Genomic DNA, 144,179 nt, shown 5'->3' with positions numbered 1-144,179 from the left:
ACCCTGTCTCAAAAAAAAAAAAAAAAAAAAACACAAAAAAAAAGAAAGAAAGAAAAGAAAACCAAGTGGGAGGCTCTGGAGGAGGGACACCCAGGGTTTTCTGATCTACATGCGTACCCCCACAAGCATGCATGTGTGTCCCCCCCCACCACCACTCAGCATAACACACACACACACACACACACACACACACACACACACACACACACACACACACACCACAGAACACAAAGTAAAAACCTGCCCAGCAGGTTTTATCTTGTCAATTCAAAGAGCTTGTGTGTTGGGTACCAGAGAGGGGAAATGTCTCCCAGCACTTTCTGCAGGGCCTGGGGACATAGTGTTTTCCATTCTTCTGGCCTGATATCAGGTGGCCATAGGGCCTCTCAGGGCTCAGGGGACAGACAAATAAGGAAGTTATTTCTAAGGTTCTTTCCAGCTGTATCACCAAAGAGCATTATGATTTATTTGTCAGGCTAAAAATACGATTCTCAGGAAAGGAGCACCGTGTATGCAACGTGATTACGTCCCCCGCTTTATGATATCTGCATTCAACGCCTAATTTTGCTCTAATAGCATGTTATCATCATTCGGTGGTCCAAGACACAAAGAAGGCAGAGGGTCTGCTGAGACTGTACAGCTCTCACAGGCTTCCGAATTGCCTTCCCTGCAGCACCTCCCGTTATTAGTTTTACTTTTAATCGGACTTGTCGAACATCTATGTTTTTTATTGTATCCTTATTCATGGAGATTTCTTCCTCATGCCCGTAAGGCATATTCCTACCTGATTACCGTATGAAGGAAAACTAAGCAAAAATACAAATGGACTGTAGCCACACTCCCATGGCTCTGCTAGTTTTTTTTTTTTTTTTTGGTTTTTCGAGACAGGGTTTCTCTGTGTAGCTTTGCGCCTTTCCTGGAGCTCACTTGGTAGCCCAGGCTGGCCTCGAACTCACAGAGATCCGCCTGGCTCTGCCTCCCGAGTGCTGGGATTAAAGGCGTGCGCCACCACCGCCCGGCTAGTTTTCATAAGTAGGAATGTCTCATGGATTCCTTCTTGCAATTTAAGTGTTCCTGGCTGCTTGGTGCAAATATTGTTTTACCGGGTCTGGAATTCCCCCATGTTTTACCTGCTGAATTCATCTAGTCAGTTTTGCAGACAATAAGACACCCGTGCAGCTAAAGCTCAATCACAGGATTTGCCCGTAGGTGTCCACTTGTCTCAGAAGGATCCAGGAGCTCTTTAACCTCCCTGCTGTCCTGACTGTGTGTGTCATTATGCTCTTTCCTCTACTTCAGGGGCTTGGCCCTCTGGGTCCCTCCTCATCCTGAGAAACATGGCAGGGCCCTTGGCTAGTTATGAGTGGTCCTAGTTTCTAGAAAAGGTAAAGAAGAGAGACAAAGGGTTGATACTCATGGCCATCCCCCTGCCTCATTCCTTCTCCCCTCTGCCTCTTCATTCTCTGTATTCTTGTAGTAAAGTTTTACTAAAAATGTGTTTACTGTGATGCCCATCTGTCACTATCTCCTGAGGAATCTGATGATACAGGAGAAAAAAGGATGTTCATATCTATGCACAGAGCATTTTACTAAGAAAACATTGAGTTCTGCAGAACTTGGTAGCACACACCTATAAGACTAGGACTCGGGAGACTGAGGCAGGATGGTTGAGGCCATCATGGGCTACTTGGTGAGCCTGAATTAATTATATTGTGAGACCTTGTCTCAAAACTCCCTTCTCTGGAAAAAACTGTTAGCATCCAAGGGCTGTGAACTTCCCTGGAGGTGAAAGTAGCAATATGGGTTCCTCTTAGAACCCTTTTCTTCCTGGCAGGCCCCTGGGTTCCTGGGGTCACTGTGGGGATCAAGTGTTTCCTGGTTCTTAGAGTCTTATTCAGAGACTGGTGACATGGTCACTGATTGTGACGTGACAAACACACTTTATTCAGAAGCAAACCAAAGGAAAGCCCAGGCAGGCTGCAGGAGAGCAGCCGGTGCTTAGGCTAGAGTACTTAAGGGCTGGTTACTGATCTGGGATGCCTTCCTTGGAGCCAGGAGGAAGAGGAGGAGGAGGAGGAGGAAGGAGGAGGAGGAGGGAGGAGGAGGGGGAAGGAGGATGAGGAGGAGGAAGGAGGATGAGTAGGGGGAAGGAGGATGAGGAGGAGAAGGAGGAAGAGGAAGAGGGAGGAGAAAGGAGGAGGAGGGGGAAGGAGGATGAGGAGGAGGAGGAAGAGGAAGAGGAAGGAGGAGGAGGAGAAAAGAGGAGGAGGAGGAGAAGGAGGAAGAGGAGGAGGAGGAGTTGGCTGCTCAGTGCTGTTGTGAAGGTGGTCATATCCTTGAGATCCCTTCAAGGGATGCCTCCTGTTCTCCAGCTTCTCCCATGTCCTCGCCTTTGTCAGCTGCGTGTTCTGCCTCCTCGGGGTTTGCGGTAGCTCTCTGCAGATGTCCTCGTCCACTACTGGCTGCACAGCTATCAGCCGTGGTCTCCATAGGAGCAAGGTCTGTGGTGTGAAGGACAGTTCCTGAAGAGAAGCACACCTTCCTCCGACCCTTCAACTCTGATGGATTAGAATCCTGACGCTGTGTAGAGGTGGGGATGTTACAAGCCAGAGACAGGTTTTCTGTTTTTTTTTTTTTTTTTTTTTTTAACCTTCTCCAGTCTCCTTGATAGCCATTTATGGCCCTCCTCTGTGTTGCATGGCATCTTTGCCACCATGTGTAAGTCCCTTGGAGTGCAGGAAGAGATCCCTTGTTTCCAACTAGTCAGAGGACCAAGAATGCTGTTGGCTTCTGGGGCTTCTAGAAGAGTTTCCTCTTACTTGACTGTAATGTGCCTTGCTGACATTTCCACCAATGTATTTGCAAAGCACTTTGACTTACGACTTTGTTCTGTTACTATAAACTCTTTCTCAGTACCTATCTGTCAGGGAAGATAACATGATCAAGGTGTTCCCCCCATCCCCACCGCCAAAGTGAGACTTACCTGTTGCACTTGAGATGTGCTGACTCTTGCAATTTCCCCTAATGCGGGAAATTCATCTGCATAATTTGTGGTAGTGGGGAACTACATTTACACTCTTCCCTGAAAATAAAAATCAAAAAATAATTAAAAGCTTCATCAAGCTGTTACCACATTGGGACAAGGAATTTGGGTAACCTAACTCTGCGTTTCCTGGCTGTGGTCTTTAGCTCCAGAATGAACTCTCTTTAAGGGTGAGAGTCGTGCCTTTTGCATTGACGCTGGAGGTAGGAAGGAAAGGGCTTGGAGGCCAGGACGGGTTCTTCCTGTCGGCTGCACATTGTGAAGCCGGGGGGAGCGATTGTTGTGGGACCCACAGTGTCCAGGGGACCAGGCTATCTCTCTGCGGTATCGCACACTGAGCAATAAGGGTGGAGGACGGAGGTAGTGGATGTTGGTCATCAGACAGTGTCCAAATGATCATGTAGAGAGTAGACACAGGGCAAGCAGAGACCCAGTACAACACTCCTTTTGGGTGTATGATGGCTGAGGGGCAGCGAAGTTGGCGGATGTGGCATGAGTGGCACCAGAGGCTGTGACTTGCAGAGTAAGCCTCTGGGCCTCGCTGCGGGCAGGAGGAGAGGAGAGGGAACTGTGGTGGCCACATCTGGTTCATCCTGGCTGCTGAGGCTGCTGAACCACGGAAGCTACAGACTACAGGTGGCACTAGGTGTGCACGTGGACAGCGGAGATATGCAAGCCTCCAGTTCTGCAAGAACACTGGGCCAGTGAGGCAGACATGGGCATCGAGGACTCCAGGAGAAGGCGCACCTAAGTCAACAGCTGGGATCGATCAGAGGGATGCAGGTTGAGACACCTCTGCAGTGTGGAGCATAGAGGACCCTGTCATACCCTGTGTGACATCATGAGGTCAATGAAAGCTGTGGCAAGAGCTAAGGCAAGGCTGAGGCTGAGAGATGGCCACTGGTATTCCAAACTCAGATACCAGAAATTGGCATTCAATACAAGTGACACTCCCAATGCTATGCTGAACTCATGCGTCAAAAACCAAGAACTGTAGCCTTGGGCCCAGTTGCCAAACGCTAATCTCTACCCATGGGGCTAAGAGATTCATTATCTGTCTGTCTGTCTGTCTATCTATCTATCTATCTATCTATCTATCTATCTATCTATCTATCTATCTATCTATCTTTTTATTTATTACCTTTCTCAATGATTGGAAAATCCAAAGGAAGATTTTGTTTTTGCATGTGTATATGTCTATGTTGTGTATGTGTGTATGCATGTTTGTGTGTGTAAGGATGCACATGTGTGTGTATGCATACACACACACACACACACACACACACACACACACACACACACACACATATATATATATATATATATATGCCAGAAGTTGGAATTAAGTCAATGGGTATTTTTCCTACATAGGGATCTTTCACTGACCCCTGAGCTTACTGATTCCACTAGTGTAGCTACCTTACCCTAGGGACCTCTGGTCTCTGCCTCTCAAGTGCTGGAATTACCGGAAGGTGACCATGCCAGCCTGGCTTTTTTTTTTTTTTTTTTTTTTTTAATCTGGATGATAGGATTTGAACTCTGGTCCTCACACTTGTATGGCACACATTTTACCCACTGAGCTATCTCCCCTGCCTTAAAGGAAGATTTTGTGATATGAAACTCATACAGAATTACTCCATGTCCCAAGGTAAGATGCTAATTTAAGTAGAGTGTGAATAATGCTTGTTGTAGACCCCCTATTCTCAGTTTATTACATATCCTAATCTGTCAAGAATTGATGGATATGTCTTTCTCCCCCGTTCAAGCCTCGTCACAAGGGTTAGGGGCTCCTCACCTTTGTCTGCGTTCTTGAGACCTCCTGTAACAGTGATTCATCAACACTGGTCAGGGGGCAGGGTTGTTAGCAACGGGGCAGCCATACTGTGCTGAGATCCGCCCCCATCTGTGTTTACTCTTTCTCTCTTTGATGCAGTGCAGGGAACCATGGAGTTGACCTGGTCTAGCTGCCTTGGGAGGCATGCGTCACAATCATAGGTTTCTTCTGGTTAGGGTCTTTGGTTCCTGGGGCACTGTGTGCACCTTTCAGTTCCTGAGAGGCTCAGGTCCTGCAAGCATAGAGACTACTGGTGTTTCTGTGTTCCCTAGACATCAGCCAAGCATACAGGAGCTCGACAGGACAGTTGGTCTTAGACATTATCCTTGTGGACCCTCTCTGACTTGCAAATGTCACTGTATCCTGGCAACAGCCATTGTACTGTTTCTGATAAGGGTATAAAAAGTCTGTTTGCTTGCAATAAACTATCACAGGTGTGGTCTTGCTGTGGCACCTCCATCCAGGCCTGGTTTTCATTCCCACCAACCATAATAAGGTAACTCTGTCTCGGTAAGTAAGTGCTGGCACTTAGAATACAGGGTCTCTTGTATCCTAGGTTGACCTTGAACTCACTGTGTAGCTAAAGATGGCCTTGAGTTCCTGATCCCCCTGCCTCTGCCTCCCTAGTGTGTGGATATAGGTGTGCGTTATTTACTCTTCGGTTGCTGTGATAAACACTGTCCAAAGCAACTTTGGGATGAAAGTGTTTATTTCAGCTTACTAGTCACACACAGTCCAGCATCCAGGGAAGACAAGGCAGAGACTCGGGGCAGGAATCTGGAAGCAGTAACTGAGACAGAGACCATGGCATAGAGCAGCGGTTCTCAACCTTCCTGACGCTGACACCCTTTAATACAGTTCCTCCTGTTGACCCCCAACCATAAGAGTATTTTGTTGCTAATTCATACTGTAATTGTGCTACTGTTATGAATGGTAATGTGCATGTTTTCCAATAGTTTTGGGTGACCCCTGTGAAAGGGTCGATCCACCCCCCCAGGGGGCCGTGACTCCCAGGTTGGGGATGTCTGCTGCAGAGGGATGCTGCTGAATAAATGGACTGGCTCCTTTGGCTCGCTGGGCTAGCTTTCCTGGACAGCTCAGGCCTGCGTGGCTAGGGAGAGCACCACCCACAGTGGGCTGGATCCTTCTGTGTCAGTTAGCAATAAAGAAAACGACTCATAGGAATGCATTCAGGCCAGCCTGATGGAGGCGGTTTCTCAGTTGCCCGTCCTGCTTTGCAGGTGTGCCAAACTGCCAACCAAGAGTAGTTATTGCAAGGTGAGCCATTGTGCCTGGTGTAAGAGTCAAACTCAGGACTTTGCCTGGGCTAGGATCAAACCCTGTATCAACTGAGCCGCATCTCCAGCCCCACGAAACAGCCCCTTCCCAAAGATCAGTGTGTGAACACGGTACTGAGGAAGACAGGGTGAGTGTACCAGCAGAAAGGGCTAATGAGACAGAAATTCAAAACTCTGGAAGTAAGCTGTTCATTCCTCTTGCCCTTCCTCCTCCTCCTTTCCCTCTTCCCTCCCTCCTACCCCGCTCCCACTCCCCCACCCCAGTCAGCAGAAAGAGCACAGGGCCTTCCAATCCCGGAGGTGGGAGTGAGGTCCTTCAGGATCGCTGCTGTCTATTGCAGGCCGCTCCTGACGGTCAAACTCAGCACACACAAAACATCATCATCACCTGAAACGCATAGCCTAATTAAAAACTGCAGATTGAAGATCGGCGGTGTGCCATTTACATCAGCACAGAGTAAATGACAAGCACCAGAGCCAGGGCGGCTCAGGCCATTGGAAACACTTCAGGCCACAGCTGCTGTACGCCGCGCCTGCATTTGGAGACGGTGTGGCTCGATATAATGAGGAACTGGCCTTGCTAACTGATTTCTGACTTGTAGCTCACCCCTTAGGAAGTGGAACAAATACATTGGCTGTAACAGTAGGTAAGAGCAGGAAGCCTCCCCAGAGCCCAGACGAAGCCAAGGAGTGGTATCCTGACTGTAGGCTGCTTTCCTGCAGTGCCCGGAGCAATCTTCAGGGGCTGAGTCCAGGAGGGGGAGCACGGGGCAATCTTCAGGGGCTCAGTCTGGGAGGGGGAGTCCTGGGCAATCTTCAGGGGCTGAGTCCAGGAAGGGGAGCATAGGGCAATCTTCAGGAGCTGAGTCCAGGAGGGGGAAGACGGGGCAATCTTCAGGAGCTGAGTCCAGGAGGGGGAGCACGGGACAATCTTTAGGGGCTCAGTCTGGGAGGGGGAGCCCTAGGCAATCTTCAGGGGCTCAGTCTGGGAGGGGGCACACGGGGAGGGGAGTAAGGGGGAAAGCCAAGTTTCTGGCACAGCAGGAAAGAGAGGTACACAGAAGGGTCCCTTAGCACAAGCAAGACTATCCCAGGTGACAGGAAGAGGGGAAAGTGACTCAGAAAGAGCACACCTTAATAAACACATTGTTTTTGCAAAGGAGAGATAGGCAGGAATGACTGTGTGTTTGGGGTTCCATTAATAATATTATGTACAGCAGGTGATGGTGTTGCCCATTCACAGCTAAGATTGACCAACAAATAACTGTTAGGATCCCAGAAAGAACTTGGCTACCACCATCACCTTAAAGAAAGCTGTTAGTTAAAAAAAAAAAAATCTTCCATAGAAAACACTTCACCATTAAATTGAACAAAACAAACAAAACAGCCGCTTTGCCCAGATACCTTGAGTTTGAATAGGCAGAAAAGCAACACCATTCTTATGGATACAGTCTTTGTGGCACAGAGCCCGCAATTAAAGAGACAAAGACAGTTCAGTGAATAGCACATTAGAAGTAATGATTAAAATTCCAAGTGTTATCCTCAGTAACCCTTGCCAAGTGTCGGAGAAGCCATGATTAGAAAGCATGAGGAACAAGAGGCACTCACCAAACAACACTGAAGCCAGGTGAGTTTCGGATCCAGTAGCTCTCTGCCCAGGGATACGGAGTGGAGTACTTTTCAAATGCCTGGGGGAAGAAATCCTAAGAAGACTTTGCCTCGTGACCATCAGCTGGGATTTCAGTGTATCTGGTCCCGTGTGAGATACTATTGTCACATGGCCTCACACCCTTGCAAGAGATGTCTGCACACATGCCTGATCAAACAGTGCTGTTCCAGATCTCCAGCAACGAGACCACCCAGTTTACTATGGGAAATATCGGGATGTCTTTGAAAGTTACAGCCTTTCTCTGCTCCTGAGTAGGCTTTAGCTTAGGACTTAGCGTGCACGAAGCTCCTGGTCACACGAGATTTACACTTAGTGTCCACCAGGTTCTTATCTCGTGAATTTAAAGAATTCAATGTGTGGACCATAGAGGGTGATTCTAGAAAGAACACTGTTGCAGACTCACAGCAGAAACCGTGGCAAAACTTGGGCAAAGTCAGATGAGCTGGCCAGTCTACCTGGTCCAATCACAAGGCGTCCAGGTGACCCCTTTTGCTTTTGATCAGATCCACATACCTGACTTCTAGGCAGGGGTGGTATACAACAAGCAGCCCGGAACTCTCTTTAGCATCCCTGCCCTCCAGCAGCGGCCTTCTCAGAATGGCTACGCTGGGGTCCTTGCCTCTTCTGTTCTTGTCAGTTTAGGGAGACAACTTCCGTGGGTGCTGGCCATGCCACTCCACCTTGGGATCTTCACGGAAACACTGCAGTCTCTGGTCCACACGAGGAGACTTCATAACTTCGCTGCATTTGGTCTTTTCTCTATGTTCCATCCACAGGGGTAGGGATCTTGAGTGAGGAACAGCCATTTGTAAGACTTAGGAAAGCTTGTCTCACATACTACATGATACCCAGACACAGTGAAATAATGATGACTGTTCATCAAAGCATCACATCTGTCACCTCTACTGTCTCTTGGGACCCGGAGCTAAGCTGCTTTCTTGGCGACTTTCAAGGTATCATGTGGTGTCCTTAACTATTGCCTTCACAACCTGTTAGATCTCCGACCTATTTCCTCCCCCTTATTGACCTCAGTGTCCCCTCTCCTGTGTCCCCTCACACTTACTAAACTAAAATTCCTATGGACCCAGGAAAGAGTACAAATAGTCACATCCAACTTGAGAAAGAAGCAAGGATAAAGCTCCCACACCTCTGATTTCACACATATTGCAAAACTACAGTAATGAGAACAAGCTGGAATTGGCATTAAAACAGGCTAGTGGGAGAGAATGGAGAGCTCGTAAATAAGCTCTCATAGTACACATGGTCAAAAGATCTGTGACAAGGCCACCAAGAAGACTCAATGGAAAAGGACGTTCTCCTTAGTAAATGGTTTTGGGGAAAGTGGGTTTCCTGTGTTCAAGAATAAAACTGGACCATCATACTACACAAAAGGCAACTGAAGTATATTGAACCTGAGCCTGGAGCTTCAAACCCCGAATGACCATGCAGCGGAAGTTCCCTGTTTGTTGGTGGTCTTGGCAATCGGTTTTTGGCTATCATGCTGAAACTTCACAAGACAAAACCCCAAATTAGCAATGGGAAGACCGGTGACCAGAAGGCATTTAGTATTTTTGAGACACTGGAAACATTTCTGTGTTTATAGAAACTTAAATTGCTTGTTTATAGCTGTGTTTCCCAAAGCAGACTTGGCAGAGTGCTAATTGCATTGGGTATTTCATAAGAAAACAGTTCTGGGATTGAGAACAGAGGCAAGGTCAAATGAAGCCTGAGAGCTCTGGTGCACTGAGCCTCTCCTGGGGATAGCTGAGGCAAGTGGTTCATTGTTCACTGCTCATGCATAGGCTGACTGCGGTTCAGAGACTGAATTGCAGTCAGCCTCTCCAGGTTGCAACCACTGAGGTCTTGTGGTCATTTGAATAAGAATGGCCTCTACAGGCTCAGATGTTTCAATACTCTGGCTGCAGTTGTTTAGGAAGTGTTAGGGGGTGTGGCCTTGTTGGAGGAGTGTTGTTTGTTTTTGCTCTTTGGGGAGCCCACCACCCAGCTCCCAAATAAATCACACAGGGAGGCTTATTCTTATTTATAAATGTCCTGCTTTAGCTTGGCTTGTTGCTAGCCAGCTTTTCTTAACTTTAAATTATCCCATCTCTCTTTGGCCTCTGGGCTTTTCTCTTTCTCTATTTCTGTATATTTATTCTTTCCTTCTTACCCTGTGTCTGGTTATATGGCTGGGCAACTATGTGGCTGGTAGCTGGGTGGCTGGGTGGCTGGCTCCTGAAGTCCTCCTCCTTCCTCTTTCTTTCCTTCTTCCTTTCCCCCCCAGATTTCCCCTTCTACTAATTCTGCCTGCCTGCCAGCCCCACCTGTCCTTTCTCCTGCCTTGCTATTGGCTGTTAAGTTCTTTATTAGACCATCAGGTGTTTTAGACAGGCACAGTAACACAGCTTCACAGAGTTAAACAAATGCAACATAAACAAAAAGTAACACACCTTAAAATAATCCCCAACAGAGGAGGTGCGTCATTGGAGATGGGCTTTGCGGTTTCAAAAGCCCATGCTGGCCTGGAGAGATGGCTCAGTGGTTAAGAGCACTGACTGCTCTTCCAGAGGACCCAGGTTCAATTCCCAGCACCCACATGGCAGCTCACAACTGTCTGTAACTCTAGTTCCAGGGAACCTAACACCTTCATGCAGGCAAAACAAACAAACAAACAAAAAACAAACAAAAAACAAACAAACCAAAAGTCCATGCCATTCCCACTTAGCTCTCCTTGCCTCCTACTTGTGGATAAGATGTGAGCTCTCAGCTTCCGCTCCAGCACCATGCCAGCCTGCCTGCTGACATGTTCCCTGCCATGATGGTCATGGATTCTGAAACTGGAAGACCCAATAACTCTTTCTTCTATAAGTTGCCTTGGTCATGGTGTCTTGTCACACAATAGAAAGGTAACGAAGACAGGTCTTTTCTATGGATTCATCATCTTCGAGCATCGTTTAACTCTGATGAATGACTTCTCCACACTCACTATTAATGGCTTCACTGTTTCCATGTCACAGGAACGATGTTAGCATTGTAGTTTGAACTAATAACTCTTGTTGGTCTTTCTACAAAGCTGGCTCAGGTATCCTCCTGGCTCCTGTGTTCCAGACCCTGTCTTCTATCACATCCCTCAGTCCTCTCTCATAAGATGATGCCACACAGGTCATCTGTAAGAGTGGCTGTGTTTGGGGCATGTGCTCTGCCTGCATGTGCCTTTGGCAGGTGCATCTCCCTTTTCATTTGGAATTCTGTTGACCTTGATGTTTATCTTCCACAACATGGTATCATGAGCCTTTGGCCAACTGTGAGTTTCATCCTCTGGATCTCATGCATGGAGTGTTCTTTTCACTCCAGAAGTTCATCTTCCCAGTTTTCCAGAAAGGACCATGCAGACTCCATAATAGGCTGCTCAGTCTTCTCTCAGAGATCAGGCCTCAATTTCAGTTTGCTGAGACTTGAGCAAGCAGTTTCTGGGAGGGCCATGAACAAAAGACATAGTCCTTGCAGTAGCTCCCTTTCTGCATGTACTCTGACTGCTCAAGGTTCAGCCAATTGTCTACTGTCTGGGACCCTCACCAACTTAAAGCTATGAGCATGAGTCAAGGACAGAGCCTGGGATTTGTCCAGGCCTGCCCCAAAATGGATAACTGTAACTCCCAACTAGCCCTAGACAATTAAAAGTTACTAACATGATTGCCACACACATAAACCAGTCCTGAGTCTGTTCCTAAGTAGTCTGTAGATTCCAGGCCCCTCTTGCTTTGAAAACCCTGACTCATCGCTACTCAGGTTTCTCCTGTTCTGTGCTGCATCAGACGGATGGAGAGTTCTGAGTTAACTCCTAGCAATACAAAGACTCTTCGCTTTTGCATTGGATTTGGTCTCTTGGTGGTCTTTGGGGGACTCTGGGTACAACACCAGGGTGTACTGGGGTGTGGGTCAGTGCTTTTATTTATTGCAATCAACTCTTGATTTTAAGAGAGAAGCATTAGTCAGCTGGTGTTCACACCTTTAATCCTGGCACTTGGGAGTCAGGGGCAGGCAAATCTCTGAGTTCAATGCCAGCCTGGTCTACAGAACAAGTTCCAGGAAAGCCAGGGCAACATAGTGAGACCCTGTCTCATAAAAGAAAAACAAATAAACAAAAAACCCACACAAACAAACAAAAACTAAAGGATTTTAGAGCAGCATTTATTCATGGCACCTGTGAAGGGCTGCCTTTGTCTTACTTATTTGATCCTTTAGTTAAAAGCCTGTTATGTGGTTCAGAAGTGAGGCTGACAGTTCCCAGCTACAGTTTCTGTTTTTCCTCCCTAACCTCCTTCCCTTGATGCTTTCCCTCATCCCTCTGTTTTGAAAGCTTTATGCTTGTTCTTTGTATCTTCAAAAGTCATTGTCAAGTTCTTCTGTAATCAATAGTCTTAACATGCTTTCACGGGCTCAATGATTTTACCTGAAGGTAGTGGTGTTTTGCTCTGAAAGTTGTGTATCTTGTCTCAAACACTCTATAATCCCAGAAACAATGCCACCAGCTAGATTAAACACACGAACCTGTGGGCAATATTTCAGATTCAAACCATAACATTCATGTTGGCTATTATTAGTAAATAAAAAGAGTCTCAGTTTTGTGGATTGCGTTATATTGGAGAATACAAATTTTTCTCAGAAATCTCTATGTCGTTAGCAATAAAATTCTCAAAGTTTTTTTTTTTTTAAATTAAGATGGGTTCTTTAATGTGAAACTAAAAATTGTCCTGTTCACTTTCTGTCAACTGGACACAAGCTAGAGTCACCTGGGAATAGGGGCCCTCAACTGAGAAACTGCCTCATTAGATTGGCCTGTGGGCACATCTGTGGGCCATTCTTGATTAATGACTGATGGAGGGGGGAGCCCAATGTAGGCAGTACCACCCCTGGGCAGGTGGTTCTGGGAAGTATAAAAAAGCCATGGAGAGCAAGCTAGTACTCAGCACTCCTCCACGGCCTCTGCTTCAGCTCCTGCTCCAGGTTCCTGCCTTGAGTCCCTGCCTTGACTTCCTTGGATGTTGGATTGTGAACTGAAATAAATCCTTTGTCCTCAAGTTGCTTTTGGTCATGGTTTTTATCACAGTAATAGAAAGCAAAACAAGACAGGAGTAATTCAAATGATATTTTAAAACCAGAAACAAACCTTCCCCAAACAGCAAGAATAGTCTTTATGGTTCTGTACTACTTAGCTCTGTAGAAACACACATGCAGTTGATGGAAAGGCAAAAATAATCCAGTGTTTGTTCCTTTAGGGCTGTGACACCAGCATCAGGTGACTCTCTGACATGCGTACAGCTGATCATGATACTTTGAAACCAAGGATGATCTCTAGCCTTGCTTTTTATTTTCTGAGCAGGGTCTTGCCACACAATCAGGCTACTCTTGAGTGCTGAGGTGCCCAGTTTACAGGTGCAAGGGACCAGTCATTTCCAGTTCCTTGAGTATGATTGCTTCTGTAAGGCCCTAGAAAGATTGATTGAAGGCTCAAACCTCCTTTCAGACCTGACTTTATATTGCATTTTTCCTAAGAGTTGGATGTAAACAAGAAAATAATTTCAACCTGCCAGCACACTGTGTATACACCATGTGGGCAATGGCTCATAAACAGGCTGCAAAATGAGCCATGTTTTCTTTTTATGCCCCATAGGTCTTAGAACCTCTAAATGTGATTTCTCTTGAATTTCAGCATCTATTGCATTATATTGTGAGAGGTATTTACTTCCTGTGAAGAAAAAGCATCGTTGTTGGAGGAGAGGTTTATTGTGACTTAGGTTTGTTTAGATCATTGATTACCAAGGATCCACAGCCATACTTCGGAGACCTCACTGACTACATTAATTACTCTTCTCATGACTGTCTCCTTAAGGTATCTGACAAGCAACTCAGGTTTCCTTTGGCTTCTGGTTGAGGACACGGTCCCCCTGGAGGTGGAAGGAAGTGGTGAGGCGGCCGCTCACAAGGCGTCCACTGCCGAGAATCAGAGAGAGCAGATGCTAGTGCCCGGCTCGCTTTCTCCCTTCTGTCTGCTGCAGGGCTCCGACCTGTGCAAGCGTCCCACCCACAGTCGGTCTCCTCCAGCCAGTGCAGGTCGCTTACAAATTCCATCACAGCTATGCCCAGAGATGTGTCTCCAAGACGGTCTAATCCTGTCAACTTGACAACATCAGCCACTTCACTCCTCTACTAACTGCATCAGTGTTTCTGACGATTCACCAGCTTCCAGGAGTCCCTGAGAACTATGCTGGCGCCAGCTCTCTGTGAGTGAGGTGTGTGGGAGGCGTTCCTGACTGGAGGCACTCAGGGCTGAGCCTGCCTCAGGGTACCTTAGGGGCGTTTCTTTCCAGTCTGCCAACACTAACACCACTCTTTTGTTTTGTTTTGCTTTTGCTCTTTCTTCTCTCTCTCTCTCTCTCTCTCTCTCTCTCTCTCTCTCTCTCTCTCTCTCTCTTCTTTTTATTTGGTTTTTTGAGACAGGGTTTCTCTGTGTAGCTTTGCGCCTTTCCTGGAACTCATTCTGTAGCCCAGGTTGGCCTCGAACTCACAGAGATCCGCCTGACTCTGCCTCCCATGTGCTGGAATTAAAGGTGTGCGCCACCACTGCCCAGCCCACTAATTCCTCTCTTCCTTGCAGTAAAATTGTGTGGCCATTGAACATGGGAAGAGATGCTCAGTCTCTCTAGTAGCCATGAAAGTTTTAAAATAACAAGATGCATTGGATTGGCACTGATGAAGGGGACTCAAACACTCATGGTGAGAGGACCCAAAACTGACAGTCTTTTGGAAGATTGATGTACCTCCATCTAAAACAGGCATCCACGTATCTCAATTTACCAGCCATGATATTCCAAAACTCTCCTGCAGAAATGACCAGGTAGAGAGATGCACAAAAGCACAGGAAAGGAGGTAAAGGAAACCCCCCACCAAAAACAAGCAAGCAAGCAAGCAAGCAAGAAAACCAGCCAACCCACTGATCCTTTACAGGAAAGGCTAGTAGAGACCCAAGCAGGGCAAATGGGTCTTTCATCTTTTTTTTTTTTTGAAATGTTAGTGCTTTTTTTTAAAAAAACATAAAAGCCTATTGATTTTGTAACTTAAAAGTGAAACAACTGGAAGGACAGTCAGAGGGGACATGCGGAGACCGCCAGAGTGACGTGCACACCGGGTAAGGACCGAGGAGCAGAGGCTCCTGCTTCGGTACTGTGGGGGGCAGAAGGCCCTTTCTACCCTACACCAGGACGTATGCACTTGGTTTCAGGGTAAGGTTTGATTGCAGGCCCACAAGGCCTAACAGGGCTTCACTGTAGCGTTTGGTTCTCAGTGTGGAGTTCCCACATACCCCCCACGCGTATGGAAAACAAGCATCATTGGAAAGCTTCATGAGCAACCCGTGTCCAGACAGCTGCTTATCACTATGGCCAGGGTCCATCTGTCACACACTTGGAAGGGGGCTATTGGCTGGGTGTGGGGCCATCTCTCTGTCATCTGTTCCTAAGTCAGGCTGATCGTCATGAGCCTTTGGGGGTGAAATTCTCACATATTGACAGATCTGGTGTGGTGGTTTGAATAGGTTTGGCCCCTATAAGCTCATAGATTGGAATGTTTGGTCCTCAGTGGGGTGGCACTACTTGAGAGGGATTAGGAGGCACAGCTTTGCCGGAGGACGTGTGTCACTGAGGGCAGGCTTTGGGGTTTCAAAAGCTCAAGACAGGCCCAATGTCTTTTCCTGCTACCCCTGGATCCAGATTTAGAACTCTTAACTTCTCCAGCACCATGATGTCTGCCTGCATGCTGCCATACTCCCTGCCATGATGGCAATGGACTGAACCTCTGAAAGGGTAAGCCAGCCCCAATTAAGTGTTCTCCTTTCTAAGAGCTGCTGTGGTCATGGTGTCTCTTCACAGCACTAGAGCGCTGACCAAGACACTGGGTAGAGGAAGCTGGGCTCGTGGAGGAAGGACAGAACCTCCGACATTCTCTCCTTCCAGTTTGCAGGTGACCAGGGAAGATTAGCTTCTGTCCTGACCATGCACTCCTCTCGATGATCCTTTCTCTCCATTGCTTTGGAAGTGAGTGTCTGTTAAAGAACAAAGTGACCTTACTGGGGAGTTACAGGCAGACCAGATGCTCAACTTCACAAGAAATCTGGCTTTCTCTTGCGCTGTAATAGCTGAAGCGTGGCATCCATTGTATTGCAGAAGGTGGGTGCCACACATTGAGTCTTTGTGCCGGACAAAGATTAAAAACCCTGAAAAGAGAGCCATGACCTGTATTCCTGATGTATGCTTCTGGACAGTGAGCAATTCTGTGTGAGCTTACTGCTTGCTTTCCTGGAGCTTAAACCCTTTAGCAATGCAGATTTATTAAATATCTAAGCACATTGCTAGCTCAAACCTTTGTTCTTTGTTCTCTGGTTTCTAAAGGTCAAGCAAAAAGATGTCTCAATGCCTTTGAACAATGTGTCCTTTACTTACTCAGTGTCCACAGAAAGGGTTCTTAGTGGCAGGTTGCTTTTCAGTAATCAAAAGTCTGAGTGTGGGGCTGGGGAGATGGATCAGTCAGTAAAATGCCTATCAAACAAGCGTAAGGACCTGAGTTCAATCCCCAGAACCCGAATAAAAAGCCAGGTGTGACAGCGCATTCTTGTCATCACAGCACTGGGGGAGCCGAGACAGACAGAGCCCTGGCTGGCGTACCTGGTGAGTTCCAGACCACGGGGGACCCTGTCGAAAAAGAACAGAGAGAGAGAAAAAGGTGGTGGAGCCTGAGGAGCCTGAGAAACAACATCTGAGGTCATCACTGGCTTCTACGTGTGTGTGTGTGTGTGTGTGTGTGTGTGTGTGTGTGTGTGTGTGTAAAAGCACATGCACATACTAAGTCTGAATGTAGGTTATATAGTGATTAGAACATTTCAGCTGCTCTCTGGGCCTGCCTGTAGTTTGCTGACTAACATGATTAAATAAACTTGCCTGTGCGTACTGCAGCCCCAGAAATGTTCAGGGAAGCAGGAGGAAGATTTCAATCACAAAGTCCCAGGTGAGAGGGTGAGATGGGAGTTCCATTTTCATGAAAGAAAAAATGAGCAGGAAGGTCTCACTGGTGCCAAGCTATGGGTAGTGCATCAAAAGCTTAGGGAGTGAGAAATGGTGGCTGATTTTAAAAGTAATGATGAAGGCATAATAAAATGGACTGCATGGATATTATTTTGTTCTCAGTTTCCAGTCTCCAGTAGAGGAAAGGCTTGGTGCCTCACTCAGGTAAGCTGTGAGTTCAGTGAAGACAGTCTTGAGCAGAGGAAAGGTGTAGCAGAAGTTTCGACAGTCCCACCCGGCCCTGTGGTCCCACAGCCACTTATAAAATAATCACTCAGAGGCTTATATTAATTACCAACTGGATGGCCAGTGGCAGGTTTCTTGCTAGCTAGATTTTTCATCTTAAATTAACCCGTTTCTATTTATCTATGTATCGTCACATGTTCTGTGGCTTTGCCTGCGTCCCATTGGATGTTGCTTTTTGGACAGCAATTTGGCGTCTCCCCTCACTCTCCTTTCTCCTCTTATTATCTCTCTGGGATTTTTCCACCTGTCTCCATCCTGCTCTGCCATAGGCCAATGCAGCTTTATTCACTAACCAATGGGGACAGCATATATTCACAGCCTATGGAAAGACATCCCACAGCAGGAAGGTTTGAAGCTTCACTCACATAAGCCATGAATTCAATGAAGAGTTGAGTGACTTAGAGGTTGTAGCTTTGCCTGTTGCTTCTGAGTTTTTAAAGACTTGTTTTTATTTTGTAATTACAGGTGTGTATGTCTGTCTGTGCAGAGGCCATATGTATGCGAATGCAGGCACCTTCAAAGGCCAGAAGAGGGCATAAGATCACCTGGAGCTGAAGTTACAGGCCACTGTAAGCTTCTGACATGGGTGCTGGGGATCAAGCTTGAGTCCTCTGCATGAACAGTACAAGCTCTTCACTGCTGTGTCATCTCTCCATCTCATGCTTTTTAATTTTTAATTTTTCTTTTTGGTACAGTCTCATTCTGTAGGTCAACGTGGCCTCAAACTCATGGTGACCCCTCTACTTCAATTTCCAGAATTCCGGAGAAGGTATGAACCACCACACCCGGCTCGGTTTTGTAATTTTGTCTATAAGCAGAAACAGGTAGACAGAGTAAACCATTGAGAAGCTTGTGTGTGTTCTTAGGGTGGTCCTTGGATGGGCGGGGCAGCCCTACCAGCTGAGGATGGGGACAGAGGGAGAGGGTCTTTCTGAGGTGGTGAGATGAGAGATCTAGGTTATTGGCACCCTCTAGAGGTGAGTGGAACCTTCCAAACTGGGCTTTGGATACTGCTGTACCACTGGCGTAAGGGCTCCAGGGGGCTGAGTATCAGAAAAGAGAGGAAGGAGCCTTTCTCATAGACAGCCACATCTGTCCATGTTTAATCCCCATGTGGAATGCTCAGAGAGTGACAGTCACTGTTATCAAGGCCACCAAGGATAGGGGCAAGCTATGTGACCCTCTACACTGTTAGTGCAGGGGCCACAGGACCCTGCGCAGGGGCTGGGACTCTTCCACAGAGCCATCTGGGACATTAGCCTTGGAAAGCATCTTAGGGCCACTTTAATAGAAAAATGTGTCTACATTTTTACATTTGGAAACATACATTGTAGACTTTAGTGTGTGTCTGTGCTCATAAGTTCGTGGTTTACACACAAAAGTACTGCAGTCCTTTGTGAGGAAAGAGTGCTAGACCACAGGGTGAACATCCCTCAAAACCCTGCAGCTGCATAGAAGCCGGAGCCTTGAGAGGACATATAGAGGTCCCAGCAGCAGATGCCACACAGTCAGCAGGTCAGTGGGACAGTCGGGCTAGACAGGGAGACTAGATACTGTTGATCCAGCAGAGGTCAGGAAGGCAGCTTTTACCACAGAGGTTTCCCAACAGCCATGTGGACCCCCCTCAGGGAGATCAAGGAAAAATGCAGAAGTCTGGTACCTCAAGGTATAGGACAAGAGCTAACAGCAGGTTGATGGGGCTCCTAGACTGGACCCAGAGTAGAAGATGGCAGACAGCCACAGATCACAGATGGGCAGACAATGGGATGCCACTCAGATTAAAAAAAAAAAAAACCTTAAACATTGTTATAAAATTTTCACATAAATAAAACATCATACCTTGAAATTAACTAGACCCAAAGACTGTGTAACTCAACAAACTTCTATACACTTATAATAGTCATTCTGGAAGCTGTGGAGCTTCTCATTGCATTTTATACTTTCATTGTGAAATATATTTTTATGTGCTTATCCGTCATGGAAAATGAAAAATTCATGACATAGTTAGGAATAAGAAAACAGTCAGCTTTATATACTTTCAGTTATACTACAGAGAAACAGTGATAAAAATAGCATCATACGGGCATAAAACCAGACACATTGATCAGTGGAATGAGACTGAGGATCTGGATATAAGTCCTTGCACCTAGAGCCAACTGATTTTTGATAGAGGTCAGAAATACACATTGGAGAAAACTTAGCATCTTTGACAGATGGTGCTGGTCAACCTGGACAGCTGCCCCAGGAAGAAGGAAGGTAGCACCTCCCACCCTGCACAGAACTACTCCAATGGGTCAGGGACCTCACCAGAGGACCTGATATCCTGGATCTGATAGGTGAAAAAGTAGGGAATATGCTTGATCTTACAAGTCCAGGCTCAGGAAAGTAGTTTCTGGGCAGGCTGTCGGCATTAAGACCAACAACTGACAAATGAGACCACATGTTACTTAAAAGCTTACACAAAGCAAAGGAGGCCATTATTTGTGTGAATGGAGCCTACAGGATGGGAAAAATCTTTATGAGTTATACATCTGTACAAAGGTCGGTAACTAGATATACAAATAACCTAAAAACTAAACATCGGGAAAACAACTTGTGTCGTCATTATTCGGGTCTTATTTAGGCAGCTATATTACTGAGATTTCATGGGTTCAACTCTTTGTCATATTTAGAAGGTATTTCTTACAGCAGCCACCCTGGTCCTCTGGCACTTACAGGCTTTCTGCCTTTCTTCTTCAGTGTTCCCGAGCCTCCGGTGTAGGAGTTACGTCACAGATATATGAATTGGAGTTTGGCATCCCTGGTCTGTTGTTCTCTGTATTTTGGTAAGTTGTGGATTTTTGTAATGGTCTCTGCCTGCTCCAGAAGGAAACACGCCAACACTGATGGAGGGAAATCTCACGGGGTCCCACCCCTAGATGAAGAACTACAGGCAATCCATGGCTGCCGAGAGAGGGACAAACAGTCTTCTCCAGGGATGAGTCTCCTTTAGGTTACCCAATCCCAAGTAGTCAGCCTTAGATAGATACATATTCAGAGGAGCAACACCAATGGACTCCGTAGGAGATATACATACATATGGAGTTGGAAGGGATGGGTAGAGATGATGTGCATACTTACATATGGAATTCTCAAAATGCTAAATTCAAAAAGAGAAACAATCTAATTAAAAACTAGGACAAAGAACTAAACAGAGGGTTCTCAAAAGATGATATGCAAATGACTTGTGAATCATTTTTAAAAATGTTCAACATCCTTAGCCACCAGGGAAATGCAAATCAAAACTACTCAGAAATTTTTTCTTACCCCAGTCAGAGTGGAGAAGATTTAAAAGAAAGATGACAATAAATGCTGGTGTGGATGTGGGGGGAGTAGAACACCTTTTCCTGATGGTGGGAGTGAAAGATGGTATGGCCACCATGGAAATCAGTGTAGAGGTTTCTCATAAAGCAAGAAATAGATCTATCACAAGATCCAGCTATATTGCTCTTAGGCATATACCCCAAAGATGATGCTATATCTTACTATATAGATACAGTCTACTATCCTACTTACCCGTTCATTATTTCTTTGTTTATCATAGGCTAGATGTCCATCAAGTGATGAATACTTAACAAAAATGTGTTACATTTTATACAATATAATATTATTCAGTTTTTAAGAAAAATGAAATAATACAATTTGAAGGGTCCATGACAATGTCTATCAGTCATTTTTTTTTTATTGCTAATTGATATGGGAGGTCCAGGCTTACTGTGGACAGTGCCAATCTCAGACAGGTTGTCCTGGGTTGTATAAGGAAGCAGACTGACCAAGCCATTAGGAGTAAGCCAGTTAGCAGCATTTCTCCAAGACCTCTGCTTCAGTTTCAGCCTCCGGGTTTGTGGCTTGAGTTCCTGACTCACCTTTCCTGAATGATGGACTGTACACTGAAAGCTGTAATCTGATATAAACCTTTTACTCCCACATTACTTTGGTTATGGTGCTTATCACTGCTGTGGAATAATCCTCTTGTACACTGTAAAGATTTGTCACTGGAATTGGTTTAATAAAACACTGACTGGCCAGTAGCCAAGCAGGAAGTATAGGTGGGGCAACCAGATTAGGAGAATTCTGGGAAGAGGAAGGCTGGAGTCAGGGGTCGCCAGCCAGACATAGAAGAAGCAAGATGAAAATGCTGTACTGAGAAAAGATACCAAGCCACATGGCTAAACATAGATAAGAATGGGCTAATTTAAGTGTAAGAGCTAGTTAGTAATAAGCCTGAGCTACTGGCCAAGTATTTGTAAGTAATATTAAGCCTCAGAGTCAATTATCTGGGAAGCAGCTGCTGGGTATGTGGGTGTTGCTGGTGGGACAGAAACTTCTACTTATATATCACAGCAAAAGGAAGCAAGTTGGGACATCAGACAATGCTTCTTCATGATGGGCAGATTTAGCCTCAGTAATAATTGAATCACAGTGTCCATTGCATTCCCTTCATGACGGTGAGGCTCAACTATGTTCACTTCTCTTTAAGGACAGACAATTGCTGGTTCTTGGAGCTCCAGTGGTCATGCTGGCAACTGTTGTGAGTAGGCTAGCTTTGGGGCACACGTCACTCCAAATGTCGCTAGTTTACAAGTACAAGGCAGAGGGTGCAAGATTTCAGTCTTGCCTGAAGGACTCAGCCCAGAAACTTGGCAGTGTCTGGCTTGTTCTCGATGTTGGCAAGTAGTCCAGCTTACATGTATATTTTTCAGTACCTTCCATGGGCTGTGGAGGAGATAACAAACAGAATGAAATCCAAAACTGATGTCCTGAAATCTAAAGGGAAGCATCCCAGAGTAGATAGCCAGCTTTGCTATTCTCCCAGCCTCTCAGTGGCCATTTCACTTCACTTCCCATGGTCTTGTGATTTCCTGGCTCTATGAGGCATACCTGTAGCATCATCATGGCCCCCAGGGGCCCCTCAGGCAGCGCCCTGTGCACACTGAGGCAGAAGCCTAGGCACTAAAGCCTCCTGATTTACTCAGAAGCATACTGAAACAGAAACATATAAAACAGAGTCACCCCTGGGAAAGCAGGAGTGTCCCCATGTCCTCCCATGTACCTTGTCCCTGTGTGTTGGTAGAAGTGGTCGCCTACAGCCCATGTCTAACTGGTAGTAATGATGTTCTAAAGGTGGGGTTTCTACATGTTATCTTTGCTATCTATAGATGTGTGTCCCACTCGTGTCTGTCCTTTTTTAAAAAACAAAAACAAAAACAAAAACTTGTTTTGCTAGACATATTTTTGTTAAGTCCTGTGTATGTGAATTTTTAAGGGATTTCATTTTCTGGGGAATTGCATGTGTGATTTTTTTCACAGTCCAGTACTGGGTTAATTCTGTTATTTTTCAAATAGAGCCAACATGGGGGAAATTGCTCACAGGCTTGTGTTCGGAAGAGTGGATTGAGGGGCGTTCGGTAAGGAATTCAGTCAATAGTCAGTGGTCACTGGTCAGTGAGGGAAAAGAAGTGCTTCCTATAAAGCAAAGATCCATCTTCCTGACATGGAGACTGGCCGACTCTTACTTCCCACTCTTCAGGAGCATTTATTCTGTGATCTACATTTTAATTAGCTTTTCTGTCACTTGATTTTCAAAAATGAGGGTAGGAAAGATGATAGCTGTCCAGGAAGTAGGCTTTTTGCAGTGAGAGGTGATTTTCATGGTTCAACTCCATTAAGCCTCTGGAGGTTTCACCTGAATACATTAAGGCCTTCTTGCATGAACCGTCTTTTTAAGACAATGATTTATTTCTAGGTGATTAATCTAAGACAAAGTGCCAGTAAGATGTCTTATCCCTCCTTACAATTTGCTCACCTTAGGAGAAGTAATTTTCAAAATAAACAATAGCTTTGTTAGGCCTGCTCCACGGGCCCAGCAATCTAACTTTTATATTACTCAAAGTAAGCATGACTGTCCTCATTTAGAAACGAGAAACCAAGGCTTAGTAACAGGCCTATAACCCAGCTTGCTGTGGCAGTGTGCCGAGCCTGTGTCAGGGACACTTGGTGTACAGTTTAGGCATTTCTATTTTGTGGACTGCAGCGACAGGCAGCAGTATGGGGCTAACACTAAGCTATGAACAGCTATAATTACATGATTGTCCATTGTGAAGGTTGTTTAAATGGATATCATTATTTTGTAAAACATTTGGCCAGATAAGTTCTAACAGGTCCCTAGACCTTAGCACAACTGACTCCATGATGGAAGTACCATTCAAGCCACACAACTGAGCATGTAGACAGCACGTCCTGCCAAAATGAAAACAGAGACCTAATTCATCAAAGACTATAGTCTGGGAAAGTCTCTAAATGTACTAACCTTGCTTTTTGGCTTCTGGCTAACTGTTCTTGTTAAGTGAAATATGTCAACCCAGATCACGGTTTTTGTTCTTAAAAGATCACCACGAGAAAGGCTAGGGCCACACTGGGATCCAGAACACCCTGCTGTAACCACAGACTGGCTAATAAAGACTTTCTATTGGCTTAACCTATGTCTGAGCAGACCTCTGGTGGATACTCTACAGGGAAGTTCGCAAAGACTCATCTCCTTAGTACTCAAATACTTGATCATGTCAACCAACAAACATTTGCCCAGGGCACCAAGACCGGAAGCCAAAGACAACTTCCCCAGTACCAGACGCTCTTCATGCTGCAGTCTACCTTCGTCCCCAAACCGTTGCTTCACACATTTTTTTTTTGGCTGGAGCCTTTTGGGTGGTTTGTTTGTTTGTTTCAAGACAGAGTCTAACTATGTAGCCCCAGCTGGCCTGGAACTCACTATATAGACCAGGCTGGCCTCAGATTCACAGAGATCTGCCTGCCTCTGCCTCTCAGATGCTGGGATTAAAGACATGAACCACTGCACCTGGCTCTTCACACTTTTAAAACCATTTTGTTAACTGCATCTAGATCACAGATCTCACATGAAACCTTATTTGAACATTATTTTTTAAATTTACTTTTTTATACATTTTGATCAGAGATATATTTTAGATAGACAGGTCATTTTCAAACACTTCACAGTTCTACAGAATATGGAATTTAAGATGTTTTAGTTTAGTAACATAGATTCTTTTTTTTTTAATGACAATGAGACATGTCTGCTCTGGGCAGCACCAATATACTTCAGAGAAGATGATGGGCATAGAAGAAACTCCATCTGAAGTTTACTTTCCTTGTGGTAAAAGGGCAAGACAGTGCCCTTGCCTTGACTGCTGACAGTGTGCTGTCCAACTGGGACAAGCAGGGCACAAAAGAAAGTACTGCTGAACTTTGTCAAGACAAAGTAGGACAGCCCTTCAGAAAACCCTGTTTCATAGATAAGTCTGTCAGATATGCTAAACCTGTAGGCCAAAGATGGATGCCCCAATGTTGCAGAGGAATCTTAGGTGACTGTCTAGGCAGCCAGATGTTTCTGTTATTTCTCAAATATTTGAAAGTTGCTTGTTTGCACTTCTTGCTTACTTAGGTAATATTATTTCTTTCTCGGGTCTCTGAGGGAGTTGAAGATTAGATAGTTATAGTTTTCCTTGTTAACAAATTCAGAAAAGAAACTCACTAAAGAGGTGTAAAGTGTGAAAGTTTGAAAGACATCAAAAGATAGTTTTCAGTTGGTAATACAAGTTAGGATATAAAGTGAATTAGGCACAACACTTTGGATTCACCAAAATAGAATAAATAGTGTAGCATTTTCTCTGAATCTGTCAAATGTTAATGGACTAGACATTGTTAATGTAATTCTTGGCTGTTTGTATTATATTTATTGCATATAGTTTTTCTTATATTAGTTATAACCTTTTATTATTTTAGACAAAAAATGTGGTGATATATTGTGTACCCTAATAAAATTTGCCTGAGAATCAGAAGACAAAACAAGCCACTAGATTAAACATAGAAGCCAGGCAGTGGTGGTGCACACCTTTAATCCTAGCATTCAGGAGGCAGAGATTTGTCTGGATCCCTGTGAGTTCAAAGCCATTCTGGATTGACTCAGTCTAAGAGAAAAACAGAACCAGGTGGTGGTGGTGGTGGTGGTGGTGGTGGTGGTGGTGGTGGTGGTGGTGGTGGCACACACCTTTAATCCCAGGAAGTGATAGCTGGGCAGAGAAAGGTATGTAAGGTGTGAGCAGACAGAAACTAGAGGCTTTTCAGCAGATGCATCCCTTTCAGCTAGAGTCTTTTTTGGCTGGAGCCTTTTGGGTGGGTGAGGACTCAGAGGATTTCAGTCAGAGGATTCGTGGAATTGGTGAGGTGAGACGTGGCAGTGGCTTGTTCCTTTGTCTCTCTGATCTTTCAGCATTTACCCCAATATCTAGTTCTGGGTTTTTATTAAAAGACCTTTAGAAATTCGAGCAACACAGATATTGGGGTAAATACTGAAAGATCAGAGAGACAAAGGAACAAGCCACTGGAGAAACTTCTCACCACTACTGAATCCTCAGGTTGAATGGAAGGCGAGATCCTGTCTCCAGGAATCCTGACTGAAAACCTCTGAGTCCTCAGCTGAAAGGGCTTAGTTCCTGTCTCCTCATGCCTTATATACCTTTCTCTGCCCAGCCATATTATTATTAGTGCTGGGATTAAAGTCGTGTGCTTCCCAAATGCTAGTAGCAAAGGCATAAGATCTCAAGTGCTGGGACTAAAGGTGTGTGACTCCCTGCCTGGCTGTTTCTCTCTTAGACTGAATCAGTCTCATGTAGTCCAGGGTGGCTTTGAACTCACAGAGGTCCAGACCGATCTCTGCCTCCCGAGTGCTAGGATTAAAGGTGTGTGCCTCCACTGCCTGGCATCTATGTTTAACCTAGTGGCTGGCTCTGTCCTCTGATCCTCAGACAAGCTTTATTTGATATGCAATATGTCACCACACTACCCCTCTGCCTGGGGAAGAGGGTGGGGTAGTGGGCAGGCCCCTCTGGGCTGGCACACAGGCTTGCCAGGCTGACAATGGATGTGAACAACAAGGCCCTCATTCTGCCATTTGGGTGGTTTTCCCACTAGCAGAGTGTGCTGGTATGTGCTGCAGGGATTCGGGATCCAGGCTCTAGAAGGCAGCAGGAAGCCTTCTCACACCTTGGTACCCCACAGGCAGCAGACAAAGGCAGTGCTTCACCCCAGCAGCGGGAAGCAAATCTCCACCATATAACAGTAATTTAAGGCAATTGGAATTCTTGACTAGAAGTGGACTGAGAACAGCATGCCAGGACTCCAAATTCATTCCTGTGTGCATGCCGGAAGCTGAAATCATTGGGTGACTGTATACCCTAGGCCAGTGACATTCCGATTTCTCAGAATTTTAAATTTTGCTTCTTTTCTCTTACGTGCCGATCCACACGTGCATGTGGAGGTTAAAATATGACCTGTCGCTCCTTAGGAGTCATCTCCCTTGTTTTGTTGAGACAGAATCTTTCATTCACCTGGAACTCACCAAGTAAGCTGGGCCGGCCAGTCAGCAAGCCCTGGCTCTGCCTGCCTCTCCCTCCCTCGTTCTGGGATTTCCAGCATGTGCTACCACGCCCAGGTTCTCTGTAGGTGGGTCCTGGGGATCAAGTGAACTTAGATTCCTGTGTTTGCCAAGCAGGTGCTGTCTGGACTGTGCTGCCCGCTCGGCACACGATTTTACATTTTGGAGCTTAATGTTCCTCTGTCCTTATCTTTGTTTTTCTGAGATTTCCAAATGATGGGGGTAGGAGGGGGTTTAGACATGGACTCTCACAGTGCAAGGCCGGTTACTTACGTTTGTTAAATGAATGTCACAGGCACGGTAATTTACTCTTGTTCCTTTATTGAACATGTCAACTTGCTTTGTGGCTTCTTCAGTAAGTCAATGACGACGGAGTGGTTCTTAAAAAATGGGAGGTGGGGCTGCTTAAAGGAGATGGAACTCCAAAGACCAGGTGCATTCAGCCTAGCTAGGCAAATGACAGGACTTCTCATTCTTTTGAAGGCCCTTCCCCTAAGGAAATTCTACTTTAATGCGGTAAGCGTGAGCGTCTGTGTGAACTCACAGTGCCGGAGTGAGGCAGATGGCTTAATTAGTGATCTGGGTATTTTAATACCTTATCTTCCAAAGGGCATTCAAAAACCAGAATTATGTTTGAACTCAGCCTCTGTCTTTGTCACTCAGCGCCAACATTATTTCATCTCTCTTTTATCTGCAGCTTTCCTAGGCTACATCCCCTTTCTAATTACAACAATTATCTGCACTTCATTTAGGGCAAATTTGAAGCAATTTTAGGGTACAATTTCCAGATAATTACTGGTAGTGTGTGATCCACAAATGAATCAGGTCCTAAAAGTCCCTGAGTGAGTTGGGCAGGTCTGTATTCTCTCCACAAGGAATGGCGCTGTAAGGGGCTTCTGTCCCCAAGCCTTCCTCACACATCCTGTTCATCTGTAATTTAGCCAAGGCAGTGCTGGGCTGTGGTGGTATTGTGTTCCCCAAAATATTGTGCACCCTAATAAACTTATCTGAGGTCAGAGACAGAACAGCCACTAGATACAAAGGCTAGAAAATGGTGGCACTCACACCTTTAATCCTAGCACTCCAGAGGTAGAAATCCCTCTGGATCTCTGTGAGTTCAAGGTCACATTGGGAACGGCTAGGCATGGTGACACATGCCTTTAATCCCAGGGAGTTGTGGTAGAAAGCAGAAACGTATATAAGGTATATAAGACGTGAGGGCCAGAAACTAGAGGCATTTGGCTGGTTAAGCTTTCAGGCTTCTTAGCAGCACAGTTCAGCAGAGAGCCATTGAGGACACAGAGGCTTCCAGTCTGAGGAAACATGATCAGCTGAGAAGTTGACCAGGTGAGGTTAGCTGTGGCTTGTTCTGGTTCTCTGATCTTCCAGTTCACTCAGGTTTGATTTTATTAATAAGACCATCTAAGATTCCTGCTACACTGGGCTATGACACTGTCCTTCAGAATTCATCCCAAAGAGTCCACTGCCGCTCATGCTGTGCATTCATTCAGATGCTTGTTAGAGATGCAGAATAGAGCTCCCGAAGAGAGGGTAGGACCACAACACTGTAGCCATCAGGTCAGTAAGGGCACCATAGAGAGAGACATGTGTGGCTTTCTTCCTGGCGAGCATACGATTGAAAATTGGTTCACAAGGAATTGGAATTTCTCCAGCAATCTCGTGCTGGGAGAAGGGAAAGGATGAAGCCTGGTGATAGTCAGATGACTGAATTTATCTACCAGGAAGAGATTTTACCTTGTTTACAACTTATTGGACCACGAGACCGGACAGACATGCTCAAAAAAATTGATGAACTAATGATGGATGGAACCACACCTGGACCAGAACTCCTTAGTTATGCATGGCCTCTTGCCTTCTCCTTAGACACAAGCCTCATGCCAGTACCCTGAAGGTTGACTTGGAGGGTGCTGCTGGACCTTCTCAATGTGGCCCATGTGTAAATATCCACCATCCCTTCTCGCCATTGTCTGTCTCTTTTGTTGGCGTATTGAGGACAGCTGGCTCTGCCATGCATCTTAAGGCCGCCAAGCCCAGGCTTTGACCCCAACATCTCTACTCCCAGGACCCTGAGTTTTCATTGGGTTGGTGAATTTGTGTGATCAGTACTTCAAGCCTGAGAAAGGCAGTGGGTTCCTGGCCTGAGACCATGCATGGTTAAGCTGATTGAGGCTTGAAGCCGACCAGTGGTGACAACCAACATTCCTTCTGTGTCGGAGGTGCTGTGTGTGGACTCCAGTACTCTTTCCTGGGAAGGGGATGGCTTCTTAGAGGAGGAACAGAGCTCAGTCGGGGGATGGCATTAACAGTGACCCTCAGGTTACAGTGACATGTCACCTTGCATTTTATCCATGGGAGACGCTTGAACTCTTGACTTGGAAATAGCTTTCAATTGATAGAAATGTGGCCTTGGGGAAGATACTGTGTCTTCCTAAGGACCTACAGAAGCATTACCTGTGCCCACCAGCCAGCCTGCAGGGACCATCCTGCCACAGTACCATCTTGGAGCTTTCTAAGGGACTAGGTCATGAGAAGGCATTGGATTTCCATTTTAGTCTATTGGCTGGAGAATTCACCAAAAAGGATGCAATAGACAAGTGAAAATTCAGGAATGCAACATGCTATGCAGAATCCAAACTTTTTTTCTTGTATTAGTGAAATAACCAGGCTTCCACTGTGCAGGCTCAACACAGCCTCTTCCTATTGCACTGCTGTGCATAGAATGTGTGTACGTGTGTGGGGAGGATGCTGAGTTTCTCAGTGAGCTGTTATTTTGTCTAAGATTTCTCATTCTCCTATTAAATACATGGTGGTGTCATTATAAGGACGGGTCCTTCCATTTTTAAAGGGTGTCTTTGCAGAATAGTAAGGACATGGGGTTGTATTTTTTTATGTAAGAATTTTCTTTTACTTTGGGATTATATTTTATATCATTTCTCCCTTCCTTCCCTTTCCTCACTTCAAACCCTCCCATATATCCCTCCTTACTCTCTTTCAAATTCATGGCCACAGACATAGGTATGCAGTGATAATTTTTGTTAATTATGCATATATAGACTCCTAATATAACCTTCTCAGTTTGCACGTTGTTACTTGTATGTACGTTTTCAGAGCTGACCATTTGGTATTGGATGACTAACTGGTGTGCTCTTCCCTGGAGCATGTCTCTCACTCTTAGAATTCCTTAGTGGCTTGTAGTGCTTTATCTAGGGTTGAGATCTGGAGATCTGTTCCCCATTCACTTTGGCATGTTTATTCTTGTTGACCTTGTTTGGCTCAGGTTTAGGCAGCCATGTTGGTGAGACTTTAATGTATTTGGAGATTTCTCTCTGGGTCCCGCCAAGCCCCAGCAGTCTGACAGCCCACTTATAAAATAAACACACAGACGCTTATATTATTTACAAACTGTATGGCCATGGCAGGCTTCTTGCTAACTGTTTTTATATCTTAAATTAACCCATTTCTATAAATCTATACCTTGCCATGTGGCTTGTGGCTTTCCAGCATCTTTACATGCTGCTTGTCATGGCAAAGGTTGGCAGTGTTTTCCTGACTCAGCCTTCCACTTCCCAGAATTCTCCTCTCTCCTTGCCCTGCCTACTTCCTGTCTGGCCACTGGCCAATCAGTGTTTTATTTATACAGAACGATATCCTCAGCACTTTAAGGGTGTAGCGTCTGACATTACTAGAAGACACAGTCTCATAGCAAACTTCCAGATCTTCTGTATCTCTGTTAGATTTCCGAGGCATCTTAAACAGGCCAAAACAGTGCTGGAGTCTACCTTGACAGACTGGACTGTTTAGTTCAGTGAGAGACAGACACGGTGGGAAGATGTGTCTGCCGAAAGGGGGAGGAGATAATTAGAGTTTATAGGGAGTCTGAAGGACGAGAAGTTGATGCAACTTCAGGGAGCTACATGCCAGTCTACAGTTTCCCCCTCCTGGAGTGTCTGCCTAGACAGGGCCATTTTTGCCTTTGGAAACTGCCTTGTCCTGGTGTCACGATGTGGGTGATGGTGGGTGACTGAGTCAGGCAATGGGAGTGAGTGAAAGAGGCTGTAGTTTCCATACAGGGCCTTGGTCAGAGACTGGAAGGGTCTGCTCAAGGTTTATCCCGGCACTTAAAATCCTTTGTCCCCTCTTTCACACTGTTCCCCGAGTCTCAGGTGGGGAGTGATTTTGTGAACTTATCCTTTGGAGCTGGCTCCACAACTCTGCGCTTGGGTTGGTTGTGCTTTTCTGTACCGGGCACCCTCATTTCAAAGAGAAGTTTCCCTAATGAAGGTGAGGACTATAGTTAACTGTGGGTACAAGGATGAATGTTTAGGATGTAGTTAGTTAGGGATTATGCTGGTGTAGTGAAGCAGTAGTTACAGGTTCTTCTCCAAGATCCACGACTTCACTAGCCCTGGGTAGTTAGCTAAATTCTAGTGTCAGGCATGATTTCCCTCTTTGTAAGTGGGCCTCAAGTCCAATTAGAGAGCTGTTGGTTACCACCAGGAATGTGTGCCACTGCTGTATACTTAGGCTTACTGTGCCGTGCTGGTTGTTGATGTGGTTGTATGTGTCATCGCTAGGTAGGGCTGTTGGTTGCTTCCCTCCTTTGGGAACTTAAATGGTGACTTCTGGTACCATGAAAGCTAGTCTTCAGTGAGGAGGTATCGGGCCAATGACAGCTCATGGACCTCTGACCCTGTGTCTGAAGTACAAGGTGTCTTCAGCAATAGGGGCTTACCTTTCACCGCTGGGGGACAGCCAAAGGCTATAGCAATAGGCTGTATGTTCCAGGGGATCTCTTGGACAACTCTGACCAACACCTGAAAAGACAGCTTCTCATGCCTAGCATTGGAACCTTTGTTAGATAGTCTGTAGCCCTTGGAGGGAGCATTGTCATTCCAGATGAGAAAATTTCACTTAAACTAGATATGTACAGCCGGGCAGTGGTGGCACATGCCTTTAATCCCAGCACTCGGGAGGCAGAGGCAGGAGGATCTCTGTGAGTTCAAGGCCAGCCTGGACTACAGAGTTTCAGGAAAGGCGCAAAGCTACACAGAGAAACCCTGTCTTGAAAAACCAAAAACCAACAACAAAAAAACCCCTAGATATGTACATTTATACACAGACTTATGTGTATTAGCATTTTTAGGCAGTTAATATTATGACTCCTTATGACTTTTTAGACATCCTTACTGTTATTTTAGCCTCCTCCCTCCTTTTTCTGTATTTATCTGCCCCTCCCTAATTACAGCCCTCCCTTTCCCCAGTTCCCCATCAAATCACCTGCACCCTCTCTTCCCCTCTCTATTGCTCCCCCTCCCCCTACCTCAGCAATGGTCCCCCTTTTCTCTCCTGGTTTCTGCAGCTATTCTAGAGTATATTTTCACATCTGAAGGCTTGGAGTTAGGAGCCTCCAATGAGAGAGATCACGGGACACTTGTCTTTCTGGATCTGTGTTATCCCATTCAATATGACCTTTTCTGGTTCCATCAGTTTGCCTGCGAAGTTAGGGATTCCATTTTCCCTTAGAGATGAACAGTAATCCATAGGGCATATGTACCATATTTTCATCATCCATTTATCAGTCATAGGTTGTTTAAGTTGTTTCCATTTCCTAGCTATTATGAATAAACCAGCAATGAACATAGCTGAACAGGTATCTCTAGAGTAGGATGGTGAGTCTTTTGGGCATATGCCCAAGAGTGGTGTAGCTGGGTAATATGATGGATGTATGTTTAGCCTTTTGAGATTTCTCCACACTGAATTCCATTGCAAATGCATCAACATGCAATCCTACCAACAGTGAATAACAGATCCCCTTTCTCACACCCACCCCAGCATTTGTTTTCAGCTGTTTCGATGCTCTTTGCCATTCTTACTGAATAAGAAGAAACCTCAAAGTTGTTTTGATTTGCTTTTCCCTAATTGCTAGGGATGATGAACACTTTTTCAAATATTTCTTAGTCACTTTTTCTTCTTTGGAGAACTTTCTGTTCAGATCCAAGGCACATTTTTCAAATGGGTCAATATTTTTTTATTCTTTGTTTTTCAAGTTTTTAAAAAATATATTCTGGATATTAATCCTCTGTCAGATGTATGTATAGCTGACAAAGATTCTCTCCATTCTGTGGGCTTCGTCTTTACCTGGTTGATTATTTATTTAGCTGTGCAGAAGCATTTTAGTTTTATGAAGTTCTACTTGTCAGGTGTTGGCCTTAATTCTTGTGCAAATGGAGTCCTATTCAGGAAGTCTTGTCCTACATCTATGTCATATCCTGTTGACAGATTTTTCTTTGGGCTGCCAGCACACAATAAGTGACATGGAGACTTATTATTAATTATGAAAGCTCGGTCTTTGCTTAGGCTTGTTCCTAATTAGTTCTTATAAGTTAAATTAACCTATGCCTTTTAATCTATGTTCTTTTATGTGATTCATTTATCTTTACTCTGTACTGCCCATCCTGCTTCCTCTGTGCCTGGTGAGTCTGCCTTTCTTCTTCCCAGAGCTCTCTCTGTCCAACTCTCTCTGCTATACTTCCTGCCTAACTATTGGCCATTTAGCTTTTTATTAAAACAATCACAGCGACATCTTTATACAGTATAACTAAATATCTTGCAACAATATTCTACCTATATTGTGCCCTACACCTGTATAATGCCCATGTTTTCTTCTAGTAGTTTCTGTGTTTCATATTCAGGTCTTTTATTTGCTTGATGTTCCTTTTTTTTTTTTCAGTGTGTTTGATAACAGGTCTAATTTCATTTTTCTACAGGTAGATATCAAATTTTCCCAGCACCATTTGTTGAAGAGGCTTTTTTCTCTTCAGCTTATGTTTTTGGCATCTTTGTCAAATATTAAATGGCTGAAGTTACATGTACTCATATCTTCAATTTTGTTCCATTGGTCTGTATGTCTTATTTCGTTCCAGTACCATATTGTTTTTATTACTATGGCTCTGTAATATATCTTAATGCCTGAAATAGTGATCTACCTAGCATTGTTTTTTTTTTTTTTTTTTGTTTTGTTTTGTTTTGTTAAAGATTGTTTGGGCTGTCTGGGGTCTTTTGTGGTTCCATATGAATTTTAGTATACTTTTTCTATTTCTGTGGAGAGTGAGATGGGGATTTTTATTGGGATTATATTGTATGTATAAGCAGCTGTTGTAAAGTAGTCATTTTTACAATTTTAATTCTACCAACCTATGGTCATGGTATGTCTTTCTATTTTCTATGGTCTTCCTCTATTTCTTTCTGCAGAGGTTTAAAGATTTTACTGTAGAGATCTTTCACTTCCTTGATTAGGTTTATTTCTAGATATTTTGTTTCCTTTGAGTCTATTGTGAATGGGAATGTGTCACAGTGTTGTTTTTTAAGGCAAAGAAACTACTCTAAAATTGATTGTGGTGATTTGGCATGTGTCTGTGGGTGACAATCAACTATTGAGTTATTTACTATATGAGCAAATTTCTTACATGAACTTCTAATTTTATTTTTATTAGCTTATAAGGAATTAGGTTTCATTAAGAAATTTTCAAACAAAATTCATTTATTGTTTGTCCTCCCCACTCCCGTGCCTAGCTCTTCCCTCTTCCTGCCCCTTCCTTTCCTCCCTGTCCCAGTCTCCTCTCACCTCCAGGTTACAGGAGATCCTTTGCTCTAACTGCTCCGCCCCAGACTTTCTCAGTCTTTCTCTCTTATTTCCTGCTCACACTCTCCTGTTTATCTTCCTTCCATATAAATTCTATCCCGACAAAGCTGTTCAAGGAAGCAGACACGTTTATGTCTGTCATCAATCTCTAAAGTACTTTTTGCAGGTGTGTGATAATTTACACCAACCACCAGATATGGGCCAATATCCTTCCTTTTAAAAAGTAGGTGTTGCTTTCTATTATTAAGCAAAGCATATTTTATTTTTTATTGGTGTGAAATTTAACCATAACAAAATTGATGATTTTAAGTGCACATTTTAAAGCAAAATTCATTGATATGGTTAGCTACCATCTAATGGATGTAGAAAGCATCCTTGCCATCCCAGAAGGGTCCTGGATTCCTCCCCAGGAAATCCTTCCTGCATATTTGACTTTTGTGCTCTGTTCTTCATTGCCTGGGAGCACTGGTCGGGTGGTCCTATGTGTATGGTCTCCAATCTCCCAGGAAGGATGCTTGCCTGAATTCTGTGAGCCCATAGTAGCCTTAAGCAGTCATTTTGAAAGAATAGTTTCCATTGTCATTGCCAAAAGGGAAGTTCTTTAGGAGTGAGCCAACATTATAGAACTTCAGCACACAAACACATTGTTCATTTTGTCTCAAAATTTATTAGGATATTACTTACGTTTAATGTATTTCAAAATATAATTATGTAACAATCTAGAAGTGTGCTGATGGTCTGTTTTCCATCTCAAATTAGGCTCAGCTAGTTTATCCAGCCAATCTTCTTAGGACTGTTCCATAATAAAACTACATAATCTAAACAAAATAATGAGAATACCACAATCTAAAGTTTGCAATGCTTCTCATTATCCTATAATATTCATCCAAATATCTTGCTAACAGCTTTATAAGCATAACATTATGATGTTATGGGTAAACATTGACATAAATATCATCTCTGAATTACCTTAGAGCAGTGTTTTGTGGCCAAGGGTGATTTGGCTAGTCACTGGGCACTTGCCAAGGACTGGAGGCACTACTGTTCTCTGACTTAGAGAGGCGCCCATTGGTGTGTAGAGAGTGGCGACAGGGATGCTGTCAATCATCCTAACATAGTGAAAGAACATCAGTGACATGTAGACATCCATCCCGTCACATGTGTCTCCAGCAATCCACTTGAGAGTGACTGCCTTTCCTTCTAAGTGTATGGTCTCTCACTACCTGGAGAGACACACGGAGGAGGAATAAATTACCACACAACACTTCTCTATCTCTGTCTGTCTATCTGTCTCTGTGTGTTTCTTTCTGTCTCTTCCTCTGTCTCCCTGTCTTTGTCCCTCCTTCCCCCTCCCCCATGTGGTGTGTGTATGTGTGTGTGTGTGTGTGTGTGTGTGTGTGTGTGTTGTAAGGATTTTACCCATGGTCTTTTACATATAGGTACATGGTCTGAGATACACTTTACCTGTCTTAGTCACTGTCCTCTTGCTTGAAGAGACACCATAACCACAGCAACTCTAATAAAAGAAATCATTTAATTGGGGATGGCTTACAGTTTTAGAGATTTAGCTCGTTATCATCCAGGTGGGGAACGTGGCAGCATGCACGCAGACCCCAGAGCAGCAGCTAGGAGCAGTATCATGCTCCAGAGGCAGCAGGAGACACCGGGCTTGGCATGGACTTTTGAACCCTCAAAGCCCACCCCCCAAGTGACACACTTCCTCCAATAAGGCCACACCTCCAAATCCTTTCAGATAGTGCCCCTCCCTGGTGACTAAACATTCACATACATCAGCCTATGGGGGCCATTCTTATTCTCACCACTACAGCACAGTAAATTGACACAGCATTATAGCTCAACACCCTCCCTTGTAAATTTGAATTAAAAAAAATTCAGTCTTATAGGAGTATTATAAGGATTGAAAATAAATTCCTGCTAGCACAGAGTTGAGCTCAATGCAAGTCTTTTATTATTAACTTAATCCACATCACAATTCCAAGATGCTGGCTATCACCAACACCTCAGGTGATGGAGTGTTTTGACCTTGCTCTTTCTTGTACCCATCCATTACATTGTGAATTCCACAAAGGGAGCAGAGTTTCTTCATTTGAATGCCTAGCTTCCTGGAGTGCTAGAAAATGCATTGGAGTATACTTTTATAAACCCCTGACATGGAAGAAGAAGAATAAGCATCGTAGTCCCAAGGACTGTGACTGTGCTTTGTTAAGTGACGGGGGGCTGCAGACATGAATGAGAATTCAGATCTAAAAATAGTTTATGGTAGGCCATCTGAGTGTGCATAGTCTAGCTACATGATACCTCATATCAGAGGCCTGTGTTCAGTGGAAGGAGGGAAGAAAGGAAGAAGAGAAATGTGATGAAGGGAAGGTAGGTCCCACGTGTCATATGATGAAAGTTCAGTCTTTGTTGATGGCTTCTGGCACAGATGCCATGTTTAAGGACATGTCTACAGGACCAAGAATAGCTGATGTGATCACCTATATCTGCAGGGAACAGGATCCTGTCAATAGCTCAAGTGAACACAGGAGGCGATTCATCCCAGAACCTCCAAATAGGAGCTTACTTGCTTAACACCCAATTTCAGCCCATGGGACCTTGAGCTGTGCCAACCTGAAATCATCTCCCTATCTCTTCCTTTTTTTTTTTTTTTTAAATCTTTAGAGCATTTTATTAAGCTGTCAAGAGATTAAAAACTCTACTCGTTTAAGGTGTAAAGCAGGTGCTGGGGAGATGGCTCAGTTGGAAAGCGCTTGCCTGGTCATCACAGGACCTGGGTCTGATCTCTAAAGCCTGTGTAAATAAGCCCAGGTGCAGAGTTCCATGCTTGAAATGCCACTGCTGTGGAAGTAGAGACAGATTCCTTGGTCTTGCTGGCTAGTAATCTAGCCTACGAGGAGAGCTCCAGCTATTGAAATCGTCTCAATAAACAATGTGTGCATGTTGAATGACACCAAAGGGTACTGTCAGGCCTCCACATACATGCTCACATGCATTCACGTAGAGCTGGGCACATGTGTGGGCACAAACACATGTGGACACACACATACGTGAAACCAGACAGAAACCACTTCATGGAAGATGCTCAGTTCAGTTTCCAAGGTTCCATGGCGGAGCAGCTCAGTGTGGCAGAGGCTGTTCGCACCATGGAAGACAGGTAGCAGAGACAGTACTGACAGAACCAGAAGTGGGTCTAACTTCAAAGGTGACATACTTCCTCAGCCAAGCACCTCCTCCTAAAGGTCCCACAGCCTCCCCGAAGAGCATCACTATCTGGGCAATAAGAATACAAAATCTGAGCTTAAAAAACATTTAAAAATTGCATACAATATATTTTGATCATATTCTTTCTCTTCAGTACCTACCCCACTGCATATCCTTTCTTGAAAAAAAATCATATACACAGACACACACGCACATGCACACACACACACACACACACACACGCACACGCACACGCACACGCACACGCACACGCACACGCACACGCACACGCACACGCACACGCACACGCACACGCACACACACAGTCTGTTTTGTGTTGGCTCACTACTCCTGAACACGAGGCCTGCCCTGGCATGTTATTGGTATACCTGGTGTTACTCCATTAAAGAAAACTGAGTGTCCCTCTCCCAGCAGCCTTTATTTGCCAATCATGTCTTGGACAGAGGTGTGATTTTGTGCCCAGTTTCTACTTTCTGTGTTAGAACTGTGTCTGGCTTGAATTGTACAGGTCGTGTGAATGCTGTCATAGCTGCTGTGAGCTAATACGGACATCAGCACTGTTGTGTCTGGAACAAACTGTTTCCTTGGAGTTGTCCACCACCTCTGGCTTTTGCAGTATTTTCCTGTTTCACATAGCTCTCTGAGCCTTGAGGGGAGGGGACGGATAGAGACATCTCATTTAGGGCTGAGCACTCCAAAGCCTCTCACTCCCTGTCCATTGCCCAGTTGTGGGTCTCAGTGCTAATTACTGCCTTCTACAAGAAGCTTCTTTGATGAGGGGTGAGCCAAGGACTGATCTCTGGATATAGCAATTTACTATGAGGAGCTATTTTATTGCTATGGTCATTTAGCAGAATAATACTGGGGGGTGTTGCTGGCTCTGCAGCTGGAGTCCCACTGTCTCTGATCCCAGGGGCAGGGGGTGAACATATGCTGAGACAATGGCATAGGCTCTGGCAATCTCATTTATTAAATAGAGGACAGAGGTGTTTATGTGTGTACTTTTTGGCGGGCTCTGCTTCCAGCTAACATGGTGTTTCCTGGTTAGCTCTGGGTCATATGTCAGCAGTGGTCATCTTGAGGGTCCAGTTTCAGGGTCCTCTGGACCAGGATACTACTAAGCTTGTCAGAGTTCTTTGTTAGCTTAAGGCATGGCCCAGTGCTTGCGGCCTTACCCACTTCAAGGAGGTTTTCCTCTAGATCCATGACCTGTTTAGTCTCAGGTTCTTTGTCTTATGAACGTCAGGTATGTTTTCCTCTGAAGTGGGCCTTAAATGCAGCCAAACAGTAGTTGACTACTTCCCTAACATTTGTGCCATTAGGTATATCTTGCTGACAGGTTGCTATTATAGATCGCAGGCCTTGTAGCTGGGTGAGACTGATAATTAATTTTTTTCCCTTGGTAGCACATAGAGTACATTCCAGAATGATGAATCCTAGTCAGCAGGGGTGAAGCATCTGGTTGAACACCAGCTTGCTTCCTCAGTGTTCAGTGGCATAAGTTTGTGGTGACTTCAGCAACAGGGTTTTCTCATCAGGCTGTGGAGGATGACCAATAGCACTGGAAATAACCTGTAACATTTGGAGGCCCATGGGGTCCCTTCGGCCAACAGGTCAACAAGATGTAATACGTTTGTGGTGCTGAGCTTTGACTTGGTGGCCTGTGATGTCTAGTTGGGCCATTGTCTCCTCTATTATATGATAACTATACACACACACACACACACACACACACACACACACACACACACACACACTCATATATGTGAATTTAAATACGCACACATTTAGGGCTCTTCTACAGTAATAGATTTCCACATGGCCTTTCAAAAGCTTTTAGTGTTGGCTGCCCTCCATATTCCTTTCTCTATCCTACCTTGCCCTCGAATTCCTCTCTCCATTTAGTCCTCTTATTCTGATTTCCCCTTTATTTCTTCATAGAGCTGTATTCTATTTCCCCTTCCTTGGAAGATTCCCCTCCCCCACCCAGCCATCTACTGGCCACCTAACCTCTGTGGATATTCTAAACAAAGTGCACATATCGCTATTGATAGCTTAAAAGCTAGCATCCACATATAAAATGTGCAAGATTTGTCTTTTGTGTCTGAGATAATTGTTTCTAGTTGATTCCATTTACCTGAATATTCGTAATTTCATTTTTCTTAACAGCTGGATAATATTCCACAGTGTAAATGTACTACACTGTCATGATCTATTCATCAGTTGATGGACATCTAGGCAGTTTCCAGTTTCTGTCTATTATAAATAGAGCTACAATGAAATGGAGGAGCAACTATCTCTGTAGTAAGATATAGAGTCCTTTGGGTAAATGCCCAAGGGTGACATAGCTGGATCTTATGGTAGATCTACTTTCAAGCTTTCTGAGGAACCTCCACACTGATTTCCACGGTGGTTGTACCAGTTTGCACCCCCACCAGCAATGGATAAGTGTTCCCCTTTCCTTCATCCTCACCAACATGTGCGGTCATTTGTTTCATTGATCTTGGCCATTGATTTTGTCTGGGGTAAGATGAAATTGCAAAGTAGTTTTAATTTGTATTTCCCTGATGGCTGAGGGTGTTTAATAATTTTTAAGCATTTCTCAGCCATTTGTGCTTCATCTTTTGAGAACCCTGTTTCATTCTACACCCCATTTTTAACTGAGCACCACTGTGCATGTGTCTATCAATCCCCTCTGACTTTCTCAGAGTTTTTCTTTTTGTCCCAAGAGTGGGTACATCAAATGCTCTTTCTATTGTTTTGATTAGATGATTTTTCTTCTTTAGTTTGTAGGTGGGAATTAGTACAATAATTGCTTTTTGCATTTTAAGATTGCCTTGTGCTTGATTATTTTGATTGATTTTTTTTTCATTTATTTGCTAGTAATTTAATCTGGTGAGAGCATCTTCCTCACTGTGTGATATATTAATTTTGATACCAGGACAATGCTAGTTCCAGTAAAAAACAAAACAAAACAACAACAGCAAAAAACAAAACAAAAACCCAGAAGTTTTTCCCCCTACTCCCTTTTCTGGGGGAGATTATGTGGAGCTGGATGCAGTTTGTCAAAGGTCCGGTCCCACAGTAGCCATGCTTAGAGTCTCCCATGAGCCCTCTTGGGAAGAGTGTGCATATTAGTTCACCTTTCTCACTACCTATGGGACTAGTGCAGCTTCTTACTTACTCTTGGTGGGTAGTTTGTGGGGGTGATGGACACCCACATCCTGGTTCCCAGAACCGCTGAGGGGGTTAGAGAAGCCAAGTGGGAATGAAGGTGGCAGATGACACTCAAATCCTAATAACCCGCCTTAAAATAAGGAATTAAATAAGGACTCTCCAACCCCAAGAGACCAAAGCAGCCTGAAAGGACAGAAGGCGGTAAAGAGGACACTAGAGTCACCAGCAGGCGCTGCTGGCTCTGGGTGGAGGAAAAGGAAGAAAAGGGCCGTTTCAGCCTCTGATCTTGAACACTGTGAGATGATAAATCTGTGCTATTTTGTGCTACTAAATTCCATAGAACTTTGTTCACTTCTGGGTTTTTGATTTTTTTTTTAAAGCAAATCTTGTTATTGTAGTTCTGACTTTCAATGCATTAAGGGCAATGGTTCTCAACCTGTGGATTGAAACCCCCACCGGGTTGCCTATCAGATATCTTGCATATCAGTTATTAACATTGCCATTCATAACAGTAGCAAAATTACAATTGTGAAGTAGCAATGAAATAATTTTATGGTGGAGGGTCACCACAACACGAGGGACTGGATTAAAGGGCCGCAGCGTTAGGAATGTTGACAACTACTGATTTAAGGTCCTTGTAATATTTTGCTGTCTTTTAATTGTTAAAAATTCCTGCTCTTTATTTTCATTGTTTTTCTAAGGGGTTGTCATTTTTCTGAATACCAAGTCCCGCCCCCCACATTGGTTCCCTCCTTCAGTTCCGCTGACTTCGGGTCTGTGGCACATGTTGCATATCACACGTTATTCGTTTCTTTCCTTCCTTATGCTGGTTCCCATCTATCTCGCCACATTTCCCGGTTTACTGACACACAGACTGTGATCATTTGTGAGCTTCGGTTGTGACCGTGCGGCAGTGTTCATCCCCAACGTCGCTGTTGCCGCTGCATCGTAAATATACCGTCCTGTACTCTCCTCCCTTTGGTAATATCTGTTTCCTTCTAAATGTCCTTTGAGACTTCCTTTCTGCCCCAGGGCTCATTTAGAAGCCCTCGTGTCATTTCCAAGTGCTTGGAGAGTTTCCTGTTGTCCTGCTGTATTGATTTCTAGTTTAGCTCCATTATGCTCTGAGGACACTGTAGGTTTCTTAATTGTGTTTGCATTGTGTTCTATCCCAGGACATTGCCTGCTTCTGCAAATGTGTCTCAGGCCCCGCAGGGCATGTCCAGTGTATTAGAGCTTCAGCCAGGTCCTGTTGGCCGAGCGTGTTGTCAGAGTCCAGGCGCTGGCTGGCTGCGTTTTCCTCCTGTGGTGCCATCAGCTACCGAGAGGGGTGTGAGGTCCCAGTTGCAGTGCCAACGGCCTGTCTCCATTCTGTTCTCTTAGGCTTATTGTTCATGTATGAGGTTTGTGTGCATGTGTTTGTATGTTCATGTGCATGTGTACGTGCCAGTGTGTGGAGGTCTTCTCAGTCGATGTCAACCTTATTTTCTTTTTGAGAGAGGGTTGGTTGGTCACTGAGGCTGGTGTTGGTCAATTTGGCTGGCCTGGTTGGCCAGGGAGCTCCCCTCTTGTCTTTGCCTTGGATTACAGACACACTCCACCACACCCAGGATTTTTTTTTTTTTCACATAGATTTTGGCCCTTGGAGGCCAGAAGAGGGTGCAGGTGTCAGATCTCTTGGAACCGGAGGAACAGGTGGCTGTGAGCTGCCAGATGTTGGTGCTGGGACTCGACTAGGATCCTCTGAAAGGGCATGAAGTGCTCTTAACCACTGAGCTATTTCTCCAGCCCCCTCAAGATTTTATTTTTTGAGCACCGATAGCACACAGCCTCGATGACTGTGGCTAGACTGTCAGTTTGGGTTGGCTGCATCCTTCAACTTTTGTGTTTTCAAAGTTGCTTCTGTCCTGTTCTTCCCCAAAAAACATTTCATTATGAATCTACACATCTTCCCTCAGTGTGATACCAAGGCACATCACTGGCTCAGTAAGAGCTTGGGAAGAGCTGTTCTTACTCCCCTAAACCTATAGCCCTGGAGCACCAGGTCTTCTCCATTCCACCTGAACTTTGTTTAATTTCTCTCAAGGGCATTTTGTAGTTTTCAGGGTACATATTCTGCTTTTCTTTAAATTTGTCCCTAAATGTGTTATTTTGTCATATGATTACAACTGAAACTATTTTTCCTAATTCCAGTTTTAGATTGCTTGTTGCTAATGTGTAGAAATAAAACCAGTATTCACATATTCGACTTGTGTAGAAGAACTAACATATAACTTCAAACTTTGCCTCATAACAAAGTCCTCAGAATGGTCTTCCTTTGTCTCGTACAGTTTCAGGGATCTAAGGGATTCAGGTCTCCATGGCTTGTGGCTGTATAATTACAGCCTTTCTTCCATTTTCCCGAGGCTCTTTCCACTTCTCTGCTTGTCTAAGAACACTTAGAGTTGCATTTTGGCTAACTCAGTGTAATCCACAAGAGTCTCACTTTGAGACCCTTAATTGAATCATGCTTGCAAAGTATCCCTTTCTAAATAGAGTCACAGCTACAGGCTATGGGCATCAGAATCTAATTCACCGTACAATACTGTAATTGATACTTTCTGGATAGCCAAAAGGCCCGCTGAAGCACTTTCTAGGCCAACACTCAATGCCACATAATCGTAGATAGTAATCAGGCTAGGAGAATCCTCAGCTCTCCATGACAACTGGAGCTAAAGACTTCCTGGAGACCTGGGATGTATAGCATGGTCCACCAGTCCACACTTACACTCTGATGTTTCCTCTTTGTGTTAGCCCACTACATATGTGACCTTGAAACTAGGGTCTGAGAACCAGAAGGCAGCCCCTGTATGTTGAGGCATTCAGTCGTGGTCCCACCGGAGAGTACCAGCAAGGTCTTTGCAAAGACATAAATTCCCTCTCCGAGTGCCCTAGAACAAGCAAAGGGCAGGCAGCAGGAGAGAAGTTGGAACTCATGGCTAATGAAGCCCCAATTATTCATATCTAAACAGTCCCATTTCATAAACTGTTCTGGTTTATTAGATTTGGCTGCTCACTGAGAAAATAATTAATGTGAGAAGCAATTGCCTTTGCAGACCGATTGACTTAAGATGTCGCCAGCCAAAATCAATCAGGTGAACTAGGAGCGACAGTAGCCGCAGCAAGATGGGCCTGTGGTTCAGGTGCCTTGCACATGTCTAGTGGCGTTCTAGAGCGCTAAGAGAGGCTAACCCTGCGTAAGCTGTGCTTCTGGCCAGACATGCCTCTTACTCCTTCACCCCGTATGTTTAGGACCCAGCCAGCATCCCCTCATGTTTTCATGGCAGGGTCAGGGTGTTCTCAGTTTTGACCAGGATCACCTGTGCTGTCCGTGTGGCATGCCATGCTTTTCTAGGAAGGAGCAATGCTTTTCCTTCCATTGCAATTCTCTGCTCAACTAGTCCTTTAAATATGCAAATTCAACTCTGGCCATGCCTAGGCTCTGCTCAATTTATTTGATGAAAATTCAAAAACCATCCAGGGTCAGCCATACTGACACTCAGGTGAGATGATGCTGGTGATGAGCACTGATGCCATTCCAGCGGACTGATTTTCAACCATCTGGGGTCTCTGCATTCTATCTAACACAGCTACAAAGAGGCCACACAATCTAGGTCATAGACAGGTTGTCATCAGTGTCATAGGTGGGCAGACCTTGCCTAGCATCCCCAAGCTTTCTATGTGACAGGGCACAGTGATTCTGTGGTGCAGCTCTGTGATGAGTCACACATTGCCTTGCTCAGAGAAAATGACTGGAGTGAGAAAGGAAAAGGACAATGAAACCATGTGGCAGCTTCTTCCCTGCTGGATACAAATCAAACTCCACATGTCCCAGACACAGTTCCCTTCCTGCCATTTCTATCCCTAGCCTACTACTTACTCCACCATGAGCTGAGGCAGATGGCAAGCATCATGGTGTAAGTTCAGAGCCACATCCAACCCGAATCACACACAAAGCCTTTCTCTTTCTCTCTTATCTCTAACCTCATATTTAATTTTAAAAAAAACAACAACAAGTTTCTAATATTTAGTGTTGAGTGTCTAGAGAAACTGTAGACAACACAGTGTGTTACCATGGGCTCTCTGTCTTCCCTATAGTTAGCCTCCTGAATTCATGTAGAATATTCATTAGCCCTGATGCATGCACACTGACTCATGGTCCTCACTGAAGTGCATTATGTTGACAGGTCCATAAGCTGCATTCTATACTTAACTCTGGAAGTTTCCTGAAATGGACAGTGCCATCTCTACACCCTTCCAATGAGACTCACTCAAATGGAATCCACTGTCCCAGACTTTATCTGTGCACATTTCCCTATATAGTGGGTCTCTAGAATTTATTCACCTCACAAAGCCTAACCGTTGTCCCCAAGGAACAAGCCCTTATTTCCTTCTTTCCCATCCCAGCCATCACCATTGTGATTTCTGCTTCTGTGCTTCTGATGGTTTAAGACATCCCAGGTGGCAGAATCCTATTGGGTTTGAATGGGCCTGGAAGGAGTTATGCAAAGTGAAATGAGCCTGCCACAGAAAGACAAAACCCTTTGTTCCTACCTGGTGGTTATTTCTTCATGGAAGACCCTGGAATAGACTGAGTGAATAAGTTCAGCAAATACTTGTAGGGGAGGGTTGTTGCCATAGGAGTTAGACTGGCTCATCCAGACGGTGTTACCAATTGCTCCACATTGCTGGTGAAGGATTGAGGTCTCCTAATAGACAAGTGCTGGAGGCCTGGTGTGTGTTCATCACTGCTGTGATCCTCAATTCCTCACACTATCTCTCAGGGAGAGTGCTCACAGGCAAGAGTGTCCTGGGCTTTGATTATGGTTCTTCCCCTAGGATGGAGGAATGCTTGACCTCAGCCCTCAACTGTGCATGGGAGCTGCCTTGTCCACGATTATGGCCTTTTTAGGTGACCTGAAGCCCAGGTTAGTGGCCATAACTAAGCCACCAACACAGAGAGAAGAAGTGTCTATGTCTGCCCAGCTGTTCCCAAATAACCACAAAGAGGCTTAATATTAATTATAAATACTAGGCCAATAGCCAGGCTTGTTACTGTCTAGCTCTTACCTTTTAAGTTAACCCATATTTCTTATCTACACTTCACTGTGTGGCTTGCTACCTTTTCTCAGTACTGCATGCCCATCTTGCTTCGCTCTGCATCTGCTGCCAACTCCAGACTCCACCCTTTTTCCTTCAAGCATTCTTAGTTTGGCTCTCCTGCCTGACCTTATCCTGTTCATGTATTGACCAGTTAGCTTCTTTATTAAACCAGTCCCAGCAACATATATTCACACAGTAAGGGAATATTCCACAGAGCAGCAACCTAGTTCCCACAGGGTGACAATGATCCTTCCTGGGGCTTTTCTCTGCCATGTTGCCCCTCCTTGCCTTTCTGATTTCCTTCTAGAGTTGATCTCAGAACACATCATTTGGGAACAAAGCCCCTGTACAGGGTCTTCACTGCAGAGTATGTTTCCTAGGAGGTTCAAACTGTGACTTCCATCATCCATTAACCCTTAGTAGAACCCAGCGGAATTAGGTTCCCTCCAAAACCACCCTAAATGGGGGTGTTGTGAAGACATGGCTTCCCCCAGTGTGTGTGGGAAGGAGGGAAAGGGTAAATTAGGTGATAAGGCTGAAGAAATCTGCTGTTTGGGGCAGGAGGAGGCAGTGATGCTATGTCAAGTCACACACCATTTCCTCTACCCCTTGGGGCCAAGAAAACCAGGCTGTCAGAGAAGACAGCATTCTGAAGGCATCCTGCCGTGGAAGATTCAGATCCCACACAATGCCACCTCCCTTTTAGATGACAGCATCTCAGAGCTCGGTAGAGGGTACTCCTGGTGTCATGTTGGCTGTGACCTCAGAACTGCACTCTTCATGGATGCAACCCATGCTTGCTTCTGGTGGCTGAAGGTGACTGAGCTGTTGCAGTCATGTTGCTGACATATAACTCATTATTTTTTATCAACCTCTGATGAGTGGAACTTTCAGGGAACTTCTTCCTCCTCACGGTTAGTGAGCTAAGGTGGTTCTTTCGTATATCTCTGAATGCTGGGCTAGGATGAATTGCTAGCCATCAACATCAGACTGAGAAGGTGTCTTCTTGAGAACTCACTGCATCCATGTAGAATGAACAGTTGTATGGTCAGGAGAGCACACAGACTACAGACAGCACATCAGACCCTACCACCAGGGAACAGATGGGCTCACAGAAAATGTCCATTGTTTTTCCTTCAACCTTTATGGGCTCAGGTTCACATACAACCGCATATCCATCAGGAAATAGGAGATGTGCTAACTGCACTTGTAACATCGGTCTATAAAGCTAGAATGTCAACAAATTGATATTCAGTAAGCCCACATAATCGACTGGCCTTCCAAAGCCCATGAGAAGTTCCTTGTCATCATACAAGGAAGAGGGAAGAGGGAGTGAGGGAGAAGAGGATGGAAGAGAGAGAGAGGCAGAAAGAGAGACAGAGGATGACAATGTGCCTGCCCACTTTCAGCTCTCCTATGGCCTCTCTTGGCTTCTCCAGAACTCAGGGCTACTCACACAAATGATTACTGGGTATCATCCAGGATGTTGACAGACATAGAGGATAATCCAGAATGTTTTGCTGCACAATCCCACCCCCAATGGGCTGTGCCTTACCAGCCCCAGCTGTCCTTTGGTCAACCTTGGCTTTCTCTCTGATGATGTCTCCCAAGAAAGTTTCTAGTCTCTAGATCACTGTTTTTCAACCCTCCTAATGCTGTGACCTTTGAATACAGTTCCTCATATTGTAGTGACCCCCCAATCACAAAATTATTTTCAATGCTACTTCATAATTGCAATTTTTGCTACTGTTATGAATGGTAATGTAAGTATCTATGTTTTCCAATGGTTTTAGGCGACCCCTGTGAAAAGGTCCTTCAACCCCAAGAGGGTTGTGACCCACAGGTAGAGAACCAGTGCTCCAGAATCTGCTTCCATTCTCTGACACATCTCACCATGGGATTCCTGTTGGGAATGTGAACATGTAACGTATATAATATATAGTATATATATATGCATATGTGTGTTTAAAACATTACAGAGGAAATAATTTTGCAATGAAAAGTGTGCAATTAATTTAATTGAATCACAACATTTTGACATGAATCCTTTTATGTTTAATCAAGTGTTTTAAGTTGTCGAATCTATGGGCTTCCTCACTTTCTTGGCTGTCAGTGGCTCCTGTGGTTACACTAGGAATTTTTAAGGCAGTCATGATGCCCTCACACATGTAGGTTTCCTTGGCTGAAATGTCAGATTGATACAGATTATGACTCAGTGTGCTGTTGTCTGTGATGTCAGGGTTATGTCCAAACAATCCTTTTCCATACAAATGCCACAGAGCTTCATCACATTTTCTTCTAATAGTTCTGCAGATTCAGGCCTTACATTTCCTTTTTTAATTCATTTAGAGTTGGTGTGTGTGTGTGTGTGTGTGTGTGTGTGTGTGTGTGTGTGTGTGTGTTGAGTGTGTGTATACAGGTGTGTGCAGGTGTGCTTACTCACATATGTGCATTTGGAGGCCAGGGTTCATGCCAGGTGCCTTTCCTTCTTTTTTTGGAGACAGGATCTTCCACTGAAACTTGAGACTTCAGCATGAGACCCTGGAATCCCCTCCTCTGCACTGTGCTGGGGTTCCAGAGCCGTGCTGCCATTCCTGGCTTTTTATGTGGGTGTTGGAGATCTGAACTCAGGGTCTTACGCTTGTGCAGCAAACTCTTTTCTCACTGAGCAACTCCCCCATCCCCTAGTATATTTATGTTGTATGACACAGGGGTCCTCATGGGGATATTTGGTTTTTTTTCTGCCACCATTTGTGGAAGAGGCTGCCTGTGGTGATACTTTGTTTCTGCTCTGACAAATAAAGCTTGCCTGGAGATCAGAGTGCAGAGTTAGTCACTAGAGGCCAGGCAGTAGTGGCACACACCTTCAGTCCCAGCACTTGGGATCTTATGCCTTTCATCCCAGCACTTGTGAGGAGGAAACAGGAAATGATATAGCTGGGTGGAGAGAGGAAGTGATAAGGCAGAGTGGAGACAGGAGCTCGGCCCTTTTGGTCTGAGGATTTGGGTAGAGGTAAGAAGTCTCTCTAGTGGCTGGCTCCTTTACTTCTCTGATCTTTCAGCATTTACCCTGATATCTAGCTCTGGGTTTTTATTACTAAGACCAATCAGAATTTGTGCTACAGCTGCCCTTTCCCACGGTGCTTTCTTGGCTTTTTGTTAAAAATCAATTGACTACATCACTTTAACCCCAGCACGTCTTGCAGGCAGAACCAACTGTAGGTTGAAGGTTTGGTGGCTGGGTTGGTGTCCCAGTCCCACCACTGGAAGTCTTGTCTGGTTACCAAAGAGTGCTGGTTCAGGTTCCAAATCCTCCATTACTAGGAGTCTTCACTAGGTCACCTTTGTAAATTTCAGGAAGTTTTCATTGCGCTAGGTTTCCACCTAGTCGCTCCCCACCAATGCTCCCCAATTCTAGTTATCTCTCCCAGTCCTCTCCCTCCATCTCCTCCTGCCTGATCCCTCCTGTTCCCATCCCCACACCCACAGTCTACCTGCAAAACCTTTTCATTTCCTCTTCCCGGGGAGATCCCTTTGAGCCCTCTTTTTTACCTAGCTTCTTTGTGGCTGTGGACTGTAGCCTGGTTATCCTTTACTTTACAGCTAATATCCACTTAGGAGTGAGCACATGACATATTTGTCTTTCTGGGTCTGGGTTACCTCACTCAGGGTGATTTTTTTCTAGTTCTATGCATTTGCCTTAAAATTTCATGATGTCATTGTTTTTAACAGCTGAGTAATACTCTATTGTGTGAATGTACCACATTTTCTTTATCCATTCTTCAGTTGAGGGACATCTAGGTTGTTTCTAGTTTCTGGCTTTTATGAATAAAGCTGCTATGAATATAGTTGAACAAGTTTCCTTGTGGTAGGATGGAGCCTCCTTTGGGTATGTGCCTGGAAGTGGTATAGCTGGGTCTCAAAGTAGATCAATTCCCAGTTTTCTGAGGAACTGCCATTGATTTAAATACACTTAAAGCTATTTCTCACTTTCTGTTTTATTAGGTTCAGTGTATCTGGATTTATGTTGAGGTCTTTGATCCATTTGGACTTGAGTGGATAGTGGACAGGGTGATAAGTATGGATCTTATCTTGCATTTCTTCTACATGCAGACATCCAGTTAGATCAGCACCATCTGTTGAAGAGGCTTTCTTTTTTACAATGTATAATTCTGGCATCCATGGTGTGTAAGGATTTACTTCTAGATCTTCAATTACATTCCATTAATCATTCTGTCTGTTTTTATGCCAATATCATGCATTTTAAAAATTATTTTTTACTATAACTCTGCAGTACAGCTTGAAATTAGAGTTGGTGATACCTCTGGAAGTTCTTTCATTGCACAGGATTGTTTCATCTATCCTGGGTATTTTGTTTTTCCATATGAAGTTGAGTATTGTTCTTTCAAAGTCTATAAAGAATTGTGTTAGGATTTTGATGGGGAGTTTGGTTGAATCTGTAGATTGTTTTAGGTAAGATGGCCATTTTTTATTATGTAAATTTTACCAATCTATGAGCATGGGAAATCTTTTCATCTTCTGATATCTTCTTCAATTTCTGTCTTCAAAGAATTGAAGTTATTGTTGCACAAGTCCTTCATTTGCTTGGTTAGAGTTGGCAAAGGTGGTCCAGAACTTGTGGGAGTGGCCAAGCAATGACTGATCCAACTTGAGGCCACACCATGAGGGGGAGTCCACACCTGATGCTGACTGGATGGCCAGGAATGAGAAGCTGGGTAGCCCAGAGACCTAGAATAGAACTAAACATGACTGCCTCCCGACAAAAAGTCAATGAAATGATTCCTAATGATATTCTGTTATACTCATAACCTGGAGCCTAGTCCAATCATCATCAGAGACACTTCATCCAGCAACTGATGGAAGAAGATGCAGAGACCCCCAGTCAAACATTAGGTGAAGCTTGGGGAGCCCTGTGGAAGAGGGGAGGGAAGGATTGTAGAAGCCTGGGAAAGTCAAGGAAACCACAAGAAAATTCACAGACTCAACTAAGCATGGCTCATAGGACCGAAGGGACAACCAGGGAGCCTGTATGGGTCTGACCTAGGTCCTCTGCATACATGTTGTGGTTGTGTAACTTGATGTTCCTGTGAGACTCCTAACAGTTGGAGTGGGGGTTTTCTCTGACTTTTTACTCTGCTCTTAGGGCCCTTTTCCTCCTACTGGGTTGCCTTGTCTGTGTTAATATGAAGGTTTGGGCCTTGTGTTATTGTAACTTCTTATGCAATGTTCCACTGTTACCCCTGGGAGGCCTGCTCTTTTCTAAAGGGAGACAGAGGAGGAATGGAACTTGGGGAGAGGGGAGATGAGGGGGGAGAACTGAGAGGAGTGAAGGAAGGGAAAACTGCAATTGGGATGTAACATATGAGTGAAGAATTTAAAAAAAAGGAAAAAAAAAGAAAAATCAATTGACTAAAAATTATATGGTTCAATTCTGGGCTTTTTACTTTGTTCCAGGTTTCCTGTGTGTTTCATGTCAGCACCTTGATGTTTGATTATTGGAGCTCCACAGTGCATTTTGAAGTCAGAGAATGTGATGCCTCCAACTTCGTTCTTTTGCCTCAAGATTATCGTGGCTGTGCTGTGACATCAAATGGAAAAGCTTCTGGAAAACTAAGGGCAGAAAGGATACAACAAAGAGCCAACAGCGTGGGACAGAGAGTTTGCATGCCACACACCTGGGTGAAGGTTTGTATACAAAGTGTATAAAGAATAAACACAGCAGAATAGAACCAGGAAATAAATATCCCAATTAAAAATGGGCAAAGAGCCTGAATAGACACTTCTCAGGGAAAGATAAACAAATGGTCAACAGGTACATGGCAAAATACTCAGCCTCGGGAGTTATCTGAGAAGTACAAAGCCACAATGAGATATCATTGCAAACCTTTTAGAATGGCTGTCATCACCAAGATGAAAGACTGGTGTTGGGGAGGATGTGGAGAACCATTGAAGGGAGTGCAGATTGGCACAGTTGGATGATGGCATGGGGCTTCCTCTAAACCCTAAAAAAGGGATCTTCCTATGACCCCATAACCCCACTGTGGGGTGAGAAGACCAACGACTGGGAGAGAGCTTATGAAAATAAGCTACAAGCCACTACCAAGATACGGAACTACTCGGTGTGACCCTTGTTCATGGTAGAACAGATAGAGAAAATGTGGTGGCACAGGTACAGAGCCAAGGGACCCCCAGGCCTAATGCATGGGAGGATGCTGTCAACTCTGGGAGGAAGATGCAGGGGGTATTCAGTCAACAAGCCAGATACAGAGGGTCAAGCCCCGCACATTCCCACCAAGATTTACAATCTGAAAATGTCGAACTCACTCAAGCAGAAAGCAGTACAATAGTCAAGTGGGACAGGAGGCAGGGTGTGCAGAGAGGGAGTGAGTTGTCCATCCAGTGGCTCAGTGTCTGGGAGGTTTGGGGTTCGGTGGCATCATGAGAAGAATGGAGTCAGAAAGGACACAAGGAAAGCTTTCAGGTCACTGAGAGGAGGTCTTAACTGTCTCACTGTATAATAGCAAGGAGGGGATGTGATGGATGCGTTCATTTGGATGTTAATCATCCTACTTTGCATCCCTTCATGTTGACATCACTTTGTATTTCATAAATGTATATAATTATGACTTGTCAGGTTAAAAACAATATCAACAACATAAAGATTCAATGTCCATTATGCTGCAATTTGGTATTGATCTGGATATCTCTTCACCTGCAAATTAAAGCCTGTGTGTGTGTGTCACCTTTCATGAGTGAACATGAAAGGTGACACACACCTTCTCTTCAGACTGAGAATTTGCCCATCCCATTCTCAAAGCAAACCGTAGTCATGAGCATCTCCTGAGGTCACAAACCCCTGTGACAGGATTTCGCAGTAGCTCAGGCTGACTTTGAACTTGCTAAGTAGGTCAGGCTGGCCCAGAACCTGTGGGAATCCTCTTGCTTCAGCCTCCCACATGGTGGGGTTACAAGAGTGAGTGAAGACACTCCCGTCAATCTGCCAGCCTCTCACGTTACCTTGGGCGATTCTCGCCTGCTTCTTTACCATCTACCGTTTAGTACCCTGTTCTGTTGTCCTCTCTATCCATCCCATACCCGCTTGTTGCTTTCTTTGATTTTAATTCAACATTTCATATGATTCCATATATTTCCCATATTGATTTATTATTTATACTTATCTTAAAAATCTTTCCAGTGGTTTTTCTGGGGCTTAATATTACGTGAAGGTCTGATGATCCTGTCCTCAGGTGAGAGCACGGAGCATTCTGTGTTGCCTGGGCAATTTGATCTTCTCTCTCTCATGCCTAGGACATTACTGTCATTTATTTTGCTTGTCTACATCCTATAAGAACACACAAAAAAGAATATAGCTTAATTCACACTCATCTCCTCTCTCCAATTCTCATTTTCTTTATGCAATTACAAGTTTCTCATTGATACAATTTTACCCACCCCCACCCTTGAAGAATTTTAAGGCTGGTCTGCTGACAGATATGCATGTCTTTGATTGGCCAGCCAAGTATTTATGTCACTTTTTAGAGGTAATTTCAGGATGTGTCATTCTGTGTTGGTAGCTTTTCCTTCATTGTTTCTAATGTTTTATTTTATTTTTGTCTTGCTTACCTGGCTTCTGATGAGAAGTCCACCCTTTCCCCTGCCTTGGCAGTGTAGGTATTGCCACCTAAGAGTCCTTGCATAGCCCTGGTTCCTTCTTTGGCCAAGTCTGCTCTACTGGAGAGCCCATGAAAGACGACATTGTCTTTCCTCTTCCCTGGGATTTGCATTCTATTTGACTGTCTCATGTCTAACCACATCATCAACCTTGCATGCTGTGGGCCTTCCTTTGGTGCCTTTACACACAAATCACAGTTAATTTAAAACCTACCACCCATGCCTACCTCAGCGTGGCTTATTTTGACAACTTCTGGTCTTTCCGACTGTGTTTAATCTTGACATTTGTAAATCTTGGTGAGACAAGGCATGGGCTTTTGGTGTGAAAGACTGTTTATTCTAAAGTGTTGGGTGTTTGCTGTAGCTATGGGCACCATGAACTTCAAATGATACCAACGCTTTTTCTTTCTTTTCTTTCTTCTCTTCTCTTGCACTTGGCTGCCTTTTCTTCTGTCCCTGGCATGGAGTCTGCTTCTTGTGGTCCTTCCATTGGGAACCTACTCTTGTTAGTCTGAGGCTTGCTGGGTGGTGATAGCAAGAGGAAGAAGGAGGTATGTATGTCCTAGGCTCTTTGAATGAGACTAATCTTTTAGAGTCCACTGTGCTCAGTGTTGTTAAAGTTTTTTCACAACTTTTTTTTTTCAGTTTGGCAGGAGGCAGAAAGGTATATAAGGTGTGAAGCCCAGGAACTAGAGCTGGTTAAGTTTTTAGGCTTTTGAGCATCAGTTCAGCTGAGATCCATTCGGGTGAGGACACAGAGGCTTCCAGATTGAGGAAACAGGATTAGCTGAGGAGTTGGTGAGGTGAGGTTAGCTGTGGCTTGTTCTGTCCCTCTGATCTTTCAGTGTTCACCCCAGTACCTGTCTCTGGGTTTCTTTTTATTAATAAGACCTGTTAAGATTCGTGCTACACAGTCTATTGCTATAGAAAGGTTTTTTTTTTTTTTTTGTGTGTGTGTGTGTGTGTGTGTGTGTGTGTGTGTGTGTGTGTGTGTGTGTTTTGTTTTGTTTTTTGAGACAGGGTTTCTCTGTGTAACTTTGGAGCTTGTCCTGGATCTTGCTCTGTAGACCAGGTTGGCCTTGAACTCACGGAGATCTGCCTGCTTCTGCCTCCCGAGTGCTGGGATTAAAGGTGTGCGCCACCACTGCCCGGCTAGACTTATATATATGTTTTAAATTCATGGGCCTTCATAAGCTCTATCATTAATTTTCCCCAGTCTATAACTTACTAGTCTGTTTCTTATAACCTTTAGAAACTCCAGTCCTTCTTAGTGTGAAGCCTGTCAGCAGGGCAGACTATACAGATGACAAGGACTGACCAGGCAGATGGGTATTTGCTGTTGTTAAAGTTATAGTTAGCCACCAATGTCAGCAGAGGTCTGTGAAGGATACATCTGAGTAGGAAGGATAAGTTAAATGGTTTTTGTATTACCTAAAATGACAGAGATGGACTCAAATAGTCATGTGAGGCTTCCGTGGTTCATTATACAAGCAGTAGCTGGTCTCAGATGTCAGAAAAGAGCAGCATTTAATCTTCTGTTGTCACACAGAGATGTCTTTGGACATCAGACTCGGGTCTGAGGAGTTTTTCCTGTAGAAGAACAATTTTCCCTATCGGGAAAATGGACCTTATGTTGATGAGGCCGAGTCCAGCAGTCAATCAGAAAGCGACCACAGTTTGAGCAGGTTCTTGGCAGCAGGTGAGGCATGGGGCAGCTTATTTGTGTGAACCGTGAATGTAGTAAACGTTTGTTATTACTGGATACAGTTTCTTTTGTACGACTCAGTTCAGGCTGTAGGCAGTGTCAGGCTAGGAAAGGGTTAAGGTGGGAAAGTGGCAAGGGCCTTCGGCAGGGGGAGGTGTTATCATAGGGCCGGAAGTTATACTGTAGCTTACTTGGCTATCAACAGTGAAGAAGTGGCTTAAGGAAGGGAGGGGGGATGGTGCTGGGCTGAAAGGAGGGACTTTCTGGAACATGGCAGTTGAGGGGGAGGAGGTGGAACTGTTGGAGCAGCACAGATGAAACAAGCTGCAGAACCCATGGGGGAGGGGGCCCCCGTAGCCCAGACACAGGCCTAAGGGAAACAGTCGCTGTGACCCACACATGGGCCTCAGGAAGCTGCACTTGAGAGGCTCAGGAGTGACCAGTTGTTAAGGAGAGGCTGATGTGCCGAGTTCACCCCTGACTCCTCCTTGCTGGTCACTGTAGGTTTGGAATCCACTGCAACCAATCTCATCCTAGCTAATTCCCTGCAATGGCCCAGTTTCCAAACAGAAGAACTTTCTGGGGTTCTGTAGTGGAGGATTTTGTGGGGACTCTACATGATGGAGTGCAGCTAGTCTCAATTCACACCTTTGTTTAAGAGCTCTAGATCCTTGGTGAGACTCTACTCTCTCCTCTTCATTGGCTGTGGAAGTTCCATGTCATTTCCTCCCCACCTTCCTGCAACCTGGACTGGTCCAGGCAAGGACATACTCTAAGCGCTCTTCTGGTATTTGCTATCAATCTCTTCAGGGTTTTATTCCACAGAGGTTTCAAGGAACCCTGGCTCCTTCACTGGAGCAGTCCACAGTGTCCTGAGAGAGGTTCCCTGGTTAACTGTCAGGTTGACACTGCTTAGAGTCATCTGAGAAGGCAGCCAGAACTGAGGAATTGCCTAAATAAGATTGGCCCATGGGCATGTCTGTGGGGATTGTCTTGATTGTTAACTGATACAGCAGAGTCCAGCCTACTGGGTTGAGTTAAGTTATATGAGCTAGTTAGCAAGCAAGAAGCCTGAGCCATACCTCATGCAGTTTGTAATTAATATTAAGCCTCTGAGTGATTATTTTATAAGCAGCTGCAGGACTGTGGGGCCCATAAGTATGGCGTACTGTATCAGTTTACAGTTGATGATGCTCTGTTTTGTCTGCTTTCTCCATTGCTTTTCAGGCCGTTAACTCACTACAGCCTTCTCCTGCTTTAGACAGACACTCGGTGAATCTCCATCAAACAAACAAGTGCTAAGTGTTTCCAAACTTGTCTGGTGCCACTTACTACAGAGGCTGCTTGCCTGTGTTCTTATTTCTCATCAATGTATTTTGTATTTATATTCTATATTGTTTTGGACTTTTAGACATAGTAAAAGTAAAGCAATAAAATTAGAACTCCTCACAAGATTTTATTACTGTCAAGTGTCTTCTGTGACTCCATTTGACTAATGTATGTTGCCATTCTTACACATACCATTACAAGAACTTATTCTATTGGGTGCATTGGAAAGAATTTTTGTCTTTCTTATTTGCAATCTTCCTCAAATACTCAAATGTTTCAAGAAGTTTGCATTAACAGTGTGTGTATTTTATGTTGTTAAAAAGAACCGACTTGGGAGATGAGTTGGTCAGTTAAATGTCTGCCACACAAGTATTGAAGACTTGAGTTCAGATCCCTAAAACCCTTGTAAAAGCCAGGTGTGATGGCATGTCTACAAATCCCAGTGTTGGGTGCAGGAACAGACTAGTGGATCCTGGGGGCCAGCTGGCCCACCAGTCTAGACATCTTGTGAACTTCATGCTCAGTGGGAGATCATGCCTCAGAGTGACAGAAGAGACATTTGATATAGACCTTTGTCTGAACCTGCACTCATGTGTGCATGCACACGACTCACATTTATACCTCACACATGTACACATAGTGAAAAGTAACAGGTTAGCTCGCTATGGGAGCTGATGTGTCTGTTTTACACACAGGAGTTTGGTATATTATTCTTTTTAAAATCATTAAAGCTCATTTAAAAACTCATTTAGTTTTTATCAGAAAAAAGTTTTTTCATAATACATTCATTTGGCCCAGGTCCCTAAGGAGTGTTTTTATCAATAAGAAGTTTTATTTACAAAGTCTTATTTTCCTACATCAGTTGTGACTTAAGGCTTTATAGAGATTATGAATGACTCAGCTCTTTGATTAGCAAAACACGCACATGCAAACCAAGCCCACGTGCCTGCTTTTATTATTCTGTTTACTGCTGTCTGCATGTTTATTATTTTTGTCTGTCTATGTTACTTTTTCTAACAATTTCTTTGTTTTTGAAATCTGGTCATGGACTGAGGGAACCCAATAGGAAGGCTGCTTTGTATTATAGGAGAACATGATTCATTTCCTGTTGAATTGTGACTCTTATTTAAAAGACAAAGACATGGCCACAAACAAACTCCTTGATTTTCCTGCATCTGACACATGTATAGGGTGGTATGCTGTCATAGTTTGCGTTTGCGTGCGTGCACGCATGCGCACACACACACACACACACACACACACACACACACACACTGCCTAATGTCACAACACAGAGGTTTCATGGGCAGTGGAGAATTGTAAACAGCAACATGTTTATGAGTATTTGTACACTATTTCTGAGGACCCATTTTTATTAGCAAGTTGCCTTTCTTTTACATTTATTATTTATTTCAACAGTTTGCAGACCCATTCTGAATTTTGACAAATGCATAGTCATACAGCTACTACTGAAGTAAGTTTGAGCCCACTGGGGAAATACCCTCACGGCAGCATCATGCAGCCAAACTAAGCTCCTCATCCCCTCTGGCCTTCATTACAGCTTTGCCTTCTCTGGGAAGTCATTTAAGTGGAGCCATAAGGTCCTAGAACCAAGAGCTTCTTCCATGGAGCAACACGTATGACATGGATGTGCATATGTGAGTACTCAGGACTTTGTGAATTGGTGATTGGGGTCCAACTCTATTCAGGAGTAGATTATGACTCCTCCTCCAGTGGAGCTGTTTGTAAATTCTGAAAAATGTAGATGTTCACTATGTACGTTGGTGAGTGTTCAGTGTACATAGATTTTCATTTATTAAGGGGTAGGTAGTATCTAAAGATAAGCTATAAACCCTCTACTACTGAGTTATTCTCTGAGTGGTGGCATATTTTGGTTTGGTTCCAACCACCACTGTATGAAGGGTCTAGTTGTGTGTCCTTGTTAGTGTTTGATGTGAGGACTTCCTTTTCAATTTTAGCCCTGTCAATGGGAGCATATTTTTTCATTATGGCTTTACTCTGCATTTTCCTAAGGACAAACAATCTTTAGGTTTGCTCTCATCAATATATCCACTTGGTGGATTCTACAACTTTGAAATATTCAGTTATTTTGTAACATGCCCTAGACCTCAGCTCAACTGATGCCATATTGGAGGCACTATTCTGACCTTAGAACCTAGTATGTAGGCCCCAACACCTGCCAAAACAGGAGCGAAGACCTAATCCATTACAGATACAACCCATAGTTCCAGTCCATCAAAGGTACAACCCATAGTTCCAATCCATCAAAGACACAACCTATAGTTCCAGTCCATTAAAGACACAGCCCATAGTTCCAATCCATCAAAGACACAACCTATAGTTCCAGTCCATCAAAGACACAGCCCATAGTTCCAGTCCATCAAAGATACAACCCATAGTTCCAGTCCATCACAGACACAACCCATAGTTCCAGTCCATCAAAGACACAACCTATAGTTCCAGGATCTAGGAAAGTCCCTAAAGGTTCTAGCTTTGATTTTTGGCCTCTTTTGTTTTGCTTCTCACTAACTTTTCTTGATAACTGAAGTGTGTCAACCAGGGTGTGGTTTTGTGCTTAAAAAACAAGGAATGGTGAGGCTCTGGGCTGCATGATTTGGGCAAGTTTCCCATGCAGCTGCTAGCCAGCAATACAGACTTTCTATTCAACTTTGAGAGTGTCCGTGTGTGCTCCCTGGAGTTACCTCACAGCCTTTGCTCTTTTGAAAAATAATTTCCACAAGGCTTTCTATGTAGACCCCTTGTCAGCTACTCTTCCTCTTATATATGTTCCTTTTAGCTCTCTTGTCTTATTGCATTTGTTATAATTTCCAGTACAAGGCTATGATAGTTGGAAGGAAATTGGCCCCCATAATCCCAAAGGGAGTGGCACTATAAGGAAGTATGGCCTCACTGAAGTAGGTGTGCCCTTGTTGGAGGAATTGTGTCATTGTGGGGGTGGGCTTTGAGGTCACTCTGTCACAGACTACTTCTTGTTTCCTTCTGATCAAGATGTAGCCAGCATCATGTCTGCCAGCACACTGTCATGCTCCCTGCCATGATGCTAATGGACTGAACCTCTGAAACTGTAAGCAAGTGACCCCAATTACATGTTTTCCTTATAGGAATTGTTATGGTCATGGTGTCTCTTCACAGCAACAGAAACTCTAACTAAGACAAAGGTTGTATGTAAGTCTTATACCTTAGTTTGGTTCCTGCTTTTAGATTTTTCATCAAGTATGACAGTTTTCTTTGTAAATGTTCTGTTTATGTTAGAAAGATTTCTTTTATTCATCCCAACTTGATCAAAATATCATAAATGGATCCTGGATTTTGCCAAATGTATTTCCTCTGTCTATGGAGATGATCATGAGGTCTTTTCTAGTCCTTTGAAATGGTGACTTTTACTTACCAGTATTTAAATATTAAATGGGTTTACATTTATGTACAAACCTTCTTCTACAGAGCTAAGTTCAGTATTTCATCGGCTAAGACTGTATCTACCTTTCATGGGGCTGTTGCTTCATTTGATGTGTATTTCTGCTTCTGGTGCTCCACTTTCCTGGAAAAGCATGTGCAGTTGGTTTTATGTGCCCCTTTAATAGAATTGGCAGAACTTATCACTGAAACAATCTGCCTCAAGTGTTTTCTGCCTGAAGGATAAAGTAAAATTTTAAACAGATTTACTGTTCTTTGCATTGACATCTCATTTTCAGTGAGTGTTGGTCCTATGTGTCTGTAGGGAGTGAAAGACTGAAAGGACCAATTTATGTTTAAACAATGTGGTGCTGATATGTATATCTGGTATGAGTCAATACAAAATGGCCAACACTGAATGTCCCTGGGAATTACAAAAGAAAGTAGTAATATAATCTGCCATGTACTATTTTTGGCAAAGTGCCATTTGTGTATGACTGTAAACATGTATAAACATGGCCTTGAAGTCAGAGGCAAGAGCATTTCATCTCTGGTTGTGTGTCTGTCTGTAGGCCTGTGCATGACCTGGAGATGCCAACATGCAGCTGGGTAATCTACAGCATCTTCTGTAACTTACTGAATTTTCTATGAGTTATCTAATTTATGGGCATATTAATTGTTCACAAGTAATAACATTTTCAATATGTGTGGTGTCTGTTGGGATATTTCTTACTTGTTTTTCATATTGTGACTATTATTTCCTTTTTTTCTTGCTAATGCTAGCTAAAATTTTCTTTGTTTTCTTGACGAGAAAATAAACTTGTTGTTTTTAACTAAGTTGTTATATTTACCAATAAAGACCCGGGAGTCAGATGTTGGGGTGAAAACCTGCTAGGTCAGAGAAGCCAAGAAGCAACGAGCTGACCTTTTTTTTGACTGGAGACCCAGTCTCTCCACCCATCCCAAACCAAACAGACCACGAATCTCTAAGTCCCTCCTACTTCTTCCTGTATGTCTCTCTATCTGTATTCCTGGCTTCTCCATCCCCCCTATGGCTAATTCCTGTCAACTAGTCTCTGGCTCCAATCACCCATCCAAGGTTAAATTTATTAACACAGTCTTAGAGTGTCATCAAATACCCACAACATAAACTGTTGTGGAATATTAATTTAATATGCCTTACATTCATTTATGCTGTGGAATATTTGCTTGATGATGCAAAGATATGTCGCATTCTTTTATGTTGCATTTGTTTAATTCTGTAAAGCTGTGTTACTTTGCCTGTCTAAAATACCTGATTGGACTGATAAAGAGCTAAATGGCCAATAGCTAGGCAGGAGAGAGATGGGCAGGGCTGCCAGGCAGAGAGAATAAGTAGGGGAAATCTAGGCTCAATGAAAGAGCAAGAGTGAGGAACAAGAAAAAGAGGAGAGGAAGATGTCAGGGGCCAGCTACCCAGCAACCCAGCCACCCAGCCACACAGCCAGCCATGGAGTAAGGAAGAAAGAAAGAAAGAAAGAAAGAAAGAAAGAAAGAAAGAAAGAAAGAAAGGAAGAAAGGAAGGAAGAAAGAGAGAGAAAGAAAGAAAGAGAGAGAGAAAGAGAGAAAGAAAGAAAGAAAGAAAGAAAGAAAGAAAGAAAGAAAGAAAGAAAGAAAGAAAGAAAGGAGGAAAAATAGAATAAAGCAAGGCAAAAAGCCCAGAGTCAAATGTAGTTAAAGAGAAATGGGATAATTTAGGTTAGAAAAGCTGACTGGAAACAAGCCAAGCTAAGGCCTGGCATTCACAAGTAAGAATAAGTCTCTGGCCGGGCGGTGGTGGCGCATGCCTTTAATCCCAGCACTCGGGAGGCAGAGGCAGGTGGATCTCTGTGAGTTCGAGGCCAGCCTGGACTACCAAGTGAGTTCCAGGAAAGGCGCAAAGCTACACAGAGAAACCCTGTCTCGAAAAAAAACAAACAAACAAACAAAAAAAAAAAAAAAAAAGAATAAGTCTCTGTATATTTGGGAGTATATTTTGGGGAGCAGGCCCCCAAAGAGTAAAAAAACAACTACAATAAACTGTTTTAGCTATCACTAGGTTTCGTTCATTTTTATTTCTAATTTTCATTAGCTCACACTTTTGTTATTTCTGTTTCTGCTTTGAGTTTATTTTGTAATATTTGTAGTTTCTTACAGTAGAAGTGATGATTGTGGTTAGGCTGTGTCTCCTTGTCTAGTTCAGCACTCTGGCTCTAGACTTCCTGGAAAATGCTGCTGTGGGACAATGGTGATATGTTGTGACACTATTTCCATTCTGAAGTGTATTCAGTTTCTGGGATATTGAGAAATTTGGTTTTTAATATCCAGGTGGTGGCATATTTAAAAAATGTGTTTTCTGAGTAAGGAATGTTTTGACTTTTATTTCCAGGAGTTTTTGCCACTTGTGTTGGGAGCCCCACTTGTCAGTGCATACTTACTCAGGCCTGATGTTGTCATAAACTGGTCCTTCCCTGTTTTCTCTTCTGCAGCGCTGGAGATAAAGTGTAGGGCCTCATGCAGTTGAGCACCCTGACACTGAGACACACTCTGAAACTGATCCTCCAACTCTTACTTGTTATGTCTCCACATCCAGGCTAGTTTTCTGTATTCTGTTCTGACTGTATTATAAAGCCACACTGGCTTTTTTCTTTTTTTTCTTTAGTGTTTGCATGATGGGCATCTGGCTTCCTTTTACATTTAATGGAGCTAAGTCATTACATCCAAAGTGGGTTTTCTTAAGAACAACGTAGTTGAATCCTGTTTCCTTAACACAATCATCTCGGTTATATAGTGTGCTTGGATGATCGATATTGATCTAATTATTAGGATGGATGTGTCCAGGCCCACCATTTTGTTGTTTTTCCGTTTCACACTAGTTTTTTCCTTTTTCTTTCTTTTTTTGTGTGTATTCTTTTTTTTTTCTTGCTTTATTATGTGAAGTTTTGTAAAGACTCTTCTCCTGGTTCTGTTTGTGTGGAGAATACTGATTCAGTACTCTTTCTCAGTGCTGGTGTTGTGTTTGAAGCCTTTGCCCTGAGGCAGGGTTTGCCCATCTCAGTTCCACAGACCGCTTCCCTGTGGGTTTGCACATGATGCAGCAGCACCATGGCCGGCCAAGCCATTCCTGTGCCGTACACACCGTCCAGACCTGCAGTGTAGTGGGGATGTTTGGAATTTTGGCAGTTTTGTACAAGGAGTTAGAACTGGGTTCTGCACCGTCTTTCCTGATGTTTTCCCAGGCTCTCTAACCACATTGGTCTCTTCTCTGGACGTAGTCTGGGGTATAAGCTACTGTACTTAGCATGCAGTACACGTGACTGATCCTGTGCTTGGGGCAAAGCAATGAGAAACGACAGAGAAAAACCAGCATCATCTCCATGGCCCATTCATGACTGGAGCTGCTGCTTATCATGTCTGTCTCCAAGATGGGCTTTCTCCTGTGGTTTTACATCACAACTCTGCAGTGCTGGCTGGGGGAGCAGGGGCGGCTCTTATGCACAGTGGGTAGACTCCGGTGGAACCACACATATTTAAGACATCCGTGAACCGGGTAAATACACTCCAGGCCCTCTGGAAAATCTTGGAGCAGCATCTTACCTTATGTTCACCCCTGGCGAAGGGATCCAGTCAAGAGAACACCAGAGAGGGAGGATCTCTCAGTGAACGGGACCTGGATCTCATTCCTCCAGATGCACCAGCTGTTAGCTTTCCTACCGAAACAAACAAACGAAACCCAAATGGAACCTGCTGAAGTGCTCATGTGCTCACACACAAAGGTGCTGTCCTGGTTAGCTTTCTGCGGCTGTGATGAACGCCATGACCAAAAGCAACTTGGGCACAGGGTTTCTTGGCCTTACACATCCTGATCAAACTCCAGCATGGAGGGAAGTCAGGGCAGGGGCAGGGGCCAGAACTCCAAGTCAGGATCTGATGTAGAGACCGTAGAGGGATCCTGCTGACTGACTTGCTCTTCATGACTTGCCCAGGTACCTTTCTTATTCAACCCAGGCCTATCTGCCCAGGGTTGGCACCACCCATGGTGGGCGGGTCTTCTCCACATCAATCATTAACTAAGCAAATGCCTCACAGATGAGGAGCAGCACCTAAAGTCGTCAACTTGACTTGAATTGCAATGAACCAAAAGTCCTGAGCTCCCTGCCCATTCTTTTAAAATGATGACATAAAATGTAACAGCAAAAATGTTGCTTTTAAAATAAAAACAATCAGAACAATTAGTAAAAATGTTACTGATCATGAAGCAGTGATTATTGTCAATGTTAGATTAGGTAAAATATAACAATATATTATATATTCATGGATGATGAATGTAATAGCTAACTCAGTCTATGAAACCGAAGTGTTCTTATTTTAAGTGACATGGTTGTCTGTAATATGTGTTTGGATGGTATAGAATTGGGATGTGTCTTCTGTTATTCATTGTAACTGTCTTAAATGAGAAGGTATTTCAAGCAACCCATTCTCCATCAATAATTTCACCAGAGAAAACTGCATCTTTGAAGGAGAAAGAGGCTGTATTCAGTACTGGTTAGCCTTCATTACCACCTTGACATGATCAAGAGTCCCCTGACGGGGGAAGCTTCAACTAAGGAATTGCTCAGATCTGACTGGCTTGTGGCCATGTCTGTCAGGGATTGTCTTGATTATGAACTGATGTGGGAGGGTCCAGCCTACAGTGGGCAGCACCATCCCTAAGCAGATGGTCCTGGGCTATATTAGAAAGCTAGCTGAGCAGGAGACAGAGGACCAGTGAACCAAAAAGCTGCATTCCTCCACTGATTCTGCTTCAAGTTCTTACTTTGGTTCTTGCCCTAACTTCCTTCAATGATACACCTATTCTGTAAGAAGAAATCAAGGCTTTCCTCCCAAAATCTGCTTTTTTTTTCAGAGTATATTTTATCACAACATAAAGAAAACTAGGATGTATGCCCAAGGCTCATTGGGTTGCAAGAGGGGAGATATACCACACACATCAGTCTTAGAGAATGTGGCAAGGATACCAGAATGGCAGAATGAAAGAGGCCAGCTTCCAGTTCTTTGCAGAAATAAATAATTTAAGACTTGGAAGCTAGCAGAGCCTCCCCATGATCAGCACCTAGTACAGATCGGTAGCTTTCAGCATTCATGAGGACAGCCAGGAAGCACACCTTCCACGCTTCACATAACGGTTGAAATGAACTCATTGCTTCGAGTCTTGATTGAGGTGGTGGCTGTTGGGCTCCGCATGAGTCCTAATTCTAAACTGCAGTAATAGGATAATTGTGTTTCACTTTCCATTGTGAACCCTTATCTACTTGAACAGAAAAGAATTACGTTGGAGATTTCCAGCTGTAACCAAGGAAACTCAATTAGGTTGTACCCGTTAATTTTTTTTTTTTTATGGTGCTTTAGTTGGTGTGATGCGAAGGTCAGTGCAAGCTTCAGAGATATCCTCATTTTGGTTCTCCCAGACTTTGTGGAATATATGCTTTGTCTGGTCATCTCTCCAATATAGCCAGAAAGAGACACTCAGGACTCAGCCCTGTCTACGTGGCTGCCTTGCTGACATTTCTCAGGGCATCTTCACCTTGATCTAAAGACCTTCCTGGCCCCTGGGTAGACTCATCCCATTTCAAACCCCAGAAGACTCTTACAGGCTTTGAACTTCAGGCCTTTCCTTGGTAACCTGGCCATCTAGTTCTCTCTCTGAACCTTGTGTGGGGATCTGGTCTGCCGTGGGTCTCTTGTGTTATGCTATCACTCCATCTCTTGTCGAATCATACGAACATTGTCAATTCCTGCGATGGCTTCCTTGGCAAAATAATCCTTCCTGCCTTTTGTAAAATTTCCCCTCACATCTGGTCTCACCAACGTGGACTCACTCAGGTTGGAAGACTGTGCGAAGATTTGGGGTGGGTGGAAATGGCAGGGTAAAGGGTTTCTGAGCTGCAGAGATCATCCAGGCTGGCTTGGAACTAGCTCAGCAGAAAGCAGTCAGTACCGCAGACAGGCTGGTGGTGACGTCCCTCAGGGTTTTCAGTCCCGGTGAGCCTGGCTAGGCTGCAGGTGTGGCGTTCCTTCTTGGGGTGCTGCTGTCTAGTCTGTGCGCGCCATCTGTGTCACAGCAGTGTTCATCCAGCCTCTGTAGCGCTCCTGTGTGACCGCAGGTGGGAAGCACTTTGTACATTGTTTCATATTTCAAAGCCATGGTGTAGCTGGGAGAGTCCTCCTTTTAAAAAATATTTCTATTCTTTAAGAATTTTATACAATGTAGTTGGGTCCCATTTGTTCTTCTCCCAGCTCTTCCCAGGTCCACCCCCCCTTCGCTACCCACCCAGCTTTGTGTGTGTGTGTGTGTGTGTGTGTGTGTGTGTGTGTGTGTGTGTGTTTTAATGTATTTATTAGCTATGGGTAGTTGATGACTTCTGGGGAAGGGAGAGTCAGTTTTCTTTAATGGCCCTTCAATTTGAAGATCAATCACTGTATGGAACACCAAGCCATCTGCTCCACATCTTTCAGTGTGATTTATTTCCACTTCAAACAGACTGCAAATCTTGTGAATCTGAGAGAGAAGGCAGGGTATGATTGTGAAGACACGGTAGATAACCTGTCTGGATGAATTTTGAAGTGTACCGTCAGGCCAGCATAGATACTTCCATTTTTTTGAAAGACACTCATTTTGCTCCTAACTTCAGATATGGCTTCTATTTATTATTGGAATTGATAGTACAATATATCCTGAAAATGATACCCATTTTTAAAATTTCCAACCATGAAAAGGCCGACTAATAAATGATCTCTTTTTAGTGACAGTAAACTATATAAAATGTTCTATATGAGTCATTTAAAGTTCTGAGCTATCTTTTATAAGTTTTGTACCTTCACATTGGAGAATATAGACTGCTTATTGATAGAAAAGGTATAAGAAGGCCATCCGCTTGTCCTCACCCTTCTCTCTTTCTTCTTCCTTTACTTATTCCTTTTAAATTAATTGATCAATTATTTTATTTAATCTTTCTTCATTTGATTTCATGTGTATGGTATAGGCGTTTTGTCTACATGCATGTCTGTATACCATGTGGGTACAGTGCCCACAGACACCAGAAGGAGGCATCAGATCCATAGGACTGCAGTTACAGTGGTCATGAGCTGCCATGTTGGTTCTGGGAATGAACCAGGGTCCACTGCAAGAAGAGTCAGTGCTCTCAACCCCTGTTTCATCTGTCCAGCCCTGTGTCGCTCAGCCTGGTCTTAAAATCCTGGCCTCAAGGAATCCTCCTGACTCAGGTTCCTGTGGACCTGGAAGTGCAAGTGTCAAGAAACTGGAATCTGCCTTGTTTTCAATAATACAGATGGGAAGGATAAACTTCCAGATTACTTTTCCTGTCACCGGCGCTATTGGTAAGAATGTACCACACGAGTCTGGACTGCCACCAGAGGTTCTTGTATTGAGTGCTTGCTCCCAAGTGTGATGATTAACCTTGGTTGTCAACTTGATTGGCTGTGGAATCAACTAAGAGGCATGTCTCTGGGCTGGTGTGGAGGGTAGCTCAGGAAAGATTAAGGAGACCCTCCCTAGAGTGGGCAGCATCTTCCTGTGACAGCCCAAATGTGAAGAGGAGAAACAGTGCTGCTTGTCGTGTTCACCTTTACTGGTGAGTGTGTTACCTGATCACGGCTGCTGCTACTGCATCCCTCACAGATGTGAGAATCTGGCTTCTGAGGCAGACTGAAGACCAGCAGCTCTCAGGAGTCCTCCAGGTCTTCAGTACCAGATGGGGACTACCAAAGCTTCTAGATTCATGGACTGAGCACCTGATGGGTTCTCACCTCTCCGATGTGCAGATGGCCATTGTTGGAAGACCCAGCCACTGTTATGTAAGAATATCTAATAAATCTCCTTCTAGGATATATATTAATTCTATTTCATTCTTCTAGAGAACCCAAATATGAATGATGTATGGCACTATTTTGAAGGTGATGGAGCCATTGAAAGGCTAGGCTTAGCTGGTATAAACTGGTCTCTAGTGGGAGTTTAAAGGTTATGTCTGTCTTTTCTCTCCTAAGTTGTCTCTATTAGATATTGTGGTCATGGTGGAAAAAAAAAACAGTTAGCAAAGAGTTGTTAGTAAAAAGTTAGCATAGAGTTGTTGCTATGATTATGACCTTGTGATAGACCAGAGGAAAAAGTTTGTAGGAAGGAAGGATTAGAGGAGTGGGCTAGAGACGTCCTAGAATGCTATGAGCAGAGCTTACCTGGGTGTTCTGTTGTGAATAGAGAAAAGCAGAATACCAATAGAAGTGTGGACAGTCGAGACTGAGCTCATAACATTTCAGACAAGAACATGGACTATACTGGGGACTGTGTTAGAGACCGTTCATGCTACATTCTCACAAAAATATTGTGCTCATCTTCTGAAGGTTTGAATCAGGCTTGATTCCAAAGTAATGTACTATTTGTTGGTGGAGGGAATTTCAAAACAGCCTAGTATTTGGGCCAAGGCGTTGCTGTATCAAATTGTTTTTAGATAGATTTACAGTAAAAATTAGTATTAAACAGTAGAGTAGGAACACGTTAAAAAAAATCACACACTTCGACAAGGGAATTAGTGTGAACGTAATTAACACTGCAAAGGAGGTAAAGGGACTGCCAAACCTTCAGTGATTACTAGAGGTCAGATCCATGAAAGGGAAGCATGAGCCTGGGAATATGAAGAAATGCTTCAAAGACAGGACCTGGTCATTGGAAAGCTCCAGAGTGTAAAAGCACAAACTCCTTTTGAAGATATTTCTTTGAAAAAGAAGTGTCTGAAGAGAGTGCCTGAAAAGAGAGACTTGCTTGAACGGGGTTGAGAAGTAAAGCGGACACCTCGGTCCGAAGGGCCTGGCTATTGTTTACACAGCGTGGCACTGCTGTGGTGGTGCTGTGCTTGTGGCCGTGCAGAGTGTAAGGGTCCTGGGGTCATGGCATCTCGCTGGTAAGTAACAAATCCCAGCTGTACTCTGCATCTTTAGCATGATCCTTCTGTGATCAGGACATGTGCCTCTCTAACAAGCATGGCTTCTGTCTACTAATTAAGTGCAAGGTACCTGTGCCACTGGGTAGCAGAGCATCAGGCCACAACTCTGGGCCTCTAAACAGTTCCAGCTGGTTTCTATTCTCCCTAAAGGGCCTTTGATTGTCAGAAGGAATACTTTCACTTTATGAAGACTCTGACCATCTACCCTTGTTCATAATGACTTGGCCCTCAACTGTCCTTCCTGGTATGGATTACTGCAGAGTGTGCCCAGCCTCACAGTTCCAGACTTCTCTACACCCCTCCCTGTTTTTTGTTAGTGTAGAGGAGGCTACCCTTGGTGTGTATTGCTTCGGGCTATCCTCACAGGGGATGCACAGCTCTCAAATCTGTTTCATTTGGTTTCCAGTGTGTCCTTTGTTTCCTCTTGGTGCTCATGTGATTAGAAGTGAGTAGGTATGAAGCTGAGCTACCTGTCTGCCAAGGTGGGAATACGTTATTGAGAGACTGACTCAAGGGAGACGCATCTGTAGATGAGAGATGGGAGACTTTAAGTATAATGAGCCTTGAAGAAAGCTCAAAGCATCTCCTGTCTTTCAGGTCTAAGAAAGAGGCTCAGTGTAGCATCCCATGTCAGAGGAATGCATGGTGGTCTGGTCTCCCTGCTTTTGAGGTCAGAAAGATCCACACACATATCTTCCCCAATTGCTCAGCGCTCTCTCTTTTGAATAGACTTCCACTCACTGGTCTCCAGCAGCTACCCTGCTGTGAATCAGCATTTCTTCTACTTGAAATGTTTCTCCACATCTGTCTTGTGGCTCATGACAGTTCACAAAATCCATTAATAGCTACAGAGATTTTTTTTAAAAAAGCATTAATTTTTCAAATATCCATGGCCCAGACATCTTTGTATCATTTGAAGGGACTTGGATTTTTTTTTTACCTTTGGATATGTACACATAGAAGTTGTTCTGGGGGTGGGGGCTGGAGAGATATCTTAGCAGTTGAGAACATGTACTGTTCTTCCAAATGACCCAAGTTCAGTTCCCAGGAGGTGTCTCACAACTACCTGTACCTCCAGTTGCAGGGGATCCAATGCATCTGGCCTCTGCAGGCACCTGTACTTACATGCACATACCTTCACAGTCTCTTTCCCTCTCCCTCTCCCACACCTCCCCCTTTCTCCTACTCCAGCTCTGTCTTAAAATATATAAAAAACAAGTCTTTAAAAAGAGAAGTTATATATTTCCTCCAAGGGATGGAGAATTGGGGCCCATCATTTTGCCAACCCCACAAATGGGATCAAGCACATCTGTGATGCTCAGCAGGCTGTCCTGATCCATGGTGGTCTAAAGCAGGAACAGTACCTGCAGTGATACTTCTATGTTCTCGGCTGCACCTGTGAAGGCTGCCGACATCCTGAATGACCTCGTCAGGAAGGGGGGCACACCGTCTGCTCTCCATTCAGTGGTTATTCATTTGAATCTTCTCAGTGCTACATTAACCAGGTTCACACTGTGCCAAGAATATAACTCAAGGAAGACAGGGATGGACAAGAGGGGAAGGCATTTTTCTTTTCACTTTTTTATTTCTCTTGGCAGCACAAAAAGGTAATTACACATAATTGGAAGTAAAATGCACATCCTTTGCCACTTGTCCAACTTTACAACATGGTCCTCCTGCTAATGTGACAGGAAGGGCTCTGAAGAGCACTTAGAACAAGCCAAGTGTTTCTGACAAGATGGCAATACAGCTGTTTGCCTCCCCTACCATCACTGGCGTCTTTAGTGCTGTGACTGACAACATGTGCTTGATACAGGGTGGTCCTCACACTCTAAACTGTGATAGAAGAGATGTGAGAAGAGCAGGTGTCCATGACTTCTGCTACCAAAACTGCCCCGGACCTCTGCCATGATGTCAGGAGTATGTTGACATCCTAAGTATTTGTGACGATAGCCATTGTTTTCATGAATAATTACACATGTTGCATTAAGACATGCAATTAATGACGTCAATAGTTTGGGGTGGAGGATCAAACTTACTGCTTCATGAAAATAATAAAATGCCTTTCACTTATCCTTTTTGAAAATATTAACTATATTTATTAGTGTGTGTGGTCGGGTTGGGGGAATATTTACACTTGCAAAACCAGAGGGAAGCCTGTGGGACTTAGTTCCGTCCTTCAACCTGTGGGCTCTGGAGACTGAACTCGGGTCATCAGGCTTGTTGGCAAACACCTCTGCCTACTAAGTCGTCTCACTGTCCCCTTTCATCCATCTTGGAAGAGTGCCCAGCTGCAACAGTTATGCACCTATGTGCTGGCGTGACGTCAGTGGCTCTGAAGATATTGTGGTTCCTCTGTCACAGATTCTAGCTGTGGTTAGAATGGACATAGCCAGCGCTACTTGCCTCTCACCCATATCTGGCAGGCACTGACAGAGGTGTGGAACTTGGTGCTTCCATGGGAGTGGGCAGGTCTGGGTATAGAAGGCCATCCCTGATGCTGCTCTGAACCTCACAGCGGCTTTCAGCATTGCCACGCACAGCCTTGGGGACATCATGGTTTTCCCGAGTCAGTCCTCGGAGGGTGGCTGACATGAGCAGTTTCTTGAATGCTCCTGGCTCCTTCTCAAGGCTGGGTCTTCCCCGGCTTCAGAAGGGATCCTCAGGGAATCCATTTTCTAACACTTTCCATCACAGTCTGCCAAAGTACTATTCTTTAACTTAGAAATGCAGAACCTAGAACTCAGCACAACCTTCTGGAAATGTCCTGTAGCCTCCTGCTTGTGTTCACCTAAGACAACGATTCTGTCCATCCATGTGAGATTCTGATGGTGCAGAGTGTTCCCAGGCCAACCCCTCCCCACAGCGCTGGTGCAAGATTAGTTTCAATGCAGAGGTTTCAAAGTATACATTTCACATTAAACTCTAAGAAGTCTTGTTTTATAGGATTCAAATAATTTTTTCTACTGAAGTCGTTCTGAATTAATCAATATTTCAGCCTTTCTGATGAAATATTTCATTATTATTATTATTATTGCTATTTTATCACTTTGAGACATGCTTTTGCTATGTAACCCAGGCTGGCCTTGAACTTATCATCTTCTTGCCATTACCAGCAGAGTGTCAGGATGGAACTGACACATTAAAGATCACAACAAGTACTTGGGTAACTGAGAATGATGGATTCATATCTTGAAGAGTTCAAAGACAAAGGCACGGCCAGAACATGGAAGAGTGAAAAGGGATTTGTACTGCCTGATGACAAGAGAGCACAGGATATGGTCCCTCAAACGACCCACTCTCCCCACAACACATAAAGGATGGGTTACATATGCAGGAGGCTCACACACACTCATGTGGAAATGTGCTTTGACACAGCACATGCTTGAGCATGCTTAAGATCATAGTTCAAGAAGGAAAAATGGCAGACAAGGACACTGGAACGCATCTAGACTATCTTCTACAGATGTCATGGAAGAAGATTCTCCAGGTGTGATGCACTTGGCCTACATCACAGATTCAGATGGGGACTTGCTTGAAATACTGTGATTTATGTTGTCATGGTCACCGAGTCTGTGACAGCCTGGAGTCAGAGGAAGTGAATAGGAATGAGCAGTGACAACCGGTTCCCTTTCCAGAAGCTACTGCGGGTCAATGCCTTCCCCCAAGATACCACTTTCCTGCTTCACAATTACATAGCAGTTGTGAGTACCATAGATGCTGAAGCAGGCTGGACGCCACACCGCGATCTGACGTGCCCAATCACTCTAATCAAACTCTGTTCACTTGTACTCATTGCCAAAGGAAAGATCACATTTTAAGGAAAGCTAAAAGGGATCCACTACCTTTACCTGTAACTGCCAATAAGCACCCACCCGCCTCCTTTGTTCTCAAGTAGATTTGTGGGTAGGTTTCTTTTGAAACTTCTTCAGACTGGTTGAGGGTGCTGTATCTCTCCATTTAGAGGATTAGAATTCTCTGGATACCAGAGTGAGAGAGGAGTTTGGATCACTGGAGACCGTGTATGGCATTACCGATTGAGTGCCCCTGGCAACTGTTACTCTGCATCACTTCAAAGTACATGTGATTATGACATCACCCACAGACAGAATTAGTAAGAGTGACCACCTGTCTTAGAATTTCTATTGTTGTGATTAAAATACCATGGCCAAAAATAGCTTGTGGAGGAAAGGTTTATTTTAGCGTACAGTTCCTTATCCCAGCCCACCATGGAAGAAACCAGGGCAGGAACTCAAGGAGAAACCTGGAAGCGGGCACTGAAGCAGAAATTACAGCAGAATGCTGCTTAATGTGTTACTATTCACAACTTGTCCACTCTGTTTTCTGATACAACTTGGGATCCTTGAGCATGGTTAGCATCATCTATAATGGGCCACACCCTTTGCACCAATAATTAATCAAGTAAATATCCTATAGACTTGTAGGGCATAAGCAAATGTGGAGGCATTTTCTCAACTGAGAGTCTCTCTTTTGAAAGACTAGCTTGTGTCATGTTGACAAAAAAACCCAACAAGACACACGCCCCGGAAACAGTATGTATAATCCTCTGGGGGAGACCAGAACCATAATCTCCCAAATCAACCACTCACTTCCTTATGATACCTCTGGAGGTATTTTCTGGAGTCAGGTTGCTCTCCTGGAATTGTTTCCAGCTATGGTTCAACTTCAATAGAAGTGTTAATGTAAGAAACACAAGACTATTGTGAGAATGCAGAGCTCTCTCTCCCAGCCAGAATATATTCCAAGGCAATTTGGCTAAGATGCATTATTTTAGCTAAGGAATCTGTTTCTCTCTGTGGAGCAGGAAGTTACCATTAACTGTTTCTCCAGGGTGATAGAGAGACAAGTTCCTGATCACGTGTCCTCCAGGGCAGATGTGTCCTGCAAAATTCCACATCCATCTTCCTGATGTCTAGGTAAATACTCAGGAGCCATATGGTAACTCATGAGAATAGTTTTAGCAGTCTGGTCCAATGTTCAGCTTTGGGGACTGGTAGATAGAAGAAGGCATAGTCAGGTACCAGAATGGAGAAGTTCCTCCCCAGTTTCTTCAGCTACCTAGACACTCATGGGGTTCCTTCTAAAATAAACAGGTACCTTGAGTGTATAGATACTGAACAAATTATAAAGGTTGATGTTTGATATAATGTTGATATGGGCCACCTGTCTGAACTGTGAACCACTATCATGGACCACTGGAATGGACCTACATGAACCACAGGCATGGTCATCATCAGACTCTCTGCATGAATCACCAGCATGCCCTCACACCTCACTCTGATTGTTTATTTCCAATGAGGCACTGAAAAGAAGACATTGACTAGAAAAATTGGGTGCAGATTTAGGGAAATTACCATGGAAACCACAGGCTAAGCCACTTTGCTGTTAATACTTGGGCCCAGCAAGTATTCAGGGGCATCACATTTCAAGAGCTGCTGTTGCTTCTGTTGTGAACAGTCTCTGACTGGTACTGAGACTCGGTCTGCATCATCACAGAGCTGCATATTTAAATTTACATAACTGTATTATGTTATGCATGTCATTAACTCTTCCATGTTTCCTACTAAATGAGTTTGGCAGTGGGCGGGGCTTGGGTTTCCCATCTTTATTATTAAGAGATATCTACCAGGGTCATTGTGAGGATCGAATGACACATAAAACATAAGCAGAGAGTATCAAATATACATACTACAGGAATCTCTGAAAATTTTTCTCTCAAGCAAAAGAGGAGAAGAATAAATACTAAGAAAACTTTCTGGGAATCAAACTTACATATTGAAAGAACACTGTGTGTAGTGTGATAAATTGAGACAAAAATCAACAACACTGATATTTGGCTTCAGTGTCTTCAAAAGCTATAAATAAATATAGGACAAAGGGGCTAGAGAGCTGGCTCTGTGGTTAGGAGTATTTGCGGCTCTTGTGGAGGACCCGGGTTTAGTTCTCAGCATTCATCAGGAGGCTCACAACTGTCTGTACCTCCAGTCCCAGGGGATTTGACAGCCTCATCTGTCCCCTGTGGGTACTGCATATTTGTGATGTATATCTACATACATATATGCATACATACATACATACACAGGCACTCTTACATACACATAAGAGAACAACAAATAAATAAAATTTAATTTTTTTTAAGATTTCATATATGAGTTCTGTATTTATATCACTTATCCCCAATTCCTCTCCCTGTGCCTCCCCTACTCCTCAAATTCATAATCTCTTATTTATTAATCATGATTATTACACACACATTTATAAATACACCCCGTTGAGTTCATTTAGTGTTGCTCATACATGTGTGTGTTTAGGGCTGACTACTTGGGATTGGGTATCCTATGGGGACTCGATCCTGGAGAGGATCGATTCTCCTTTTCTTAGCAGCCATTACTTGCTTGTAGCTCTTCATTTAGGGGTAGGGTCTTGTGAGATTTTCCCCATCCACATTGAAGTGTCAGTTGGTGTCATTTTTTCAGGTGTTGTTTGGGTAACGAGACCACCGAGCCTTCATGAGTACAGCTCCCTATTGTATCTAGAAGACACAACCTCTCAGCGGATGTCCTGGTCCTCTGGCTCTTGCAATCTGCCTACCCCCTTCTGTAGTATTTCCTGAGCACTGGGTGTAGGGATTATGTTATAGGGGTAGCGGGTGGGGCTGGGCACTTTGCAGCTGGTTGTTCTCTGCATTTGACCAGTCATGTATTTCTTTAACGGTCTCCATCTGCTGCTAAGGAAACTTTTTGATGAGTGGTGAGAACTGCATTTGTCTGTAGGCAGGAGAGGAAGTAGTGAGGTGCAGTGAGGGATGATATGGTTTAGGAAGTAGTTCTAAGAAAGTGGTTCTAGGAAAGTAGTTAGTAGGTTCTCCTCTAATCCTTGGCCTCACTAGCCACAGGTAGTGGGCTTGGTTTACAGTGCCAGACGTTAATTCCGTCCTTTTGAACATGTCTTAAGTCCAATTAGAGAGTTGTTGGTTACCCCGTGGATATAGGTGCCCGAATGCACCTGTCAGAATATCTTGCTGCACTGGTCATGGCTGGTTTTTGTAGGTGTTATAGCTGGGTAGGACTATTGATTGCTTTTCTCTCTTGGCAGCTCATACACCTCCTCCCAGTACTAAGAGGTCCTCCAGAGGGAGACCTCCAGTTCCTGCTTGATTCCTCTGAGTGCTGTGTCTGAAATGTGTGGTGTCTTCTGCGACAGGGTCTTGTCTTCCATTTCTGGGAGGTAACCAAAGGAAATAGCAATAACTTATACTGTTTGTGGGGGTATTTTGGATTAGGTTTCCACGACCAAATAAAATCATAAAAAAGAACAAAGAAGCCAGGCGGTGGTGGCTCACGCCTTTAATCCCAGCACTCGGGAGGCAGAGGCAGGCGGATCTCTGTGAGTTCAAGGCCAGCCTGGGCTACCAAGTGAGCTCCAGGAAAGGCGCAAAGCTACACAGAGAAATCCTGTCTCGAAAAACAAAAGAAAAAAAAAAAAAAGAACAAAGAAAATTTCTAGCAAGCACCCCAGGCAAAAAAATTACTGCACTGCTTCTAAGGGAAAACTGCTATCAAATGGACATCCATTCTTCAACAATAAATAAAATGTTAAAAGACAAGGCAGAGGCCAGTGAGACGGTTCAGCTGGGAAAAGCCCTTGCTGCCAAGACTGCTGATCTGAGCTTGATCTCTGAGACCCACACGGTGGAAGAAGAAAACTGATTCTTAAAAATTGTCCTCTGCCCTCCACACACGTGGCACAGTACACACACACACACACACACACACACACACACACACACACACACACACCTGCAATAGAAGATAAGGCAATGACATGCTTAAGATGCTCCTAATGAAGCACAAGATCACAGTTTTAGAGATAGATGAACTGACTTCCAAGGACAAACACAACAGGAACAAATATGAAATGTAAGAAGTCACAAATCTAGTTATAACCAACACTTTTTAGAATTCGTTTTCTCTACTGGCTCATGGAGTCACCCAAAATAAGCCAGAAGCAACAGCAGAAGGACGGTGCAATGTGTTCTCGGGCATCAACCTGAGTGACTTTGGAACTAACTGACAGATAGGCCATTGAAGACGGAAGGGCCAGCAGAGGTGAGCGGCACCTTTCCATGGCAGCCCAAATGAAGAGAAGGCTGCCAAAGACAAGCTCCTGCTTCTGGCCTGTTTGCCTTTGCATCGTGCTGGCAAGTTCATCTGTCCCTGTTGGCATCATGCTGCAGCCACCACTGCTGATACCATGATTCATGGGCAAAGAACCGAGCTTTGTTGGCCTTCTAACAGAGAAACCCTGCAGCCCAGAAACCTTCCGGGCCTTCAGTGCCAGCTTGGCACTGTTGTGGTATCTGGCTTCATGGACTGAGCATCTGTTGAGTTTTCAGCCTCACCAGTATGAGACAGCCACTATCGGGCTATGTACTATCCTGTAAACCAATCTAATAAATCCTCTAGGGAAACTTGACTAATACAGTACGTAACATTAAATGTGTGTACTTATCACTTATCCATAGAATTGAATACGTGATGGAGTAAGGATGCCAATACAGCAGGTAGTAATTATACAGGAAACTTGTCAAAATGGGCCAGAGATAGGGAGTGAAAAGTGATTCCCAGATATATGAAAACCTACATAAGCTTGCTTATCTTCCAAGAAAGACAAATTGAACCAAATCAATTTGATTGAAAGAATGCAATGTACTTTTTCAAATTATTATTTTTTAAATTATGAAGAATGGAGGAAATGTAATTATATTTTAATTTTAAAAGCTGCAAAAGTTTTAGAAATACGTAAATATGTGTGTTTCTTTGTGGGTATGTGCATCTGTGTGGGTATGCGCATGTGAGTGTAGTACATGAGGAAGCCAGAGGAAGGTGTCTCATCTCCTGGATCTGAAGCTATAGGAAGTCACGAGCTGCCAGACTTGGGTGCTGAGAACTGAACTCTGGTTCTCCACAAGAGCACTAAGGTTTGTAACTACTGTGGATCGCTCCTGCCCTAGGCACTACTTTTGATGTTGTTTGCTTGCTCGCTTTGTTTTGAAGCATAGCTGTATACAAAGTCTCTCATGCATGCTTGTCACAATGGAAAATGGCACAACCTCATCAAGACTTGGGCACTGTTAAGAAGTTTCATGTGCCAATATTGGTCCAAGTGTGTCCCAAATTCTATGACATACACGCCTGAGACCTTGAGCTGCAGCACAGCTTCTGTCCCTATGGGACACCTGTCTGATTTCTGTGGCTCCAGGGTACCCTGTGAAGAGAGCAACATGGAGAAAGGTGTGTGCAACCTCCTGTCTCGTAAGTAACTATGTTGGCTAATGGTCTTGGTATGTACTAACCCTTTCCAGATGGTGCTATAGATCGACAAAAATGCCAAGTAACTTCTGTCTAATCTAAAAGTGATCACTTAAGGAACCAGGAAGGGAAGCAGATAGGCACAGAAATAAAATACTCAGTGGAGGTCGGTTGTATAGATTTGCCTTGGCATCAGATAAATGTAGCTGTAAAATAAGCTTTTAAAAAAGATTACAGTATGCTGGCTGTGGCGGCTCACACCTTTAATCCCAGCACTCGGGAGGCAGAGGCAGGCAGATCTCTGAGTTTGAGGCCAGCCTGGTCTACAGAGCAATTTCCAGAACAACCAAGGCTATTACACAGAGGAACCATCTAAAAAAAACCACACACACACACACACACACACACACACACACACACACACGATTATAATATTTTAAAACAAAACTAATTTAAAAACTGATCCATAAAAGTAAAGATTAAATCATCCAGTCTACTTCAGCTTGGTGGCATTGTTTTGAGAGAGAGTATTTAAAGGAATTTAAAATCATAATAACTGGGTTATCAATTAATGATGAAGTCACCGGACCAAAAGTCTTGAATTATGTTCATTAACCACATTGCTGGTGGAAGCAATATTGCTTCTCCCTTGGGGCTTTTATATTAATGTCATGGGATAAAAATGACTTAATATTAATTAATTAATGTTAGTTAATGATCTTGAAAAAGCACACTGATCTCTCTAGATGGTTACCTCTGCTTCTGATGTGAGATGTGATAACTATTTACATTTGACATATCTATGAGCTTATGGCCAATGTTTAAATATCCTCTGTCTATTTTAAAAACATATTTTAGGGGGGCATTTTACAAGACTTACCTTTATTTGGAAGTCTGATTGAAATAATTAAAAATACCTTCCCTTTAGGATGCTAAAATAAAATAGCATTTAAGGATGAGTATTAACATTGAAAGTAAAAATATAGCTAGTTTATATCCAATCATTGCAAGTGTGTAGCTACGAATTAATATAACCCACAGCTTTATGTTAAAAATAGTGGCTCAAGTGGGGTGTTTGTTTTAAAATTTTCAAATTGTAGACATATTTCATTATTTTGTAAATATTATCATTTAAGTAAACATTTCCTTGAAAAACGTCAGTATAAAATTCCTTCCTCTAAAACGCACTTGCCAGCCTATGGTGTTGTTTTCATGACATCTCATGGTTGCTGAATATAACATAACATTAAATGTCAGAATTGGATAGTGGACTCATAGTAGCCCTATTCATAATGTAGACTCAGAAAAGGTCATGCAGTGAGTTAAATTTGTCTCTTTCCTTTATGTTTAATGTGCTAAGCTGCACAATGACCTGATTGGAGCAGGAAATCATGTGTTTGAATGCAAATTTCCTTCCTAATTATCAGTTACATATTCATTGGTAAGCTATTAGTCATTCTCTGTCTCATTTCCTCTATTGACAAATTGGGAAAATAATATGACCAATGCCATGATCAGTTAATCTGAGTGATGGACACAACATAAGTCTTATTTGAAGATGCACATGAATCATTTTGAATCATGGTGGTAGAGAGAACAGGGACCAAAAGGGTGATGATGACACTGTGCTGCTACTGATGTGGTTATAAGTGGGAGGAAACTGAAGGTAATGAAGGTGATGGAGGTGGTAATGATGCTGCTGCTATCAACAGTGATGCTGATGATGTTGATGGTGATTGTGATGTTGGTTATGGTATTGATAGTAGCAGCAATAGTAATGATGTTGATAACAATGATAGTTACCATTCTGTTAAGTATGATGATGTGATGGTAACAATGCTGGGGATGGTAATGATAGTGGTGATGGTGACTGGGATAGTGGTAATAGTGGTGGTCATGTTGCTACTGCTGGTGATGAGTGACTGCTGATGATTCATATTTTCAATTGCATAGGGAAAATCATAGATACTAATACTATCCATTACAATTTTTGATAGACATCTGTCATCTGTAAGGGTTTGATTAAATTTATTTAAAAGGGATCATTGTCATCTATATGTCAGGGCATCTTTAAAATGCTGTGAATGTAACTTTAAACACACACAGCTCCCTGATTACACTAAACTTCAGTTTAATGGAAGCAAACAAGTTGCAAACACACAAACTGATAGAAGGATCCCTTGTCCCTGAAAAAAGCACGTTATCTGCAGAATGTTTGATACACACTGTTAGAAAAGACAAAGACTCCCATTGATGTGGATTTCTTCTGTTTCCTCTAAAATATTAACGAGTTTCTAATTTGTAGAACTTAGAAAGATAAAGCAGGTTTTTTTTTTGGACAGAAGTCCCTTGCTATCCTACAAGATTGGTTCTAGGATCCCTGCAGATACCAGAATTTTCAAATTCTGAAGCCTCCTGTATAAATGGCACCACACCAGCATGAAACCTGTACAACCCTCTTGCACATTTAAAATAATCTTTCCTCACCCATAACACCTGATGCCAACATGAGAGTTACTTAAGTGTTGACTCCTGGGGCCTGAATTACAGCATCCTGTAAAATAGTATAACACTATTGTCTTACAGATGATTTCCTTTTCAGCATGAGGTATAGATAGAAATGTTACCCAATCTGGGTGTCAATTGCAATTTCATGAAACTTAAAATATAGAGGCATGGTTTGTGTTTTGAAGGAAAAGAATGCAGAGAAAGGTGTGTGGGAGAAGGGGAAGGACAGAGGAGAATGACAGATGACATTAGTGGACGACCAAGAAGGGACAGAGGGACCACAGTGGAACCACAGTCCAAGATTAAGAAGGCAGTAACATGCAGTAACTGCTGTAAAGGGCCAAAAGGTGTCAATTTAGTAGCTCTGTTATTTTACCTGATAACATGATTGACTTTTTTTCACATAATAACACTGTGTCATTAACCATAATGGCTTTTAGAAGTCCAGTTTTGAAAATAGATTTTTGTATATTTCTACAGATCATGACCCTTCTACTGTGATTCTGTTAGTCAGCTGGCTTGATAGAAAGATGAAATGGCTTTTTGAAGACACAGTTACAGAGCCAATTAGGTGGCAGCAGCCTGGAGGGCTGGGGCAAGGTTCTCCAGAAGGTAGAATATGCTTTGAATCAGCATCCAATATATGGTATGGTTTCTCCTATAGCCAGGATCCATGGGTCCAGGAATCAAGTGTGGAAAAGGGAAAAATTCCATTCCACTCACTATCATCTCTAGTAAAACACTGGGAGAATGTTTTGCTTCCTATTCCTGAGAACTTAAGTTGTGCTGGCCTAGAAGTTTTGGTTCCACAGGAGGGAGCTCTCCTACCCAGAGCCACAACAAACATTAAGCTTAACTGGAAGCTCAGGTATCACCCTGGCCACTGTGGGATTCCGATGCCCTTAAGCCAAGGGGCTAAAAAAGTACTAACAGTGTTTGGAGGAGTGATTGACCCAGAGTACCAAGGGGGAATTGGATTGATTCTCTGAAATGGAGCTAAGGAAGATTATGTCTGGAGTGCAGGAGATCCTTTAAGGGATACCTTGGTGCTAACACGTCCTGTGATTAGAGTTAATGGAAAACTATTGATGGATGAGCCAGACTCCATCTTCAGGATGGAAGCTATTTTGTTATAAGGTCAGAACAAGTTCATTTCTGTTTGTTGTAAAATTAAAATTGACTATGCTTCACCCTGTTTCTGGAATTTGACATAACCCCTACCCTGTGGAATTTTGCTCACACCTTGAATATACCCTGATATGATAAGATGTTCTACTAAATAATTTTGAAATGTTCATCTAAGTTACTACATAACCAAAATTCCTTTGGAAATCCCACAACCCTTGAAAACCTCCCAGCCTTACAGTTTTGGGTGCTATATAAGCCCTACTTCCCCTTATGTTTAATGCTATATTTTCAAACCCTACTTTGTGAAGGAGATTTCAAAACAGCCTAGTATGGATTGTGTCCTGTGGTTATTAGTGCCCACACTTATGCAGCTCTATAATGAAAAGGAGCAGGCTGAGAAAGGAAAGTTACAAAATATATAATTTGAAGAGAAAAAGGGAACCAGGAAGTGGGATGGAGCTTAAGTCCTATGTTCAAGGAGATAAACAGATTAAGAAAATCCTGATGTTAAATAGAATAAAGAGAATGGTGACCTCAGGGCAGCATCCCACCCAGCTAAGATTCCAACTTGTGAAATGTAATTAAAGAAAAGCTCAGAGTTACATACGGTGGTATACACCTTTAATCTCAGCACTTAGGAGGAAGAGGCAGGCCAGTCTCTGAGTTTGAGGCCAGCCTGTTCTACAGATCTAGTTTCAGGACAGCCAAATTTAGGCAGTAAAGAAAAATACCACTGAAAACAGAAAGCTGGCGAAGACTTAATTGAACAAGAGGGCTATGTTCTAGCTGCACAAAGCAGCAGAACTTGGCAGCTTCGGTCACGTGGTTCTGGCCTTAGAGTCAGGATAGAAGAAAGGGGTTATGGGATCTTCCTTGATGACTAAAGAAAGCCACTGAGGCCAGGCATGTATTAGGGGCATCTCTGCATGGAGGCATAAAGAGGCCATGGCATGAAGCTGTAAAGGCAAAGACTAGATTGCCTTGGAGACAGCAAAATGTTGGAGATGCCAGAGTCCTGACAAGGAGAGCTGCTAACAGGGAGTGGAACCAGCCCAAGAGAAAGAAGTCTGTTGCAGTCAACAAAACTAAGAGGAGTTGGAGCTCTGAAGAGCAATTTGGCATCAGAGATGGAGATACAGTGTTTAGAGTTTGCCCAGCTGTTTTGGTATTGCTTTCGTCCAGTATTTCCTTGTTATGCCCTCTTTCCTCCCTTTTGGAATGGTAATGTCTATCCTGTGCCATCATATGTTGGACATTATGTCATCTGTTTTTTTGTTTTGTTTTTTGTTTTATACAGGGGATTACAGTTAACAGATTGCATGAATCTCAGAAGATAGTTTGAATTTGGGACTTTTAAACAATATTGAGACTATTATAGACTATGGGGACTTCTGAAGTTGGACTACATGTGTTTTGCATTATGACATAGATATAAGCCTATGGGGGCCAGGGAGTGGAGTGTGGTCATTTGAATAAACAATGGCCCCACAGGTACATAGGGACTGTCATTACAGGGTGTGTGTGGCCTTAGTGGAGTAGGTGTGGCATTGTTGGAGGAAGTGTGTCACTAGGGGCAGGCTTTGAGGTCTCAGAAGCTCAAGCCAGGCCTAGTATGTCTCATTCTCTTCCTGCTGCCTGCCTATCTGGATGTAGAACTCTAAGCTACTGCTCTAGCACCACATCTGCCTGCACACTGCCATGCTTCGCTTCATGATGATAATGGGCTAAACCTCTGAAAATGTAAGCCAGGCCTAATTAAACGTTTTCCTTTATGAGAGCTGCCATGGCCATGGTGTCTTTTCATAGCAGTAGAAACCCGAACAAAGACAAAAGTAGAGGAAGGTAGTTATAAATGCCATCTTAGGCCATGTGGCCAGGTGCAGAAACTAGAATTATATTTAATATGAGTGATACTGCTATATTTTCTATGAATGTGTAATACCAATTAAGAGAATATCAGTGGTTATCATATTAAATTTTGAGATACTAAAAAAATGTACCTCAAAGGACGTTGCCACCTATTATAAATTTATAATGCATTTTCGGTTGTATGAGGGATAGTTACATCACCTTAGTCATAATTATGCCCTGGTTAAATATATAATGCATATTCAATGGTATGTGGTAGTCACATAATATTGGTTCAATTATGACCTTTCTTATTGTATTCATTTGGAAATTAATCATGACATAAGGGGATATGACTGTGTGTCAAGTTGACAACAGGTGGACACGTGGTGGGTATTCTTGACTGTCAACTTGACTGCATCTGGAATTAACTAAAACCCAAACTCCTGAGTACACCTGTGAGAGATTTTTCTTAATTAAATCAATTGAAGTATGAAGACCCACCCTAAATCCAGATCCTTCAAGTTGGGAAGATCCATCTTTAATCTGGGCCACACCTTCTATTGGCAGCCTACACAAAGGGCATGGAAGAAGGGAGCTTTTGCTCTTTACCTGCTAGCTCTTGCTGTTAAGTTCATTCCTTTACTAGCTGTAAAGCCTACTTCTTCAGGATTCTGGTGTATACTGCAGACCTGCTGAGGCATCCAGCCCTGTGGACTGACAAGTACTAGATTCTTGGACTGTCTGTTGGTAGACAGTCATTGTTGGACTGACTGGAACACAACTTGTAAGCTACTCTAATAAATCTCCTCTCTCTCTCTCTCTCTCTCTCTCTATATATATATATATATATATATATATATATATATATATATATATATATATATATATATAAATCTTTTTTTCCTCTAGAGAATCCTGACTAAAAAAACTTAAGAACAAACAACTTTTGACTGAAAAATGTCAGAATCAAAAGTTTTTGTTTTGTTTTTAAAAGAATAAAAAGAATAAGGGGCTGTAGATATGGAACTGTAGTTGAGAGCATTTGCTGCCCTTTCATGAGATGCAAGTTTGGCTCCTAATTCCAATACCAGGTGCCTTACAACCCCACCTGTAACTCCAGCTCCAAGGGGTCTGAGCCCCTCTTCTTTTCTCCATATATATACACATATGTGTACACACACACACATACACACACACACACACACACACACACACACACACAATCATAATTTAAAATAGACTAAGTCAGATTGCTCCAGGCTCCAAGGGGGAAGCATGGTCCTGCCCAGCACTGTGACAGACTGAGAAGGACAATGAGACCCACATGCAGGCCTGGGTGGACCACCCTGGCCTCCAAGAAGGAAGTATGAAGTCCCTCGGCGGTCTGCTCCAGACTCCAAGAAGAAAATGTGGGCCTGTTGGGTGGTTTGATGTACCAGGCAGAAAGACGCTATTATGGTAAGCAAATGTATGGTGGAGAGAGAGAGAGAGAGAGAGAGAGAGAGAGAGAGAGAGAGAGAGAGAGAGAGAGAGAGAGAATGATTCATGTCTTGTGGACAGAGGCATATCTGAAGAGGTGAACACAGTGAGGAGTGGGTGACATGGGTGGTTTGATTGCCACCCGGGGTCATGGTGATGTCTGAACCTGGGCTGCAGCTGGGGCCTATGTCTGTGTTCATGGTCCTGATGCAGCCATGTGCTGATTTCTGTGGGTCCTGATACTACTGAAGGTTGACAGGATAAGGCTGTACAGAATTGGCCCCGCCTCCACACTGGCTATAGTACTAGGGAGAACTGGCCCTGCCCCTCATCCACTGAAGCACTCAGGAGAGTGGGTCCTACACCTCCCCTGGGCAGCACAAGAGAGCTGACCCTGTTGGCAGAAGCATGGGCAAGTTGTCCCTGAGGGTGTGAGAATGGGAGAGCAGGTTGTGCCTGCCATGTGGTGAGGAAATGATGCCTACCCTTACCCCTTGCCATCTGCAGCAGGTGGGGGACCCGGCCCAACCCCTCAACAGCTGCAGCACTTGGGAGAATGGGCCCTGTGCCTCAGTAAAATTGGTCTTGTAGAGAAGGGACCAGATGAGCCACCCCTGAGGGCACGAGAGGGGCATAGCTGGTACCACCTCCCTCATCTGCAGTGCAGTGGTAGGGGTGAGGGAGAGATGCCCTTTCCCCTCTACCATCTTCAATTGATGAGGGAGCTGACCCTCTCCTTTACCAGCTCCAATACTTGGGAAAGTGGACCGTGCACCTCATCTGGGCAGCACAGCAGAGCTGATCCTGTTGACAGAGGCAGGGGTGAGGCAGCCAAGAATGTGAGAGTGAGAGATCTGGACCCAGACCTCATCTGCCACATGGCAGCATGGGTGCAGGAGAGATGCCCTCCCTTGCTGCCCCTCTATGCCTGAGGCAGGTGGGAGAGCTGGCCCTGAGGTCTTGAGAGCAGGAGAGCTGCCCTTGCCCCTCACCAGCTGCAACACTGTCGGGAGAGCAGGTCCTGCACCTCACCTGGGCAGCACAGTAGAGCTGACCCTGTTGGTGGAGGTGTGGGTGAGCCAGCCCTGAAGTTGTGAGCATGGAAGAGCTGTACCCACAACACGGGGCAATAACAGAATATCCAAGAGGAGTCCCAGTGAGGGCCCAGCATCAATAGTGTAGCAGGAGCCAGAGGCCACAGACCAGACCAATGACTCCTTGCAATGAACAAGTGCAAGTAAAGATATATGGATAAGAGGGTTTACTGCGTGACTCACTGTGTCACACTACAGCCTCCATGATGAAATTGATTTTTCCTTTTTTTCTATTAAATTTTTTTTTTTTTATTTTAGGGGGAAGGTTGTAAGGGCAGAGGGCATCTTTGGGGATGGGGAAATGAATGAGATAGAGATGTGTGATGTGAAAGACACAAAGAATAAATAAAAAGAAAGTTAAAAAATAAAATATCTCCAAAAATAAATAAAATAAATCTAAGAAGAGAAAACGGAGAAAATTGTTGGCTTTCAAAAGTGAGATTCATCTTACAATTTTAGCGATTTCTACTTAACCAAACTTTGTAAACCTGAGACTAGAGCAGATTCCAAAAGGTTAAGGTTAACCTTTCTTTGGTGCTTCCTAATGGTGAGGATCTGTTTGTTTGAGACAAGACCTCACTATGTTGTTGCCCAAGCTGGTCCTGACCTCACTCTATAGACCAGGCTTCAAGATCAAGTTCAAGATCTAAATCACACAGTTATACACGTTGAAAGAAACATTTGTATTCTCCTGGAGAAATGCATGTTTCTCTCTATAAATTCCAGTTCATGAATACATGTATACAAAGTTATCTTGATCTTTAAACAGACAGAATAACTTGTCTTATAACATATTTACAAAGTAACATGTGCATGTGCTGAGAACCTTCAGAGGAACACTTGAGTTTCCTTTTGAGCTGTCTTGAGGATCCTTGTGAAATAGCACTGATCTGAGTTTGAAAGCAAGCGGAAAGGGTCCCTGATGTGTAACTTCTCATAGAACACTCCCATAAGGGCAGAGCACTTACATCTATGCTGTAAACAATTGGGTTTCCTGAAGAACACCATGGAGATTGTAACATGTGGAGCTTTGATTTTGTGTTTCTTCATCCAAGGGCTCGTACAGCATGGCCGAGTCTCGCCTTCAAGGTCCCAGAATGAACATCGTCTGCAGACATCAGGAGAAGGTTTAGGGGCAGCTGTAGCCTACAGAAATCTCCAGTAGAGAGCCAGCCAGCACAGCAGTCTGCAGGGTGGACAAGGTTTCTGACACACTGAGATCAAATGATATGTTGATTAAAATAGTCAGCATGTTAGACCAGTGAGGTGGTTCGGAAAGTAAAGGTAACTGCTGCCGAGCTTGGAGACCTGTGTGTGGTCCTGAGGACCCACACAGTGAAAGGAGAGAACCAACTCTTTCTAGTTGCCTCTGATCTCCACATTCGGGCATGTGCCACTCTCCCAATAAATAACTGCAATAAAAATAACTGAGCCATTTTTCTGTAACCTGACGGCTTGTAATTAAGATAATATATGAGAATGAATGTATGACTGGATTTTTGAAAATATCATGACTGTTACTCAAGCTGTGGTGACAACAGAAAGCTAATGTCTGCTTCATACATGTCATCGCTTGTCACATGCACACATATTTTCAGGTTTGTATTGTTATTTTGAGACAGAATCTCATACTGTTATTCAGGCTGTACTGGAACATATTACATAGCTCACTTGGGCTTTAATTAGCAGGAATACTTCTGCACCAGCCTCTCTGTAATTACAGGCATAAACCATCATGCCTGGCCCATTTATAGGTAGAGGATTCTGTGTGTCCTACAGATACTGTGCACTGAGTGTATTAAACCACTCAGCAAATGGAGGAGGAAATAAAAATGCCTTTTCAAATCTCCAGCATCTCGGGATCCACTTAGCTCCTGCAAATACACGTAACTGCAGATTTGTAACGTCTGGAAAGGTAAGATAAGGAGTAGAAAAGAGGGGCTTTGTTTAAAGAATGTTTACCAGGCTTCATTTCCTGTCTGGCACTGCTGAAGACACTCTCAAGGTTGCCAGAGGTTCCAAACACCCCTGAGTGTGAGCCTTTTCTATAGTGAGATTCAGATGGCCTTTTCATGCATTTTTTTCAATCTTGTCAATTCTCAGCTTCTCAGGCGGCTGCCCCGAGAGTAAGGAAGATGGAGTTAGATTCTTGAATGTCAACAGTTGATGCTCTTATATGGCCTTGGGCCTAGTTGCAGGTGCACTGGACAGGAGAGGGCATTCTTCATTTGTGTGGTGTGTCAGTAGCTGAGGAACTCACTTAGCCGACACCGAAATGCGGAAGCCCAAGGATACAGGCAGCAAAACAAAACAAAACAAAACAACAACAACAACAAAACAACAACAAAACAATAAAAAGCTGTCATACAAAAAAAATCACCCCAGCTTAAACTCGTGTGCTTGCCTATCCCCTAAGGAATGGCATGGGACCCCGGGGCTTACAAGATGCCCAAATCTGGGCATTTCAGGCGTGTTGGAGACCCTGATGATTTTCAAGCTTGCTTTGGAGCCTTTCTACTTGTCTGGTCAAGAAAAACTTCCTAAAATCTTTGCAGATTATTCATTATTGATAGGCATAACACTCCTGGAAACATGGTCTGGCTAGGGCTATGCACAAAGCCCTCAGTTCCACTTCCAGCACTGAAATAATACTGCACAAAATATAGTTAACTTAAATACAAAGTCCAGTGAATTGGGTTCATTTTATTCTTAAGGGTCTATGTAGCAGGGATCTTAACAGGTCTTATTAATAAAAATAAACCTGGAGCAAGGTATTGGGGTGAATGCTGGAAGGTCAGAGAACCAGAACAAGCCACTGCTTCCTTATCTTGCCAATTCCTCAGGTGATCCTGTTTCCTCAGACTGGATGCCTCTCAGCTGAACTGTGTTGCTCAAAAGCCTAAAAGCTTAACCTGCCAAAAGCTTCTAGTTTCTGGTCCTCAGGCCTTATATACCTTTCTGCTTTCTGCCATTTCTTCCTGGGATTAAAGGTGTGAGTCACCATGCTTGGCTATTTCCAGTGTGACCTTGAACTCACAGAGATCCATGCCTCCAGAAGGCTAGGATTAAAGGTGTGTGTGCCATCATTTTCTAGCCTCTGTATCTAGTGGCTGTTCTGTTCTCTGACTCCAGATAAGTTTATTAGGGTGCACAATATTTTGGGGGACACAATATCACCACAGGTCTGTATGGTATCTTTCAGGATTTTCTGATGTGATGATAAAATACAATGTTATTAGAACACTCAGGAAAAGTCCAGGCTTCTTGTAGGAAGTCTAGTCATAGATACTAATTAAGCGCTGACCACCAAATGGCTTTCTAAGCTCACAGTTCTAAACCCACACTCTGTCCCCCAAAACATTACAATCAGACCTGTCACAGCAATACTCCATGACCACGGCACAGATTTCTGTTTCAGTCAGGCTTCTGTTGCTGTGATAAAGACCACGATGAAAGGTAACTCAGGGAGGAAAGGGGTCAGCTTATAACTTACATTCCGTCATGAAGCAGAGTCAGAGCAGGAGCTCAAGCAGGAAGGAACCTGGAGCCAGGAGCCGAAGCAGAGACTTAGTTTTCATTTTTGTGGCTTGCCCAGCCTGCTTTCTTACAGCACCCAGGACCACCTGCCCAGGTGTTGCACTGCTCACAGTAGGCTGGGTCCTCCCACATCAATCACTAATGAAGAGAATGCTCCAGAGACTTGCCCACAGGGCAATCTGATAGAGGCATTTTCTCAATTGAAGTGCCCTCTTCCCAGACCACTCTAGCTAATGTTAAGTTGATAAAATAATTAACCAATACAGTTACAGATACAATGCTAGTTATAAAGCAAGTGTTGGCTATATATACAATGTTGGTTAAAGAGAGTTGACCATACAACTCTCTTTACAGATACAATATTGTTTATAGAGGTGGTGTTGATTATAGATACAATGTTGGTTATAGAGGCAGTGTTGATTAGAGATACAATGTTGGTTATAGAGACAGTGTTGATTATAGATACAAAATTCACTCTAGAGACAATCATATTGCAAGGGTTACTGTTTAGAAGGAGGCCTCCATGGACAAACAGGGATTCTGTGCAGCTGTTTGAGTGAGGAGACTACATTAATCTGAATATGCAATGTGTCTAATGTCTCTCAGGTGTTTCTTTGCTCTAGGACTTATTTATATATGTGGAGATCTGTTTCCTAGTTTAGTTAATACTGCAGTAAGCTCAGACATCAAGAGAACTTTGTATCAATTACTCCACTTGTTTCTGCTTTGGACACTGGATCCCATTCAACAGTGACACTTAGACATACCTTTGCATGAATGTGGGCAATTTTGGTTGTTTATTTTAGCATGATGGCATGATCCCAACTCATAGTACATGTTTCCTTCCTCAGCCCCAGGGTCAGTGAACTTTTCATGAAGTCTTGGCTCTCCTATATTAAAAGATGATATTAGAAAGCACAACTGTCAGTCATGTTCATAGCCACAGGCATGCTACTGCTGCAAACCTTGTTCAGTTCTCAGAGTGAGGAATTATTGAAAAGTAGACTGACCACTATGTGCACACATTTATACATATTTCTGTTTATGAGCACTGGTGTGTTAAGACAGTGTGATTATGTGTTAGTGTTCTCAGCTCCAATCTGTTACTATTTGAATTAATTGACCCATATCTCTTTATCAATGACCTCGGTCTACAAGAGCAAGAAGCCTGACCGCCCCCACCATTCACTTCCTTTAACTTCACCATTCAAGTTCAATGCATGGGGGCTATTTACAGTGCCCTTGTAGGAAACCATGAGCCAGTCAGGACTCAGAGTTACACACAGTGTAGTCTCTCTTTGGTGTTGCAAGCTGTGGTCATTGCAGAGTTCCCAGGTTAGCTCTTCCCTGCCCCTTCCTGGGAAGAGGCTACACAGCTGTACCAGAGTCACACCTCTTCTCCAGACCCTGCACCAGGGCTTTTGGCTCAACGTGTCTATTGGAGTCTTGATTCTGAAGTGCGCTCTTGACTGTAATTCTAGTTGTCTTTGTTTTCTTATTTTATTCCTTCCCTGATGACATTCTTGAAGAGGAATTTAATATCTCCTAGAGAATGAATGGCCACTGGTAACATTTCTATGCGTTTGGAATTTTGTTTGTTCATTATTGATTAAATTTGTTTTTAGACCATTTGGCATGTGTACTCAGTATACACTCTTACCTGCCTACCACCCTATCAACTCCCCTTCTCCTGATAAACTGTTTCTTCACATTCACGACTATCATTTTGTGACCCACTGAGAATGAAAGGAAGCATTTGCATCTTCATTTTGAAGGATAATTTTATTCCACATGAAATTCAAAATTGGCACTCTTCAGCGAATTTAGATACTACTTTGCTTTCCTTTTTTTCCCCCTCTAACAGTCTATTTTAAATTTACCTATTTACTTTGGTCGGGGGCGGGCACGCTGAAGCCTGGGTGGAGACCAGGCACTGCCTGTGTGAGTTGGCCGTCTTCTTCCCCTGTGTAGGTTTCAGGGATTCAGCTCAGGCTGTCAGACCCTGTGGACTTTGCAGACAGGTACTTTTTCTTTCAAACACCCCCCTCTGCTTTCTCCTCACTAAAATCATTTCTCAGGAGATGTCTCCCCTGTGTCTTCTGTGGTCCTCAGCCTTGCTCCTCGCTTCAGCAGCATCTCTTCTTTGTCTTTGCTGTCCCCTGAGTTGGCTATGGCATGCTGACAGTGGGAAGAGGGCCAGGTTCAGTTTGTGGCTTTGAGACGTTTACTTCACTTTGGGCTTTCTAACCACCTGGGATCAGTGCTCTGGGTCCTGTACTGATTTTGGGGGGAAGATTTTTGCCATTTTAATGCTCTGTTCTTTCTCAGCCAGTCCCATGTTTCTTATACTGCTGGATCTGTCACTTAGATCTTTGATGTTCTGTTCTATGCCTTTCCTTTATCTTGACTGCATGTTTCAGCCTAGACAGCTTCTGTTGACCTTTCCACTGTCTGCTGGTTTTCACTCTCCTGACCTCTTTAGGAGCCTTTTGAAAGCTATCACTTGATGTTTTAGTTTCTTTCCTGGCTTGAGTGTCTCTGTTGATAGCAACAATCCACTCTGTCTATCAGAGCCGTTAATGAACTAACCATACCTTTAAGTTTCTATTTGATAACTCCAGCATCTGTTCTTTCCCACATCTGCTTCTAACAATGGCTCCTCTTCATGCTTTTGTGTTAGAAGGTAGAGCATGTTGAGGATGCAGACTGGGTCTCAGGTGAGGACTTGGTCCAGCCGGTGGGAGCTGGGCTATGGACATGCTCACGGTAGCTATGGATGCTATGGATTTCAGAGCTACCTAGTATTTTTCTATTTGTCTCTTTCTTGGCTTTGGGAGTTTCTGGTTCAACCTTCTCTGAGGAACTCTTGGGTAGGACACATTGTTTTCACAGAAAGCTTGCTGTGTGAGGACGAACAGAGCATTCAACAGTCCTTGAACATGTTCTCTGCACATCAAGGCTTGTACCTAAAGCTGAGATTGACACGGTTTCCTCAGTGTTCAGCCATTTTTCCTCATGATGTGAATGACTTGACTGTAAGAGAGGAAGCTGTCTGGCCCTGCAGCAGGGACTGTCTGTCTCAGCTGGGCATGGCTCTCTCAGAGCCTTCTCTTTTCTGGAGGTGGTCTTTGTCATGATGGAGGCTCAAGAATATTACTCTCCAGTCCCTTTTCCAAAACCATGGAGGGATCATTGGTAGATCTCTACTTAGAAATTGGTGGTTTCTGAGAGGAAAATACAGAACCAAGGCCACCCATGTCTGCAGACTGCAAAGGAAGTCTGACACATTCAAGGCTGGTTTCCTGTGTGATCTTGGTTCTCTCGTAGCTCTTTCAGCATTCTCTTTTCTTATAAAGCTAGAAGTGGTGACTTCCATGCCCCTCATGGGCTAGAATGTCATTGCAAAAACAGAATATCAGATAGCATAGTGTGACCCTGGCCTGGGAACACAGTTGCCTGAAGTTTATATAGTAAAGGATCAAAAAAAGTCACACATCAAGACAGTTTTCAATACCTTCGTGGGAACATTAGTGTCCTAGCTGGGTTTTCTGTTGCTGTGATAAAACATTGACCAAAATCAAGTTGAGGAGGTTTATATGGATTGTACTTCCAAACCACAGGAAAATGCAGGTCAGGCACTCCAGCAGCAGGCTGGAGGCAGGCACTGAAACAGACAGTTGAGGAATGCTGCTTACTGGCTTGCTCTCAGTCTCACGTTTATCTACCATTTCTTTTTTTCTTTTTTCTTTTTCTTTTTTTTTTTTTTTGTTTTTTTTTGTTTTTTTGTTTTTTCGAGACAGGGTTTCTCTGTGTAGCTTTGTGCCTTTCCTGGAACTCACTTGGTAGCCCAGGCTGGCCTCGAACTCACAGAGATCCACCTGCCTCTGCCTCCCAGTGCTGGGATTAAAGGCATGCGCCACCACCACCTGGCTCTACCATTTCTTATACTGCCTGGGACCACCTGCCCAGAGGTGGCCCCACCCTGTATGGGATGGATCCTTTTACATCATTCATGAATCAAGAGAATGTTCCACAGACATACTCACAAAGCCAATCTCCCAATTGAGATTTCTTCTTAACAGGTGTCTCAAGTTGACAAAAGACTAACCAGCACAATTAGGTAGGCACTTCCTATGGGTCCAGGCAGGCACATGACAGCCTGAGTGTTCCAGGGGCCAAGTATTAGGAGTGAGTCTGGAATTAGAGTTCAGGGAAAACCACATGGGGAAAGAGATCAGAGGAGAAACAAAACAACAAAACAAAACAAAACAAAACAAAGCAGTGCCAAATTCATAGCCCCAAATCCATTTGAGCCTGTCTTGTGGGCAGCAGGAGACCATAGGTATAGATGAAACCATCAAGGCCTCCTGCCCAGGCTCATGTTGGTGACCAACTTCCTGCCTTAGTGGTACAGATGGGTGCAGCTCATTTGGGCCAAGTTCATTGGAGAGACATTAGAATACTTGACTCTGTATTGATTCATGCATGCTTCTACACTGTGTGTTTGTATTCAAATGATATGAGTATGAGTACATTCAAATGATGTGAGTACATGTGTGCATTTGTGTGTATTTAAATGATGAGTATGTGTGCATTCAAATGATGTGTGTGAGTGTGTGTGTGTGTGTGTGTGTGTGTGTGTGTGTGTGTGGTCAAAAGTCAGTCTCTGGTGTCATTCTCCAGGTGCTTTCTACCTTATTTTTGCTTTGCCTTCCCAGTGGGTTGGAACTTTTCAAGTAGGCTAGGCTGGCTTACCAGATGGCCCTAGGGCTTCACCTGTCTCCACCTCACCAGTATCAATATTACAAGCACAAGATACTATCCCCAGCTCATTTTTTGTTGTTTTTTGTTTTTTAAACATAAGTAGCAGGCACTGAATTCAGGTTCTCAAGTATGCAAGGTAATCACTTTACCAACTGTACCATCTCTCCCTTCAGCTCCTACGTCCCTGCTTATGACAGCTAAAACTCTGTCTGTGCTCCTCCTTCCATAGCCATTCTCCTGGCTATAAGAGGATGTTTGTGATCTGCACCGTGTTTCCTTGATGGTACATGATACGGAGCAGATGTTCAGCAGTAGCATCTTCCTGGCGAACCACTTACTCAGCTCCTTTGTCCATTGTGTGGCGGGGGCGGGGAAAACTCAAAGCATTCCCATTAAAGACAGTAACAGATAATGAAGTCCACGTCCTCCACTCTTATTCAGCACTACAAGTCTTAGTTACAGCAATAAAGTAAGAGATGCCAAAAGAGAATGCGAAGGGGAAAGGAAGCAGTCTAAGTTTCCCAATTTGCAAATGGTAGAAACCTATGCATAGGAGACCCCAGGGGCTTTATCAGAAAACCCTTAGAACTGATAAGCATTCAGCAAAACTAACACACAAAATCACTATCCTTCCTAGGTATCAAGGACAATCCTGCTGAAAAAGAGATCAAGGAAACAATCCCATTTACAACCGCAATAACAACAACCAACCAACCAACCAACCAACCAAACAAACAAACAAATAAAAAAACAGTAAACCTAGCTATGAATGTGAAAGATCTCTACAATGGAGAGTTTAAACACTGAAAAAAGAAATTGAGGAAAACTGGAAGATGGAAATGACCCCACCCCATCCATGCTGATGGAGCAGAAGAATCAATATTGTGAAATGGATACCAATGCAACTGCTATCAGCATTCCAGGGCCACTCTTCACAGGAACGGAAAGGCCACCTTGAAATTTGTATGGAAGCACAAAAGTCCTTTGCTCAATTTGAAATCAGAGTAGAGTTTAGATATTATTACTGAGGTACAGAAGCTTTACGTGTATTCTACATACGGACATATTTCCGGGTATAAATTTGCAAACGTTTCTCCCACTCTGTGTTCTGCTTCTGCCTTCTGTCGAGGGCCTGCGGGATTTTTCAGGTTGGATGTCATCATGCTGCTCAGATTGGCTTTTGTCCACCTATACCTTTGGTGTCCTTCTACCACACCCAACCCCCAAAGTCAAATCCAAGTCTTGAGGCCTCTTGCTTATAAGAGTTTCATAGCTACAGGTCTTACATTTTATTATACCATTGACTTTTATATTTGGTATAAGGTAAGAGTCTAATTTCACTTCCCTAACCCACAAGATTTTACAGTTTTCTCAACTACTGTTTATGGGGAAGGATGATCAGTTTTCCACCATGTAATCTTAGTACCCTTATCAAAAATCATTTGGCCATATACACCACAGTTTATTTCTGGGCTCATAGCTTATCCCATTTTTGAACAAAGCATGACTTCCCATCTGTACTAGTTTGCATTCTATTTCTGTCATGAAACCCATGACCAAAGGCCACTTCAGGAGCAAAGGGTTTATTTTGTTTGCACTTTCTATCACCAATCCTAATCCATCATGGAGGGAAGTCAGGGCAGGAAATCAAGCAAGGCAGGAACCTAGGGGCAGGAACTGAAGTAGTCAACACAGAGGAATGCTGCTTAGTGGCTTGCTTCTCATGGGTTGCTCAGTTTGTGTTTTTTTTTTTAAATACACTCCAGGCCCACCTGCCTAGGAGTAGCACCACTCATAAAGTGTTGGGCCCTCCTGCATTAATCATTCATCAAGAAATGCCCCCACAGACTTGTCTGTAGGCCAGTGTGGTGGAAACATTTTCTTAGTTGAGGTTCTCTCCTTTCAGATGACTCTAGCTCATGTCAAGATGGAAAAAATAACAACAACAACAACAACAATAACAACAAAAAGCCCAGAAGACTAACTGGCACATCATTTTCATCTTCTTGGGTTGTTTCAGCAAGGTTTTATAGTTTTCTGTATGTAAGTCATCATCTTCTGGGGCAAATTTATTTAAATGATTCTATTCTATAGTAAGTGGAAATGTTTTCTTATTTTCTATTTGAAGTTCTCATTGTTGTTGCACAAAAATGCCACTAAGTTTTTTGTGTTGGTTTTATATTCTGTTGCTGAAGTCATTCATTAGTTTTGACAATTTGTGTGTGTGTGTGTGTGTGTGTGTGTGTATGTGTGATACTTATAACATTGTGTAATCTGAGAGCATAGGTAATATTACTTTTCCATTTCCAATTCATGTGCCTTTATTTTTCTTGCTTAATTACTCTGGCTAGGATTCCTAGTTCTATGTTAATACAAGTAGCAAGAATGAATACTCTTGTTTAATTTGTAATATGAAAGTCATTCACTGTGAATTCTAAGCCCCCCTGTGACTTTTCAACCTGGTTTTTACTTATGTTGATGTTGCTTCCTTCTGTTCCCAGCTTTGTGTTGTCATCAGGGTTGAGAAGATGCTCTGCTGTGCCTGTTAAGATGACTGTGTGACTTTGGCTCTTTACTCTGTTTATGTGGCTTATTGTCAGGTAATTATTTTTATTTATTTCAGTTATGCACATAGCATGAGATACTCATGTCCTGGCAGTGAACAGCCTTGTTGATCACTTTTCCTCTTCTAGAGTTAGTACTATTTCTTTCAAGTCAGCTGGCCTTTTCTCCCTCACATCTACCAGGCTTTCATTCAGATGAAACATTCTAGTATGGCCTTCCTTGAATGAAAATAAAATTGTACATCTCCTAACATATGAAGTGGACATAAGCGAATCTCTGATACAATAACTTCATTGAGAAAAAAACACTTATTTCATCTTTGATGACTTCTTGTTACTGGGAGAAATGTCTTTCCTCTCTCCTGAATAGACGGATGGCATTGGCTCCTTCACAGGAGGCAAGCGCCCTGCCACTCAGTGCCTTCACAACTAGGACGCAGTGGCTAAGGACGCAACACACAAGAGGGTGTGCTGCTTGGCGCTGTTCTCTGTCTAGTTGAACCCCTGCTCCCTGTGCCCTTCTTTTGAAGGAAGGTCCAAAGGATACAAGTCAGATTTTTTTCCCATTATTTCTCAAGGCAAACCAAGGGTTGTGTGTTTGTTCCAGGCTTCTGTATCAGATGAAATAAAGCCATATTTACACCTCCCCCCAGTTTCAAAGGGTAGTTTCTACCCCCTACCCCTGATCCAGAGAGCATGTTGTGTTCTTTCCCCTGAGCTACTTTAGGTGGGGCACAGAGGTGAATGAACTGGGACTCAGGGAGAGCAGACAGACACAGACGCTGGACTGTCCAACAGCCCAGTCTAAGGAGCATGGCCTTTAGAACTGGCGAGGACGAATCATGAACGTTTGTGATCTGACATGAGCTACGTTGTGGTAAGATGATGAGGGTAATGAGATGCAGGATGCAGTGATGGACCGCAGTAGAGGAAGCTGTTTACCATGATCTACAAGCCATACTCGGGGCATTCCTTGATGTTTTTTTTCCTCTTTCTCTCTTCTTTCCTTCTTCAGTCTGTCCTGGGTCCTTGACTGTTGGCCACTGTCTCCTGGTTTCCTTCTCTCTCACTTCTGCCGCAGTCTACCAGGCAGCATATGTATTTGCATTAAGAGTTGAAGTCACCAAGGGCAAAAGCAAGTATCTATTCTGAGTCTCAGTCTCCTCTTGTAAACAGACCCAGAAAGCCCGCTCCAATTGGGGGCTGTGGACATTTTAACAGTGTTAAAATTCAAAATGAGTGTGAGAATTAAAAGCGTGACCCATCTCAACCCTCATTTCTCACTTGCAAGGGTGATTTAAAAATCTTCCATTGGAACAATGTGGTCAAAATGCTTCATAAGAACTCTGGGGTTAAAGTATAACAGAGCTCATATTTGGTTTTTAATATAAACCTAGCATTAACAAACATTCAAACAAAAAGTAAATATTTCTGAGATGACCAGATTGTCTCAAAACCAGTAGAATCTACCTGGACTGAATTGATGTTCCTCTGCCTTGTGTCTCACTGTCAGTAAACAAGCTGGGAGGAAAAGCTATCTTCTCTTTTATTTTCTTTCATCAGAAAAGTGGCTACAGGGCTTAGTGTATTTATCTTCATCTGGTGTGGAAAGAACATGCCTATTGATTTCCACTGTGGTTGCCCATCAGCACAGGATGCAACATGGATTTGCTGTTCACACTTTCTTGGTGCATTCTGTGAGTGGCCCTCCCAATGACACAAGATGCAGCATGGATTTCCTGTTTACTCATGATAGACGTGGTGGTTGGACCTCTCATCAGCAGAGGGACTCAGCGTGGATTTCCTGTTTACTCATGATAGACGTGGTGACTGGACCTCTCATCAGCAGAGGGACTCAGCATGGGATTCCTGTCCACCCCTTTCTTTGTACACCGGTGGCTGGATCTCTAATCGGTCCAGGAGATAGCATAGCTGGCCACTCTTTCTTGGTACACCGGTGGTTAGACTTCCAATCAGCCCAGGACTCGGCACTGATTTTGTGCTCACTCTTAGTATACCCAGTGTGTGGCCCTCTGGTCGGCTCAGGCACTTAGAATGCATGCCCTGTCTTTCTTGGTACATCGGGGTGGAACCCCTGTCAGCACAGGGCTCAGTGTGCATTTCCTTGTCACGATTTCTTGGTATACTAGTGGGTGGGCCTCCCGTCAGCACAGGACTCGGTGTGCATTCCCTGTTCTCTTTCCCTTGGAATACCACGTGGGTGGATCTTCATCCAGCTCTAGACTGAGGCCTTGCAGGTACAGCAGGTCAGAGAACCACAGAGGACACACTACCCCTCACCACCTCCTTGTTTTGGCAGTGAGACCTCCTGCTTCTTTTTTAAAAATAAGAATAGAAGCTGTGATGCCCACTTGGAAAGAAAGCTCAGGAAAGCGGAATGTGAAGAACACAGCATGGCTGGTCACAAAGGGCCTCGTTTCTGTGCATAAGGCTTCTGCAGCCAGGTAGAAACTGGTTCATGTACTCACCAGACCACTTGTTTTCTGTGTCATTTGAAGATGCTTAATATGTTGTATTTTTTCAGTGTGCTTATCTATACAATGAGACTACTTATGCTGTGCATGTCAGGCTACTCTTAGGGCCATTCATAGTGTGTATAAGCCACTGGTCATGGAAAGTGCTTTATTCTTATAATACAGTTTGATATTTCAGTCAATACAATGCAGGCTTTCCCCCCCCTGTTATCCTACATGGACAGTGGGCTTTTATAAAAATTGTATAAAGAAGTCTTTGTCTTTGTCACAGGATACAAAGGTTAGCCAAATTTAACAAGTAGAAATACAGAAGGATTCTTACTTATATTTGAATTTCAGAGAAGCAATGAATGTTTCAGTATCTCCTACTGTATTTGGGATATATATATCCTATTTTTAATGCTAAAAGATTATTGATTGCATGGCTAAAACTGGAATTTCACTGTGTGTTCTGTGCTTTCTATGGCCACCCCAGTAGTAGATTGTATTAAATGAATAGTTTCTTTCCTTTTCATATACTATTCTAAGGTCTCTTATTCTTCCTCAACCGAATCAAACTGTTTCACAAGAGGTTATCTTGCCGCAACAGTGAGTTAGATTGGTAGCCTGGGCATAAAATGCCCCTCATTATCTGAACATTTCTTGTCCCTGGTTCGTAAGTGGGGACAATGACTTGGAGACTATGCCTTGCCTTGCACATTCTTAGAACTAACCAAGCGGCTGAATAGGAAGGAATGGGATATGTGCCCAGTGTGCTCCTGTGTTGACTACTGTCCTGCCTTCGTTTTGCCTCAGGCATGCTTTAGTTTCTTAAGAGCTCATCATTGGAGAGTGTTTTTCAGCAGATGTCAATTTACAGTCACTATTGGCCTGGTGGAAGCTGTAACGCGGGTGCATGCCCAAGCTTGATCCTAGCTGTGCGTATCATGAGAGCGTCGATCTGTGTTATAGGCGTTATGTGAGAAGCTAACACTTCTTAGGACAAGAGAATTCACAAGCATAGCAGGAAACCTCAGACAATGGGATAGAGTCTTTCTCTGGGAATGAATTCTTCCAGGGCTCCGGGAGTTGATGGGAAAGACCAGATTTTATGGAGGAAAACACAGGGACATGAGCAAGCTGTGTCAGTTCCTGAAGTATTTATATTTCCACATACCTGAGAAGGTAAAGAGAAATCTATTGGTTAGTCCTGGTGGCATCCTAAGGCATCCTACAACTTTTGATACCTAAGTCAACAAACCTCCTATAAAACTACTGGCTGGATCCAGCTCAAGACCTCCGTGTAAAGCGAAATTAGATTTGTTTCTATGAGTTTTTCACATTTACTTTCAAGAGAATGTGTGATGTTCTGGCACCAGTAACCATTGATCTCTAAGTCAGGTTGATGTAACTGGACTCTCCTTTGGGCCATTAGCTCACAAATAATGACACGGAGACTTATTATTGATGATCAAAGCTTGACTTTTAGCTTAAGCTTGTTTTCCACTAGCTCTTATAATTTAAATTAACCAATATCTTTATTAATCTACATTCTACCCCAGGGCTTTTACCTCTCTCCCATTCTGTGTGTCCAACTCATCCCGCATCTTTCTGGCATCTCTTGTGCACCTTGATTCATCTCCTACTTCCTCTCTCTCTGTTCAGAAGTCCCACCTATACCTCCTGCCTAGCTATTGGCCATTCAGCTCTTTATTAAACCAGTCATAGCAATATATCTTCACACAGTGTACAAATATCCCATAACAATTGAACATATCTATTCCTGCACATATTTATTTATTTATTTATTTATTTATTTATTTATTTATTTATTTATTTATTTATTTATTTTTGTGGAGAAAGCACTCACAGTTCTCCTAGGTTTTAAAATGCTAACTACGTTATTGACATCAAGAACTCTCTTTTTGTGTCTCTGTATTGGTGTGACAATGCTGTAAATGTGTGTGGTACATGTGAATGTGTGGGTACAGGTATGCACGCTCTTGCAGACCAGAGGAGCACGTGGGGTGTCCTGCTCCGTAACTCTTCTTCTTTTGAAATAGTGTTCTTACTGCAGGCTGGAGGCCAGCAAACCCTAGCAGTCCTCCCATCTCCATCCTCCACAGTGCTGAAGGAGCTTTTTCATGGGTACTAGAATCTGAACTCAGGTCTCGTCTTCACGCTTAGGCAGCAAGTGCTTTTACCCACCGAGTCATCTCCCTAGCCCCAAGAGCTCTCATCTGAGCATGTGCATCTCAGAACTGCTGGGGCCAGACCAGCACCATTGTTGCTCTGGACATTTGGTGTTGGTGTCGCTGTCTTCGGCAGCCTCCCAGTGTCTCTCATGAGACAGAAGGCAGACATCACACAAGAGTGGGGAAATTAATGGCTTTGGATCAGAAAATGCCAGTTCCCAGATGAAGATGTTTCAGAAATGCTTTAGTCTATTAATTTTACTCACATACTTTATATGAACACAATATATTTGTGACAACAATATGTCCCTAGGTGAGTCAAAGAGGGTTTAGAAATGCAAATAGCATAACAAATCAAAGGGGCGCAGAAGTGTTCTGTCAGTTCATCTGGTAGCATTATTTTTGCAGAGGTGCAGGATTTGGTGTGACTTGGATCGGTGACAGTTTAGAGCCTTCTGAAAAGATACTATTTATCTCCAGTCTCCAGCTTTGAAGGGATGGACACCAACACTGCCCAAGGGGCCTGATCAGTGTCTGTCTGACATATCTAGTGTGGGCTTCTGTGTGAGAGGCATCGTGTTCAGACACTCACACAGAAGTCAAGGCAGAATTGAGCTTGCCAGGTAGATCTGTCCTTTGTAGCTGAGGCCATGTATTTTTCCTGAGCAGGAGCAAATGTTGACTCTCTAAGCTTTGGGTGTTGGCTGGTACTGCTCTATCCTGCCTTGCCAGCACTCAGACCGCTGCTGTGTGGAACACCTCTACATGGTTGTATGGTCAAGCTCAATTCTAGGATACTGGACTTTGAACTTCCTGTGAGTTTTTATGTGTTTCAAAATGCTATTTTTTAATTTTTTCGTTCCTTAATACAATATAAAATCCTTTTCTTGGTTCTCCAAATTTGCAGAATTGAGTAGTTGGTCAGATTTTACTTACAGGTCATAGTTTACCAATTTTATATCCAGGGTTCAAGAGAAACAAAACAATAAGCTAACAGAAAGTGAGGTAAGTCCTCATAGGGAATAAAGCAGAAACTGAGAGACCATGCCTATCAGAGAAAGAAAGGGAGAATTGTACCAGGCTAAGGAAGCAGAATATTCACAGACAGGAAGCAGCTGCTCTGCAAACAGCTGGGCTCACAGGCAGAGGAATGAACTAAAACCCAAATCATCTGGCATGAAGATACCTGTATCATCTGAAAAGACAGTGCTGCTGAGGAAAGTATAGGAATGTGCAGAGCTCCTGGCTGGTGATGGAGGTAGAACAGGCACACAGAGCCTGCCTTCATCTGCCAACTGGCTCAGTTACTTTTCTATTGCTGGTAAAACACCATGACCAAGGCAACTGCCAGACGAAAGCATTTACTTTGGCTCACAGTTTCAAAGGGTCAGAGTCCATGGTGGTGGAGAATGACTCACAAGTAGGAGGCAGAGAGAGAACACTGGGAATGCCATGAATCTTTTGAAATGTACCTATCCCTTCATTTGTAAGTTACACCACTAAATAAACCTCCCTTTTAACTATGTGGAGTGGCCTTAATAATTTCACCAATAGGTTCCCCTAGGGCCCTTAGGAATGGTGATCTGAAACAGAGTGTGGCTTCTTGTGAGGCTGTCCATGGAGCAGGATTCGGACCCACAGGACCAATAGGAGCCATTGGCCCATGGGGTTGGTGCAGAGTTTTATTCACTTCCCTCATCTTGAGGACGACAATCGTGTCCGCCATTAGAGAGCACCTTACTCACAGACAGTCTTCACTCACGGTGCTACCCTTGCCCATTGCTGGCCAACGATGGAATGCAGCTGGTTTACAATGGTTTGTCCTTGGTGAAAAGACAGGCATGGAAGACTGAGTCTGAGTTTGGAATGGTGCATGGCACACCTCCTGCGCTATTCCCATGAGCTCCTCACCATGGGGAGGAATAGAAGGGAAACCATGAAGAACACTGGCAAGATCGGAAGAACGGAGTGTGTGGGCAACGCTTTCACAGCAGAGTTGGAATGTCCTGGGTTTCTCATCAGCATTCCCATGATAGCTTACTTTCAAGGTCCTATGGATTTCCTTGTGTAATTCAACCTAGAACTGCCTTTACCCCATCAATATCACCTCCCCATAAACACACTTGTATTTGTTATTTTCATCAATTCCATTGACTTTTAGATTAAAATAACTGAAAGTTTCTTTAATGTGTTTTAAGTGAGAACAAAAAAAGCCTGCTTTAAAAAAATCAATACTTTCTTGATGTTTGCATTTTACTAGGAAGAGTACCATGGCTTTCCCAGGCAATCCCCCACCCCCAACACACACACACACACACACACACACACACACACACACACACACACACACACACACACCTTCCTCCTCATCACATGGAAAAGCAGAAACAGGAGCTTGGCTCACAATCATGGCCACCATGGTGTCAGCTCTGCTCTTTCTGACTGCCATCTTGCCCACCAGCAGCTGGATTCCAGATGTTTTTCTTCCTCTCCATCTGAATGAGCCTGAGATATTAGTGCTCCCCTATTTCTAAGATGAAGATTCCTTAGTCCAAGCCCTCAGTTTCAGAGTGTGTATGAAGAAGTTCCAGAAGATATTCACAGGGGCCAGGCTCAAAGCTGACAAGCTATAAAAGGAGGTGGCGACAGAAACAACCCCTTCATGGAGGGAATAGGGACCCTCAGCTCTGAGTTGTTAGAGTCACAACACTGTAGGTGTTGGGATAGGAACAAGACCCCCAGGATGTGAAAATGGCCTGTATAAAAATGGGTATCACGTTAGCCAGGAAGCATTTAGAGAGAGGCATGAGTTAGGTAACTGACCTAGTGCTTAGGAGGAAGATTCTGGAATTCTACAGGTAACTTTGGTGGTTAGATGGTGTGACATTTACATTTAGGACTGTTTCTGAGACATGGGAAGGATATTGGGAATGGCGAGGCTGTAATCCAAGCCCACTGTTCTGGGTGCAGTGGGACGGTGCTGGCAGAGCCTCAGTGTGTGCAGGAGAGAGATGACAGCTGGCAGCGAGGTCTTTTAGAAGTCAGCATTTGACGTGGTGGTCCAGCCACCCTGCAGTTAGGGATGGCATCTTGCCAAGTTGACTATGGGAACTTGAGGGCGACTCAGAGCACTGGGATCCTAACTTCCTGAAAGTTATTTCCTAAACAAACCAGACCCTATTCAAGCTGGATGAGCACTTACTAATCCTGTGTCCCCTGCACTCTGTTTTAGCACCACTGAAACCATTCAGCCTCTGAAAGTGGGGTGCAAGCATGCCTCCCCGACTTCATGTTCCTTTGTCCAGGTTAACTCAATAGCGGAGACAGCTCATCTGTTCTTTTACTGTATTTGGATCTAAAGATGTCATTTCCACTTTTATTTCTCTCCACAACTGACTGCCTTGATGATTCATCCAATAAAGTCTCAGATTAAACTTTTCCCATCGTTAATTGTGTGGGTCAGTTTCCGTCACCTTTGTGAAAGGTCAGGCACAGTTGCCTTAGAGAGAGGGAAGGCTCAGAAGTTCCGGCTGAGGTTTGGCTGGTCCCATTACGTCTGCGCCTTCTGGTAAAGTGGTACATTGTGGTCAGAGTTGTGTTAGAGAAACTTCAGCTATGGCTGGCAAACCAAAGAGAAAGAAAGTGAAAGAATTGGTTAGACCCTATAACCCACTCCTATACACAAATGATAACAGGGCTGAGAAAGAAGTTAGAGAAACATCACCCTTTACATTAACCACAAATAATATAAAATACCTTGGGATACCACTAACTAAACAAGTGAAGGACCTTTTTGATAAGAACTTTAAATCTCTAAAGAAAGAAATTGAAGAATATATCAGAAAATGGAAGGATCTCCCATGCTCATGGATAGGTAGGATTAACGTAGTAAAAAATGGCAATCTTAACCAAAAGCAATCTACAGATTCAATGCAATCCCCATCAAAATCTCAACACAATTCTTCACAGACTTGGAAAGAAAATTACTCAACTTCATATGGAAAAACAAAAATCCCAGGATAGCTAAAAGAATCCTGTATAATAAAGCAACCTCTGGAGGCATCACCATTCCTGGCCTCAAGCTCTACTATAGAACTATAGTAATAAAAACAGCTTGGTACTGGCACAAAAATGGACATACGGACCAATGGAATCGAATTGAGACTCCGCCCTGGCTTCACTTAGTGATGGACTGTGTCGTGGAAATGTAAGATAAAAATAAACCCTTTCTTCTCTCCTAGATTGCTTTTGGTCAGAGTGTTTCATGACAGCAACAGAAACCAAACTAGAACAACCCCAGACCTCTCCTAGACTTTTCATGCTAAAGGCAACCAACGTTTCACATTCTTACACTGGGACTAAGTCTTTACCACATAATTCTTTGGGGGACTTAACAGTAGCAACAGTACGTAGGTGTCTCATTCTATGCTGTTGGGAACTCTGGGCACAGCTTAACTTTCTATGGGACAACTCCCATGCCTTTATTTGAGGGTCACTGGAAATGCTTGGTCTGTGGCTTTGGTGTTTGCAGATGGTTGATCCCAGGGGTGAGTGGTCTCAGGGTAAGCCAAGAAGGTGGGAGAAACCTAGCCTGGCTTTAGCTGATGTCTCTCCTGGGCCCAGCTCAGGAGCTCTGCAGAGTAATTGACAGCAGCGTTCCTTACTGCAGGGCGAGCAGTTATCTGTTTCCCTAAGATAGTCATGCTTGGCTGGGGACCTCCAGTTTGAAGGAGGGCAGCCCCCCTAGGCATCTAGAGTGAGGTGGTTCTTGATGGCTGAGATTGACTTTTGGGGGGACAGGATAATTTTAGTCACTAGCAGAGAAACCTAATGGCTTAGCTGAAACCACGCAGTACGTGTCTGGGCTAGCTAATACCATTATCCATATTCACAACTATGCTCTCACCTTCATGCTTAGCATCACCTAAAAATCTGACTGTTACCTTACTAGATGGTGATCTGGAGGTCAACTTCATCTTGTGTAATTGGTACCAGGCTGGTGCTGGACCTTAGCCAGTGAGTGGCTCATGTTTCAACTCTAGCAAAGGGGGTAATGGGATGTATTTCCTGTTTACTGTGGTCCTGGATGATGAGCAAGGCAGAGGTAGTTAGATGTTCATGGACTGTGGCATAAGTGCATTTAGCCGTTAAGTCATATGGTTGTTTGAGAGAAAATATCCCTGCAAAGGGAGGGGCACTCTTAGGAAGTGTGGCCTTGTTAGAGGAAGTGATTCACTGTGAGGGTGAGCTTTCAAGTCTCTCTTTCTCAAGCTTCCCTCAGTGTGGCATCTAGTCCACCTCCTGTTGCCTGCAAGATGTAGCCCTCTCCGCTCCAGCACCACATCTGCCTGCATGCTGCCATGCTCCACTTCACGGTCATAATGGACCGAATCTCTGAAAGTGTAAGCAAGCCATCCTAAGTTAAATGTTTTCTTTTTTAGAGTTGCCGTGGTCATAGTGTCTCTTCATAGCAATAGTAAACCTTAACTAAGACAAATTAAAATCCCAAAGACGAGCCAGGAAATGAGTATATGGTAGGAGGGGTAACCGAAGGCTAGGAATGCCTGTCCTACAGAAAATTGACAGCTGTTTTTAAGACTGTCCCTCGCTTGGCCCTCCTACTCAGTTGTACACTAGTGTTAACCTCCTCTGAGTTCTACAGAGGTACTAATGAACCGTTGGCTTCCTTGCCACAACTGAGTAGCAACCCTGGGGTAGTTGTTGGGTATGAGTGTGCTCAGGCAAAGTTATTTCAGAGGATGATCTTTCGATACGTTTGAGTTTCAGACTTTTGACCACACTGTTAAAATGAATTAATCATTTGTACTGGCCTCCTTAGAAACACTGTTTTCATTCTTTGGTTCGCCTTACATCAGCGAACTTAGCTATTAAGCACCATTAGGAGATGTTAGTGGGATGTTTTAAAAATTGCTGTGCATGTTGACTTCATCAGGAGCTGTGACTTCTGCTTAGGAGAGATCCACTTAACATTACATTTTATGAATATACGCAATTATATGCCTGAAAAACATACAAAGCACTATCACAAATAAGGTATAATGCAGAATTCAGGAGTATTAAAATTATCCCAGCTTCTGCCTGCTGCTCAGTATCCCCAGATCTTATTAGCACCAATGTGTCACTAGAGAGGCTGAATGCAGGAAAGCTCATCTGGCTCCTGTTAAAGCTCATTGTCAAGGACGGCTTCACAGGAGAATACATTACAGTGTTCACAGTGGGTTCCAATTCAAGGCTTACTTCTCCAGTGTTTCTTCTCGGAAGAATAATGATTTACTTTATAAGCTATAATCTCTCCAAGGCTTTCCATAATCTCGCAAATGGAAAAAAAAAGTGAACTTTAGTAATTTATAAAACTCAGAGAAATTATGACAAAATACTGTAATTTCTCCAGTAATGTGGAGTTAACACCCTTCAGAGAAAAATAGGTATTTAATCTTTTTAATTAAAATTGCTGAAGATTTAGACAGAGAAATCTGCAGTAAGCCTGGGATTTTGTGAGTTGTGCAGTTAATTCTCTGCTTTCACAGAACATTGTATGTTCTTTGTACTGTGGGAGAACTAAGTGTACATATGGTTGAGTAGTGGTGAGTGGTTGAGTAGTGGTGATGTGGTTGAGTAGTGGTGATGTGGTTGAGTAGTGGTGCAGATAACCCTTGAGGAATGTGAGGCCTCTTTGTCCATATAAGAACCAGTATTAGTTCTTTTCTTGTTTCTGTGACCAAATACCCAGCATATGCAGCTTAAGGAGGAGAGTTCATTTTAATTCACATTGAGAGTCCAAGCCATTATGAAGAGGAGGTCAGTAGCAGGAGCATGATGTGGCTGGTCACATTGTATCCACAGTCAGAAAACAGAGCCATGAATGCTGATGCTCAGATTGCTTTCCTTATGAAACCCAGTCCCCCACCCCATGGAATGCTGTCACCGATGTTTAGAATGGGTCTTCCCACTTCTCAGGCTATAAAACCCCTCTTGGACATGCCCAGAGATTCATTTCCATGGTGATTGTAGAGCCTGTCAAGTAGAAAATTGATATGAAGCCTCACTGGAGGGTAAACCACACACAGAATATGCACCTGTGTTTCAGATCACAGCATAAAGGTGTAGATGGATTTCTGTTTGTAAAGAGAATGGTAAGGGGAAAGCTGCCCATGGGACACATGCAGATAGAGCAAGCAGAATAGACAAATGACTAAAGCTTCCTGAAGTTCAAGTTCAAACCAAAAGCCACCTGGGGCAGGAGCTACTCTGTAGCTTGATTTTTTCGCCTTGCCCACAGTCAGGACAAATCTCTGTCACCCGCCAGTCCCACAGCCTATCAGACCCAACCAAGTAAACACTGAGACTTATTTTGCTTACAAACTGCATGGCCGTGGCAGGCTTCCTGCTAACTGTCCTTATCTTGCTAACTGTGCTTTTATCTTAAATTGATCCATTTCCATACATCTATACCTTGCCATGTGGCTGGTGGCTTACTGGCGTCTTCACATGCTGCTGGTCATGGCGGCGGCTGCAGCAGTCCTTTTGCCTTCCTGTCCTTTTATTTCTCCTCTCTGTTAGTCCCGCCTATCCTTCCTGCCTAGCCACAGCCGATCAGGTTTTATTTATTGATCAATCAGAACAACTTGACATACAGACCATCCCCCAGCACAGCCAAGTGCAGACCATCTCAGACACCTGCACTCAGGCCCATGGTCCTAATCATCCTCTATGCGGACCTGCTGGGTAACGCCACAAAGAACCCAAGAAGGGCTTCCACAGGACAAACAGAACATCCCACAGCACTACTCCCTGCTTCCCCACCAAGTCCACCAGCTCTTTGATCATGTACCACTAGCAGACATTTGCTTTATGGTCCTCTGGGCAATTTGTTGCACGTATAAAGGTAAACAAGACACAGTGCATAGGAGAGGGGACAATCAGCAAGCAAGTGTTGCTAGTGGAAGGCTCAAAGCACCCACGGGGTGATGTGACTTGGCCATATTCATTTTTTTCTGGGCTCCCACAGCCATTGAGAGAATAGTCATTTACTGGAGGGAAGAGGGATTAGGAGACATAATAGCTGAATTAGTATTTCCAGCAATTTCTGAGATGGTCCTAAACATGCCTCTTGCGTGATATTTTGTATGTGTTCTAACAAATAAGCCAGCTTGGAGTCAGAGGGCAGAGCTAGCCACTACTTAACCACAGAGGCCTGGAGGTCTGTATAGAGAGGAACAGGAAGTGATAAAGCAGGGTTGAGACAAGATCTCAGCCTTTTGGGATTAGAGGAAGGGAAGAGGAAGGAAGCGACTGTGGCTGCTCTCCTGTTCCTCTAATTTTTCAGGTTTTACCCCGATATCTGACTTCTGTTTTTATTGATAAGGTTAATTAGATTCACACTACAGCCTCTGTTATTTTGTACTATATTTATGCAAAGTGATATTCTAAGCATTGGTGATTATAAAACTGAAATGGTGATCGATCAACTCTCGAGAACACTGAAGAGTCCTTGCTTCCTACAGTACCAAATACTCAGCCAAGATTTAATGCTTTTAGAAACATTTTGCAGTTCTTCATTCATTATTTTGCACATGTATGTATGGGGCAGGAGCACATGTTCCACATGCATGAAAGTGTAGGTCAGTTGATAACTTGTGGGAGTCAGGTCTCTTTGTCTACCATATGAGTTCTGGGGATTGAACTTGGGTTATTGGGCTTGGTTGCAAGCTCCTTTTACCCTCTGAGACATTTTACTGTCCCAAGATTTAGTTCTTTATGTAAAAATATGCCCACCCTTCTTATTAGCATGAGAATTCACTTTGGTCTTTAAGAATGGTAAAATTACACCTATGCCAATGAGTTGTCTTAAAATAATTATCTTTATGATTTATTATTAACAACAATTTGATTTGCATACCTATTTTGAGGTAAAAAGAGACCTGGGGGGAACAAGGACTCAGAAGCCCTGATTCAGGCTGCTCAGTGGAAATCAGTGATCACGAGTGTTAAGAGTAAGGGAGCTGTGAGCTGGTGAGGAGGAGACAGAGGGCTGGCATGGTGAGCGCTGCTCCACTGTCTGTAGCTGGAATTATAGCAAGTGAAGCTATTTTTGGCACGCTGAACACAAGTTCTGAATAAGAAGGAAGGTCCGGGCCTGGCGAATGATCAAGAAATGAACATCCTTGAGAGCTGAGCATTCTGGGCTGGCCTTCTGAGGAAGAGCAGAGTGTGGGCATGGGCTCTTGTTACAGGGATCAAGGCCAATAAAACTGGGCAAGTTGACCTCCGAGACATGCTGGGAAGGAAGGACAGAATGGCATTTCTCTTCCGTGGAAATGACTCAGGCTTGAGTTCACTCACTGTCTGCCCACTCTGCAAGCTGAAACTGCTGCCCCTCAAGGTGACTGTCTTCTGGGATCTGTTCAGGGGTGGGTGACTTTCTTAAACTGACCCCCTCACTCCAAGCCTGTGTGGACATACCTGGAGCTGTTCCTTTACCCAGACTCTTTAGATAAACATTTGCAAGGGATCTGTTGCCATCATCTTTGAAAACTTTTCTTTCAAAATAAGAAAGTATAAATTCTTTCTTAGGGACAAAATAAGACATGCACAAATGCTTCCAATTTCTTTTATTTAGTTTTTGGAAAAAAATTATACAGTACATTTTGGTCTTGTATTCCTTTCCCCCAATTCCTCCCAGATCCTCCCCAATTACCTAACCTAACTTCTTAAATTCAAGTTCTTAGTCTCTCCCTCTAAAAAACAAAACAAAACAAAAAGCAAGAAACACACACACACACACACACACACACACACACACACACACACACACACACACACACACACACACCCCGGAATACAAGCAAAAGACAAATAAGACAAAAGTTGTCCAAACAAAAGAAAATGAGATTAAAATGTCTACAAAATTACCATTGAGTTCATTTTGTGTTAGGCATCTATTTCTGGGCACCAGGCCTACCTGAAGTGTGGTTGACACACCCATTGAGACTCCTGATTGACACACCCATTGAGACTCCTGATTGATACACTCCATTGGATAGAACTGTCTTCCTCTGCTAGCAGATATCTGCTACAGAAAACTTCTTGGTTAGAGGTAGGAGCCTATGTCCACTTCTCTTTCTCCACTCTGGGACCACATTTGGCTTGAACCTGTGTAGGCCTTGGCATGCAGCCACAGTCTCTGTGAGTTCCTATGAGCATCAGTTCTGTTGTGTCTGGAAGACGCTTTCCTTGGAGGTTTCTGGCTCATATACTCTTTCTTCTTCCTCTTCTACATAGATCCCAATCATTGAGGGGAGGATTAACAGAGCTTTCCCTGGACCACGGGCTCCCAAATGATGACACAGAGATTTCTTATTAATTATGAAATCTTGGCTTTAGCTTAGGCTTGTTCCCAGCTAGCTCTTAAGACTTAAATTAGCTTCTTTATATTAATCTACTTTTTGCCATGTGGCTTGTTACTTCTCCTCCATACTATACGTCCACCTTCCACCATGTCTCTCTGGTGAATTCCCTACCTTAGATTCTTCCCAGAATTCCTCTCTCTGCCCAGAAGTCCTGCCCATCCTTTCATGTCTAGCTATTGGCCATTAAGTTCTTTATTAAACCAAACAGACGGTGCCTTGGCAGAGACACATCTTCACAGTTTACAAAAATATTATGTATTTAGGGCCTCCAAAGTCTCTCACTCTCTGCACATTGTCCATTTGTGGACAGTCTAGTTTCTATCTACTTCAAGAAGCTTCTCTTATGATGGCTGAGTGAGGCACTGTCCTATGGGTACAGCATAATGACATTAGGTGTCATTTTATTGCATGCTTGTTTAGCAGAGTAATACTCTTTGATTTTTTTCCCCCTAGGCCCATGGTCTGTCTAGTCTCAAGTTCTTGATCACTTTATTGGTATCAGGTATTGGTTACATCTCATGGAATGGGCCTTAAATCCAATCAGAAAGTGGTTGGTTACTCCCATGCCATTTATGCCACTATTACACCAGTACATCTTGCAGGCTGGTTACTATTGTAGTTTGCACGATTTGTAGCTGGATTAATGATTACCTTTCTCTTCTGGTAGCATGCAGAATACCTTCCAGTACCACGAATGCTAGTCAGTAGCCTCTAGTTAGGCAACAGCTTGATTTCTATGTGTTCAATGAGATGTGAATTGTCTTTAACATCAGTACCAACCAGTAGCCTTTGCAATAGCCTGTTATATTTGGGGGTTCCCAATGGACCCCTTTGGCCAATGATTCAACAAGATATAACCTATTCCTGGCACTGGTTGTTTTACTTGGTGGCAAAAGATGTCTAGTTGGGGCATTGTCTCCCCCATCATTTGGTGACTCCATTTAGACTCCTTTCATATATGTATATATTTCAGGAAACTTCTACAGGAGTAGGTTTCCACGTGACCTTTTGTGTTAGTTGTTCCTTCCCATATTCCCTCCTTTACCCTCTTCTCCCACGCCCTCCACTAATTAATTCTCCTATTCTGGTTTTCCCTTTCTTTCTCTCTCTCTCTAACACTCTGCTCTACTTCTCCTTCATTGGGATATCCCTACTTCTCCGCCCACCCAAGTCCCATGTTAGTTAGGTACCTAACCCCTGTGGTTATAAGTGTAGTAGTATGCACATTGAAAGCTTCAATGGGTCATGGGAGGGGAGGGGAGCAATGGAAGAATCCGCTGCTTTCCTAAACCCGGTTCCTTCTCCCTGCGTTGTGCTGTCTTGCCTGCCACCTCGTTTCTCATCCCGGATACATCGTGAGCCCCATCCAGCCCTTTTCTCTGCTCCCTCTCACAAAGGCAGGCTGAGGAAAAGAGAGGAAAAGCCAGTGATAGAGTCCTGGCTATTAACGTCTTACTGCTGCTTCCAGTGAGCATTTCTGCTCTCTCTGTCCAGATAACTGGCCCCAGATTTCCCATTTGCACTCTCAGCTGCTAGCTGTTTTTATTGGCTGATTCTTAATCAGAGAGCCATTCTCTAATGAGGATTCATTCATTGAACATCTACTATATCAGTGCAGAAGATCAAATAATGTGGGGAATATATTCTGCTTTCAAAGCCAAATCATTCTCTCCTTTTGAGACAAGGTCTTTACCCACAATTCTCCTGCTCTGCCTCCTGAGTGCTGTGACTCCAGGCCTGGACTACCATAGAGGGCTAGGGTAAATGTTCTTAAAGGGATTTGGAAAAACAAGCTGTAATTTGCCATGGAAAGGTGTGAATTCTGCACAGGGAAACTGGACTTTTGTTCATTATGGCTCAATTATACCACATCATTGCCAGCTCCTGGGTTTTATGCACTTTATCTAAAGAAAAGGTCCAGTCACTCCCCCTGCTTCCTTCCCATTTTGTTTGCAAATTAAGTTCCAGGTGTTCGCATAATGAATAATTATGTAATGCTGAAGAACACATCTTTTAGCATCCAATTAACGTTGTTTGTATCTTATTGAAAAGGGCCCATCAATAAGATGAATGTCTTTTATTTGGTCTGGATTATAGCTTTGTATTGAAACAGGTACAACTTATTTAAACAGGAAAAACAAACCCAAGCTTTATGGTAAGTGGTGCAGTGAGGCACTTTCCAGCAGACTGAACACTGCTGACTCCTCACTGAATCACATAGGGTGAGGATTTAGGCTAGTTTGGAAGCAAGGCACACATGTTGCCCTGTTCCTCATATTGATCAGTGTGAATCTTTTGAGCTAATATGAAGTTAATGCCTCTCTTGCTGTATATTTTAGGATTGCTTTACTTTCTGCCCCAAGAAGTGAGAAAGGTTTAACTAGCAAGAACAAATGTGATGCTCAGCTACTGACAGAAGTGAGTGATTGCCTTGCTACAGTAAGCCCTCAGCTTTCAGAAATGCAGCTTTTAAATGATCTTTCTGAAAACGTAAATTAAAAAATACGTTTTTATTCTGACTTCTTAGTAACAAAGGCACCATAAGCCACACACTAAACAGTTCTTATCCAAGTCTTATTGTAGCTAGAGTTTTCCTGCCTGACCCACAGTCAGGACAAATCTCTGTCACCCACCAGTCCCACAGCTGCTCAGACCCAAACAAGTAAACACAGAGACTTATATTGCTTACAAACTGTATGGCCATGGCAGGCTTCTTGCTAACTGTTCTTATAGCTTAAATTAATCCATTTCCATAAATCTATACCTTGCCATGTGGCTCGTGGCTTACCAGCATCTTCACATGCTGCTTGTCATGGCGGCAGCTGGCAGTGTCTCCCCACTCAGCCTTCCACTTCCCAGAATTCTCCTCTCTCCTTGTCCTACCTGTACTTCCTGCCTGGCCACTGGCCAATCAGTGTTTTATTTATACAGAATGATATTCACAGCATATTATGTCTCCCAAAGCATAATTGCATGGTGATAAATTATCTGTCATGTCCAGGGTAGGCATTAATATGTATTTGTCAATAAAATGATTGAACAGTGGGGGATGAGGGTCAAAATTTCTACAACAGAACTTTGAAGGATGTGATGAGGCTAATTTAAAAGATAATATTACTTTGAAATACATAGTTTTGCAATTTACTAACATAATGAAGGATAAACACACGTATTTTGATAACAAAAAAATCATAAAACTAGAAGACACACTTTCTGGATATCATGTATTTATTTTTGCAATCAGGGCATTTTGGTATCACATTCTAGTTTCCATAGGTATAGGATGCTTTTGTACAGCAGGAAGCATTGCTAGGAGGAAAAAGCACATGTGGGAAAAAATCATTTAAGATGCTAGTTCACAGAGCCTACCACACTGTAAGGTACGATTGCATAATTCACGTATGAAAGAAATGATCAATAAGCTGAAAACATTAAGAAATGACTCTGGGGTTTCTCTATGAGATGAACTCAGAGCTGTGCACTTCTCTCTGGTTCCCAACTGCCCAGTAATGGTGCTGAGTCTGAACCTGCAGCAAAATTGAAGTAGAACAGTAACTTTGTGGTAAGCACTTCCCATCCCATCCATAACTGTCACACCCCTTCCTTTAGTCTGCCCTTGGATGTGCCCATTGCTTCCTCTGTGCTGGGAAGGAGCTCTTGGCCATATTATGGCACCATGACTTTGAATACGTGTCATTTTTTTCCAGGACATGTAGGTCATCTTTGTACAGCATGGGTTGAATACTATTGTCATCTGTTTTTGTTTTCAGTTGTGTGTGTATGTGTGCTTTGTATATGTGGAGGTGTGTGTGTGTGTGTGTGTGTGTGTGTGTGTGTGCGCGCGCACACGTGTGTGCATGCACACATATGTAGCTGAAGTTTTTTCCAGTCCTGCCTGGCCCATGGTTAGGACAAATCTCTCTCACCCACCAGTCCTGCAGCCGCTCAGACCCAACCAAGTAAACTCACAGAGACTTATATTGTTTACAAACTGTATGGCTGTGGCAGGTTTCTTGCTATCTAGTTCTTCTGTCTTAAATTAACCCATTTCTATTAATCTATAAGTTGCCACATGGCTCATGGCTTACCAATATCTTTACTGAGTAGACACCAATGTTCAAGAGCAACTGGATGTTTCATGTTCTAGGAACTTAGGGTGGGAGGCACTCAACGGTCACTGAAAGTCAAACTGAGACAGTAGCTCTTGAGTTTGCTGCTCCTGATTCAAGGCGTGGGCACAAATGGGAGCAAGCAAAGAAAGAACGCTTTATTAAAGAGAAATAAGGAAAAGGAGCTAAGGAGAAGTGAAAGAAATTCCAGAGAGCTGGGAGGCGTCTCGAGAGAGAGAAAAACTGTCGAGCTATTTATCCAGGGATTTTATAGGACTAGTGGCAGAAACTGGACAAAGACTGAGTTACGTTCTCTTGCAATTAGTTAATTCTCTGAGCCTATCATAAATTGAACCAACTGGGGAGTCCCCCACTCTTTGCAGGTCCCCCTGGCCCAGCCAGGAAGGTGATCATATCCCCCCCCCACACTCTGTGCAGGTTCCCTTGGCCTGGCTGGAGAGATGATCATATGTTTTTATATGCTGCTCACCCAGCTGGGGGTGGTTGAAGCTCCACTCTCTCCATTTCTAACTTCTGTTTTGATAGCTGTGACCTTGATTCATCAGCTGACCCTTTGCCGTGGCAGGCATCGCTACTCTGTGACCTTATTTGGTGTCTCCTATAGAGGCTGTCAATCACACTATGCTCTCCTGGTTCTTGCATTTATGTGAGCAGGTTGTAGTTTTGCCACAGTGTAAGGCTGACTCCTATCATAGCTACAGAAATGTGGCTACAATTGCCTTGTTATCTCATATCCAGATCTGTAGGGGGAAGTTTCTCAGTCCCACCTAGCCCTATGGTCCAGATGAATCTCTCCTACCTGAGCTCTCACAGCCGCTTATAATCACTCAGAGGCTTTTATCAATTACAAACTGTATGGCCTATGGCTCACGCTTCCTCCTAACTAACTCTTATAACTTAATTCAGCCCATTTCTATAATCTATGTGTTGCCATGTGTCTTGTGGCTTTACCTGTGTTGCATTACATCTTGCTTTCCCAGGTGGCTCTCAGCATCTCCTCTGACCCCGCCTTTCTCCTCCCTGTATCTCTGCTTGGATTTCTTGCCTGCCTCTAAGCTGCCTTACAATAGGCCAAAGTAGCTTATTTATTAGCCAATGAGAGCAACATATATTCATAGCATACAGAAAGACACCCCACAGCACTTACCCTTTTCTGTATAATCAAAAAGGAAGGTTTTAATTTTAACATAGTAAAATTATATATAACAAAAGAGTTATGAAGCAGGAATTACAGTTAGAGTATCTAGCCTATTTATATTTGGCAAAATTAAAGAAACTATTTTATCATCTATCTTATCTTTGTGAGTCTAAAGTTTTATATCTAATTTACCTTTTTTCATGATTAAAGAAAACTATAACTATCTAGTCTTCAACTCCATCAAAGACCCCAGAAGGATATAACATTACCTAAGTAAACAGGAAGTACATTGTAAGGAATTTCCAAAATTCTAGAAATGACAGAGACAGCTGGCTGCCTGACAGTCACCCAAATTCTTCTGCGACATTAGTCATCCATCTTCAGCCTACAGGCCTAGTCTCTGGCAGACTTTTTAGTGAAGCAGGAAATTTGCAGGATTATCTTACCTATTGGCAAAGTTCATCAGTCATTTTCCTCTATGTCCTGCAGAACGTCTGGCAGTATCTTCTGTGAAGCAGGAGTTGAAGGACCATCTTGCCTTATTTTGGAAAAGTTCACTGGTCACTTTCCTGTGGGTCCTGTATGTCCAGGTTATACAATAAACAGTCAAGCAGTCCAGGCCAGAGTAGTTTCTTACCCAAATTGCTAGTTTTGTCATGAAAAAGATAAACTCCATAGTAAGTTTCTTCAATGCCCAGATCATCTTTGAAGCAATTGGTGTTGCCAGGAGCAGACGTGTCTCACTGTCCAGAAAATTTTTAAAACATTTTAAATGCCATATTCTGTAGGTCTTTGGAGTGTTTGAAGATTACCTAGCTAATTGAAATATATCTATGTATACCTAGAAAACTTAACTAACATGACTATAATTTTGATTATCATCAATGAATAATTATTAATATGTATTTCTTAATTATGCATTATAATTTTAAATGAGTTGCATAAGCATAATACCTTAAACAAGAGCAGAAATATATATACAGTATAACAAAATTAACTTTAAATTTGTATCAATAAACTAAAATTTATAGCAATGTAAAACATTTCAAACAAGTTGTTGCTTTTTAAAAGTAGATTCAATAAACTACCCTTTAATAGCTATACAAATCCTTATGAGAAAAACTATTCTTGAGAAATTCCAAGAGAATAGATGTTCAGTGTTCTCATTGCAAGTGTGACAATCAATGAAGTGCTGTATTGTCTGGATGGCTGAGCCTAACCATTACACAATGCATACATGCTTTATGGCACTGTACTGAGTCTACTGGACACACAATTCTAGCTGTTAACTGGAAAAAAGAATAAATTCAAAAAGAGAAATGAACTATTTCTACCGTCCTTCAAAGCTCTACTTTCCAACTTGGATCTTTCAGTGGCAACTGCCATTCCAGCCTCTGTAAGCACAGACATTCTACTTGTATTATTATTCATATAAATACAGTGAACAAGCATGGGCCTGCATGTGTCTGGCTTCTTTCTCTCAGTGTCTGTCTGAAAGTCTTCTCTTCCCAGTAAATAAGTCACTGCTTCACACTTACAATATCACGCAGTCAAATGACAAGCACTAGTCAGTTTTGAGTTGTTATAAAAATCTGCCTCTATTGCGTGGTAAATTTCATACCAGTTCCTTTTTAGTGTACAATATTGATCTTTAAAATGAAGACAACAGAGAATGCCACATATCCAAGCAGGCATGCTGGTCCTCTTCTATTACCCCAACACTCAAGAGGCAAGAGGAGTTCAAGTTCAAAGACAGCTTGAGCTACATTTGAAAACACAATGAATGCCACAAATCCTGATTCAGACAAAACCAGGAAATCCTCCTGTTTTATACCCCCAAGCCATGTGAGCACATGGTATTGGGAACTAACTTGATTGTGTCTATCTATAATTCTATAAATTTAATAAAAATGGCACATGGCAATTCTTATTTCTTAGCCTACTGCAATTTTTATACATTTTCACCCAAATTCATGACAGCTATGAATTTTCTAAATAAAATTTTGGATTCTCAATATGACTTTTTTATTCAGATCTTATTCAAGGCCTCATGTGAGGCACTAGGAAAGTCTTAGAAGGATGTGTTAGACTATCTCAGAGCACTGTGGACAGGGAGGCCACATGCCTGAAATTCACCAAGTCTGATATGTTATTCATCTTGATTCTTCTTGAACTGTGATTTGTGGTGAGGGATTTGTAACTGAGTTTAGGATCATTTGTTCATATATTATACATTTTCCAGGATGTCAGAGTCTCTTACTATCTGAACTTCCATATTGAATGTGGCTGTCACGTGTCCTTCACTATGGTGGGGTAATTCGTAGACAAGTGATGGTTGGACCCACAGGAGTAGCTCAACTTGAGGGGCAAGTGACCTTGCAGTTGGTCTTGGTAGTTCTGTGTGAGTCTCCAGGGGTCTGACATTGTGCCACCAACCCTCCACAGAAACAGAATGAAACCCTAAGGTCTGTGCTTACTGCAAATGTACAGTGTGGCGCTATCTGTGGCTTACCAAGTCACACCACTGTCCACACAATGTCTGAGGTATTTGAGTCTATTGGTCAATGCTTTCCTTGATGGCTCTTTGGTCACCCTCATTATTAGTATGTGGAAAATGCAGTGGCTGCATTTAAAAGATGAGGACTTATCTCCTGGTTACTATAAACACTTCCAGAAGATATTTAAGATGATTGTTCCAGTGACATCAGGGAACTCCGTTGTCTCCTCATGTAATACAAACTCAAGGAAACCATTTCAAACCATGGAGTCACAGTGTGGAGAAGGAAGGACCATGGTGGAGACAGAGATGGTGACATCCTTGCGGACTCCATCTTGAGTAGGAATGCAGTGACAAAATCACTTAGGTTCTTGGAACTCCTTCCTCTCTGGAAGCTAGTGGAAGATTGATCACCAGTCACTGCACAGGCTGTTTTGGGTCTCCCATTCTTCAAAGCCCACAGCTCTGTTCATGGAGATTTGTCTCGTTTGCTTCATGGAAAGGAGAGGTGACACTCCACATGAGGACTCAAGAAGCTTGTGGTGCTAGCAAGGCTGGGGTCTACATTTCTAATCAGTGGTTTCAAGTCAAATAACCACAGCTCTGCCAGACTGAAGGCCACGGATGGCAGCTGGCTGTAATGGAACTGAATTCAGCTAGAACAATGGCCACAGTGGATGATGGATTGTGGGGACAGAAGGGAATTAATTGATTAGTTAATTAATTTGGTACATTTTTCTCAAAATTACCCCAGAACATAAGCCCTAATAGTTCTGTAAAATCTCACTTGAATATTCTCCAACCTAGTTTAGCTACTGGTAAAGGGTCAAATAGTAAATACATTGGTGTTTCTGGGTCATTTGATTGCTGTAAACTGCCTACTCCTGCCTGTCAAGAAGAATAGCAGTCAGCCCATGTTTAAGTGATCGGCAAGGCCATCTTCTATCAAACTTCATTTACAAAGAAGGTGATGGGCTGGGCAGAGCTGAGCTGGCAGTCTGGATTTCCAACCCCTGTCCATCATCTTTCAGATAGCAGTTCAGAGACTCTGATGAGCAGAGTGCATCAGGCCATTTGCGACCAGGAGGCTCTTCTCCAGGCAGGAGCTGTGATCAGTGTGAGTCAAGGAAACTTCTATTCAAGTTGTTGGACTATGTCCCTCATTTGAGAAGGGCTTTCCATGTTTCATGCATCTTTCATTTTAAAGCTTGGAAGTGTCTATAGTGAAGACCTCTGTCTTGAGTTATGCAATAATTTTTGAGTTAGTAGCCATGGCACAGTCTATAGAGAAAGTTTTGTTAAATGTGCCTGTGAGAATCTAAACACACCTGTAATCCCAGCACTTGGGAGGAGGAAATGGGAAGTGCTGTGGATATTGCTCTGTATAAATAAAATGCTTATTGGCCAGTAGCCAGGCAGGAAGTATAGGCGGGACAAGCAGAGAAGAGAAATCTGGGAACAGGAAGGCTGAGTCAGGAGATGCTGCCAGTCACCGCCATGACAAGCAACATATAAAGATATCAGTAAGCCATGAGCCATGTGGCAACTTATAGATTAATAGAAATGGGTTAATTTAAGACAGAAGAACTAGATAGCAAGAAGCCTGCCACGGCCATACAGTTTGTAAACAATATAAGTCTCTGTGTGTTTACTCAATTGGGTCTGAATGGCTGTGGAACTGGCAGATGAGAGAGATTTGTCCTGACTGTGGGCCAGGCGGGTGAGAGAGATTTGTCCTGACTGTGGGCCAGGCAGGACTGGAGAAATCTTCAGCTACAAATGGCGTCCAATGTGCCATTCTTAAGATGTAGGAACTAGATAGCTAGAACCCTGAGCCATTAGGCCAAACAGTTTAAATAATATAAGAGTCTGTGTGTTTATTTTATAAGTGGGCTGTTGGACTGCCGGGGCTTGGTGGGACCCGGGGAGAAAACTTTAACAACAGGGAAGTGATAAGGTGAGGTGGAGATAGGAGCTCAGCCCCTTTTTGGTCTGAGGATTTGGTAGAGGTAAGAAGTCTCTCTAGTGGCTGGCTCCTTTACTTCTCTGATTTTCAGCCTTTTCCCCTATAGCTGATCCCGGGGTTTTATTATTAAGACCAGTTAGAATTCATGCTACATCTGGTGTCCAACTTTTGGAGCATTAATTCATAAAATAGCTGCTTGCCTGTGACTTTGTAGCCACTGGCACACGCTGGAGCTGCAAGAGGGCCTCCTGCTGGAGTCACTGCCTCACTGGCTAGGTTCTCTAAGCCTCTGAATGGGTCTGGGATTTTTCTGTTGCAGTTTCTCTGCAGCAAACTCTATAGGCATTTGGCCTCCAAATTTGAGATTATTTTTTGTTAGAACATACTACAGATACATATACATTTCTACTCTAGTTCAAGGTATTGTACCTCTGCAACTCATTTAACAATGTGATGTAAATTTTTAGTCCTTGAAAGTTATTATTACCAACTATTAGGATAATAATGAAAAGCAGATTAGTAGTCACCTATTACAATTACCCTTGTAGTCATGTTAGGTATGCTTTCTAGGTCAAACAGAAATATATTTTAGATAGACAGAGATCAAACACTTCAGAGATCTACAGAATATGGTAGTTACAATGTTTTAATAACATAGATTATTATTTTTTTATGACTGTGAGACTTGTCTGCTCCTGGCAGTGCCAATCTACTTCAGAGAAGATGATGGGCATTGAAGAAACTCTATATGGAGTTTACTTTCTTTATGGAAAAGTTAGCCACTGGACAAGAAAAGCAGGATACAAAAGAAAGTGACTGCTGAACTTTGCCAAGACAAGGTAGGACAACCCTTCAGAATAACCTGCTTCACAGAAAATTCTGTCAGATATTCTAGACCTGTAGGCTGAAGATGTATGCCTCAAAGTTGCAGAGGAACCTTGGGTAACTATCCAGGCAACCAGCTGTTTCTGTCATTTCTCACATTCACTTCCTGCTTACTCAGGTAATATTATTCCTTTCTTGTTTTCTGATGGAGTGGAAGACTTTATAGTTACAGTTTTCCTTGCTACCAGATTCAGAAAAGAAATTCATTAAAGAGGTGTAAAGTGTATAAGGTTGAGAGACATTAAATGATAGCTTTGGTAATGCAAGTTATGATAGAAGGTGACTTAGATATAACACTTTGGACTCACCAAGATAGGATATATAATGAAGTATTTTCTCTGAATTTGTCAAATGTTAATGGACTCAACATTGTTAGTGTAATTATTGCTTGTATATATTATATATAGTTATTTTACTTATTGTATATAGTTTTTCTGATATTAGTTATAATTGTTCTTTATTTTAGACAAAAAGGGGGAAATGGCATGATATTTTGTTTTTGGTCTAACAAATAAAGCTTGTCTGGATATCAGAGTGCAGAGCTAGGTGCTAGAGGCCAGGCAATGGTGGCACACACCATTAATCTCAGCACTTGGGAGGAGAAAACAGGAAGTGATATGGCTGGGCAGAGAGAGGAAGTGATAAGGTGGAGTGGAGACAGGAGCTCAGCCCCTTTTTGGTCTGAGGATTTTGTGGAGGTAAGAAGTCTCTCTAGTGGCTGGCTCTTTTACTTCTCTGATCTTTCAGCACTTCCCACTCCCCATCTAATCCCGGGTTTTTATTATTAAGACCCACTAGAATTCGAATTACACATGATTGTTAACATTTGCTGTGTTTCCTCCTCTCTTGTCATACCATCACACATGTGATTTCACTGTCCCACCCCCCTTCTTTTCCTCATTTTTTTTTTTTTTGGTCAGGGAGCTTTCATTCTAGAAATTCTGAATCTCCATCCCTCAATATCTCAACATGGTTGTCCTTTGAACTGAACTGCCACCCACAAGACCACACTATATTTCCTATGATTAGCAAATAGAAATTGATTTTCACTTTAGTTCCCATTTTCTTAGTTGTCTCCTTCTGCTCACACTTGAGTGTGCACAACTGCATGTGTCTGTGTTTGCACATGCATGCTGCACAAGAGCAGCAATTCCTCAGTCACACTGTGGTTTGCAGTTACCTGTTGTGTCTCTTTAGCCTTCTTTTATCTAGGACTGTGAGGGATTTTACTTTTGTGGCTTGATATTTTAACCAGTCCAAGCATCTGCCATACAGGATTAAAGGAAGGTACCACCAAATACAGTCTAAAATAATTATGAGATAGAGGCAAGACTCTTAGATATGTAAATGATTAATGATTTTTTGAAGACTGTGATAAACATTATCAGCATTTTTCCATCCTTACAATGATCTAAAGTCACTGAGACAAAGAAGGAACCACGATGTGAAATTATCAAGAAACTTTGATCCATTTTTAAGGTGACATCCAAGATTTTTCTTTTACTGACTTTGAAATAGGAATACAAAGATTATTTTACACTTCAGTCAAATTTGTAAGGTGTTTTTGTTTTCCGTTTGCTGTGAGTGGCTCCCCTGGAACCAGCAGAACTCAACATTTCCTGGTTCATTATCCTGCAGGACTAGGTTGGTTTGGAACCAGCATTTACTTTTGAACTAAAATAGACAGATTGTTATTCATTTGTAGATTGAATTTCTGTCCACAAACCTTCAAAAATCACATTCAAAATTCAATATCTAAAAACATACCAGAGACTGGAGCTTTAGCTCCTGGCCAGCACCTGCAGGGTTCCAGGTTTGATCTCCAATACCATACAAACAGCCAAAATCAAAACCATAAGGACCAAAGCTAGCCGACAAAAAGAAAAACAAAAAGAAAAAAGCTAAAACACAAAACAGAGTGAAGTAATTTGCTTTGAAGACAAGCAAAAATACTGAAAAATGAAAATTTAGGCCAAAAGGGAAGTATGCAGTTGTACCCTTTGTGGATGCCTAGAGAAAGGGGGGTCTTCAGAAATGCACAGATAAGTATGGCAAAGGCTTCAAAGGCTTGGATAGTGGGTTATTCTTTAGCCATAACTGAATGACAGGACTACTGTCTTTAGGAGATGAGAGGGAACAAATGCATCCGGGTGCTAGGGATTGAGCGCAGGGCCTCAGAGATGCCAGGCAAGTGCTCCGCTACTAGGCTACACCCACAGCTCAAGAGAGCAGATATGTACAGGCATGAGTGCAAATGGAGCCAAGAGCAGCATGGAGCCTTGGAGCAAAAGCACAGCTTTCTGGGACCGTTGGGAGGACATCTCTGGGTATGAACAAGGAAACTGAAGTGGGTTTTGAGGAAAGGTCAGAATTCACAACAGTTGTTGTCTCCATCTCCCTGGAAAGGCAGCCTAAGGAGACTGGAGTCTATCTTAATGATAATGGGATGTTAGCTATGTGCTGTGTGGCAGTGTTCAGAAGTGAAGATTATGATTAATGATTAATCACCAAGGGAGAGATTCCCCGTAAAGGTCCAGCATGGAAGGGGTCACTTGAACATCATGAGGACCTACTTAGTGCCCTTCTTCTTGCCTACACTGGACATGCACCTGCTCCTGCTTCTCAGATGGGTCCTTACCAGGGCGGACACAAGGAGCCCTGCTTTAAGAATTCACGCAAACATGGTGTTCATCAGACTTGTTGCTGTGACAAGTGCCCAAGACAAGCAGTGTAAAGGAAGAGAGCCTTCCTTCGCTCACGGCTTCTACAGTCCCTGCCTGGCTGGCCACTGTCTGTGGACCTGCATCTCTGGAGGGGAAGGGGAAGACAGAGAAAAGCTGCTCACCTCGTACTAGCAAGGCACCAGAGCAAGGAGTGACCAGGGAAGGAAGCAGGGCAAGGCTCCATGAACCCTCAGAGTGAGGGGTGACCAGGGAAGGGCTCAAGGCAAGACACTCAATGAAACATGCATCCAGCTACCTATTTCTTCCAATCAGACTCCACTCTGCAGTTTCAGCACCTCCCAATACTCCATTAAGATTCTGAATCTATTTGTTCGGTAATCCATCACCGAAACCTCGTGAGCCAATCACTTCCAAGAAGCCCCAGCTCTGAGAAAGGCTGTACCAGGGGCCGAGCTATCTCAGGAACTAACATTCCTCCTCTGGTTGCCATAAGCCCAATATACATCTCAAATGCATGCATTCTACCCCTAAAGGGCCCCATAGAGACACCTGTTCCAACAACATTCCAAAGTTCAGTTTCTATTGAGATTCAAGGCAAACTTTAAGCTTCAAGCCCCTTCAAAATCAAAAAGAGAACAATACACTTCCCACATATGATGACATGGGGTAGACATACTCATTTTGAAACAGAGGAGGAGGAAGAGCGTAGAAAAGGGGGGTGGATTCAAACATAGACAAATCACAGCTCTATGTAGATCTGTATTATTTAATATTTCCCCATTATTATTTAATGTTTCTGGGAACAAACACTGTGCAAAGGGTACCAAGGTCTGCCATCAACCCACCCATCCCCAAACCGCCCATGCTCAGATGGATGGATATGGGGAAATACTTCTGTAGGTGGCGCTATGGTGGGGAAGGAGCCCCAGAGACCTCTCATCAAATCTACAAGTCTTTCAAATCCGTTAAAGCTTGTATTCCTTTGAGCCTACGACGGAATCCAGAGGGATTTCCGGGTTGACTTCACAGTGTCTTTTGTTTTGTTTTAGTGCAAAGTACTTGGGTTCTTTTTTAATGGCCGCGATCTTTTCACCAGCCACAGTTTTCCTGGCACCAGCTCCTTATGTGTGTCTTTCATCGCCAATGGCAGCTGTGTCAAACCTTCCCAGTTGGCTTTTCCTTTACTGTCGCCACTGTGAAGTGCCTAAAAGAAGCCGGCGGGGGCTGTCTGTGCCGTGTTAACCATTCCTCATTCAGAGGAAGAGGACGCATTTCAAAAGGCATGGAGATTAACTCAGGCACAGAAGGTGGTGGCTGAGACAGAGCTTTGTCGGCCTGATGAGGGCTTTCAACTGCTCCCTAAGCAGGGCAGGGAGCCTTCCTTAGGACTCAGTACCCAGAGTCTCTCTCCCTTTTGCCCCTTTCTTATTGCAAATATATTATCTTGGCATCTTTAGGTCCTGCCCCCTTTCTTACAGATTTTAGAATTAGTTTATCAAAATGTAAAAAGTACTCTCCTGGGATTTTGGGGGAACTGTGATGAATTAATAAATACATTTCTGAAGAACTGATATTTTAGCAATACCTACTATTCTACTTTATAATTTAGAGTATCTACTTATCTACTTGTATTTTTAATCAGAACTTTATAGTTTATCATAAACAGATTGTGTGCATTTTTATTAAATTTATACATAACTATTTTATTCGAGTGCTGTTGTGAATGGCATTTAAAAATTTTAGTTTCTGATTATATATTAGATAATGGTTTCAGCTGAGTTTCACTTAAGTAGACACGATTCTCTTTCTTGTCATCTTTTGAACTGTATCTTCTAGTCCATTGTGCATGTGTATTTATATGTCACATGTGCATACATTACCTTTTATATTCCCTCTCTTGTCTTATCTCAGTGTTCTCATCTGGAGGCCAAGGTGGCTTCTCTCATCTCTGCTTGTTATGTGTCTGTGGTTTCCTTTCTGGCCCACTGTCTCCAAGGCTGGTTGTAAGCCTCTGATTTTCCTCTACTAAGGTGGATGTATTTGGCCTGAGCCTTATGAGAAAACAGTCACAAACAGCATTTATTGATTGCTCTTGACATGAATGAGTGATTAATTCATCCCATTACCTTTCTGTAGCCATGAAATTCCCATTTGTCCTTCCTCACATTTGCAGGATGCGTGCATTTAGAGTTTGTAATAAACCCTCAGACTCAGAGAGCACTTATTTTTCAGACAGGATTTTGTCTTTAATTCATTTCATAGCAGCTGTGAGTGAGGAAGAGCTGCCTGGAATTCTTTCTGTCGCTCATGTTTAAGGTAATTTTTTTCTTTATTTTATGAGAGTAGAACTGAACCAGATCCTTCCAGCCCCCAGTCTCAGAGCTCACTGTCTGGCCAGGGAGCTTTCATGTGTGTTTCCGGGGCATGATGAGAGACGTGGATCCATCATTTCTGGACCCTTTACTTCTGATCTTCGCTGCTTTCATTCTCTCTCCTTTGCTGTGTTTGATCTGCTCACTGGAGTCTCCCTCGGGAAGAGCCTGTCCCTGAGGTGTCTGATTTTCAGGTCTGAGATTCTCGCATTCTTGACCCCCAGACAATTCCATGGTGTAAGAACTCCCGGCACGGCCTGTACAGGTGCGTTTAGATTTGTGTCCAAGAAAATGGCCACACAGAGTGTAATAGGCGACACATGAGAGGTGAGTGCCTTGCTGAGGACAGCGTGAGAGTCGCAGAGGTGAGGTCACCAAGAGGACCACGTAATGATGCTTTGCTGGTGGTAGACATGAGGGTAGGTAAACTGGTACTCCAAACTGTGTGCATGGGACACACACTCCTTTTCCTATGCATCTGGGGACTGAGAAACATCTGGTGAAGGGGTGGGTGTAAGAGATGGATACTGGCTCAGGACCCCCAAGACCAAGTTCTCAGCACAAAGGAAATTTTTTTTTTTGCCCCAGAGGGACAAAAGGCAGGGAATAAGAGACAAAGACAGAAGACAGAGGACCAGGGAGAAGGGGAAGGGAACCAGGGAGAAGGGGCAGGGGATTTGCTCTGGAGGGACAAAGGACTGCTCCTGGGTACAGAGGAGACAGACGTGGCACATAGGAAAATGGCAGTTTATAAAGGGGAAAGAAGAAACTCCGTGTTAAGATGAGGTGTTTAATTTTAATTGGGAGTGTTAATTAGATGAGTCAAAGGGCCTTTTGATTGCTGGATTTCAATACTTTGATAGCTGGACCTTGGTAGTCAGCCTCAGGAGGAGGGACTAGACCTTGGTGGCTGGCTCTAGGAACTGTAATCTAATGGTTTTTGGGAAGGCAGAGGGAATGGGGGAGAAAGGCAAGGCTGCCAGAGCCATGCCCGCCATGCGCAGGCTAGCTAGAGTCCCTTCAGCGGGGGACAGCATCAGCTGCTGCCTTAACCTTTATTTCCTGTATTTTGTGCCAGTCTGTGCTGAGTCAAACCTGTTCATCGGATGGTGTTCTTCTTTGCTCCTGTCACTCTAAAAGAAGAAAATATTGAATAAGCTGTGACTGCAACACCTTAGAGGTTGAAAATTCCACCTTCGTTTTCACTGTGCCTTCCGAAGCCATACCGTGACGCCTGATGTCACACTCTGTGAGGAGTGTTAGTGTGTTTGTGTGTAAGCCAGAGGTTAACCTCAAGTATCTTCCCCAGCCACTCTCCATCTTGTGTTTTGAGACAGAGCCTCTCACTGGTGTGATCCAGGGATCAGCCTCCCTGGCTTTCCTCATGCAGGATGTACCCGCAGGTGCCACCGCACCCAGATTTTCATGTGGATTCTGGGCTGAAACTCAGGTTCCCACACTTTCACTATGAGCATTTCCCCAACTGAAGTCACCTCTCCAGACCTGGGGTTTTATTTAAGCACTTATTATTCACAGCTGTATTTCAGTTTTATCAGTTTCCTTTATTTTACTCAGACTTCTAAGGCTTTTCTTTTTCTTTCTTTCTTTCTTTCTTTCTTTTTTTTTTTTTTGCTGAAAAATTCCCTGATCAAAGCTTAGGGAAACCTGCATAAATAAAATCTGCATCAGATCCAAGTGCTAATGGAAATGAAGTTTTAAAATTCATAAATATTAAATTATTACATCAAGAATTTCAGAATACATGCACTTGATCAGAACCATGAAAGATTCTCTAATTGAACCACAAGTTGAGCCCATTCATTATTTATGGACAATTTTTTTTAAATTTAAAAGTGTTCTGATCATTTGAGAGAGGTGTATAGAGAAAAGGGACAAGAACTGTATCGGCTGCATCCTTTGTCGCTATGACAAGATACTTGGCTAGAAGCACTGAGGATAGGAAGGGTTAATTTCCTTTTATGATTCAGGGGATAGAATCCGTCACAGTGAGGAAGTCGTGGGAGCATGCGGTGGCTTGTCTGCTTTATCCACAGTGAGGGATCACAGAGAGATGAATGATGGTATTGAGCTCACTTCCTCTTTTTTATGTAGTTCTGTACCCCAGAATGGTGCCGCACAGTGGGGGTGGGTCTCCTCTCCTCCATCAGCTTACTCTAAGTATCCCTCACAGACATGCTCATCTTTTTAGTCTAGATCATGTCAAGTTGATGATCAACAGTAACCATCCACAGAGGTATGAGAATCTTCAGTGTGTCTGGTACTAGATATGGCTGGTGTTCTGGGACTAAGTCCTCAGTCCATGATTTCTTGTGTATAGTCTACAAAATTTTACACACAACTAGATAGTAATGTTGATGTCTTGAAAACTTGTCTTAGATGGGCAGGCATTTAATTTAGCATCCAAGCAAAGGCACATTTGAAAGTTAAATGAAGGCCAGTCAGTGCCCCTCTACAGAAAGAGTGGGGCTCCAGAGTTCGACAAGCTAGCCACTTTGGTCTTCATGGTCTGTACCTAGGTCTTGGGTTTGGAATTCCATCTCCTGCCTCTGCTGAACACTACCACTGGGACATAGCATGCTGGCCTCTTACTTACAGTTCAGTTGGCCTCAGCACTTCAGACCTGTTGTTGGCCTGGCTCTGCCCTCAGACTGAAAGCCCAGCAAGCTAATGAAGGTTCCCCTCTCCCAGATGTTACCTTAAGTTTGCCTTTCCTGTTTGTTGCTATTTGTCTTCAAAGTGCCCCAAGTCGAGTTCTCTGGTCCTCAAATTTAGATATCAGTCCTTGTATTTCTACCCAATGATTTGTTTACTCTTGCCAAACTTATACCCTGGATTTTCCCAAACCTGCTTTCCCCCAGTCCTCTGACCTGCCTCCTCCTAAGTGCAGATGAATGCTCATTCCTTACAGAATATTTCCAGACGCCTTATTCTGACCCAGAGTCTCACAGTTTCATGGGGAGACATTTTAAACTCCACTTTCCACAGGTCCTTTCAGAGCCCTGCAGTTGACCTCTACTGTGCACCAAACATACCACCAAGCTTGACTGTGGGCTCTTCTGTGCTGCCCACAGATGCAGAACTCCAGAGCCTCCGAGCCGCACACTGCCGTCTTGACGGAGCCCTCCCCTCATCTGTGGCTCTATGACCACATGAAGGAAGTGGCTGGGTCTTGCCCTCAGACCAGGGAATGTCAGAGCCTCAGGGTCACACAGGCGGGTAATTGGTGAAGCCACTGCCTGTGTCTTCAAGGAGAGCTTCTCGCAGTCACAGGATCCTCAGGGAGCTCTCACAGCTTTAGGTAATGGCAGCAGCGACTTTATTGGTTCCAAGTGTCGTGGATGACAGGGCTGGTGATGGCGGGTGGGGCTTGCTGAAAACAAACCTGTGCCCCGTCTTTCATCAAAGGCTCAAACCGAACCCCGACAAGTGAGTGAAGTATTGACAGCACAGTCATGCCCGAAGCCATCCCTTTGTACCTACTTTAAAGACTAATATTTAAAGTTAGTCTGCAGAGTAAGAGTTCCGTATGGCGTTTCCATACCTATGTTGTTGTGGTTGAGTTCTCCCTCCACCCCTGCAGCCCCTCCTCCCCCTCATCTCCCTGCCCCTTTCCTGCTTTGCCCCCCATTCCCTCTTATACTTTAATATCTCATGCATTCTATTGTCTTCCTTATTCCATCTTTAAGTGCTCTCCCCCTCCCCCATCCCTTGCCTCTTTATATTTCCTGGCCAGTACCCACATGTATTCCCATCCACCCCCCACATGTGTCTTTAACAAGCAGATGTTAGAACCCATGTATGAGAGAAAGAACATAGAGCATGTGTCTTTCTGAGCCTGGGTTACCTCACTCAATGTAATGTTTTCTGGTTGCACCCATTCCCCTGCAAATTGTAGGATTTTAATTTTGTTTCCCACTGAATACAATTCCACTGTGTGCATAAAGCACATTCTCATGATCTGGTCCTCAGTGGTGGACATCCAGGTTGATTCTGCTTCCTTGCTGCTTTGGAAAGATCAGCAATGAACATGAATATGCAAATATCCCTGCAACAAGATGTGCAGTCGTTTGGGTAGATGTTCTGGAGTGGTATAGCTGGGTTACCAGGTACTTAACCGGTATTTACTGCCCCTGACATTCAGCACACAGACTTCCACTCAGGGCGCTTGCTCTCTCCTAGCAACTAGGCCCTCCCACTACATCTCCACTGTAAGACTCTGAAAGACCTCATGTGGCCTTCTTTGTGCTATTGTAATTCTATCTTGTTTTTGCTATGTACCCACTTATAACTTCCTGACTGAATAGCTACAAGCTCATTAGCAGCAGATATCCTCCAAGCTTGACATGAAATCTCTGGGTTTCCTTTCCATGGGATTCTGCAGTCTTCCTGGCTTCCTCTGGATTTTGCAGTGATCTGCCTTCGATCTGCTTTTCTGCTCATCTAAAATGTGAGCTTTTTTTTAAAAAAATTCCAGACATAAACTTTGAGATCCTCATGGGAAACATTCATAAAGTAATTCTGTTCCAAAGAGGCAGGGTGGAAGATTTGTGAAACACAAAACATAGGAATTCTTTTCTGTTCAGACTTCAGATTGGAATGCTGGTATCTATGCTCTCTGTCACATGTGGAGAAAATGCTTCCATCCCAGTCCAAATCCAGGTTTTATTGTGATGGTGACCCAGTGTTCTTTCAAAATTGCACTCACATTTTGTCTCTGTAGTTACTGCAACAGAAATACTTATGTTTTGTTATTTCGAAAGGGAAAGTGCCTTTGGTCAACGTGTCTCATCTGGAGCTTTACCACAGTGCATGCTCACCAGGAATGGAAGTCAAATCCTCTGGGTTTCATATTAATTCTGCCTAAGAAACAATGCGCATATCCCTTAGTGTTTTGGGCTGATGCAGGCTCAAAATTCCTTATCTGCTACTGAAAAGTCAACAACGAACAAACAAACAAACCCCCAAACAAAAACCTTTCTTGAGAAATTGAGATTCATATACATTTTTACTTTTAAGTCATTCTTTAATTTATGTAGACTGGTTACAGTCTATTACCTATACATACACATTCAACAACTGATAATAGGGTACTCTCAGCTCTCATGGGATGCTCTCTAAGGTAAAAAAAAAAAGTCTTAATCGCAAAACACATCAGGCCCCAAGAGATTGAGTAGTTGGAATATGGAATTTTAATGTACAACTATACATTGAATATCTCAAAACTGTAGAATAATATTAGGTAGAAAATAAAATGTCTCTGTCTTCAACTCCAGTCTATAATGCATGAAATCCATGGATTACTGAGAAAGGGGATATTTATTAATGGATTATATGGGGGAACAACTCATGGTACAGGATAAGGCCAATTCAGTCTTAGATTCCCTGGAAGGCTGAGACCTGGTCCCACGCTGCTTCATGCTGCCTGACTTAGTCTTCACCATCCAAGAGCATGAGAGAGAAGGGGCCCCACTTATGTGCTCCCCAGATCTTAAGCTAGCCAAGAGGCCATACCCTAGGGGCTGGTACGCCAAGGCCATAGGAGGAACAAATACCCACTACAAGTCTACTTCTCTTTGTATACATAAATGTATTAGTCAGTTTCTGGCTATTCTAATGAATTCTTGGGGGCAACTAGTTTACACAGAGAAAGGTTACTCTGACTCATGGTTGTTTCCAGTCTGAAGCTGGATAGTCCATGGCTTTGCTTTCTGGCAGAGGATAGACATCATGAGAGGTGCAGATGTGGAGCAAGCCCCTCATTTCACAAGACAATGAGAAGCAAGATTTCTAATGGTAGGGAAGGGAAGTGTTCACAGACTATGGAATATCCCTCACACAGATGGCCTTCAGGTTTCTTTGGGGCTCTGTTAGGACAGATCTTTCTGTGTAGCCCTAGCTGGCCTAGAACTTGCTATGTAGAGTAGGCTGTCTTTGAAAATTGTACTGATATACTGGGTGTTGGGGTCACAGGCATGCACCTCCTCCCCTGGCTCAAATTCTGATAATTGGAAAGCTTTATGATCTTCTTTTCTGACCAGAGGGAAATCGCCTTCCTAGCTGAATCACAGGTCAAGGAATCCATTGGAAAATGACCCAAACTAGAAATGTCTCTGGTGCCATGAAGAACAACAGATATCCTTAATAGGACAGCATCTCAGGGAACAGATCGCAAGTTAGCTCCCACTCATTTAAAATGATTACATAATCTATCTTAAGATTTGAAATTTGGGGTTTTACTGACATTGCAGCTCCCTTTTGTTAGTGAGTTGGTTTCACATACACAAGCTGCTTTCTACAGAAGTCCAAAAGACAATTTAGACAAGCCTTATTTTAAGAGTTCTTCACTTATTGTTGAAAAAAAAAAAAAAAAAAAAAGAAAAACCTTCCAGATAAGAAGATGAAGCCCTTTCCATGGTTCATATAGTCGTTTTCACCATCCTTCCTGACTCCAAGGTATGGTTTAGGTGTAGATGCTGCACAGAACTTAACTCCCAGCCATGCAGTCTAGGGTCGCCTATCTGTGCTTGTCTTGTGCCTTTCAGGAAGGGCTGGTGGTTATTTTATTACTTCTCAGACCTGTTTCCACATAACTGTACAATCACATACTGAACACTTCGCCTGTGAATGGGCAGCTGGTCTTTGTGAAGACAATCTTTGCCTTGAGATGGTGTGGTGGTTTGAATGACAGCGTCACTCATAGGCTCATATATTTGCATGCTTCACCCCCAGCTGCTGAACAGTTTGAGGAGGTGTGTCACTGCGAGCAGGCTTTGAGTTTTTAAAAACCCACGCCAGGCCCAGTGTCTCTCCCTGCCTGCCTGTGGATCAGAAAGCAGAGCTTCCAGCAACAATGCCTGTCTACAGAAACAAGGTGGACAGTCCCTGAAGAGCAGTACCCCAAGGTCAACTCTGGCCTCACACACATCCCCACAAGAGCACGTCCTCACACCTACAGCCTTCGAGAAGGGTTCTCTCGTCTAGCTGAACCTCCTTTCCAGCTCATGTGCTTGGTTCTGAGAGAATACCTCTGGGTACCCCAGAGCCATCTAAGTCCCTTTCTCCATCACACAGGGCCTCCTAGGCTGAACCAAAGTCCTGGCAGATAGCGAGTGTCCTAGCAAGAAGGAGGGTCCAAGCCAGGAGCCACAGAGCTCCAGACTAAATAGGACCCTTGCAGAAAGTGAAGGAATGTGTGCTAAAAGGAACCCTTTGCTCAATGCAGTCAGCATGTATTGAAAAGACAATATTAATTTTTGCTCTTGCATGCTGGGAAGACTCTTCAAGGCGATTGAGCTCTATATTAGCACAACAAAGAACACATTTTGCTGTTGTTTTTATTGTACTTGATTAATAGTAGTTTTATGCTTACCTGACAGATATCATAGAGTTTCAAATATTCCTTAACTTTTAGGTTCAAAGGGAATCCATTTTCCTTCATCGACTTTTATGAATATGAGATCAAATAAATACCAAAGGAAATTTGGAGTCATATTAAAATCACAATCAAATTAAGCTGCTCAGATCACACAGAGTACTGTGTGGCATTTCCATTTACATTCTGCTCTTCAAGATGGGGCTGGGAGTTCTGGGTTTCCACTGAGCTCCTTCTTGGTGAAAGCCACAGTCAGGTTCAGAGACCATGATTTCACATCAAGAGTACCTGGCAAGCTAGATGGAGAAGGTAGAGTTAACGATGCTTCTAGAAATGCATGTTGCTTATTTTCCAAGGAAATTGACTGCAGAACCCATTTGCTATGTGTGTGAAAAGGTGGTGTGCCTTCTCCCGTTTCACCCCAAAGCGTCCATCACAAACACAGAATTCCTTTGTTTTACAACTGCATTGTTGGTGGGGGGGCTGACACCTGCAGGTTCTCAAGGGATGTTGGTTAATGTTTGACCCAGCATGGGCAGCACATGTCAGCATTTCATACTCTCTACCCTAGGACCAATTGACATTGGAAAGATTAATCTCCACACATGAGGGCTCCTAAATTGGATCAAAAGATTAGAAAGGCCCACTCTAACTATGAGTGGCCCCATTTCATGGTCTGGGGTCCCAGGCTGAATCAAAAGGAGGTAAGCTGAGCACCAGCATCCATCTTCCTCTGCTTCCTGACTGAGGATACAATGTGACCAGCTGCCTCTTGCTTCTTGTCTCCATGGTAATGGTCTGTATCCTCAAACTGTGAGCCAAAGTACATCCCTCCTCAAGATTTTTTGTTTGTTTGTTCCTTGGTTTGTTTGTTTTTGTTCCAGCAGTGCAAAATGTAACTGATGCAACAATCACACTCCATGTTAGGGCATCTTCGGTAACACTGTAACAACTACGAATTTTCTGTTCTTCATTTGGACAGTCAGGTGGTCAGTTAAGCTTATTTTAGCAGGTATTTATTGTGACTCCTTGATGCTACAGCGTTACCTTCACACTGCAAGAAGATGCACACTGGCCAGTGGGTCCTTGGGTTTTGCTGTTGTTTCTTTTTAATTCCATTGGTCAAAGCAAAACAAATGTATATACACACAAAGATGAATCCATGCAGAATGCCAAGTAAGGGGCATGGACTGTGTCCACCCACACCAAGGACATGAACACCACCTGTGGCAGGGAGCATTTCTCGTCTGTCCAGCTTCTATGGTTGGAAGAACGGCAGTGGTGGGAACTGAGTTCAGGAAGTGGATCAAAACATGGAATATAGAAAGATCTTCATGGCACAGTAGACTTCATTAGTCCAAGGGGGCGCCATGACCCAGGCTAGAGCAGAGTGCACAGTGCAGGGTCTCAGCAGGGTTTTTGTAGGAATGAGTAGGGGAGTAGGGGAGCAGAGTTTCACCAGTGACAGAATGGGGAAGTGAGTTATTTCTCTAGAGAAGTTGTTTTTCAGAACTGTGGGTTGGTAGATAGGTGAGCGGCTTTTTCGTGGACCTCTGGACATTCTATGGACATTAGATTTCCCGGAGCTTTGAACATGTTTTATGGTCTTGGCTTTAAGGGGATTTCCCTTACCAATAGCCTCATAATTTCTCCCAAGTCTTGGCCTTCAGGTTTCTCTTGTAGGCTGGAGTCTGGAGTCAGCAGTCACCAGCGGGATTGAAGGGTGTATTAGGGCTCTTTAGAGAAAGAGACCAACAGCAAGAATACACATAAAAGGGGATTTATTATGTTGGTTTATACAAGTAGATCTGGATAATATATAGTCACTGCCTCTCACCAAAGGGGCCAAGAACCTAGCAGTTTCTCAGTCCACAAGGCTGGATGTCTCAGCAGTCCCTATTTGGCAGTGGAGGACCGGAGAAATCCTGGAAGGCCACAGGTCATCAGTTCACGTTGGAAGCTTGTAGCTGGGTTCTAAAATCGGTGACACAGTACAGTGGGAGCCGCAGCACCAGCAGCAACGGCCCAAGCAACAGCAAAACAGACGACCTTAGCAGCGAGAGTGAAGGCAAGCAGGCGAAACCAAAACCTTTCCTCTTGCTTGTCTTTATCTGTGCTGCCACCAGAAGGTGCCACCTACCTTTAGTGGGTCTTTCCAGAGAGGACTAGGCAGCGCGGCTTAAAGTGATTCCCAGTTGCCCGAGGAAGAGGCATTCAAAGTGGCCTGCATTGATGGATGCACCCTGTGCTGACTGGCAGCTAAAGGGATCCTGTCCTACAGAACATGGTAGCTGATGAGAGGGCTTCACTCATTAAGACTGGTTACAGAACAACCCCCGCCCCCCGCCAAAAAAGAGCGGGGTGGTGGTGGTGGTGGTGGTGGTGGTGGTGGCGGCGGCGGCGGCGGCAATCCCAGCACTCAGGAGGCAGAGGCAGGCAGATCTCTGTGAGTTTGAGGCCAGCCTGGTCTGCAGAGGGAGTTCCAGGAAAGGAGCCAAAGCTGCACAGAGAAACACTGTCTTGAAAAACCAAAAACCAAACAAACAAACAGACTTGCTATAGCTTTCTCTCTGCGGGATGTGCTCTCAACCCAGTCCCACTGCCTGAGGAATGTTACATGTACTCTGTTTGGCCTGGAGAGCCTCTTTGTTTGTGGGGGATCTTAGTGCTCTCTGATTTGAGAACCCTCTGTTTGCACACTGGGAAAAGAGCAGCAAAGAATCTGCTTGACTCTTACACAGCCAGCTTCCGCTGGGAGACAGTAACCCAGGATCAGGCAGTGGGACATGATTTGCATGACGAGAAACGGTATCATGTCACTCAGAACCATTTATTTCCACTGACCTGGATTCTAGCAACTTTCTCACTGTTCATCTCTCACTTCCTGGGTTTCCTGTAGAATAATAGATCAATATATATATATATATATATAAACATGTGGGGCCAGGATTTAGGTGCAACTCAGTCCTGATGTAACCCCAAACAGTTACCTTTCAGAAGAAGACAGACAATAAATGAGGCTAAGAATCTTCAAGCCTGTCATCCACTCTTCAAATATATTAATTACAGTTTTCTACAAAAGTTTCTTTTCTTGGCCTGGAAATCTTTAATCTTACTGATGCAACTACTTAGGGGTAAATTAGCGGCAAAGGTGACCCAATGCTGTCCTCTTGTGGAAGGGCCACCATTGTGATCAGGCAAGCCCACAGAAGGGGAGTCTTCCCTGTCTGAGACTGGCCCTTCATCACAGATCCTTCTGGAGAAATCCAGCTTCTCCAATGCATTGGTTCTTGTAAGTAACTCCAATAAACCCATTGCTTCACAGGCTAGACTTGAGTGGACTCCCCCGCCCCCAGTCTATCTTCAGTGCCTTATCTGTACTCAGTCATTTGTTGATTAGGAAAAGTCACACGATATAGTATCCAAAATCTTACATACTAGATTGTGTCTGGATCATTTGTTTTGACACTAATACAGACAATAGATAGTTCAGGACATGGACCATCTCAGGGAATTCAAAGCAGCCTGTTAATTTATGTAAAATGTCTAAATTCTGGCTACAATGTTTTGCTTCATTTCTGTTGATATGGCACAATTACATGCCAAGACAGCACAGCTTCATGTCTCTCACTGCCGTCTCCTGCTCTGCATCATGTGATTTGAACTGTTGCACATTCACAGACAGAATGCACTGGGATGTCTTCCACAGTCATGGGTTTTCCTTTTTGAAAGCTTATTGGATCACAGCACATCCCATCAGGTATGGATATGAAATGACACAGAGATGAAAATCCTTAGTCAAATCCTCTGAAGAGTGACCCCAGTGATCCTGCATGAGGCGCTCTCTCACTGTGTCTTATAAATGGGACAAAATGGCTTCCCTGTGTCCTCCCTGTACAGGGCTTCATAAGGGTCTGCCATGCTCACAGCAGTGGCTTAGATGATGAGCACATCGATTATGGTTTTTACTGTGATGATACAAATCACACAGGACATTTCCTACAAAACCAAATCATTCTGTAAAACATTTTAAATATTTGAAACAAGATTTCTTTTAATTACCTTAAATCCATGGGAGGGAAACTTGGTAAGGTGACAGCGCTGGTTGTGGCTGTTGCTGTGTGACTTCTGATGTCTTGCTCAGACTCCCCAGGGCTTCCATATTCTCTCTCCTTGGTGGCAAGCAGCCTGTCCCACCCATCAGGCCTGCACAGAGCCACACACAGATGTATGTGCCTGGTGTTGTGATGGTCCTGAGTACAGTCTGTAGTCTCATTCCATCAACAGCATAAACATCATCAAGCCTTCTCTCCATGCAAAAGTCAAAGACTTTAGGCATCTGAAATAGAGAAACAGGCATGTTTGCATCTGTTCTGGGCCAGTTTTCCTCTTTCATTTTCTTCATGTCCTCATCCAGGGCTGTTGGAGCCTACAGACTCATCTCCCCAGCTTCTGGAGCAAAGGGACAGAAGTCCTTGAAGCATGTGGAGTGGTCCCCATGCCAAGACCCCGGACAGCTTCTGTGGTGCGAGGTGAAACCACCGCCTCCAGTTTTGAAAACATCAAACAATACATTATTTTCTCCATTGATGGAACTGTGTTTTGATTTTCTGCAAAACAACTTGTATGTTGTCATTGAAAATAGTCTCACTTTGTGAAGACTGCTTAAGCCTTTCCTGGCCCAGCTCTTTGTCACAAGTGCTCACCTCTCACCCTTCCATCCTGCCCCACCTGACAGGAACAGTCCCTTTCTGGACATGACAAACACTGCTGGCGACTTATAGCTATAACTCACACATCACAATCTTCAGATTCCACATCCATCAGAACTTGACCTGTTTGGGGCTATAGCCAGTGAGAATACAGAGACCCCAAAGTCCAGAGGTCATGGGGGGTTGTCAGGACACTGCTATGGTTCTCTTGTTCATCCAGGGCAGAGCCTGGCACCCCAGGAATTGTACCAGCCCTTCTTTCTGTACCCCACATTCTTTTCACCCAGAAGATGAAGCCCACGTGGATTTAAACCTTCGAAGTCTTTGTTCACTGTCCTTGCTCTACAGAGACACCAAAGTGTCCCAGCATATAAGTTCCAGATGTGCAGATGCTGGCACGCCCAGATGTGCAGACGCTGGCACGCCCAGCAAAAGCACCATCTTCCTCACATCCTGTGTCTTTGGACCACTGAAGTGATTCATTTATTCCATTAGCTATGCCGCCCATCCATGAAAGCAGCTCTAACACCACAGAGAAGTCTGAGTGTTTGTGGTGTTCTGAGTTTCCATGGGAACCAGGACCCACAGCTCCTCCTGGGGTCTTACGCTTGTGCCATCTATTCCTCTGAGGCAAGAAGGTTTGTGATGAAGTCAGACGCCAAGCCTGCTGAAGCAGCAACGCTGTCAGGCTCTGGCCATGGATGTGCTTCCCATGGTGGTGAGAAAAGAGAGCTCAACTCCAGATACAGAGTTCTAACTGAAAAGAAGCAAACCTCAGTGACCATGCTATGACCTCTGTCCCTCGTTCTCGAAGAAGGCCGATGGCATTGGCCACAGAAAACCTGACTGTATTAATGATTGAGTGGAGTGCTCTGAGGGGTAACTCTCTTCCTCCCTGTGGAGAGGAGGTTGGGTGGAGCATTCAATATCCTTTATCAGAAGTATTTCACCCCCACCATGCATTCTAGATTTTGCTGGCCAGTATAAATTACAGCAGTTCATGAAACTGGTGCCCCCTTTGTACATTGAGAAGTTAACATGAATTGTCTTAAGTCATGGGTGTAAATCATTGTGGATCACAAGATAAAAGTGAGAGCCGTCACGTTAGTCAGTCCTCTGAGGCTTCTAGCCCACTGTGATGGATGACCTTCTGTGGTGGCTGAGAGCATTCATCGGTGGCTTTAGTGAAGTTTATTCCAGTTTCCACTCAAAGACCACTATACTAGAGGTTTCTTTAGTGTCTGGACAATAAAGATGGACCCTTAGTCTCCAGACACCACAGAGAACATGACAATAAATAATTGAAATTTTAAGTAAATTTAGTTTTTTTGAGACATTGTATTAGTAAAATCATAAGCAATATTCAGTAGGCAAAGATCTTTGATTTCAGGATAGTCAATGAGTTAATAAAATAACTTTTTAAATGTTGTTTTTTGGACATGACAGGGCCATAATACTCATGAATTCATTGTTCATATAGTTACCTTGCACATGGTCAAGCCAATGAGATCAGTCAATAGGTAGAACTAGCCTGATTAAGTGGATTACAGAACTATAATGGAAAGGACATGAGTGTGGGAAGGGGACATGTTGGGGGTGTCAGGGGGTAGGGAGGGAGAGTTAGGGATGGTTCCAATCAAAATGCATTGTATATATGTATGAAAAGGTCAAATAATAAATAATAGTCTGAAAAAAAAACCCATCTTTTTAAAGAATGCCTAAAACTTTTTTCAAAGAATGGCCAAGATCTGGTTAGACAGAGAAGAAGAGGGCCTTCCCCAGATACCAGAGCTGCTACAGGGACCCCATATGAATTTCAGAGTTTTTGTTATTTCTCTAAAAATAGTGTAGATGTTTGTTGGGAACAGCATTGAATCTATATGTCAGCTTGGGTAATAAGGATGTTTAAACACAGTGTCTTCTCTTCCATGCACATGACTTCTGAGATCTGATGACATTATGCACTTTGATTCCAGAGTATGTTGCAATGCTAGAGTGACTGAAAACTTGTGGTCACAGAATAATAGAACATACATGGGCCAATGGAATAAAAAAGAGAGGCCAGAGAGAATCCTAATATACATCACCAACAGGATGCTGGGAACATCTGATGTTAAGAGAATGCTGTCCTTGTTGACTGGTGTGGGCAATTGGATATCAGCATGCAAAAAATGAAAGCTAACATTTGTCCTATGTAGACAAATTTCTAAACAGTCTTATTAAATAAGAAATACAGAGCCAAATAGAGGGGTAATAGCCAAAGAGATCAGAGAAATAGCGAAGAGCCACTGACTAGCCTTAACTTAACCACAACGCTGTAGCTTCCTTAGAGAGAGCTTCTTCCTCTCTAACCTGTGCTTTTATTGCCTTCCTGTTCTGCCTTCTCATTGTCTCTAAGCCCAGCCACAACACTTTCTTGTCACTGCTTGTCTATACAGACCTCCAAGTCTCTATGGTTGATATTGGGATTAAAGGTGTGTGCCACCACGCTTGGCTGTGTCCTTGACCACACAGATACTCTGCCTGCCATGTGATTGGATTAAGGGCATGTGCTACTACCACCTGACTCCTGTTTTATGGCACGCTGTGACCTCTGATCTCCAGATAAACTTTATTTATTAACATACAAATAAAATATCACCACAGTCCTACACTATTAAAAAAAATCAATGAAACATTGACTGAAGACCGCCAACTATAAAAACTCTGAGGAGAAAACAGGTGAAGCTTCCTATCATTTACCTTGGCAGTGACTTATTTACTGGACTTCACACCCAGATCACAGGCTGCAAAGGCCCCCAAAGGACAGGCAGGGCTATGGTAAGCTGGAGAGTCATGTGGGACTGCAACAGACAAAAACCGATGCTGTGCAGTGAGACAGACAGTCAGCCGAAGCTGGAGGCCGCAGCTTCATGCTTCTGAGTGCAGACCTACAATTCAGAAGCAAATATTTGCCAACTGTGAATTGATAAGAGTCCTCATCCGAAATATACACTGAAGTTCCCCACGAGGGATGGTTGGTCTTAATACAGACTTGCCACAAATTAGAATCGGTGAGTAGGGAGCTTCACCTGAGGAATTGTTCTGGTTTGCCTTCATGGATGTAAAAGACCCACCCTTATGGTGCCACCCTTTGGTAGCAGCCAGATTATAAAGGGGCCTGGCAGAGGGAGATTGCTCTAGTTAACGCCTAGGCTCCCCTTTGCTACTGAATTTATTTGTCCTGTTGCGGCTGCTGATGGCTTCCCTGAAATTAGAATCACCTTTCCAGGCTTCCGTGAGGGGCTCTCCAGGAACTCTCCAGGTTTTGGGACTGCTGAGGCACCCAGCCTCCTGTCCTGAACCACTACTGGGTTCTGAACCTCTCGGGCAGAATCTTGATTATTACACTTGTAAAACCCAGTAACCCGACTAAAAATCAGACAAGGGGCTTGAACAGCTTTTTTTTTTTTTTTTTCCAAAGTAGATTTATAAAAGCCCAAGAAGTGGCTGAGAAGATCCTCCATAGGACCGTTTTGTATTCTCAACTTTGTATTCCAGACCTGCTGGGAATGAGCTGGAATGCAACCACAAGAACACACTTCCAGGCGGACGGAGGTGCTCTATTATTCCCATGACTTGTCTTTCTGTGAAAGCATGCCTTCTTAGGGTAGATGATGTGCTATAGCAGTGGCTCTCAAGCCTTTGGCTTTCAAGTTCTCTAATCCTTAAAGGTTTCTCCAGAGCCTGGGGAGATCATTCAGTAATTCAAGCCCTTGCTGGGTGAGCCTAGGGAGTTTAGTGTGGATCACTAGAGTTCACACAAGAGCAGGAAGTGGCAGTGTGCATTCATCTGTGGTCCCAGTGTCCCTGACGAGAAATGAAACATAGAGACCAGAGGCTCCCTGGAAGGTCATATGCCAGCCAGCCTGTGTAAGCAATGGTAAACA

The sequence above is a fragment of the Peromyscus maniculatus genome, chromosome 19, assembly GCF_049852395.1.
Source record: "Peromyscus maniculatus bairdii isolate BWxNUB_F1_BW_parent chromosome 19, HU_Pman_BW_mat_3.1, whole genome shotgun sequence".
NCBI lineage: Eukaryota > Metazoa > Chordata > Mammalia > Rodentia > Cricetidae > Peromyscus > Peromyscus maniculatus.
This window is presented reverse-complemented; position numbering follows the sequence as displayed.